Source organism: Mus caroli, unplaced genomic scaffold (assembly GCF_978045245.1).
Source record: "Mus caroli unplaced genomic scaffold, Mus_caroli_1 scaffold_16, whole genome shotgun sequence".
In the NCBI taxonomy this organism is placed as follows: domain Eukaryota; kingdom Metazoa; phylum Chordata; class Mammalia; order Rodentia; family Muridae; genus Mus; species Mus caroli.
Window position 1 is genome coordinate 52,549,993 of NW_028227271.1, and position 144,179 is coordinate 52,694,171.

Sequence of the window (144,179 nt, forward strand, 5' to 3'; positions counted from 1 at the left end):
TTCCAGTTTAGTTTTTTTGTTTGTTTGTTTAGTTTGCTTTGATTTCTGTTTTCTGTTTTTGTTTTTTGTTTTTGGAGACAGGGTTTCTCTGTGTAGCCTTGGTTGTCCTGGAAATCACTCTGTAGACCAGGCTGGCCTCGAACTCAGAAATCCACTTGCCTCTGCCTCCCAAGTGCTGGGATTAAAGGCATGTACCACCACGCCCGGCCCAATTTCTGTTTTTTTTTTTTTTTTTCAAGGCAGGGTTTCTCTGTGGTTCTGGCTGTCCTGGAACTTGCCCTGGATCAGGCTGAGTTTAAACTCCTAGATATACGCCTGCCTTTGTCTCCCCAGTGCTAAAGGCAAGTGCCACCACCTAACTGGCACGATTTTAAAAATAATTTAAACATTTATATTTGAGTACTTTGGTGCTGAATTCTGGGTCTTTACTTTGGCTGGCTCGTCTAATACAGATCTGGTGATAGAAAGGTAGCTAGTAGGAACTTCTCTGAAGGGACTCAGCCCAAGCACTGCAGGCATGGATCTGTTAGACCTTGCCCTTCTCCCCCGATTCTCTCCATCAAACCAAACCATCAGATTGCATTCCTAAAGCTAGCCAACAAAGTCCATTCCCTTATTTGGCCACTTCCTCCTCCTGTGGATGACTACCAAAGTCCAGCTATCAAAGGAAGTCCAGCACTCAGCTCCTGCCTTGGCTCACCTAATTAACATACCCAATTAAAATTAAGCACTTCATCCTAATATGGGTTTTCCCCTTCACCTTTACAAGCTGCCATTGCCACATTTGTGTCCCTGCTTTCCAGAGGCTGTGTCCTGTCAAACTACTAGCTAGTGGATATTTTTTCTTTATAAATACCACACAGTTTTAACTCCCATTTAATTCTTTTGAGAGTTTTATTTCTGCTTTTTAACACCCTGCTACTGTTTTCTAGTGTAACTCTTCTATGATGCACCTTTGATACTTTGTGGAGATTTTCTCTGTGAGCCAGGATGCTAATATTCCTTCTAGACTTGTAGAAGTGGACATGGAATCATTGAATCATTAGTAACATTTTAATCCTTGCTGTCAGATTGATGCATAACAAACACCAAATAATAGCAACAACAAAAATGAAAGGTTAGCATACAATATTTTCTGCCACAGTGTTACCATTTCATTACTTTTGAATAAGGAGTAGGGAAAAAGTCACTCTAAAGCAGAGAATTATTACAATGGCTTCCTACAACAGATACAGTGTTTTGCATTCACGATAATATGTATTTCAGAGCTCACATATAGGTCAGCATTATTCGTAGAGACTGCATTCTGAATACTTACCATAACATCAACTTCCACACTACACTACAGAAAAGAACTTCTGAGTATTTTACCCAGGTAAATCTTTCATTTTAGAGACTGATCAAAGTTAACCATGTTTTAAACATTTCCTGTATATTCTGAGTGGGTGTAGAATCATGGCTCTTGCTTCTAAGCTCTTTCTCTGTAGTCAGAACAGTACCGCCCAAACTCCGCGCGTGCGCAGAGGATTCCCACAATCTCAGGGAGGGGTGGGGGGAGGGAGAAACACCACCGAGGAGGCGGGGCCCTGCCCGGCGGCGCTTCCAAGACACCGCCCCCACAGTCTTAACACAGCGTCACGGAGCTTCGTAGTTCCGCTTCCGGCGCCTCACGCTTCTCTTTCTTCCTGTCTGGCTGGAAACATGGCGTCGCGCAAGGAAGGCACCGGCTCCACCGCCACCTCCTCCGGTTCTGCTGGCGGCGCGGTGGGGAAGGGCAAAGGCAAAGGCGGCTCTGGAGATTCGGCGGTGAAGCAGGTGCAGATCGACGGCCTGGTGAGTGCGGGTCGCGGCCACAGGCCCACGTGTGAGGCTGATCCCTGCCGGGCGCGCTTCCTGCCGACTTCCCCAGGCGCAGGCTGACCGCGCTCTCCCCTCGGCGCCCTTCTCCTTCATCTTCACTTTTGCTCGGACGACACCGCAGCCTTCCCTGTTTTCCGACGAGAGACCTGAGTGCTGAGAAACGGGGCCGGAATGGGGGTATGGGACAGCTTGGCGTGGTCTGGTTTTTAGAGGCTCAGGAGAGGACGGCTTACAGCCGAATGACAGTTGTGATGGGAAGGATTTAGGGTTTTGTTTGGGGCTCTAGAGAGGGGAGTGAGGGGAAAGGAAACACCTTGGCTTCCCGGAGAGGCGTTTGCTAAGTGCATTCTCAATAGGTTTAGTGTGTTACCGTGCTTTACAGACTTTACCTGGGCTTGCAGAACTGCGGTAAAACTCTTAGGCAGAGTTCAGTGTGAACCCAAGAAGTCATAGGACACAGCCGTAAGTTTATTTCTGAATAAGACCCATGATCTAGAGTATCTGTGGAAGCTCGGGGGAAGGAAGTGGATGGAAGAGAAAATATGCGAATCTAAAAATGATGTGGGATTCTAAGCTTTAGGAACCTCCCTCCTGAAGGTTGTGGTGGCACATGTATTTACCCTGAGCACAGGTGAGGCCCAGGCAGGCAGATCTCCACGAGTTTGAGGTCATTTGGGACTGAGATCCTGTCTCAAAAAGAAAACCACAAAGAAAAAGGTCGTCGTCTTCTTCGTCTTCGTCTCCTCCTCCTCCTCTGTCTCCTCCGTCTCCTTTTCTTTTTCCCCAAAGCACCCCTTTCTCTCAAACCAGTTTTTAGGTATTATCCATTAGGTATTTTCTAAAGACTCTTGTAGTAGGGATTTTTAAATTCATGTGAAAATTGTGATTGCAGCAGGCAATGTTTACGTGGAAATTATTAGTAATTTCACTTTGGACTATAGTTTAGTTAGATTGTCATGAGGCTTTTTTGTTTTTGTTGTTTAATATAACCTGGTGTTTATAGACTTAGTCTCTGTGGCCCTAAGAAGTTGGCCTTAACCAGCTTTAGTTACCTCATGTGTTCAGATGGGATTGAGAAGTAGTTAGGCATTGGTGCATCGTTTGGATTATGTGAAAACCTGTATGTGGTGACCTGCGGTGAGCATGGGAGACTGTGAGCTGTGGATGTCAGAGTTTGAAAGCTGCGGGGAAGAGCTTACGTTTAGAAAGCTTTATGGCCCCAGTTAAGTATCACTTGCATAGTACTGTGAAAAAGAAATGTTATGTCGTTTACTTAGCTGACAGTTTCAGCTTTCAATGGCCTTTTGAGGCAGGTGCCTTTAGGAATAAATAATACATGTTCAAAGATCGCAAATTAGTTGGTGGGTGGACTTGTAAAGTACCATTTCAACACTTGGAAAGTATTTTAAGTCATAACTTATGTCTTAACTGCATTTTTGTATAATTTGAAACCACTCTTTGAATTACTTGGTTTCTAGAGTTGTAAAAGTCAACAGGTAGGTGTTATAAATCTGCCTGGTAGATGTAATTACAAGTATGTATTTTAGGACTGGGTTTGGACATGGTGGCACACACCGGTAATCCCAGCACTTGGGAAAGTACAGCAGGATTCTGGGGAGTTGTCCAGGAGCCTGGGCTGCGTAGTGGGACTGTCAAACAAGACGAAGTAGAACGTACTTTTAGGGCAGTCTTGGAACTGCCGAGCTGTCTTAACAAGGGGCAGTGCTGTAGTCTCAACAGGAACAGTGTCAGGGTGCCTTAAGATTGCTGCAGGTGGGAACAGACAGGGCCATTTGAGTTCAACAGGCAGACAGTGGGCCTAGGAAAGTCAAGACACTTATTCTTAGTTTCTGGATTCATGGCTCACTGTTTTCTTTTATCTGGGGACTGATTATTGCTCTTCCTAAGAGATTGTGTTAGAAGTTTGGGTGTTGATAGTTTACTATGAAGATACACTTTTCAGTGACAAAAATACTCATGTCTTCACTCAAAAGGGCCTCTTGATTATCAGGGGTCCTGACAAATCATATTGTGACTCAGAAGCTTATGAGTGACCCTGATGAGTTATAAAAAGGGACACTCAGATGGTTAAGTGCCTTTACTTAGTGAGCCATCATGCTGGCCCTTAGTTCAAATCTTGGTATTTCCTTTAATGTTATCTTAATTTTTTTCTCATTCATTTAATTTAAAAGCTCAAATCCTAAATCCTTTCATTAGATGCTTTCAGTGAATTCAAGGTCCATCAAGGTGTAGTTTTTGCTTACATCTTCTTGGTTTGTGTTGTTTTTTTTTTTCCCAGTTCTTTCTTCACTTTGTCCAGAATGTTCACCTGTGGCCAGTTAGCCATTCCCTCACTAGGTCCTGCAGTTTGTCTTTCTTTTTTATTTATTTATTTATTTTTGGTCTATGACATTTCTCTTTTTCTCCTTGTCATGTATATTATTACCACACGTGGCTTATTTGAGCTACGACTTTCATCTATAGTTTAATTTGAATCTGTATGCCTCAGATATGTTTTTGATTCATTTAGGATTCATGGGTTATCCTTTCTGTTGTTTGGTTTTTTTTTTTGTTGTTGTTGTTTTTTTTTTGGTTTTTTTGTTTTTTTTTGTTTTGTTTTGTGACAGGGTTTCTCTGTGGTTTTGACTGTCCTAGAACTAAGTATGTAGACCAGGCCTTGAGCTTTGAACGCTCCACCTGCTTCTGCCTCTCCTACTATGCTAACCCAGCTATGGATTATCTTTAGTTATACTAGCCCTTCCACGTGCTGACAGTCTTGGTAAGCAGTGTAGACACATTCCATTCCTACCACCATGACTGTACTTAGCAATACATAGGCATGGATGAACCCAGATATTAATTTTATATTGATTATGTTTGCTTCTGGCATATTACTGGTGGCTACAACCAGTTAGTATTATCTCTAGGAATATAAGCTCTTGATTCATATTGGAGGATAGTTTTTTAGAATGCTTTGAGGTATTTATTTTTATAATCAATGTATTCAATTTTACAATCAATATAATCAATAAATTCATGAAATTTAGATGGCTTGAGTAGTTTATCTTCCTAGTTGGTTTTTTGCTGTTGGGTTTAATCTACTTCTTACCTCTTGGATTTCTAACTTCATTCTGTGAATGAAAAACCATTTAAAGAGTCTTACTAGAATCATTTCTAACCTTTTAGAGTAAGTGTATCTGAATGAAGATTAAGAATGCAGTTTGAGCCGGGCGTGGTGGCGCACGCCTTTAATCCCAGCACTCGGGAGGCAGAGGCAGGCGGATTTCTGAGTTCGAGGCCAGCCTGGTCTACAAAGTGAGTTCCAGGACAGCCAAGGCTACACAGAGAAACCCTGTCTCGAAAAACCAAAAAAAAAGAAAAAAAAAAAAAGAATGCAGTTTGATAGACTGCTTAGATTGTCTTTTCCTCTGCCAAGGCACGATGTTACTGCTTGTAGTATTAATGTTTTGTAGTAGAAAAAAAGCTTGTGGGAGTAACTCCAGCTTCTGCGTGCTTGTGGCTGTGACAGCCGTGACATGTCCAGAGGGCAGTAGTTGCAGCACTCCTTCCCATCGTTTGCCACTTCAGGTCTTTCCTCCTTCCTCCTCTGTGATGTTCCCTGAGCCTCAGTGGTAGTGGGGTTGTATGGCTGTCCCATTTAGAGCTGAACATTCAGTCTTGAAGTCTCACACTTCAACCAGCTACGCACTTCAAAAAAGCTTCAGTTACCAAGCTTGAGAGCAGCTCAAATCTGTGGGTATACATACAGTTTTACTTTTCATTTTACTTTTTTCCTCTTATTAATTGCCTTTGGCTGTCCTGGGACTCACTCTGTAGATCAGTGATCTGCTGCTTCTGTCTCCTAGTGTTGGATTAAAGGTGTATCACCATTCCTGGACAAGCATAAATTTTTGGAAGGCAAGTTGACCATGTTCATTCAGCAGAGTGGCAAGAGCAGGTTCTATTTTAGACTTTCGATCAGGATTCTACTCTCAGTCATTAAGTTTGTGCCTGTGGAGCAGGCCTCTAATCCAGTTGGAAGACAGTTAGCTACCCCACAGAAGGTATGTTTCTGTCTTTGCAGTAGGCACATGTTGTCTGTCAGGTAGGCATTGCAGCATGTAGAGTGTAGTCCTGGACAAGCCTGTCCACTTGGAACTGAGACTTGCTGATTAAGCTGGGCTGACTGGTGGGCCAGAGTTACAGGAATCCAGCGCTCTTTTTTCCCTAGGACTAGAATGTTGGATACAAACACCAAGCCTGACCTTTTAGGACAAGTACTGAAGCTTTGCCTCAGCTTGTGTGGCAAATCTTCCCCGCACCTATTCTGAGAGTAGTATTCATAAGCACCTGAACAGTGGTGTTACCTACCTACACACGTATGGTTAACTGAGAATATTGTAAATAGAATTGCCTTTCAGCTGAGGATGGTAGCATATATCTGTAGTTCCAGCATTTGGGGTGCAGGCAGAAGGATCAGGAGTTCAACGTCATTTTTAATTACATAGCAGTTGGGCTATGTGAGATTCCACCTCCCTAGCTGGCTCACTTGCATGTGGGAGTTGGAGCACCTGCTGCTGGCCAGTATTGGGAAGTAATGCATGCCATTAACCCATGAGAAGGCCAAATGGAAATACAGGTTTGATTATTGATGGCTTTCGCACTGTGGTGAGGTAAAAAAAAAAATGGTAAGAACATTGTCGTCCACCTTTGTGATTATAGTGTTTAGTAGATTCGCTCCTAGGTAGGAGACAGAACTAGGGTGGAAGCTTTTAGAAAACGGGGCTTGGTCATACAAGCCTGTAACCCCAGTACTCAGCAAGCTGAGGCAGGGATAAATGAGGAAGCAGCACTGAAGCTAGGTGGAAGTTGAATAAACTGGCCATGGTCTCACAGAAGTGGCCATTTCTAGCCAGTGGCTTGTGAATACTAGTACTGACCTTTGGGGCAAAGTGAACATATGGTTAGACTGAAGAGAAAGCTCTCTGGGCGGCTCAGGAATTTCTTTGACAACTACAGTAGCTAATATTTCAACACTGCACATACCCCTTAAAAAGGGCACTTCCTCAGCCTTCCCAGGAACCAACAGAGGTTTCCAGGTTTCCTGTCTGATGCTACCCAGTGGACCTGCTTTGAGGTCTGTAAATGCAGGAGAGCCTGAGTAATTAGTGTTGGAAGAAAAAGCTAAAAGAACAGCATCCAATACCACAGTTCACCAACTACTCCACAGTGGTGATCATGGTGTTTTTACCAGCCAGAGGCAAGACCCACATATCTGTGAAGCTAACATGCTATCTTAACATAGCATGTAGTAGGCAAAGCAATTAAAGTGTTTAATTTAGGCCAGTATTGATGGTAGGCAGTGAGGTTCAGAAACTGAAATCTTTCCCCCAGACAACATGGAGGTCCAACTATTAGGAAGCAGTATGCACTAGCACTCCTAAAGGATATCTCAGCTCTGAGGAAGGTTATATTGTATTTTTTGATGCCACCAACAGTTCCAGAGAACTGATCCCTGATTGTGCAATTTGCTAAAGAACATGGTTATAGGGTGTTCATTGAGTCTGTTTGTAATGACCTTGACATCATTATAGAAGACAAAGATGGGGGAGCAGGAGACAGGTCACTATTGGCGATTAGCTGGTATCATGGGCCTGGGCTGACAGAGCAAGCCTGTGACAACCCCAAGCTCAGCTGTGAGGCCCAGGCAGGCAGCCCACCCGAGATCACCTTCCCCCTGTGCTATGGGACCTGGGTGAGCAAGCCTTAGATGACCCAGACACCCAGAGACCCCCAGGTTGCCACTAAGATGAACAAGTGAGCAGTGGAGAGATGGAAGAGAACGGGAAGCACAATGATGTGTGCACAGTGAAGAGAGGTGGAAATGAAGACTCTAGGGTGGCAAGGAACAGCCTGGTGTGAGTAGTCCTCGATGCCACTTAAGGCCAGGGCTCTACCACTGAGGGCCATGTCTAGGTCAGTGGCCCTATAGCAGTAGGAGTCTGTTACCAAAGCCAGACAAACATCTCTGGTCTACCTGGGGCCATGTTAGTATCTGAGGGCTGTGCAGAGCTGCACTCTTCGCCTGGGCATCTTGGGAGAGCTAGCCCTGAAGGCATGAGAGCAGAAGAGCTGCCTGAGGTCATGAGAATGAGAGAGCTGGCCATGCACCTTGCTTGGGCAGCACGGTAGAGCTGGCTCTGGTTGTTGTAGTTGGGGGTGAGCTGGCCCGAGGGCATTAGAGTGGGAGAGCTGACCCTGTCCCTGTCAGCTACAGCATGGCGTGAGGTAGCCAGGGCAGTGCTGGTGCTTACCTTGGTGGTGTGGGTGCAGGAGAGCTGGCAGGCTGTTCAGGTCAGCTACCACTCAGGCCCAGATCCTGGTCTTTTGAGTTGGCCCACCCCAATATGTACCCCATCTGAACTGTTGGAGTGTGTGAAGGGGCCAGTCCTATAGATCCAAAGCTGCCGAATCTCCATGACACAGGGCATCCAAGAGGAGTTTCAGTGAGGATCCAGTTTGATAGGTTAGGATAAACCAGAGGACTTGGCTCAGACCAATGATTCATTACAATGAATATTTGCAAGTAAAGAAGTATGGACAATAGGGTATACTGTGGGATTCACCATGATACACTACAGCTTCCACAATGAGATTTGGTTTTTTTCTTTTGGCAGGGAGCTTTCAAGTTTAGAGGGCAGGCACAAAGCGAGGAGATACAGTAGCTCTCAGATAGAAATGATAGCTATCCTCATACAAGTAAGGAAACTAAAACACAGAACATGGGTCTTGATATATTCTAAGGTGGGGAAAGAAGTCTTTTTAGAAGAGTGGTTCTCAACCTGTGGGTCACGACCCCTTTGGGGGGTTCAGACAGCCATTTCACAGGGCGGTGTAAGGCCATAGGAAAACACTGATATTTATATTATGATTCATAATAGTAGCAAAATTACAGTTATGAAGTAGCAACGAAAATGATTTTATGGTTGGGAGTCACTACGACATGAGGAACTGTATTGAAGGGTCTCAGGAGGAGGAAGGTTGAGAGCCACTGATTTAGAAATTATGTACAAAATAATGTATTCCATTTTCAGTTGTTCGAAAACAGTTTCCAAAAAATAATTTGTTCTCTTATTTGTGAGATTTTTCTACTTCTTTTTCATGTACCTTAGATAGTTCTTAGATGATTTTAGCAGTTATGTGATACCTGATTGTGTTTTTTTTTTCCAAAAATAGCTCAAAGTTATTTTTGTGTATGCTTTCTAGTCTATGGTATTTGGATGTATCTCATTTGGTAAGGTATGCAGTAGTATAGTTAACGACCTGTTTCTGTAAGCTGCTATTAGACGGTCCCTCTAAAGTGGCTGCATCCAGGGATGATGAAAGCACAGAGTGCAGGGGTCACTTACGTGCCTGTCTTACTGATGCCAGGTTTTATCTCCTCACTAAAACTAAGAGGTCAGAAAGGGCTACTTACACATGCCAGAGTAGTATTCTGGATTGGTACCAAGACCAAGTCTATAACAACTCAGAAAAATAGTGGCAATGCAGCTTAGCATAGTCAAAATATGAAGGGTTTGCCACTTGAGTTGGAATATCAGCTGCACAGTTACTGCAAAATTTTATTTTCTTCCCAGGTAAAGGCTCTAAATATCACTAGTACTCAGTGGATCCTGATGAGTGTGTGAGGTTTTGCTTTGGACTTCTTGTGCTGTCTCTTATCCCTATATCCGACAACTAGCTTCATTATGTAAGTGACAGATGCCCCCTGTGACAAGCTCCATAAAATACAATTTTTAAGAAGAAAAGCTCTGAACATTCACTCTAAGGGAGATTTGGAAAAACAATCACAAAGGAGAAACTCACTTTGGGTTGGGGCTTATTAATTAAGAGTTGGGGATTAGTGTTGTGGCGTTTTCCCTAGTTTTTAACAGATTTGTAGAGTTGACGTCAGTGGAGTCACAGGCTCTTGTGTTTCTGATTGTGCTGAGCGTCTACGCCTTCCTCAGTGGTCCTGTGGTGAGTGACTCTCACCTGCAGAGAATTCCAGTTTCAGTTTTGACTCCATTGCCATCTGAATGTGACTATCTTAAAAAAATCTTTCTCTACTTTTAAAATGAGGTGTTCTTGTTAGAATGCATGTTGCATTGATTCAGTTGATTTCTGTTATTAGTGAGTCCACTCTGCCTAAGTCACCCAAGCTTGGGGAACATCTTTGCTGATTCCTGGAGGGTTTCCTTGGCACTCTGAAGATCATGTCTTAGCTCTCTGAGTTACAGCTGCATTGCCCTCCTTTTCATTTCTACCTCTCTTTCCCCATCTGTTCTAAGAACTTCATGTAAGTTGTCCTACAGGCTGCTTTGTATTTGGCTGTCCCGGACAATGCTGGTTGAGTAAACTTGCTTATAGACACTTGTAGCACTAAAACTCAAAAACCCTGTGGAAAAATCACTGTTCTATCCAAAGTAAACACACTTCACTGTGTAATAATATTTAAATTCTTCTTTCTGACTTGGAGAGACACTCAGCTCATACTCTGTGGGTGTGCCTCTCAGAGGTAATCCCTGAGCAGGAAGATGCACTTCCGTAGGATCCTTAGGAGCTTACTGTAGTATCCCCGATGCCCCAGGACAGGGCCTCTTTGTATAGCACTGGCTGGACGGGAACAACTGACTAGCCCCAAACCTTTCTCTGCCTACTGAGTGCTGGGGTTAACGGTGTGAACCACCATGCCTAGTTTATAGTATGCTTTAATGTTGAAAGCAGGTCTGTTAATCTGCACACCCATTGAACTGAGTGATTAATATGTGCACATAGAACACATAGACCATGAGGAAAAATGAGCAAGAAACTGAACCACCCGTGCTCCAGCTATCTTTCCCAGATGGCTGTAATTAATTACTCTTAAGGTCAGGGTTACCTACCCTGTTTCCTAGGCCTCGTTTAGCAAGTACTAAAGTACTTGATAATCCAAGTGCCCCCAAATTCCAGAATGGCTTTTTAAGTATTCAGCACATCTGAGTGTACTGCATGCAGTATTTTAAGGAGTAGACATTTTGCTACATTTCTGGAATTTTATTTATTAATTCATTGCTTTGTATGAGAGAAGAAATAAATTCCAACCCAGATAAACCTTTCTGTCGATAATTTTACTTTTGAATAATTAATTACTTTGCAGCCACACCTGGGGAAAATTCCAGGTTAGTATTCCGTATGATATTATAAAAGCTTGTGAATTAAGCATGCTCATGAGTTGCTTGTATACTTGAACATTTGGTTGTACCTTTGTGTTCCCTGTAGGACTAATGGGAGAACAAGAGAACTGTTACTCTGAAGAATTGGAGTTGTGCTTCGGTTCTGTTTTTGACAGCAATTAGTAGATTTAACTTGAACAGTGTGAGCCATCAGTAAGCATTAGATCTAAGAGAATAATCATGAAACATGCTCTTTTAAAATGAAATAGTATAGAGGTGATATTGATAAGCTATAGCAGAGCGTTGTAACCTGTCTCGTGTGTCAGGGGCAAAATAACTAGCCCTCACCATTGAAGTAAGTCACTGAAGTTTATTCACATCAAAACTTAACAGCAATGATTTAAATCCCATTTCTTCTTTGACTCAGCCAGTTGTGAAATGGAGCTCCTATCCCACTTGAGCCGTAAAATGTGTTAAATTTAAGACTAATGCAGGTTTCTGCTTTTTGAGTTTACATTTTGGCAATAACTACCTTCTTTGTTCAGTGTTAGAAAAAATGGTGTAGGCTTAACCAAATAAGAAAACTGCCAAGTTCACAGCTCTGTCAGTGAAAGAAGCCAGATTAAATGAAAGTCTAGAGATTGACTTTACAGAATATGCTAAAGGGAAATTTTGTGACACTACACTTTTCTTTGAATAAAGTTCTTCTACAGTAATAGCTGTTCTTTGACAGAGATTGATGTGAGGAGTTGAAGCTGTGAGCTTTACCTCCCAGTAGCTGCAGAACCCGGGAGAGTCAGCTAGGCAGTGTGTATCTCGCTTGAGCTCTTCAGCTGGTCAGTGCCTGGGGCAGCTTGGGCCTGATGCTTTGCTTTGAACTTTTAAAGAACTCATAGGGTGGACATCACCATGGTTTGTAGCTAGGAAAAGTGTTCTCTTACATGAGAATGTGTATAGCAAATAGAGACTAGTTTGAGTAAAGTGAGTTAGCACTCCTATTTATTTTTCTGAGACAGGGTGTAATGGAGCCCAGGCTTGCTGTGTAGCCAAGGCTGGCCTTGTGCTTCTGATCCTGCTGTCTCCACTTCGTAAGTGCTGGAGTTACTGACCTGCACCTCAGCCCTGGTTTAGTTGCCCTCTACATTTTTCTTTTCTTTTCTTTCTTTTTTTTTTTTTTTTTTTTTTAGTTTTTCGAGACAGGGTTTCTCTGTGTAGCCCTGGCTGTCCTGGCACTCACTTTGTAGACCAGGCTGGCCTTGAACTCAGAAATCCGTCTGCCTCTGCCTCCCGATTGCAGGGATTAAAGGCATGTGCCACCACGCCCAGCTGCCCTCTACATTTTTAAATTCAGATTTTAAATAAGGGTGTTCATGGTAATGGATATTACTAAGAGCTTTCACAGAGCACCCCCTCTCCTGAGTAATGCTGCTTCAGTGTGGTGTCAGGTAGTTTGTGGTGTTCTTTTCTTTTCTTTCTTTTTCTTTTTCTTTTTCTTTTTCTTTTTCTTTTTTTGTTTTTGGTTTTTGGTTTTGGTTTTTTGAGACGAGGTTTCTCTGCATAACAGCTCTGGCTGTCCTGGAACTCAATCTGTAGACCAGGCTGATTTCAAACCCACAGAGGTCAACCCTTCTGCCTCTGCTGGGTTTAAAGGTGTGCACCACCACCTTCCAACTTAGATAGATAATTTTTTTTTCAAAGATTTATTTATTTATTATATGTAAGTACACTGTAGCTGTCTTCAGACATTCCAAAAGAGGGCGCCAGATCTCGTTACGGATGGTTGTGAGCCACCATGTGGTTGCTGGGATTTGAACTCTGGACCTCTGGAAGAGCAGTCGGGTGCTCTTACCCACTGAGCCATCTCACCAGCCCGGTAGATAATTTTTTAATAGCTACAATTTACATTTTTGTCATGCTTGGAAAAAATCTGGGAGGAATGTAAGCATTCTAGAGGGATAGCAGGTCTTGGCATCCTTCACTCAGTGACTGAAGGTTTGCTGGGCTGTTTATTGTGCTGTAGTCGTTGTAATGTTGTTAATGCTTATTACGGACTTAATTGGTGCTGTGTGATGGTTAGTAGGGAGGAGTAGGTAAGCCCAGCCTGTCTTAGGCCCTCATCAGGAGGCAGCAGCAGGAGGAGGGGCTTAGATGCGAGAGCTCCCAGCTGGGTTTTTTTATTGGCTGAATATGGCACTGTCTTGCCTCTGTTTTAGAGAACTTGGAACTCATGGAGGGATCTTGCCGTGGAAGGAGGTTTATTTTCACTCCTTGTACAAATACACTGTGCAGAATAGCTAAGGGAATAATAGGAATGACCTCAGAGGAAGAGAATGCATTTATAAGCAGCTGTGGGGCTGGGAGAGAAAACCAGGAGCTTGGTAGTCACACAGTTTGAAGTTCACACCTGTTGAGTTGCTGTATTTTGAGAAACTTTATTTTTGTGACATAAAGTGTTTGGTTTTAAAGTCTAAATAGCTTAAGTGTGGGGGTCTGGAGTAATGGCTGAATGGTTAAGAGCGTATAATGGTTAATGGCTGATGTTGCAGAAGACTGTAGCTCGGTTCCCAGCACACACATTGGATGGTTCACAGGTTCGTGTAACTCCTTCACCAGGGGATCCAACAACTCTGGTCTCTGGACATTCTCTCTTCTGTCTCTCAAAAAGGCCAAAGGCTAGGACTGGTGAATGACCTTGTAATCCCTGCACTTTGGAGGCAGAGGCAGGGATGAAGGCAGCTGGAGTTGTTTATATGGAGAAGACTATCTCAAAAGCATAACCAAAATCACACAGAAAGTGGATTAAAGTTCTACTCAGCTGAGGGGTGTGGGCTGCAAGACTGGTCTGTGTGAGCTGAGTGATGTTTAAGGAACTTTGGTAGGTAGCAGTTTGGCCCTGCTGTGCAGCTGAGGTGTGTCATCCCTGGCCCTATGCTTTCTCTTTCTAAAAGTGAGTAATCCTCTCCTCCTCCATCTCCATTTTCCTAAAGTGTGGGGCTGTGGTAAACGGCGGGAATGTGTTCTTCCCAGATTGCTCCAGATGGACTGTGAGAAACTTTGCATACCCAGGTGATGGTGTAGCTTCTTTTTCTCACCAGTGTAGTAAGATTTACCTCAAGTACAACATATAATGTGATCTTTTAATACTACCAGATTTACTTTGTTTTGGGTGGGGACGGTTGAGACAGGGTTTCTCTGTATAGCCCTGACTGTCCTCGAACTCACTCTGTAGACCAGGCTGGCCTCGAACTCAGAAATCCGCCTGCCTCTGCCTCCCGAGTGCTGGGATTAAAGGTGTGTGCCACCATGCAGATATGCTTTTTAAGTTAATTTTGGTAGTTAAAATATCTTAATAATTTTAGTGTGTTTGTGTAGCTTTTTTTTTTTTTTTTTCAACTGTTAGCTGAATGAGTATTTCAGTGTTTGCTTACTCTAGCTACACCGGGTGGGTTACCCAGCACTCCCTGTGAGCTCTGCTGTGTAAAAGATATAGCACAATGGATACTGTCTTAGGGTTTTACTGCTGTGAACAGACACCATAACCAAGGCGATTCTTATGAAGGACACCATTTAATTGGGTCTGGTTTACAGGTTCAGAGGTTCAGTCCAGTATCATCAAGGCAGGAACATGGCAGCATCCAGGCAGGCATGGTACGAAGAGCTGAGAGTTCTACATCTTCATCTGAAGGCTGCGCTAGAATACTGGCTCCAAGGCAGCTAGGACAAGGGTATTAAAGCCCACACCCACAGTGACAAACTTGCTCCTACAAGGCCATACCTCCCAACAGTGCCACTCCCTGGGCCAAGCATATACAAACCATAACAGATGCTATAGGCTAACAACTAGCTACTTAGGCACCAACTGGTTCTTTTTAGGGACAGTCAGAAATCTGTTTTTCCTGGTGTTACTACTTACTTTTAGCTTATTTCTAAATCAGTTTAGTTCTTTGCTGATAGCAGAGATTGAACCTTGGGCTATGTGTATGCTAAGCAAGCACTGTACTGCTATCTACCACCCCACTTCCCCTTGAATATTATAGTACAAAGTTGAATTGCCAGTTTGCAGATTTATATGTGAGTCAGGTTAGGCTTCCCTTAAACAGGTCATTCTGCTATTAGAACCCAGTCTCTGCATCCATTTATAGCTTTGATAGTGGTGATATGTCCATGTGCATGTTGTCTGAGAATTTGCAGATGTTTGTGCATGACATTTGAATAGAATTGTAAAATAACCATCTGAAAAAGAGGTGTCCTACACAAAGAACTATAGACTACCAAGGGATGCTGAGAGTGGGAGAACTAGTTCTCCTTGGGGAAGAGCACACCCAATGGTCAGCCCTGAAAACATGTACAAGTAGTATATATACTGAGCAGGCTTGATTGTTATGTATTTAGGAATCTGTCTATGAGTGGGTAGGGAATAAAGGGGTATATGGGAGGGTTTGAAGGGAGGAAGGGGAAGGGGGAAATAGTTTACATAATCGCAAAAAACAAAAGAAATTTTAAGAAGGTAGACTTTAGTCAATAGTTATTTTGGATTGTTTTCATTCTTTTAGGACTAGGACTACTTAATTGTACTTTTATTTAATTGATATTTTACTAGCAAACTGTGGTGGTTTGAATAAAAATGGCTCCCATTGGCCCATAGGGATTGGCACTATTAGGAGGTGTGGCATTGTTGGAGTAGTTGTATCTTTCTTGGAGGAAGTCACTAGCAGGTAGGCTTTGAAGACTCTTCCTCAAGGTAGCCTAGGGTCTCGGTCTCTTCTGCTGCTGGTGAATCATGATGTAGAGCTCAGCTCCTTCTCCAGCACATGTCAGCCTGTATGGCACCATGCTTCCCTCTTTGATGATAATGGACTAAACCTCTGAACCTGGAAGCCAGCCCCAATTAAATGTTTTTCTTTGTAAAAGTTGCTGTGGTCAGGTGTCTCTTCACAGTAATAAAACCCTAAGACAAAACCTTTTTTGAGCTCTGTATAGCCTTGGCTGTCGTGGGGCGTGCTCTGTAGGCCAGGCTGGCCTCCAACTCACAGAGATCTGATTACCTCCCAGCACTGGGACTAAAGGTGTGCATACCTACCTACTACCCAGATACTAACAAACTTTTATTTAGCTGATATTTTACTAACAACAGAACTGGCTAATTTGATGTCAACTTGACACAAGTTAGAAGGAAACTCAGTTGAGAAAATGTCCTATCAGATTGGTCTATAGACAAATCTATAGTCTCTTGATTGATGATTGGTGTGAGAGGACCCATCTCACTGTGGATGGTATATTTCCTGGGCAAGTAGCATTGGAAGGTATATGAAAGCAGGCCGAGCAAGCCATTAAGGAGCACTCTTCATGGCCTCTGCACTAGCCTCTGATTCCGGGTTTTGGTCTTGAGCTCATGCTATGATGTTCCTGGGTAATGGACTGTAAGCTGTAAAGTGAAATAAACCCTGTCTTCCCCACCTTGCATTAAAATAGCAATAAAAACCTCTATGACACCCCAAAGGTGTTAAAGGTGTCTTATGCCCATCTTATTCTGTAAGTCAGCACTGTCCAGAAAGGAAATTGACTTTGTTCTGCTTTGTGAAGCTTTAAGCAGCAAATCACAGTAACTGCTATATTTTAAAACCTTCCTCTTCATTTTCGTATTTGATATCTTTTGAATAGAAAACAAGCATATGCTTGTTATAATTGATACAGATATCCTAAGAGGATTCTTATTTATCAAAGCACATAACTCCATTCACATCGTAGGTGTTTTATTTTCTAAACATCCTGTCTTAGATGTCATGGCATTCGGGTATTCATTAGATGTCTGAGGTGGTGCACGTTTCTGTTTTGTTTTGTGATACAGAGTAGGCAAGCCCACTCACCCTGGGCGAACACCCCCATCCTTTTTTAGCTGCTTCTTTATTTACCTATTTATTTATGCTAGGAATTGAAGTTGGCATCCCCAATCCCACCTCCCTCCCTCCTTCCTTCCCTACCTTCCTTCCTTCCTTGATTTGCACTAGGAATCAAACTTGGGGAAACCTTTTCCCACTGAGGTGTATTTCTAGCCTTTTGCTTAATTTGATGCAGTCTCACTAAGTTCCTGAGGCTGGCCTCTAATTTGTTATCCTTGTGTTTCAGGTTCCTGATTATCTGGGGTTGTAGGCATTAAACTCCACCATCTCTTGGTGTTTTTGATGTCTTTAAAATACAATTTACTGGGCCTGGATAGATGACTCAGTAGTTAAGAATACTGGTTGCTCTTGCAGAAGACCCAGATTTGGTTTCTAGCACCCATATAGCAGTTCACAACCGTCTGTAGCTCCATTTCCAGGGCATCCAACATCCTCTTTACCTCCACAGGCTTCAAGCACACATGTTGTGTACTGGCATAGATGCAGGCAAATACTTGATACATGTACATTCTAAAAAATAAAAATAAAAAATCCAGTTTACATATTTTATGAAAAGTAGATGTTGACAATTTAAGCAGTGTCCCGAGAGTGCAGCTGCTGTGTTCTGTGAGCTCTTCCTTAGGTGACTGCTTCTTCAGCTCTTTTGGTCTTATGGTCTTTGCTGCACCCCCTAGTGAAGCCCACCTTCTTGTCCCTCCTTGCACCACCCTTTTTTTAAATAATTATTTTTCACAAACTATAATCATGATCGGTTTTCCTTATTGTTATTACTGTCTTGTTTTAAAAGTCTCCAGGGTCAGACTTTTCAGAATACATAAACTTCTTTGCCAGCTTGTTATGTATTCCTTCATGAGTGCTCAGTAGACGTTCTAGATGCTCAGTGATAAGTGATATAAAAAAGATTGAATACAAAGGCAGGCATAATCCAACTGCTTTCTACAAAATAAGACATTAAAAAGATTTATGAATGTAAAACTGATTTTTCTGTTCTGAATAAAATATTTTTTCTTAATTTTTTTATTATTGACATAAATTTTTATACATCAAACATATTAAGAATATTGAATATTTTAAGAATCATAATACATAAAATAATTGTTCAACTTTTATATTCATTTCCTTTTGTACCCTAAAAATATCATTAATGAATATATAATACTATCCATAACTGAGGATCCTATATATCTAATGTTGAATAGTAAATTGTCTCAAAACATACAAAATATTCTTTGGGAGTTAAGCATAGTAAAAGAGCATAAAATATTAAAAATGAATCATTAAGAAATATATTCAAAAGTCCTTATTATTACCACCCGACATAGTGAGAGAGCATTTAAAATGAATTATTTATCTGTGCACATTGTCAAACAATCAGTTTATTTAAAAAAGATTATCAGTGTGTCTAGGAGAGAAATTATTTTATCAGTAAGTATATTTTTAAAATTTCAAAATAGCAAAAACTCTTTGAAGTTAAACATTAAGAAAATGCTAATTTCAAGCACAGTGAGAAAAATTATCAATAATATTTCCATGATGTTCATAGAAGATGTAATTTTAATGAATAAAATATTTTTAAAAATTAACTTTCTTCTAAAAGTCTAAAAGTGCTATATTTTGACCCATGAGCAAATATTTTGTTTTGGAAAAGTTATTTTTTGTAAGAATATAGGTTATGCATATGCATAGTATATTCATTATGGTTTTTAAAGAGAAATGTCAGAATTTCTCAGTTTCATTTTCTGACATGAAATTATCAGTACTGAAGTTTTGGGGGCCCTCAATTTTAGGGGCTTAGAGGTTTAGAAGAGGGACCTGTGTGAGTTTATTTTTTGTTCCCAGTTTGTGTCTTTCCCCTTTCCCCTTTTCTCTCTTTCCCCTTTCCCCTTTTTCCCCTTTCTCCTTTTTCCCCTTTCCCCTCTTTTCCCTCCTTTCCCTTTCCCTTTCCCTTTCCCTTTCCCTTTCCCTTTCCCTTTCCCTTTCCCTTTCCCTTTCCCTTTCCCTTTCCCTTTCCCTTTCCTTTCTTTTCCTTTCCTTTCCTTTTCTTAAACTAGCAAATATTAAGTAATGTGTTTCCCTGGATTCTGTAAGCCTTTTAAACCAGGTGGCTAAGCCTGCAGGACGTTGTGGGAATCCCTGGTTTATAGCCGATGGTCAGAGGTGCCCGAGGCCTGATGGAGTGGTGCAGTTCTTACCGGTCGGGATCTGATACTAACTTCAGGTAGAGTTATCTGAAGGTCGGACACACTAAGGTCACGGTGGGGAGAGAACTGGGGACTTGCTTGGTGTGGAAGATCTCACATTTCAGGTGAGAACAAAGGGAACCTGTATTTGAGACTTGCTCTTCTAAAAACTGGAGCCTCATGAAAGCACAGACTTTATTAATTTGCTTCATTTTATGAGAGAGGTCTGAGAGAGGTGTCTTGGCTCTAGAATTAAGTCAGTAAATATCTAAGCAAATGAATTACTGAGGGAGTGACACAGAAGCCTGCTAAGTCTGTGCAGAAGATGCAAGCCTTCTCTAGGTAGTGTTCTTCAAAGACCTGGATTTGTCCCAAAGCATTATCTGTATTTTGGTAAGATTTAAAGTGTTTCCTTTTAGGACATAAGAAAAGCCCCAATCCTTACCCCCCTTTTCTTACGTAGCCTAGGTTGATGACTGACTTTATGTAGATGACCTGGAACGCCCAGTATTACACACTCCCTAGGAAAGCATCCAATATATTACAGGGAGGTCTTAGGGAATCATGGGAAGTTTTACTCATCGTGTTAACACATAAAATTTAAGCATTACTGATTGCTAATGTAATAACTTAGCTATTTTGCATTGGCATATATATTTCTCCTTATATGTTTTAAATGTCATTTATTTATTTATTTATTTATTTATTTTTACAGGGCCTTTCTATGTAGTTCTGGCCACCTTGGAACTCACTATGTAGACCAGCCTGGCCTCGAATTTGCAAAGACCTGCATGCTTCTGCCCCCTAAATGCTAGGATTAATGTGTGCCACCATTGCCTGGCTTGTTTTGACATTTTATTGAAAAGAAATTTTTTTTGTACAATTTTTTTTTATGATCATGTTTCCCTCCCCCGGTGCCCAGATCTCTGTCACCTCCTTACCCTCCCAACTCTTTCCTGTCTCTTTAAAAGAAAACAAAAACAAGAAACAAAGTACAAAACACAAAAAATAAAAATCAAAATTAACAATCGAAAGATCAATAAGATAGAAAAAGCCCAAAGCAGAATGATGCAGAAAAACTAACACTACTGTTGAGTTGTTTTTTACTACTCCTGGAAACAGGGGCTGCACTGAAGTGTGGTTAATGCACTCAGTGAGACTTTGAGTTCAAATATGTATCAATCCTGTTGTGTCTAGAAGACACCTTCCTTGGCGTCCTCAGTCACTTCTGGATCTTAACAATCTTCCCACTTCCTCTTCTGCATAGATGCCTGAGCGTTGAGGGCACCCGCTGCATAGATCCTGGTACGTTTGAGGATACTGTTATCTTAAAATCATTTGTAGTTTTTAGACTTTGAATCAAAGTGAAGTTGTGTTTGCTGCCTTTTTAAAGCCAGACCATTCTCCTTATGTTCCTTGAAGATTAGTATCAGTCTGCCTGTTTTGCTCTCTCACAGTGTGCATTAGTGATCTAGACAAAAGTGTTCCCTTTAGGCTTGTCTGAGCAGGCATGGGCAGTATCTTGCTGGTAGGATTTCTTGCCTTATTCCATGCAAAATCTTCAAGAAGGTTCTAGAGACAACTCACGATCCCTAGAACAGCAGTTGGACACTTGGTGGGCAGGGCAAATTGAATGGGTTAAACATTCAGACCCTGAGCATAATGACATTTCAGAGTCTTAGAAGACTTGTGCACAGTGTCTCTGGTTTACCTCTCCCAGGCAGAGTTTATAGTAGAATGTCCGCTGTGCTCATTTAAAGGATTCTAGTCAGCACTGGTTCTTGTCTTGGCCAGCTCATAGCCCTGACACTTACTGGACTAGAGAAAACTTGTGTGCTTCCTAGTGTCTCTGCTGTTCTTGTCCCTATTCTGTAATGATATTCCAAGTAGACCCGAGCTTCTTTAATAGGGGTGATATTTTTGCTTTCATAAGTAAAATATTTGGATTTGAAAGGTATTTCTCACTGTCTGTACTTTTTAGAAAAAATGAAAAGTCTTAGAAGAAAGAAAGCTCATGGCATTACAACCTTTTGAAGAGTTAAACCAAAATAAAGACAGAGGACAGCTGGATCATGTTTATTAGAAGTTAGAATAGGTCAGAGGAGATGGTATAGTTGCTAAGAGCACTTACTGCTCTTAGCAACGGACCCAAGATTTTGTTCCCAGCACCCATATCAGGTGGCTCACAACCTCAGGTAACTCCAGCTCTAGGGAATCCAGTGACTTCTGGCTTTCACACTCAAGGGCAGATACCTACACATAGGTACACATAAGTTTAAATTATAATTAAAATATTAGAGTAGGGTGTTATAGACACATGGAGAATCTAATCTCAAAACTCCTTGGAAAGTATACACATTTAGCTTTGATCAGTTAATTCTGACATCAGAGATTAGGATTGGGCTCTTAAGTACTTATTTATTCTGAAAAAGTTTATTACATTATTTGTTAAGCTACAAGTGATGTAGGGCTTCCGTGTGTGTGGGGTCATTTGTGACACATTAAAAACAAAATATATTATGGGAGTATGTTTTTTTGTTTTGGAGACTTCCATGCATCAGCTTTGAAAATAAGAGCAGGGAGCCTTGACATCCATAAATAGGATTAATTAAATAGGTCAGCACTGTTTTATGGAAAGAAACATGGGTGATTTGAGAGAAGTGAGCACTTGAACATGGCTGAAAATAGGATTATTGTGGGTGGACATTCCCAGCGTGCATCTCCTGAGTGAGACTCGCAGGCTTAGAACAGCTAGCTGCATACTTGCTGTTTGGGGACCGGGGCACAATTTGATCATCATCACTATTTCTTCACAGATTTCTGCTGCCTGGCCTTGTAAGCTTGTCTGCCCGTTCATTCATCAACCCCTCAGTGTGTAGCCATAGTTACAGGGACACCTCCCAGAGATGCTGATATTGTATCGTAACTGTCTAGCCTTTGTTATAATCACGGTCAGCACACCTACACTTTCTCAATCACTGTGAAATACCTTAAAGTGTCAAGGCTTTCCTCAATATAATCATTTTATGTCGGCTTAGCTGTTTTTCAGAGAAGAGAGGAAAATAGTATAATTGGCTTTATAAAAAGGTAGCTGTAAGGATTAAATTAAGTCATTCATCGCATGGAAGGCATTGAGTAGAGGGCTGGTGCATCAGGAATTACTGATAATGTTTATTATCCATTTCTTGAGGAAACTACATTTGGAGTAGCTTTCACGTGCCGGTGTCTGTGTTAGTGTTGAAGGTGTAATGCTGAGTAAAACAGCCCTTCGTTCAGATGAGCCTTTAAGAGGGAACGCAATAAGCACAATGTTGATATTCCAGATCCCACACATCTTTTTTTTTTTTTTTTTTTTTTTTTTTTTGTTTTTTCATTTTTTTTATTCTTTAATCATTTTTTTTTTTAATAGCAAACTTACTATTCTTTATTCATTAAATGTTACAAGATTTTTTACAAGATAGACTTTTTTTTTTTTTTAAATATTTTTATTACATAATTTCCTCAATTACATTTCCAATACTATCCCAAAAGTCCCCCATAGCGCCCCCCATTTCCCTACCCACCCATTCCCATTCTTTTGGCCCTGGCATTCCCCTATATTGGGGCATATAAAGTTTGCAAGTCCAATGGGCCTCTCTTTCCATTGATGGCCGACTAGGCCATCTTTCGATACATATGCAGCTAGAGACAAGAGCTCCAGGGTTCCGGTTAGTACATCATGTTGTTCCAACAATAGGGTTGCAGATCCCTTTAGCTCCTTGGGTACTTTCTCTAGCTTCTCCATTGGGAGCCCTGTGATACATCCAATAGCTGACTGTGAACATCCACTCCTGTGTTTGCTATGCCCCGGCATCGTCTCACAAGAGACAGCTATATTTGGGTCCTTTCAGCAAGATCTTGCTAGTGTATGCAATGGTGTCAGCGTTTAGAAGCTGATTATGGGACGGATCCCTGGATACAGCAGTCTCTAAATGGACCATCCTTTCATCACAGCTACGAACTTTGTCTCTGTAGCTCCTTCCCTGGGTGTTTTGTTCCCAATTCTAAGAAGGTGCACAGTGTCCACACTTTGGTCTTCATTCTTCTTGAGTTTCATGCGTTTAGCAAATTGTATCTTATATCTTGGGTATCCTAAGTTTTGGGCTAATATCCACTTATCAATGAATACATATTGTGTGAGTTCTTTTGTGATTGTGTTACTTCACTCAAGATGATGCCCTCCAGGTCCATCCATTTGGCTAGGAATTTCATAAATTCATTCTTTTTAATAGCTGAGTAGTACTCCATTGTGTAAATGTACCATAATTTCTGTATCCATTCCTCTGTTGAGGGACATCTGGGTTCTTTCCAGCTTCTGGCTATTATAAATAGGGCTGCTATGAACATAGTGGAGCATGTGTCCTTCTTACCGGTTGGGACATCTTCTGGATATATGCCCAGGAGAGGTATTGCTGGATCCTCCGGTAGTACTATGTCCAATTTTCTGAGGAACCGCCAGACTGATTTCCAGAGTGGTTTTACAAGCTTGCAATCCCACCAACAATGGAGGAGTGTTCCTCTTTCTCCACATCCTCGCCAGCATCTGCTGTCACCTGAATTTTTGATCTTAGCCATTCTGACTGGTGTGAGGTGGAATCTCAGGGTTGTTTTGATTTGCATTTCCCTGATGATTAAGGATGTTGAACATTTTTTCAGGTGCTTCTCTGCCATTCGGTATTCCTCAGGTGAGAATTCTTTGTTCAGTTCTGAGCCCCATTTTTTAATGGGGTTATTTGACTTTCTGGAGTCCACCTTCTTGAGTTCTTTATATATATTGGATATTAGTCCCTTATCTGATTTAGGATAGGTGAAGATCCTTTCCCAATCTGTTGGTGGTTTTTTTGTCTTATTGATGGTGTCTTTAGCCTTGCAGAAGCTTTGTAGTTTCATGAGGTCCCACTTGTCAATTCTCGATCTTACAGCACAAGCCATTACTGTTCTATTCAGGAATTTTTCCCCTGTGCCCATATCTTCAAGGCTTTTCCCCACTTTCTCCTCTATAAGTTTCAGTGTCTCTGGTTTTATGTGAAGTTCCTTGATCCACTTAGACTTGACCTTAGTACAAGGAGATAGGAATGGATCGATTCGCATTCTTCTACATGTTAACAACCAGTTGTGCCAGCACCATTTGTTGAAAATGCTGTCTTTCTTCCACTGGATGTTTTTAGCTCCCTTGTCGAAGATCAAGTGACCATAGGTGTGTGGGTTCATTTCTGGGTCTTCAATTCTATTCCATTGGTCTATTTGTCTGTCACTATACCAGTACCATGCAGTTTTTATCACAATTGCTCTGTAGTAGAGCTTTAGGTCCGGCATGGTGATTCCACCAGAGGTTCTTTTATCCTTGAGGAGAGTTTTTGCTATCCTAGGTTTTTTGTTATTCCAGATGAATTTGCAGATTGCACTTTCTAATTCGTTGAAGAATTGATTTGGAATTTTGATGGGGATTGCATTGAATCTGTAGATTGCTTTTGGCAAGATAGCCATTTTTACAATGTTGATCCTGCCAATCCATGAGCATGGGAGATCTTTCCATCTTCTGAGATCTTCTAGAATTTCTTTCTTCAGAGACTTGAAGTTTTTATTATACAGATCTTTCACTTCCTTAGTTAGAGTCACGCCAAGATATTTTATATTATTTGTGACTATTGAGAAGGGTGTTGTTTCCCTAATTTCTTTCTCAGCCTGTTTATTCTTTGTGTAGAGAAAGGCCATTGATTTGTTTGAGTTAATTTTATATCCAGCTACTTCACCGAAGCTGTTTATCAGGCTTAGGAGTTCTCTGGTGGAATTTTTAGGGTCACTTATATATACTATCATATCATCTGCAAAAAGTGATATTTTGACTTCCTCTTTTCCAATTTGTATCCCTTTGATCTCCTTTTGTTGTCGAATTGCTCTGGCTAGGACTTCAAGTACAATGTTGAATAGGTATGGAGAAAGTGGACAGCCTTGTCTAGTCCCTGATTTTAGAGGGATTGCTTCAAGCTTCTCACCATTTACTTTGATGTTGGCTACTTGTTTGCTGTAGATTGCTTTTATCATGTTTAGGTATGGGCCTTGAATTCCTGATCTTTCCAAGACTTTTATCATGAATGGGTGTTGGATCTTGTCAAATGCTTTTTCCGCATCTAAGGAGATGACCATGTGGTTTTTATCTTTGAGTTTGTTTATATACTGGATTACGTTGATGGATTTCCGTATATTGAACCATCCCTGCATCCCTGGGATGAAACCTACTTGGTCAGGATGGATGATTGTTTTGATGTGTTCTTGGATTCGGTTAGCAAGAACTTTATTGAGGATTTTTGCATCAATATTCATAAGGGATATTGGTCTGAAGTTTTCTATCTTTGTTGGGTCTTTTTGTGGTTTAGGTATCAGAGTAATTGTGGCTTCATAGAATGAGTTGGGTAGAGTACCTTCTGTTTCTATTTTGTGGAATAGTTTGTGAAGAACTGGGATTAGATCTTCTTTGAAGGTCTGATAGAACTCTGCACTAAACCCATCTGGTCCTGGGCTTTTTTTAGTTGGGAGACTATTAATGACTGCTTCTATTTCTTTGGGGGATATAGGGCTGTTTAGATCATTAACCTGATCTTGATTCAACTTTGGTACCTGGTATCTGTCTAGGAACTTGTCCATTTCATCCAGGTTCTCCAGTTTTGTTGAGTATAGCCTTTGGTAGAAGGATCTGATGGTGTTTTGGATGTCTTCAGGATCTGTTGTTATGTCTCCTTTTTCATTTCTGATTTTGTTAATTAGGATGCTTTCCCTGTGCCCTCTAGTGAGTCTGGCTAAGGGTTTATCTATCTTGTTGATTTTCTCAAAGAACCAGCTCCTTGATTGGTTGATTCTTTGAATAGTTTTTCTTGTTTCTACTTGGTTGATTTCACCCCTGAGTTTGATTATTTCCTGCCGTCTACTCCTCTTGGGTGAATTTGCTTCCTTTTGTTCTAGTGTTTTTAGGTGTGTTGTCAAGCTGCTAATGTGTGCTCTCTCTAGTTTCCTTTTGGAGGCACTCAGAGCTATGAGTTTTCCTCTTAAAAATGCTTTCATTGCGTCCCATAAGTTTGGGTATGTTGTGGCTTCATTTTCATTGAACTCTAAAAAGTCCTTAATTTCTTTCTTTATTCCTTCCTTGACCAAGGTATCATTGAGAAGAGTGTTGTTCAGTTTCCACGTGAAGGTTGGCTTTCTATTATTTATTTTGTTATTGAAGATCAGCCTTAGTCCATGGTGATCTGATAGGATGCATGGGACAATTTCAATATTTTTATATCTGTTGAGGCCTGTTTTGTGACCAATTATGTGGTCAATTTTGGAGAAGGTACCATGAGGTGCTGAGAAGAAGGTATATCCTTTTGTTTTAGGATAGAATGTTCTGTAGATATCTGCCAGATCCATTTGATTCATAATTTCTCTTAGTTTCACTGTGTCCCTGTTTAGTTTCTGTTTCCATGATCTGTCCATTGGTGAAAGTGGTGTGTTGAAGTCTCCCACTATTATTGTATGAGGTGCAATGTGTGCTTTGAGATTTACTAAAGTTTCTTTAATGAATGTGGCTGCCTTTGTATTTGGAGCATAGATATTCAGGATTGATAGTTCCTCTTGGAGGATTTTACCTTTGATGAGTATGAAGTGTCCCTCCCTGTCTTTTTTAATGACTTTGGGTTGGAGGTCAATCTTATCAGATATTAGAATGGCTACTCCAGCTTGTTTCTTCATGCCATTTGCTTGGAGAATTGTTTTCCAGCCTTTCATTCTGAGGTAGTGTCTATCCTTTTCTCTGAGATGAGTTTCCTGTAAGCAGCAAAATGTTGGGTCTTGTTTGTGTAGCCAGTTTGTTAGTCTATGTCTTTTTATCGGGGAGTTGAGTCCATTGATATTAAGAGATATTAAGGAAAAGAAATTGGTGTTTCCTGTTATTTTTGATGTTAAAGTTGGCATTTTGTTCTTGTGGCTGTCTTCTTTTAGGTTTGTTGAGGGATTACCTTCTTGTTGTTTCTAGGGCGTGGTTCCTGTCCTTGTATTGGTTTTTTTCTGTTATTATCCTTTGAAGGGCTGGATTCGTGGAGAGATAATGTGTGAATTTGGTTTTGTCGTGGAATACTTTGGTTTCTCCATCTATGTTAATTGAGAGTTTGGCTGGGTATAGTAGCCTGGGCTGGAATTTGTGTTCTTTTAGTGTCTGTATAACATCTGTCCAGGATCTTCTGGCTTTCATAGTCTCTGGTGAAAAATCTGGTGTAATTCTGATAGGCTTGCCTTTATATGTTACTTGGCCTTTTTCTCTTACTGCTTTTAGTATTCTATCTTTATTTAGAGCATTTGTTGCTCTGATTATTATGTGTCGGGAGGTATTTCTTTTCTGATCCAGTCTATTTGGAGTTCTGTAGGCTTCTTGTATGTTCATGGGCATCTCTTTCTTTAGATTTGGGAAGTTTTCTTCTATAATTTTGTTGAAGATGTTTGCTGGTCCTTTGAGTTGAAAATCTTCATTCTCATCCACTCCTATTATCCGTAGGTTTGGTCTTCTCATTATGTCCTGTATTTCTTGGATGTTTTGAGTTAGGATCTTTTTGCATTTTCCATTTTCCTTGATTGTTGTGCCGATGTTCTCTATGGAATCTTCTGCACCTGAGATTCTCTCTTCCATCTCTTGTATTCTGTTGCTGATGCTTGCATCTATGGTTCCAGATTTCTTTCCTAGGGTTTCTATCTCCAGTGTTGCCTCATTTTGGGTTTTCTTTATTGTGTCTACTTCCCTTTTTAGGTCTAGTATGGTTTTGTTCATTTCCATCATCTGTTTGGATGTGTTTTCCTGTTTTTCTGTAAGGACTTCTACCTGTTTGATTATGTTATCATGTTTTTCTTTAAGGATTTGTAACTCTTTAGCAGTGTTCTCCTGCAATTCTTTAAGGGATTTTTGTGCTTCCTCTTTATTGTCTTCTTCCTTTTTAGCAGTGTTCTCCTGCATTTCTTTAAGTGTGTTATTAACGTCCTTCTTGAAGTCCTCTCTCATCATCAGGAGATATGCTTTTAAATCCGTGTCTAGCTTTTCCGGTGTGTTGGGGTGCCCTGGACTGGGTGAAGTGGGGGTGCTGGGTTCTGATGATGGTGAGTGGTCTTGGTTTCTGTTAGTAAGATTATTACGTTTACCTTTCGCCATCTGGTAATCTCTGGGGTTAGTTGTTATCGTTGTCACTATTTAAAGATTGGAGCAGAAGCTGTGTTCCACTCACCAGCAGTCCCAAAATCCTGCGGCGGGGGTCGTGGGTAGCTGGCGGGTGTCAGGCAACCCTGCGCTCCCGCTACCCTGGCGCTGATCCGGCCGGGTGAGGCCTGTGGCCCTACTCAGGCTGGTTTCTGCTTCCCTAACTAATGCAGTCTCAGGTCCCGCGCAATTGGATTGGAGCAGAAGCTGTGCTCCCCTCACCAGAAGTCTTAAGATCCTGTGGCGGGTGTTGTGGGCAGTTGGCGAGTGTCAGCAGACCCTGCGCCCCAGCTGCTCAGGTGCTTTTCTGACCGGAAGAGGCTTGTGGCCCTGTGTGGGCCGGATTTCTCTCTCCCCAACCAGAGCAGTCTCAGGTCCCGCGTGATTGGACTGGAGCAGAAGCTGTGTTCCACTCACCAGCAGTCCCAAAATCCTGCGGCGGGGGTCGTGGGTAGCTGGCGGGTGTCAGGCAACCCTGCGCTCCCGCTACCCTGGCGCTGATCCGGCCGGGTGAGGCCTGTGGCCCTACTCAGGCCGGTTTCTGCTTCCCTAAGTAATGCAGTCTCAGGTCCCGCGCAATTGGATTGGAGCAGAAGCTGTGTTCCACTCACCAGCAGTCCCAAAATCCTGCGGCGGGGGTCGTGGGTAGCTGGCGGGTGTCAGGCAACCCTGCGCTCCCGCTACCCCGGCGCTGATCCGGCCGGATGAGGTCTGTGGTCCTACTCAGGCCGGTTTCTGCTTCCCTAACTAATGCAGTCTCAGGTCCCGCGCAATTGGATTGGAGCAGAAGCTGTGCTCCCCTCACCAGAAGTCTTAAGATCCTGTGGCGGGTGTTGTGGGCAGTTGGCGAGTGTCAGCAGACCCTGCGCCCCAGCTGCTCAGGTGCTTTTCTGACCGGAAGAGCCCCACACATCTTTTAAATTTTTTTTTTTTTTGGCTTTTAAAAGTTTTAAACACGGGCTGGCGAGATGGCTCAACGGGTAAGAGCACTGACTGCTCTTCTGAAGGTCCTGAGTTCAAATCCCAGCAACCACATGGTGGCTCACAACCACCGGTAATGAGATCTGATGCCCTCTTTGGTGTGTCTGAAGACAGCTACAGTGTACTTACATATAATAAATTTAAAAAAAAAAGTTTTAAACACATGTATTTGACACATTCTTGGTTTTGTAGAATTACAAAATATGTGTGCCAATTTGTTCTAGTCAGGAATTTCTGGGTTTTTTTTTTTGGTTTGTTCAATTGCTCTTTTTTTCAGTTTTTAAAAATAATTTAGAGGGGCTGGAGAATGACTCAGCAGTTAAAAGAGCTTATTGCTCTGCAAATGCCTGTGTTTGGTTTCCAGCACCTACAAGGTGGCTCACAACTACTCCCTAACTCCATTACTGTCCCCGTGGGCTCCTGCACATATGTGATGCACATAAAATCACAAGGACACACATACATAAAATAATAAAGATTACAATGTAATTTACAGACAAGACATCATGAGAAATTGGGATAAAATATAGATAAGTGTAGGTTTCTCAGGAAAGACACACTTTGCTTTACTCCCCACTTTTCCCTCTTTTGTTTGCTGTTCTAATTTCAAGTTTGTGAAGGATTTCTACTGTACTACTTGAATAAAACATTTGATAGTATAAGTACTTTTATGGTTTAGGTATGAAGGATCTTCCCAAAAGCTTTCCTGTTCAAAGCTGAATTGCCCCCTGATGGGCTTTGGGACATGATTGGGTCACAAGGCTTCTGGCTCAATCACTTAATCCTCTGTTGGATTCATTGATGGTGTTGAGACGTGGAAACTTATGAGGTGGGGCTTGGCTGGAGGAAATAAACACCCGAGGGCCTGCTTTGAGTGGCTGTAGTTGTCTCTGATATTTTCCTTTCCTGTTTGCTGCCACGGAGCTAGTAGCTCAGGCAACTCCACTATGCCATCCAGATGATGCTCTGCCTCACTCTGGAACGTGTTGGAACCCCTGAAACTGAGCTGAAATGACTATCAGGCAGCTTGCCACAGCAACACAAAACATACATTGTGTGCAGGTTTATTCCTTTGCATTGCTCTGACAAACACCAGAGAAAAACAACTTCCAGGAGAGAGTTCTTGGCTTCAGAGTGTCAGATTGTGGTTGCATGGCCCCAAATGTTTGAGTAGAGCACAATTGTGTGACATGTTCACCTCATGAAGGTAGAGAAAACCGCTTACGGACTAGGGACCAGGTATAAATTTCAAAGCCGTTCTCCCAGGAACCTGTATCTTCCAATTAAGTCCAACCTCCAGAACCTCCAGAAATGACTATCACTGGTTGAGGCACAGCATTAAACCCAGGAGTCTGGGGCCATTCATACTCTTACCACAGCAGTTAGGAAGCAGGAAGACCATAGAGTTTCAATTGATGAGTAAACTGCCCAGGTTTGACAAGGATTGGCTCTGACTAGTTTATGGATGCTTTCTTTCATGAGATTGAAATGGCAAGATCATACATTTATTACTTTGGTGATAGAGTCTTTTATTTTGGCCAGTTCTGAATGCTGTTGATAATATATTCTTAAATTTGAAATATCATTTATTGAAAGGAACAGGAGTGGTTCCCTGGTTTATCTTTTCTTGGAAGACTAATGGTCTACTACCTGGCAATCCTTTGCTACTTGACAGATGCTCTTTGTGAGTACTTTTTCAGACAAATGAATTTATTGAACCTAATTAGTCCTCACTGCAGAGTTGTAAGCTTTCTCGCCTATAGCTAACCCTTACCTACTCATTTCTCTGTCTGCTGTATTTATTTAGCAGGCAATCAGACCTCTGTGCATTTCCCATCTCATTTGGGTATGTTTGATGGGTGAGTGGTCTTGGTCTTTATTAAGGAAACAAATTGGGGCTGTTCAGGAATGCTCAAGAGAATGTGAGATAGTCTTTCCATGCTTTACCTGCAACTGCTTGTTTCAATACTTTAATAGCTTTCTTCAGCCTTCCTCATTCTATGAAAGGAAATAGGGTTATTCTCACCTGGCTTTTTGGTGAAAATACACTGGGTCTGGGCATTTACACACCTTTTGCATTTGTAGATCCTGGTTTTTAAGGAATCTCTTGTAACTTTTTAAAAATCTACATTAATTTCACATGTCTCCTGATATCTGCTTCCTTTATTTTAACAAATGTCTGGTGATCTCATTAATAGGGTTAAGTATCCAAGAGCCTCCTTGTGAGCTTTATTTAATAAGGCTAAAGGAAATGATTTGCAAGACAAGTAGGTATTTTTGTGGTTGTGCAAACTCACTAGTGGTTTTTATTTTTCCCTTAGAAGTAAGTAAAACATAAAATAGTATGGTTTTAAAGTTCTCTTTTGTATTCTCTTTTAGGTAGTATTAAAGATAATCAAACATTATCAAGAAGAAGGACAAGGAACTGAGGTTGTTCAGGGAGTGCTCCTGGGTCTGGTTGTAGAAGATCGACTAGAGATTACCAACTGCTTCCCCTTCCCCCAGCACACGGAGGATGATGCTGACTTTGATGAGGGTAAGGCTATGGACTGCTGTCAAGTGTGTCTTTGCAGTGAATACAAATAGTGTTAGCTCATTTCTCAGTGTAACTCTCCTCTCTTACTGGGTTTGCTTAAATGTTTTTAGTTTCTGGAAAAAACATGATACGTCTGTGCAATGAGAATTTGTATAAAAAAGTTTATTACTTTGTCCTGTTTGGCATCCATTGTCTTCTGTTTTAAAGTGTTTAAGAAGAGGTATTGCTAGCTGTTTTAGAAAGATTATCCTTGTAGTTTAAAGATTATACCAGCCACAAACACTTAGGAGGCAGAGGCAGGTAGATCTTTGTGAGTTTGAGGCCAGCCTGGTCTATAAAGTGAGAGCAAGGGCTTTGTCTCAAAACCCCAAATCAAACCAAATCCAAGTTGAAAATATTTTTTTTTCACTTTCTTGAGCTCTTAGGACACAATTTATATGTAATTTCTTTAAAACATTGCTTAAAGCATATGACAAAACTTTTATCATAACCTGTTTTATGCACGTCAGTAGTAGATCTTTAGGACGTTTCTCAAAAGTGACACTATATTGACATTTCTGTCTCACCTGACAATCACTGTTCTGTAGTGCTTTCTGTGTGACTGCCTTTAAGGTGACTTTAAAGTCGAGTCATGCAGACTTTGAGACACTTCAAGTTTCTTCTATTTTATAGCATATGACAAGATTTTTTTTCTCTTGACTTTTTATTTAAAAGATGTTTTATGTGTATATTTGTATGTGTGGGTATGTTGGATGTGGGTTTTGGAAACCAAACTTCAACCTGTGCCATGTCTCCAACCAAGAATATCTTTTATTTATCTGTTGACAATTTTATCCATGTATACGATGTACCTAATCAAATCTACTCCCATTCCCACTCCTTCAACAATTCCTAGCACATCTCCTGCTCACCCTTGCCTTTGTGGCTGTTACATTATTATATTATTTCATTTGTTGACCTGCCTTTGTCGACTCTGTGAGTTCAGTTAGTGCTGCCTGCTGCAAAGTTGACTGTTCTTACCTTGACCTTCAGGTCTCCATAGCTGCAGTGAGGTCACAAGTGCAGCAGCATTATCATGTTAGGAAGGGCAGCATCTCCACAGCGCTCCTACTTCCCCTCCAGCTTGAAGAATGTTCTTGCTTCCTCCTACATGATCCTTTGTCAGCCTGTGTGTGTGTGTATGTGTGTGTGTGTGTATGTGTGTGTGTGTGTGATTGCTTGGCACAACATCTTATCAAGGTGGAGATGGAGATCAGAGTATAGGGTGTGGAACATGTCAAATTCCAGAAAGTGGGTCAAGACCTTGTCAAATCCAAGTTTTACAGAAAACAGGAACGAATTCATTTTGACCTTGTAATAAGATGGCTTCTAATCTTCAAATGGAGTTAGGCTGGTCCAACAATACAAGAACACATCTTAGGTGACTTAGTTTTGTGTTGCCTTTTTTGGTTTTGTTTTATTTGATTGTTTTTTGAGACAAGGATTATCTGTGTAGCCTTAGCTGTCCTAGAACTCTCTGTAGTCCAGACTGACCTTGATCTCAGAGAAATTAGTCTGCCCCGGCCTTCTGAGTGCCACACCTAAAAACTAGAATTTTGATAGGGATTACATTGAGCACGTAGGTCATTGATGAGTGATGGCAAATCTTTTGTCTCCTTGGTTAAGTTTATTTGTAAATATATTTATCATGAGGTGAAGTGGGTAGTTTTCCTAGTTTTCTCACAAACTTTTTAAAATGAAGCTTTAAAAAAGTTATTGTGGGGAGGCACACATATGTGTTTTGGTCAGAGGTCAGTTTTGCCTTTCCACCCTCATGGACTCTGAAGATCCATCTCAGGCTGTCAGACTGGCGGCTCTCATGTTTTCTATGTAACTTTTAACTGGTTACTTTTTTAACTTTTTAATTTATTTAATTTATTAGCCTCTTAGAGACTTGAACATATTAAAGTATATTTTTGCAGAGGTTGATTCCATTATCCCACCATTCACCTGGAAATCAGCTTTCATTTAGTATCTCCAGAAAAATCCCATGCCTGTTTTTGTTTCAAATACGCAACTGCTTGTGTGTCATTTTAAAACTTCTGTATAAAATGGATTTTTTTTTTTTCTGTTTTAAACAGGCCGGTTTTCATCTGGATTACTGTAAGCTTAAACACCTTTGATAGGATTAATGTTGGGATTTGTGTGTAGTCTGTTAATAGCATTACCAGAGAGATCAATTTCTCTATTCAGCATATCTGGAAATAATTTAATATTCACTATTTCAGGACTAAGGGACAAGTGGTCGTTGATACAGTTGTTTTCTCTTACAAATGAGTTGTAGAGTTTTCTTAAATCAGTGTGGCTGATGAGAGCACAGAACATCTCAGAATATACAATGCCGTTACCTGGTTTTGTTGGTTGGTTGTTATTTTTAAGTAAAATTCTTTTGAGTATAAAGAAATGATGTTTAGTACACTTATGCTGTGTAGTGTTTTGTTAATTTTAGAATTTGATCACTGGACGGTAGCCTCTTATGAGTTTAAGATAATTAGCTAGTGAACATGTACTTTACAAAGCTTGTTTCAGGTTTTAAGTCCAGAAGACACTTTGTTTAGCATTTAGTAATACTAATAATTTTTAAATCCTGGTTATTATATCCTGTTCTGCTCAATTTAAGATTTCTATCAGCCCTATTTTCTGCATTAAGAAACTGAAGTGCGTGTCAGAGATTAAGATATGTTGAATATAAAACAGCGTAATTCCATATCTAAGGTCTATTTATGTACAAGTTTCAATCTCTTGGTTTACCTTTAAGAGCTAACGAGGGGCTGGGAAGGTGGATCCGATTGGTAAGCCTGTGACACACAAGCATTGCGAACGTTGAGAACCCAAATTCAGATCCGCGTCGCTCACATAAAGCTTCTCTGTGTAGTGCATGTCTATAACCCCAGATCCCGGCAAGGGCGCAGGGCAGAGCCGAGGATCTCTGCACCTCAGTAAGTAGCCAGTGAGGCTGAATTGATGAGCTTCAGGAAGATACCCACCATTGACCTTTGGTCTCTGTATGTGTGCAGCACCCTCCCACACACACACACACAGAGACAGAGACAGAGAGACATGCAAACACAAAATTCCAGTGAGATTCATCACTTTCATTATACGTGTGAAAGTATAACATAACACTCTGTATTTCTTCATAGCCTTAGGCGATACATTTGAATTTCGGTTACCTAACCCATCTATTTTCTTAACAATCATCAGAATGTGGTCACCATAGTTTTTTTTTTTTTTTTTTTTTTTTTTGGTCAAACTTAAAAATGAAATTTCCCACTATGCTTGGGTATTTTAGAATAGTCCTAAATGTGGATTATTTTGTGTCATGATAAAGGCCACTTGTTTTACTCCCATGTTTTTCATTATTCAGTGCCTCCTCAAATTGGTGTTTATTAAGAAAAAGGTCATTTCTTTGGCCACCAACTTTATGAAACTGGAATATCAAGTATTTCATAGTTATGGCATTATGTAACTTGGGTTTCTTGAGGGTTTTTTTGTTGTTGGGATATGGGCTTTTTTTGTGCCTTTTATAAAGTGAGGAATTTTAATCTGTGCTACAAATGAAATATTAGCAAATGCTTTAAACTGCGTTGACAAACTGATTCCTGTACCTGCTGTTGTAAATAAAGTTTTATTGGAAGGCTGTCCTATTTGTTTATGTATTATTCACTCTATTCCTGCTACAGATGTTAGATCTGTACAGTAGCCGTATTGGTCCATAGCCTAGATGTTATGTTTGGGCTCTTTGAAACATTGTGACTGGTAATATACCTTTCTAACTCCTTGTTCTCTTCCTCTTGTTTGGGTACAGAATAGGATGATAGTAAATCTGTGTTCGCTGTAGTTGTTCAGTGCTTATGTCTTCTGGGCGCTGCACTTAGTTTGCCCAAGTTCAGAATATAGTGTGAACACCAAAATGAAAGTTGTAGTTCTGTTGGATTCGCTTCCCTGGCAACCCTGGGAAGTAGCACAGTAGGTAGCTCTTGCTTTAATTTTCTCACCTTTTCTTTTAAAGAAAACAGCACACACTGAGTTGTTGATGTTTAGGGGAACTAACTGTAGTGGGGCAGCTTGTGACTGCACTGTGAAAGGTTCATTCTGGAGCTCCTGCGGCGGTCAGTAGCCCACGGTCAGTCAGTTTCTGTTGTATCCTAGAGTGGCTTTCACTTGGCACATGCTGATGGCTCCTTGAGTGAGTACCAGAAACCTGGTGGAGACAGTTTCCTTGGGATAAAACTGCTTGCCTAGTACTCTCTTGGATTATATGTTATAGGATACTGTAAAACCTAGAAATGTGTCGTCTTGTTTCTGTTATGTTTTGTTTTTTGATGCAACATAGGTAGCTTTTTGAGTGGTCCAGTTTTGCTCACCTTACATTATAGAATTTGCATTTTAAGATTATAGTGAGGAAACCTACTCAGAATATATGCTTTTTAAAATGTGAGTTAAAAACCCTCAAGTTAAAATTCCCATTAGGGGGCACTATTATCAAGCTTAGGAGAACTAGAGACTAATTTGTTTTCTCAGACATACGACCCGAGGCTTGCTAACAGCACAAAATATTTTCATCTGATAAGATTCAGATCCTGTTTTATACAACTGAATTCCTTAAATATGTTATAAAGTGTACTGAATTAAACACAGATTCAATAACTCACTGTCTTGTTTTTTAGCAGACTAAATCAATTTAATATTGCAGATGTTACAAAAAGCTTACCTTTTTGTATCAGAGCCAAATTCATAATTTTTATATTTGGAACAGAGAAACTTTTAATCTTGCATGCCTTAGGTTAGTCATAGAGAGTGGTCGGTCACTGGCCTCCAAACTCCGTCTCCTTAGAAAGGAAGCAGGGAACTTCAGAAGGGAATGGACTTAGATTGTTCTACTGTCTGAGGTCAGTCTGCGGTTACAGCACAGATAGCAAGTCCGTGGGATGCATGAGACCCTGGACTTGCTTTTGGCCAATTTTTGTTGTAGCAAAATTTTCTTTTGCTAAAAGTTTAAATGTTTACCTAAGTACAGAATTATCTCGAAATAAAAGTTAAAACAGAAAGTGTTCCCAGGACTCATTAAATGATTACAAAATCAGTTTAATGAGATAAGTGGCTTCAGAGAAGTTCTGTGAAGCTCAGGTGCTGCTTGTGCCGCTGGGCTAGGGAGAGTGAACTCAGTTGTCATATTTGTAATGTTAAAGCCGTGCTGGATGGCAGAGACAGTCTTGATCTAATTACTTGTTGCCTGGTCACCTCCCTTCCTTGGTTGTCTGAAGCCAGAACTGCTAGAAACCTACCAGAGGTTCCTCCTTCAGCTTTGTGTTGCCTCAGAATTCAGAGCGTGGTCAGGACAGAGAACATGATTCGAAATTTTCAGAAATATGGAGACATTTTATAGAATGATGTGATACTTGCTTAATGTTTCTTTGCCTATATTGTTAGTAATCACTATGATCTGTTTAATACATTCATTCTAAAAAAATATCTTTTTTTAAACAAAGAACCTTTTTGGGTAGAAATATTAGGCAGTTTTCTTGGTAGAAATATTAGACACTTCGGGGGTAATGCTTGAAGCTTGTAGAAAAGATAAAGTGAAAGTATGATAAAATGCTACATATATTTCAGGGAAAAAAGATTACCCACGGTAATTTATTTCAGCATTTATGCAGAAATGACATTGTACAGATAGTGAATAAAGACAGAAAGATAGCAAATCCTAGTTCTAGCTGGGAGAGAAGTGTGTAAATAATGTGTGGAGTGTACTTGCTACATTTGGGATGAGGTGGAGAGAAGGGTAGGAGTGAGTAGCTGTCAGGATGCTTTCTTATTTGCGATGACCTCACAGAAGTGATGCTTAAAGCAATTGCTAGAGTGATAGATTCTTTGTGTATTCTAACTATCCACATTTGTGGGACATAGTAAGTAATGTGGGCATCTCAAGAAATAAAGAGCAAACTGCTGTGATTATTTGACTTGGCATTTATTTGGAGAAAGTTTCTTGACTGATTCCATGACTTGAGATGTGGCTGCCCCTGTAGTATGTAGGGCTCGAAGCTTTGGAGAGGTGTGCCCGTGATAAGGAGGTCTTAGTGTGCTGTGCTAGTCTCAGCTTTGTGGACATTTAGTCCATAGCTCTGTTTAAAACATTTAGTAAAATGTTTGATACATTTTAACTATTTAATAAAAAATTCATTTTACAAGTCTAGGCAGCAGACCATGTCACAATTTTTAGTTCTGTTTTTATTGTTGTTAATCATGGTACTATTTGAAATGTCAAAACATAAATATTTGATTTTGTGGTGACCGTTGAAAGCAATGAACTAATTTAGATTAATGCCTTACCAACTTATTTTGATCACTCAGACTGTGAGTAAAACTTTAAAATGATATGCTTTGTAAGGTGGTTAGAAAATAAGAAATAAAATCTAAATGTGAAACTGAAATCTCAGTATATTCAGGTCTTTTTGTTGTTCTTGAGTTTTTTTAGGAGTACCTATAAAAGTGGGCAAAATCTGGCTTCAGTTTAAAACTTTCAACGGTGTCATTGTGTTTATTTCATGTCTTAAATTTCACTTTTTAAAAATTAGTTGAGAAACACCATTGCGCGGAAAATGCACTGTTGAAAATCTGGTCCATGTGAAAGGTTTTTCTGCTTAAAGAAACGAAAGCGCTCTACGCCGTCCTCTCCCGCGGTCCCCAAGTGTAAGTGCTATGGTTTGGAAAGAAGCCAAGGAAAACCTGTTTGAATTTTGTGCAGACTTAAAGTAATACTGTAAGATTTGAAAATTACAGGTGGATATAGTACTTAAATAGTATTTAAAATTCCTAAGTTTCCCAAGTCTAAAAACATAATCCTTAAATTACCATTCCCAGTGGTTTAAATTTTAATTAAATAAAAACTGTTTTACTTTTGATCCACAACAACTCTAGGTGAAGATATTTGAATTATTACTAAATTTCAAGCTGATAATCATTAAGAATGAACTATTTAACACTAATTAAAATGTCAAAAGACCACAATTAGACCATGTAAGCAAAGGCCCTGTTATTTCTGTTTTTTTATAAACCGTTTCCTAAGAAGCAAGTTTAAACTCATTTTCTATTTTGCCTAGAAATGTTGACCAATTTCAGTCCTCCAACTAACTATATTACCTTACCTGTAAATTGTATGTATATAGCTATACTAATTATAATTAGGTTTGGTGTTTTTGATGTGGATGTTGCATTTTCCAAAGAGAAATCTCAAAGACATAAAGTCCGTTTGTTGTGAATTAACCTTTCTGCTTGAGATTGCTCCCAGTGAGCTTTCCATACTTTCACTGCTTTCTAACCTGAGTTTTATTTATTACCTTTGTAGAGATCAGTAAGTTTTGTTGGTACCCTTTATCTGCTTTCTGATGTAGTGAAACACAAAAGCAGTGCTTATTTTGATTTAATATAGTATAGATTTATATACCCTGAATCACTTCCTGGCCATACTCTTGTGTGCATTTACCCTTGTTTTTTCTAACTTCTAACTGTTAGACATCGTTTAACATGTAGGCAGCCTCTGTTTGAATAAGGAGAGGATTGTATGTTCATTTCAGCAGTCTTTGCAGAGATACGTCCACATTATTTCTATTTGACAGAACTAGATAGGTGGTGATGCTGGTGGTGATGCTGTACAGACGTGTTTTATAGCAGGTAAGTTTAGAGCCAGCAAGTAGGAGTCTGACTGCAGAGCTAGTTGGAACTCTAGAGATTTCTGACCTGCCATTAGCCTGAGCAGGCTGCAAGGATGAAGCAGTAGCTGCAGCTGGGCCTCTGCCAGTCATCCTTACTGAATCTTACTATGGGTTGTGTTGGGGAAGGGGAGGACTGCACGGGTCTGTTACTTAAGGAACTTGGCTGTTTTGAGCAGCACATTTGGCTTGAAGCACAGAAGCCTAAAAGATGATGTTAGTTGTTAGGCGTTATATGATGTTAGAGGACAAAGTGAAAACTGATAAGTGAAGATGCTACATTCATTTTCTGTCTGTCTGTCTCTCATCCATCCATCCATCTAAAGTAGAATGACAAATATTAATTCTGTGATTTAAAATTACTATATAACCAAATAATTTATTCTTGAAATTTTACAAACGGATCATTCTTGCATTGTATTAGTAGACGTGTATTTTATTCTTTTCACCTCATTTGGTAACAACTCCTGGTGCTTTAAATGTGCTTAGTGAGTGGTTTTTGTTGTTTGTTGTTTTAGACAGGGCCTCGTGTAGCCAAGGCTGCCTAGAAACCTTTATGTAGCTAAGGATCTTCTCAAACTCATTCTCCTCCTATCTCCTTCCTCAGCACTAGGGCTGCAGACAGGAGACGGAACACCACCTATATTTACATAGTTTTAAAGTGTATTACTAAAGCTCCTAATATTGTGAATTATTTCTCCTTAAGATGTTTTATTTTGATTTATCGTATTTCTATCAAATCAACTCGAGCTCAGTTCTACCTCCAAAACAAACAGTAGAAATTTGGTACTAGAACAGTGTGAAGGATTAGGTGAAGAACAGTGAGACAATGCCTTGATTTTCCTCTGGTGCTTCAGTAAGGAAAGGGATGGTAAGGAGAGGACTCGGCATACTGAGACCTTAGTTTGTCCAGGTGCTTCCTACTGCTTCACAGATTCTGGGTGTGAGCGGCAAGCCAGACTGCTCTTTCTTCAGTCACCGATGTGTTTCTTTTCAGATTGTCTCCTACAAGGCGTTGACTAGAAAAAAACACTAGTAGCTAATTATGGGAACTGTACAGGTAGACTTACAGTTCTCACTTGGGAACTATACATTTCCATTGAGAGACATGGAAAAGGAGGTCTAGACTGAGCTTCTCTGTGGTTCTGGTTTCCCCTGCTAGTTTGCACATTTGTGATATGGATCATAATCTGGACTTTTGTGGATCTTTGGTAAGTAGGGAATTGAGGAAAGAGAGGCACGAGGTTAAATTAGTGGCGGATCTAGAGATGGGAGCTCCAGCTAACATGCCTGTGCACTGAGCTCCAGTTGAAGAGAACTGGACTGATCCTGCTAGAGTCGCTGTCAGTGAGTGGTGCAGACCTGAAATCAGCTTACAGTATTTACTTAAAGCATTGGCATAGCTGAAGTCTATGGTTGTTGAATTTAACCTAGATTTCAGAAAATGTAAGTTTATGTGTTTGTACCATACACGTTAAAGATCCAGAGCAGCTCTAAGCTTTACATGAACCATAAATTAGTGGTGGTTGAATCAAGTCAGCTCAGGCATTCTGAGCACAGTCGCTGGAAGTCAACACAGCCTCTAGTATTGCTACACAGAATGGAGAAACTAACTGAAGTATAGATTAAGCTGAGTAGAACAAGTTCTTATTAAATGCCACTGACTGCATCTGCAAATAGCTCGAATAGATGGTTTTATTTAACGGAAGAAGTCGGTGCCTGACTGATGGCACAGGCTTTCTAGAATACATTGCTTTGCAGATGACTTAAACAGACAGTACTGATAAAGCCTGTCATGTGAATTTCCTTCTTTACTGAGTACACAGTATGGTTAAGTGATATGTTGTGCAATGCTTCCAATCTGCTGCCTCTGCCATCTGGGCAAACAGAACGAAAGAAAAGGAAGCAGGAAAAGAAACGGATCCCTCTGCTGTAAGGAGGCTGTGTGAACACTGTGTGTGAACACTGAGCTGCGGCAACTGTCTCTGTAACTAGTGTAGGGAGCTGCGTGTAAAATGGAGGCCTGTAACATGCCCAACTCTCACCGTCCCTTTGGATGGCCTGGAACCTGTGGTTGGGACAGAGCAGAGCAACGTGGAAAACATTGACGCCCAGAGGAGAAGGCACGCATGGGCGCATTACTGCACTGTTTTCAGCCTGCCCTTCACCCTAGTCTAGTGCCAAGTCTTGCTAATGGTTTGTTTTTACCAATGGTTTAGGGGGTGGGGTTGAGCTGGTGAAAGAAGGCAGATAAATTAAAATAATTTCCTCCTTTTTAAAATCCAGTGCTGCTCTAAGTCCTTGAATCAAATGTTGAGGTAGATGTAATAACTGTTGGCACTTCAACATCACCATCGTGAAATCTTTCTGGAACCAAATTATGCTCCCTAAATTCCCTAAGACATTTAGTTCCCATTTTAAAAGGCAGCAGTACCTATAGCTGGGAACATTGCCTCCAACCTTACAAGTTGTACCACCGGGGACCTTTGAAGGATGAAGTATTTGGAGCAATTATACACTTTTGTCGGGGGCGACGTTCTCATTTGAGTCTTTGGGCTGTAAAGCAGGCTTGTGTGCTTATGCTTTTCATGTCGCTGCTGCTTGTTATCATAAAACATGTGAGCCCTTACTATACTCTATTAACCACGGGCATCTGGTTGCCTCCTTAGGACGTAGCAGAGCCTCCAATGGATGCTAATAGTACGAAGCCACTGTGGTTTCTGAGGCTTACCAATCATGGCTCCAGTTCTGAAACATTCAAAATAAAACCACTCTTTCTTTTTACTTTTACTTTTTACTTTTTTTTTTCCCTTTTGAAAAAGAGTTGTCTTATCAGAAAACATGGTAATTTCAGCAGATCCTTAATGGGAAGGAATTAATAACAGAAAGTGGTTGTTGACCCCAGGAAGTAGGTTAAATAGTGCAGCGTGGTAATAAGGACCACATATGATAAGGTGAAGCCACCTGGGTTTTATTAGGCTGCTTGATACTTTGATCACAATATTATTTCAAGGCTTGTCTATTTAAATTGCTAAGGTTTCTTGTCATCATGATTTAGATCACAATTTCTTTCATTGCAAAGAGATTTTCTTTTCTTTTTCTTTAAAAGAAAGATTCTGGCCAAGCCAAAATTTGGAGGAGGTGCAAGTTCAACAGCTAGAATAATCTTAGAACAAGGAAACCATTGCATAGAGACTTGAAAGCCACCGGATACCAGGTCCATCTGACTTCTCCATAGTTTTTGCCTAGACCATAATTACACTTCATATGGTAGGGAATGCTATAAGGATGACTGGAATAATTCAATTAATTACTGTTTGATATAAATATACACATTTGAAACATATTTCATGTTTCGAGACGGTACTGAGGTTCTCAGCTTTCCCTCCCAACTGCTAAGTGGTTTGATGAACATCTTCAAGAACGTATGGAATTATTTTTAACTGCTTCAGCCATAATGACTGAATTATGCTAATCACAGAACTTAACTTGCTTGATAAATTGTCTTGCCTTTGAACCTGAAATCTTTAAACTTCAGTTAGCTTAATGTCAGTAAATGAAATTTTTACTCATCAGGACCATCAACATTTCCTTCCAATGATTTTCTTTATCATAGAAATAGTCTTTCACTACTATTTAATGGTTTGTTTGTTATGTGTTACAGCAAATGCCTTAGCTTGAAAAAACATTTGAGTAGTGAAGAGAGGAACGGGAAGATTTAATAATTTAAGATACTATTATTAGCTTAGTAGTAACGATGGTCATTCAGCAATGTTTAACGTTTATATGTAATATGCTTTGTACATTTATTCACATCCCACTAATTATCATTGTTTTGATATTTGAGTACCCTGTTATAACTGCTGTAATTTTACTTCAGTGTTTCCATTTCCCCATGTAACTTAAGCCTTGTTAAAAGCATTTAAGAATTTAAGTCCTCTTTGATTTGCCCTTGGTAGTAAAAGGAATATGTGGACTTGACATTCAGTATTATTTTTATTTTCCCTAATCAGAAAAAAGAGGAAAAAGTAAAATTAAGCAAAAGACTTGAGTATTGGAAAGGTTGCTTACCAAGAGCTATGATATTCTTGTTTTGAAAGTAGGGTTCTATTTTAACTTGTCATGTACAACTTGTTGAATCAGGAAAGATGAACTTGAACAAAAGATGGAAGCATAGATTAGGGACATACATGCGATACGAGCATAGAATGAGATCTGTCAGGGAAAGCAGAGATTTATTTACCTTGGAAATGGGCTGAAAAAATAGTAAGTAGAGTCAGCTTCTGGGATGCCTGAAAATGCAGTAGTCAGTCTGTATCTAGCATTTTGTGGCTTGGGGAGGGACACCAGAAGGAAAGGAGAGCTTGAAAGAAATAGTAACCATAGGTGAACAGGAGGAGATAGGAGAGCAGAGAAGGTGGACTAGAGGTTTGCTACCAAGTAACTGCAGTGTCCAGAGTTAAATTTTTGTTCAGTAAAATATTTCATATAAAACACTGGTTCAGTGATAAGTGGTGTGTGCTAAGGTCAGATATGTAATACATGTGAGCTGTTGGTGACAGGCCAGGAGGTTCACACATTTCATAGCAACTGTCATCCTTACTGAAATGAGGTATGTGAACTAGTCAGTGTGGTGTGGATGTGCGGTGATATTTTTAAGGCCATCTTCTAGGAAGATGATTATTAAACTTCAAGCAGAGCGCAGACCTACTAAATATACAAGGATGATGCTGTTCCTCAGTTGTGTCACCTCAAATGCAGTTTAGACAACTTGCTAACCTGACTGATTCATTGAATGGGTATTTTAGTGGTGCCATCCATCTTTAAACCTTTACGGTGTTGGGGGATTCCACAGCCAAGGGGAAGGGGAAACATAAAATTTATAAGATTGCCTAAATAATACTTGAAATGCTTTCCTTATAAAAGCGCTTAAAGTGGATGTTTTTCCATGGATAATTGAACTTTTCAGACTAATGTCTTTCAGTTAAAAAATAGGAAAGGAAATTAGAATCACTCTTAATTTCCCTTTCATGCAGCTATTCTTCATTATTTGTTTAGCTATTGATTCCAGAGATCTCCTCTTATTTGTTGATTAATCCTATTCTACATATGGAACAAACCAGCAGCCATGTTCATTAACAGCAAATACTGAGGCTTTAGCAGTAGAATAGTTTTACTGCTATTAGGAACTAACTATAACAGACCTTCTCCTAGTTTTAAAACTGGATAGATGATTGAGGAGTAAAAGCCCCGGCCCTAGATGTTAGCTCTTGGATGTAGCCATCTTTGTTGTCTTGTTCACTACCATTATTGATAATGCTAGCACTCTAAGAATACTGGTCATCATTACCGCTTTCTTAGTGTTTGGCAGGTACCAAATATTCTGTTGAGCACTTAGCAAGTATCTGTTTAGTCCAGAACAGTTACGTGAAACTTGGTTCCTGCTATTTTAGTCCACGTGTAGAGAGAGGTAAGATTTAAATAGGAAAAATGAAGATAAATAACCAGGGCAGAAGGCAGTCCAGCTTGACCCTTAGTTTGAACTGTGTAGGACCAGAAGCACTCTGGATCTTGCAGGTGTGTGTTCTATTTTGTGAATGTTTGCATAGGCAGATTAAGTAGCCCTACTCTAAAAATTCAAAATCTGTAGTGTTCCTAAAGCATTTGATCTCTGATAAGACCCTCTTACGGGTAGTGTTTGACCTATATGCATTTGAGTCCTGAGCTTGGTTCCTAGTGCAACTGCCACAACCAGGGTGGGGGTGGTGAGGGTGGGGTCACACTTGTAGTATCTCTAATGCTGGACTCCCAGGTGAGATGCTCTCAGTAAGTGGTTGTGATGAAATGACAGGCTTGAGACATAATTGAGTAAAGGTGGTCCTTTCAGCAGGAGGGTGGTGTGTTTGCTCTACCTGGGATTTCGTGAGCAGGGTCTTGCAGACAGGTGGTTCCTGTTCTTACCTCATCTCTCTCCTTATTCTGCCAGCTGTACTGAAGCATTTGTTTACCCTACAAGTCCAGAGTCTAACTTGTTCCTAGACAGTGATTACCTTAGCCCCTCTGCACCTCCAGTTAATTAACTCCTGCTTCTGTGTCAGGACTCAGTTTAGATATTTTCCCTAGACCCCACACACATAGCCTCGAGGCAAGCCCGGACTACATACATGTTCACAGATCAAACGCTTACCCCACAGTGGTGCTTACCCCATTACATTTATTGAATACCTTTATTCTGAAATTGGATTTACAGAGGTTGCAAAGATAGTACATACACTCTTGGCATACCCTTTAGTCAGCACGTGGAGATGTTCTTTATTTCTGACTCCTCTGGTTTGGGGATGGAGGTATTGAGATACACTAAATAGCACAGACTGGCTTTGAACTTGATATTCTTGCCTGAATCTCCAAGAGTGCTAGAGTTGCAAGTAGAAATGACCCATAGTAGTGACTACATCTAAAGGTCCACAGAGGGTCATGCTCCTGTAATGACCCAGTTATCATTGGGTTCCTGGCGACATGCTCAGCAAATTAACATGTTCCCACACAAGTAAGAAATTATTGGTGTATGACCAGAAACTAAACTATAGCTTATATATATATATATATATATATATATATATATATTTCTCTGGATTTTCTTCCTCAAGTCTTCTCTGTCCTTTAGCTGTTACAGGGTTCTGTTGTTGTATTTAGTCATTATATTTCTTGTGTGCTCCAGTCTGTGTTTTCTTCCTTTTCCTGAACTTGCCACATTTTGAGGAATACTTGTCAGCTCTGTAGTATGTTTGCCAGTTTGGGTTTGTCTTCTTCCTCGTGGCCAGTGTTGATATAGATTTGGTGCAGAAAATGATTAAGTGCTTTTCCTCATTGCTCACATCCCGGGTGATGCTTCTCAGCACAAAGTGACAGTTAGGTCACTTGGTCCCGTGGTTTTGGCCCTGACTGTTAGGTTTCTGCATTGAACAGTTAGTATTTTTCTTTTTCCATACATACATAAATGCAGCCTATACTCAGGACGGGGTTTAAATTCATTTCTTGTGGGAGGAATATCAAAGACCTGCAGATCCATGAAAAGTGCTCCATAATTAATAACCATTATGAGGATTGTCAGATCCTACCTTTTCTGTTATTCTTCAGTTCTGCTAGACCAAGTTCTCATTGAACTCATGGGCTGGCACTTATTTACTGTTTCCCGTGTGTAAAACAGTAGAATGAGCTAAATGCAAATAAAATAGCTGCTGAGCGGAAAGGAGGCAACTGTGAGTCACTGCCATGCTAAGGTAGTGGAACTCAACGACAGGTAGGTCCCGTCATGTGGTGGTGCTGATCTGCCCTCTGACGTGCATGCCTGCACTCCTACAGTTTCCTTGTTTTATACTTATTTAAACTTGAACAGTTTTCCTACTCTGTAATTTTTTGCTATTTATTTATTTACTTACTTATTTTTGAGACAGGTTTTCTCTATGTAGGTTGCCCTACAGCTTGTTCTGTAGACCAACCTGGCCTTGAACTCAGAGATTCACCTGATTCCTAGTGCTGGGATTAAAGGTGTGTGCCACCACCACTTGGCTATTCTCTAATTTTAACATACTATTTTTTTTTCTTCTCAGTATTGAAGAACAACTGATTAAAGCCTTTTGACAATATGAGTAGGCTAAAAGTCTTATGATTAAACATTGTTGGTTGAGTGATTTGAGTATACCCTGCATTTTAGAAGGGTGGATTTAACATTGGAAAGCTTGTAATTTGTAAGTAATTAGCAGTGATTGAAAATTTTCTCTCCTCCGCCAAACAAAAAGGAGGGGGGGTGTATAAATGTATCAGTGCTGTATTTTAGCCCCGTTTTGTAATATAAATGGAGTCCCTGAACCTCAGGCACACTAAATTTAACTTCTATGGTAGATGCCAGCTTTTCTTGTGGATGCTGTCTGGCTTCTTTTCAAGCTGCACTTAATCTTTTTAGTTTTCTTTCTTCCTCTTGGAAAAAGCCTGTTGGTTGACCCACTAGGAACAGAAACAATAAACCGTATTTGTATGTAATATTTGTTTTTTTGTTTTGTTTTGTTTTTAACTAAGTAACAACTAAAACCTAGAAAGAATTTCCTTAAGAACATGACTGGGGCTGGGCCTGGTGGGGCACAAGTTTAATTCCAGCACTTGGAGAGGTGGGGGTAGAACCAGGTGAACTTTTGAGTTTGAGACCAGCTTGGTCTATGTAGCTAACTCCAGGGCTACATAGTTTTTAAAAAACAAAACAAAACAAAACACATGAAAACTGCAGGAGTTTGCTAAGTGGCTGTGATCTTTTGTTTCAGCAGCTATTTCTTTTTCTATCTACTTTCCTTCAATGGGAGTTAAACTGCAACTAACTCTTAGAGCTGGAGTCATCAAGGGTGGCCACTGATATTTTATCTTCTGTTTCATTGTTTCCATTGAAAAATTCCCCATTGTCATTTGCTTTTAAACACCCTACCCTTAGAAGAGAATTATCAGAGACATCTATATGTTTAACCTGGTCTACAGAGTAAGTTCCAGGACAGCCAATGTTGTATACTAACTAGTTTAGTGTGATGAAGTGAAGACAGGCAGGTCTAGAGGATTCTTGGTGAAGACCGGTCTAATATTCTGCATCGGGAATCTCACATCTTTACAGTGGTTTGGGGTATGTACAGGGTCAGCTGCTTCAGTGTAGACTAGGACGTGATCATCAACAGTTACAATTTATTTTTGTTAATTCTATCATTATGGTTATATATTATATATATGATATATAATATATATCATATATATTATATATATATGATATATAGTGTGTGGACACGTGTACATGCAGACAGGTACATGAATGAGTGTCAGTGTCATGCTGAAGTGTGGAGATCACAGGACAACTTTCTGGAATTGCTTCTCTTCCTCTGCGGATTATGGGGATTGAATTTATGTTGTTTATGTCATCAGGTTTGTTTGGGAAGTGCTTTTACCTGCAGTGCAATCTCACTAGCTCTTTATTTTATTTAAATAAATTCAGTTGAACTCAGTATTGGACTGGTAAGAAGAGTGGGTTTCCTTTGCTCCTCTTGCCTTAGTTAGTAGTGTAGGTCAGAACTGGAGGAGAGCTTGTAGTGACTAACACTTAGAAGGGAGGAAGGTACAGACAGTACCCTAAAGGTATCTGTGCACATTGGCCTCTCATTTCCACATGCAGTCATGCTGTGTGTGTACCCACACAGATATAGGGGAGATGTGAAGGGGTACATTTAGCATTTGAAAGAGATCTCTTAGAAACAGGCCACTGATTAAGCTTTGTGACATCTTAGTGCCACAGGAATGAGTGGGCTTGTTGCCTCTGCCTGCATGTTCGTTATTCACCTCTGCACCCTTCCAGCTCTCATCAGCAACTCAGTTGCCTTTCAGTGTATCACTCATCCCTGCACACATGCATGTATGCAACGAATATATTAAAACAATTTAACCTAAGTGTACTTTGACCTGTATTGTTAACATCGTCACGGTATTTACTTAGTAAATTACTGCTTGGCATCAGTCTTCAATACTGACTTTCTCAGTGTTGGTTAAACCTCATTATTTTGAATCTTAGTCTTGGGGAGAGGTTTTAGACTCCTGTTTTTATTTTTATTTTTAAAGATTTATTTATTTATTTATTATACATAAGTACACTGTAGCTGTCTTCAGACACACCAGAAGAGGGTATCAGATCTCATTACGGATGGTTGTGAGCCACTATGTGGTTGCTGGGATTTGAACTCATGACCCCTGGAAGAGCAGTCAGTGCTCTTAACTACGGAGCCATCTCTCCAGCCTGGGAAGAGGTTTTAAAAGATGAACCATTCTATGTTAAAGACATATCTATAAATTTCTGTTTCCGTGACAGCTGAGTTGCGACGGTGAAGATTTATTCTTGTGTTCAGATGATTAGTGAATTAGCCTCATAGGCCGCTCCACTAAGCACTCAGTGTCTACTTTCAATGTAGCATTGGCTTTTCTGCTCATCATCATTCTGTGTGGTGTCGTTTGAAAGTGTTCAAAACTTCATTTCTAGGGGGAAAAAACTGCCAAAAATGGAACCCGCTAGTGTGAGGGAAGATTATGCTAATCCTGTACTCAAGTCATGAAGAGGCAAGTAACTAAACTTTCTAACATAAAAAATGATTAAGGAGCCGGGCAGTGGTGGCGCACGCCTTTAGGCCCAGCACTTGGGAGGCAGAGGCAGGTGGATTTTTGAGTTCGAGGCCAGCCTGGTCTACAGAGTGAGCTCAAGGACAACCAGGGCTACACAGAAAAACTTTATAAGGATTAAAAATACAGTTTTGTTCAAATTAAGCATTGTGGTTTTTGGTTACTTTGTAGTACAAATAATTTAGTATTTTGATTTCCTTAGATATTACTCCATCAATGTCACATTAAGTCCTAATACCTTAGTTTTCATGAGACATCATTTCTGCTTAATTGTGTGCTTTCTAAACACAAGCCCTCAGTATTTGAAATACTGAAGTATTTGAAACACAAGATTCAGGTGTTGGGGAAATCTTCTCTACAAAGTTAGTTAGACATATAGATCATCTCCATTTTATTACTAAGCAGAAAGAGGTACATAGGAAATATTGCTACATAGTTAAGTTTTATGCTAGATTGAAGAATTTGAGCTTTATGAAGAAAACACTACCCCATAGGTTATAAAGACCAGTTGAAGGCCCGATGCTCTCTTTGTATCTCACAACTGAGATACAAACTCTGCTGCCAACCAAGAATTAAAGTCCACCTGCTGCACAGCACAGGCGGTTACATTTATTTGTGCCGACTTGGATTTACAGTCAGATCGTCCCAGTGTGCTCCATGGTTTTATAGGATGGTGGTGAAGAAAGTGTGAACCTTCAGCTGTGTGCTGGTCCGTGCACATTTACCTCCTGGAGTTGGCAGAATCAAACTGTCTTAGAAGAAAAGGATTGGCTCTTGACTGCTTCAGTCTCTAGGTACTTAGAGAATTGTAATTGGCTAAGGAAAGCTAGGGAATTGGGTGAAGCCCAGGCTGAGGGTCTATGTGCACATTTCCCTGTGTACAGTGAGCTGGTGATGTAGTTGAAGATTAGCTTTGCAGTAGCCTCTTGATTCTGCATAAGTGTCTGAACCAGTGACACTGCTATTTGGTTTTTTTCCTTGACAGTGGTATTTTAGTTTAGGAATGAATTCATTAGGTGTAATTATATGAACATAGTCTTTTAAATAAATGTTTTATAAGTGTCATAATATGAGATGTAAATATAATGAGGTGATGAGAAATAGGTTTTCTTTTTCAAAGGACAGATTTTACATTTCCTGATTTCTCCTTAATTGTTCTACAGACTCCAGTTTTAATTAAGTCTCAGTCACTTATTCTGCCAAAATACTCTCCACGTGTGCTAAGCTCTAGTTAGGTTAGCCTATAAAACAGCATTTACTTTTTTTGTAACATAGTAGGGTAGGTGGTCCTTTCTTTGTATCATAATATTTAATTGGTCCTTGCCATATTGTTGCTGTTACTTTGACATGATCAAGGTTGTGAAAGTATGTGTAGTTAGTAATCTTACCACCCCAAGGATTCTTGGGGACGTTTTATAATATGTAGGTGAATAGCTCTTTTCTCCCGATTTCATTTACTTCATGTTACTGGAGTTGTGTAAGGCTTTTGCTGAATTTAGGTAGTTTGCCTGTGATACATAGGATACTCCTTTATCTGAGGAGGACACGTGCCAGTACCCTTATAACTATCTGAGCCCTTGCATAATATTGACGATATATACTTGTCTTGATGTCTGCGCCTGTCATGCACTAGGCACAGTAAGAGGTGAACAGCGAGCAACAGTGAGGGAGAGCATCTCTCGCTTTGTACTGTTACCCGTACTGTTAGGTAGTGTTTCAGTGGTAACTGAAAAGGCTGAAGCTCCCACAAAAATAAAACACATCTATTTTAAGAGTCTGCAAGGCTGATTCACCCATTGGGACATGATCGTAGACTTGCAGTGTTACAGAGTCAGAGCCAAAGTTATCTTGGGCTGTCTTTATTTCTCTTCAGAGTATTTGGTGCTTACATTGAGCATTTAACCTAATGCCATTGATTTCTGCAAACTCCAAAGTAAAGAATGTTATCACAGTCTCTGAAACCCACTATAGCCCTGTCTACTTTGCTGTAGTCCATCTGCCTCTCCATTCCTATCACTGTATTTGGAAACAGTGTTGACATATAACCTGTTATTCTGTAACTGTAAAATGTTATGCTTAAGCACAGCGAGGAATGCACAGTAACCGGTAGTGAATTAGGGCAGCCATATCAGTGGACAGATATGTGACAGTCACTCTGCAACATGATGATTCAGTATTTCTGGGCGACAGTTACTCAGAAAAAATACTCTCTAACCTGTAGTGAGAGCTGCGTTTGGGCCTGATAGTTGTTGTTCCACACAGTGGGATGGTTCCTGCACAGAAAGGCATGCAAATTAAAATGTGAATGATTTCTGGGCCTTTCCACTTAACATTTTATACAGAGAGGAGGGTTATTACATGTCTTTGCTTATACCATTGTCTGTTCTGTACTTTGCTTTAGCAGGTAAGGGGATGTAGTGCTAGAAAGGATCTCTGAGGACGTTATAGGAAGTAGGTTCTTATTTGCCATATGGCATGAACAAAGAGACTTTATATTGGTGTTTGCACCAGACCTCTCTGCTCTGAGTGGAGTAATGTGCAAGGGCATTGTGTCGAATCTGTCAAACCTTAAACATGAGAGGAGAAACTGAAGATGTCTTCTGTCCTCTCTTTCAGGTAGGACATTGCCTTTGGAGGATTTTCCTCCATTTTTTAGACAGTTCTGATTACTGAGAGTATAGCATGTGAGGAGAAAGGATGAGTCTATGCTAAAAGACCAAAAGGACAGACACTTCTTACATTTGGCGGTTTTTAGAGTGTCCTTAGCGTTGGGTAGGAAACCTACATCCCCACACACTCACTCAGTTGAAAGCTTGCAGGGAGGGAATATAAGCTAGCAGGTGGCACTTTATATGATTCTGTCGCTGCTAACTGTGTCTCTGCTAACCGGTGGACACAGTCTACAAATGACTGTGGTTTATGGGAGACAAGGAAAGCCATTCTTTTTGTGAGTGCTACTGCTTGCTCTCCTTAGGAATCCCCCGCCCTGTAAGATATCAGTAGGATGGAGATGCTGCTCTGGTCGGGGGCGGCAGGACAGTCAGTCTTTTGCGGGGGACTTTGGGGGTTAGCAGAGATTTGGGACTCATTCATTTGCTTATCAGGCTTTTCTCTGTGTGCAGAGAAGTGGACTTCTTATTTGTTTACATTATGTAACATTCTTAAGTTATTTCCTCCCTGTTTCTACTGCCTCTGTTCTACTGAAAATGGTTACAAAAATTGAATGTTTGCTGTGTCTGATTATATACACTTTTTTTTTTTAATCTACTGAGACTTAAGAAAAATAGCTCATTAGAGTCTACCGTAATTCAAACCCAGAAATGGTATTTAGGATCAAAGCAATATTGAAGGATTGATAAAACCAGCTATCCCTTTCTTAGGCTTAATTCCTGCAGAACAGCCTTTTCAGAATGCACCCTAGCCTAGAACATTCCATCTTCATGGGATTTCTGGGTTTATTTCTGAGTGTGTTGGGTGGTATTGGATTAAAAAATTGAGAGAGATGAAGGAAGGGGTAAAGGGTTGAAGGGATAAAGGGAGAGTAGTTTCCTTTAACGGCATCAACTGTTTCTGTGCACCCTTTCCTGTGGCATGTATGAGTAACAGACCCTGGGAACCCTGTGAGAGCTGTGGTGGTTCATCAGAGTTCTGTTTACTCCAGGCAAGTAGAGCCTTAGGAAACAAAGAGTGAATGGAGGGCCATCACAGAGAATGACCTGGGCTTGGGGTCTTCAAAGTCTGATTTCTCTTGCTTTTATTTCATGTGTGGATGCTCATGTAGCATTGGTCCTAGTATGTCTTGCTTCTTTGATTCAGCATAACATTTTCTTTTCTTTTTTAAGATTTTTTATTTATTACATGTAAGTACACTGTAGCTATCTTCAGACACACTCCAGAAGAGGGTGTCAGATCTCATTACAGATGGTTGTGAGCCACCATGTGGTTGCTGGGATTTGAACTCAGGACCTTTGGAAGAACAGTCAGTGCTCTTAACCACTGAGCCATCTCTCCAGCCCCTCAGCATAACATTTTCAAGGTTTGTCCTATGACAGCTTCTCAAAAGAACTCAGACGCCTTATTATAACTGTGCAGTTTCTTTATGTCATGTAATCTGTTCACTTGTTTGATGATTTTGGTTGTTATCAACAATGCAGCTACAATGCTTGTTAGGTTAAGACTGTATGGATATAATGCTTTCATTTCTCTTTAGTATATTTCTAGGATAAAAAGGCTGGGTTACATGTTAATTAAGCACACGTAACTAAGGAATTGCCAGGTTGTCTCCCAGAGCAACTATACCATTTATACATTGTTTTTTTTAGAAAACCGAGATAGACTTTTGCCCATTAGTTTTGAGATCTTCACGTCATTTAAAAAATGTCCCATTTAAAAGCATTTTTATTTTATTGTAAAGGATATTCACAGGAGAAAAACATAAACACAGAGCTTGGTGAATATTTAGAACGCATACATCTTCATAACCACTGCTTTGGTCAAGAAATAAAACATAGATTCTCCCTAGAGTGTCCTTGCTTGGTCACAATCCACTTTTTTCTCCTTAGAATTAACCAGCATTTTGACATCTGTGCCATGTTGTCTTTCTGGCTCTACCAGCTGTGTTTAGGTGTAGTTTGGTTTTGTGTCTGTTATTGATTTCATTTTGTCTGGTTTTGAATTTTGTAAATGTGTATCTTTTTTGTTTTGCCCCTTTCTGTCTTTAATGTTTGTTAGGCTCGTCCTTTCTGGTTCATTCTTTCTCATTGCTCTGTCCTTTGATGTGAATACATTATGCTTTGTATTTTCATTATTTCCTCGGAATACATCTGGGTTGTTTCCACTTTTTATGTGGAATTTCAAAAATGTAAAAATTGCTGTATATCAAGACACTTGTATGATAAAATTCTCTCACAAGTTGCTTGTTACAAAACTATTTTGAGTTTCTCCATTGGAAGCTTCAGTTTTTCTCAGTCATGTGAGTGCTATGTAGATTAAAATGACGGGATTATGAGTTAAGTTGGGCGATATGGTGGTGGTTGTTGTTTTTTGTTTTTGGCAACTTCTTGATGTTTTCTTTTTTGAGACTGGGTGTCTACACAACCCTGGCTGTCCTGGACCAGTCTGGCTTTGAACTCACAGGGATCCACCTGCTTTTCCCCTCCTGAGTACAGGGACTAAAGGTGTGTTCCACCACCACCCCACCCAGCTCTATTGTCTCATACTTAATCTGTAATCAGAACACAGTCTGTTGACCTTCTAAAACTGTTACTATCTTTATCATTAAGGTTATAAAGGCAATAGCTAGAATTTGGATCAATTTAGAATGGCATCTGGACCGGTTTTTTAAGTTCTTTGAGCTTTTTGGTTTTTTTGTTTGTTTGTTTGTTTTTAAAGGCAGGAGGGTGGAACTGGGTATCTAACCCAGCCTGGCCTTTGTACTTGTGGCAGTTAGTCCTGCCTTAGCCTGTGGAATGGTAAGATTACAGGAATAGTCCACTTGTACAGTTGCCTTCCTGGTCTTCTAGGTATCTTTAAAAGGAATCGTGTCATAACTGAAGATTTTCATTTTTATTATTTTTAACAGATTTGACATTATTGTAGAAAGAATGCATAAATGGGAGATACATTTTGGAAACTATAGTTTTTTAGCCCCAGAAGAATGCCTTTTATCAAGTAAATTTCTCTTTGTCCTTCTAGCTTTAAGAAAGGGTCAGGTAGAAAACAAAATCTCTAAGGTAACCACCTTAAGTAAGTTACTGTTACCTAATACATCGTCTTACACATTTTAATTATGCCACTTGCTTATTTGGAATATTTGACTTTTGGGTTTTATGATGCCAACCTGAGGTTGCATTTTTGCTGGTGCACAAGTTGAGGCAGTCAGGATGCAGTCTTGCAGTCCTTTTGTGAACGAAGCAATTCTGTAGGAAACACTCCATTATTCTGCACTGTGCTTCAAGTGTCTTTGAGAATTCTCTGTCTTTGACAACCCATGGTACAGGTGTCATGTAAAGTAGTAGAGCCTCCCCAGCTTCCATGTTAATTCTTTTTAGCCTTCCGAGTCACCTCCCAGTCACTGCTGTCTTTTCCCTCATAATTTTCTTGTGCATGTCTCTTCGTTTTTGGCTTACTCGCCGTTCCATTGCAGTGTCTTAGGCAGGTATCTGAGAATCTGTGGTTTTTGTCAGCAGAGTCTGGATCTCCCTGGCCTTCAGCCCTTGAGATGTGGTACAGAACTACCTACCCTGCCTTTATTCCTTGTTCTTTTGCCCATGGGTGTCATATCTGAGATTGTTAGAGGTACCCTCTAGGAAAGGACACAGCTCTGCCTTCTTCTGCCTGGCTAACTTCTACACCCTCAACTCTAGTGCAGGTGACATTGTCTCTGAGAAGCCTTTATCAGTGTGTCCATGTCTGTAGTCCCTTTGCATGGTTTTCCCCTGTGTCAGTGGGCTGCTTTCTTCTACTCACCGTTGTTCATGCATTTGACTGCTTAAGGCCTGTATTCAAGGCTGACTGCTACCTTTTATATAGTGTCTAAAGGGATAGGTACTTAGCAAGTACTGCCTGGAATAATCCAGAAATTAATTAGGGAGAGACTTTTATTTTTGAATACAGGATCTGTCTGTGAAGTACTATTGTTTGTCCTGAAACTCACTGTAGAGCATGCTGGCTTGAGCTTGCTCTGTGGCAGAACTTTAAGCCACACCCAGCCTTAAAGTTACTTTGGATTTCATTTCACACCCTCTATTGTTCCTTGTAAAGGTTGATATTCTCCTAGTTGGTCACCTATCTTTTACTTTTCATGATATGGAGACTGCATTATCCTTGCTGAGAGCCAGGTTATTTATAAAATAACCAAGAAAAGCCAGATCTCCTCTATGTCTGTAACTTAGGATGACTTTGAACTTCCCACCCTTTTGACACTACTTCCTAAGTGCTGATGTTACAGTATACATAGCTTCTGTGGCTTAAGAGCTCAATCCCAGAACTTCATGCTTGCTAGGTAGGCAGTAGGCCAACTGAGCAACATCCTAGCCCCAACTTTCATATTTTAGGTCATAATACTTGATTTCAGAAGCTAGATTCCAAAATACGCGGAAGTTTGTATAGACTAAGGCTTTTTTCCCTCTGGTTGTTCATCCTTGTTAGTAACGAATCTCTGTAGTTGATGATTGTTGTTCTCTTTACTGTCAGTGAAGCTCGCTGTACCGAATGCAAGGGAATCCCTTTTCCTTCTCCCGAGCACCAGGAGGTGGCATGAGGCGATGGAAACAGTGTTCTAAATAGTTTCTAATCTGCGCTTGGTTTCTGTTACTGGCCCTTCATAGCTGTCAGGAAATCTAAGGGGTTCCTCTCCTGCTGTGCAGATCATTCCTTGCTGGGGAACCTTTCATGGCACAGTTGGGGCTCTTAAAAGTGTCAGAAGTGTAAGGCAGTATATACTGCAGCAAGCATAGATTTTTGTTGTTGCTGTTTATGGCACAAAATAGAAAGGTAGAGGTAAAGGGAGAAGGGCTGCTGAGCCAGGTTGGCCTTCAGTGAGGTAACAGTACCATCTCTTCTGGTCATCTGGACTTTCTCAGTTTTCATTTGCTGTCCTCCCCCCAGCCCCCCAACCCAGATTCTTTTATTGGTAAGTTTCAGAACAACAAAAAGAACAAAGTAGATTGAATCACAGACAAGAAATAGCATACATCCAGCTTGATTGAAGCCTAGATAGATGCACATGGAGTAGGGGTGTAATCAGCAGCCATGGAGTAGGAGCAGTGTGTGAACACCTACATGCTTGGAAGGACTTTGCAGGAATACTGCTCCAAGTTCTCTGTGAACTCCGCTTGTTAGCACGTTGCCAAGGCCTTGGGAAAGAACGATAGTACTCTATGGCTGAAGAGATCTTCCTCATCCATGTTTATCCTGCATTTTGATTTTACCTTTGTGCATAAAGTTGCAACTGTTGCTGGACTCTAGTGGCAACAGATGTGATTCTTAGGCACATCCCTTGCTTCACCAGATTCTCTGCCTCACCTTACTGCTCCCTCCTGGGCAGTTGCTTATATGACACACTGTTTAGAACACAGAGTGTCCACTCTATTTCAAACAGATCAGAGGAATGCTGTGATATGACTGCTAACAAAAACGTTGTGCTCAGTCATATCTTGTGAAGATCTTCCTGACATCTAGATTCTGCATGAAAGAGCTTGGGAAAATGTATTTCAGGACAGAGTATGACTTACATACCCTTCTGAAAAAGGAGATAAATATTTCTTGTTAATTTAATTTAAAAACTTAAAACATTTTATAATTGAACAAATTTTGAATTTGCTTAGCATCTGCAGTCTGCTGATTTATAACGCTGTCAAGTGCGGGGTTGCTTTCATGCTATGCACGTTCCTCAGTGTGTGTTTGGTTCAAAGGAATTCTTTTCTTATCTGTGTCCTCCAATCTGGAAATTTTAGCACTGATCATAATTCTGAGTCTGGAAAAAATTGAAAGCGTTACAAATTTCCCTGATTTTTTTCTTCCATCAGGAATACTGTAGCCGTTTTTATTAAGGACTGCTGCCTTACAAAAACATGTAGCTAAGAATGTAGAAGTGCATCACTTTATTAGGAAGAATAGGAAAAGCTACAAGGTAATCTAAAAGTTCCTCCTGGAAACATTGCTCTAAAATTGTGTTTCTCCTAGATCTATTTCAGAGGGGCCCAGCAGCCTGCTCATAGAAGTACTGTAGAGTGTAGTGTGGATGTTTGACTCTGTTCCACCTAGTTTGAATCGGAGTTTTGGGGAAAAGGCCCACGTCTGTGGAAGTTTTCATCTGGTGAGAACTTGATCCTACCTTGTTTGCCTTGTTTCATCTTGGTCCTCAGGTGGTTGCACTGGAACAGCTTCACTTCGGGCTTAAAATACATGACAGGGATGGCAAGATGAGTGAGCTGGTAAAAGATGCTTGCCATGTAAACCTGGAGTCCATGTAAAGAGCCACATACATGAAGTTTTGTTCTCATTTTCACATGAGTGCTGGGGTGTGTCAGCCCTGTCCCCCACACTCACACATATGCACCTACAAAAATAAACTAAAAATAAAACCGAGTTTTATTTTTAAATAAAGAGACCTCCCTCCCCTTTGGTTACTAGTCAAATGAAGGGCTTTGGATTTGTGCAGATCCTTTGTAGAAGCTGAAATTGTTCATGTATACTAGGTAGCTCTTTATCTTTTTCTTCTGAAAATAGTGGGGGCAGTAACTGTTTACCAGTCTTGGATCTGTTTAGAGGATCGGTATAAATACGTGGCAAGTGCCTGATACCTTTATTGTCTTATCTCTAAATAAACAATAAATGTAAGGTATTGTTGATCATTTTGTGTCTTTAAAAAGCATATAATTGGGGAATTGAACATCTCCAACTTGCCTTGGTTTTAGAAATCACTATGTGATGATGTGACATTTAGAATTTATTGAATGTCATCTTCATGATGAACAGAGATGGTGTTTTCACTTTGCCAGCTTGTAATATTTCTAATATAGTCTTTTCTGTGAATATCGATATTGTCCTTTTATAGTAATTATAGTTTAAATAAAATTATTTAATGTCAATCACCCCATGTACACATAGTAACTTAGAGAAAGTGAGATTGGGAAGTTGTGGACTAAATTGTGTCTTCCTTAGTACCCACCCTCCACAGTGTTGAGCTGCAGTTGTGTGTCGCAATGGACCTTTGGAAGGTCATCGGCTAGAGGAGAGTGTGAGGGGCACTAAGTCATACCTATTTCTAAGAGGAAGCATCAGTAAGGATTCTGAGCATGATAAGAAGGCCACCCTCTGAAAGCCAGAAGAGTCCTGCTTGAGACCTTCCTGCTTTAATCTTGATCTTTCCAGGATCTAGTCCTGTGAGAAAATAAACAACTGTCGTTTAAGCTGCCCGCCCGATCCTTGGTATTTTGTTATGATAGCCCAAGAAGATTAAGGAGCAAGTGAAGTTCACAATTGGAGTTCATAGATCAGTCAGCTATACTATACAATGGGATTAAGTTTGTCATGAGACATTACAGTAAAGAAAAGCTATTCTGCTCAGTGTGTGGGATGTGGCTTTATTTAGCACCATTCCTGATAGCACAGATGTTTGTTGAAGGTTTTGTTTTATGAAGCCATCTGTAAAATGTTATTCTAGGTGGTAGATACTCTAGATGTTTTGATCTTTAACTTTTGTGTAACTGAGTTTTCTCTGGACCTGCACTGAGTCCTAGGCGTAATTTAGTGTTAGATGATTATCTTCTAAGCAGAGTTCTTAGAGGAAAAACTTCATGGGTCACAACCATACAAGCCAGCCTTGCACTTTGTTCTCTTGATTAGGGTTCTGCATAGACAGGAAAGGAGTATTACTCTAGATACCCTTAGTAAACTAATTTTAGTTTTGTGTGAAAAGTACATGTTTTTGGTACAGAGCAGAGCAAACTAATTTTTAGTCATGTTTTGAATCTTTCATCTGGCGTTGAGAAGTGTCTGTATGTGCATGGCTGTGGATGTGTAATGCCCAGAAGAAGCGATTATGTCTTTTTAGTCTTTCTGCACTTTAGTTCTTGAGCTGCCTAGTGAGCTCCAGGGCTCTGCCTGTCTTCCCAGCACTGGGATTGCACACTTGTACCACAGTGTCCTGCTTTTGATGTGGTTGGTTGAGACCAAAATTCAGGTCCTATAACTGACAGCAAGTCTATACTGACAGCAAGTCAGGTATAGACTCCGCCACTTCTCCACTCTCCTTAAATGACGATTTCGGTCTCAGCCTTGAGCTGCTTGACAATCTTCACTGCTCCATTGAAGGACTCAAGGAAACAGTTCTCTCAGATTGCCACTGTTTTCTTTGAAGCGGCCTTCAACTGATATTAATTGGACTTTTGCAGAAAGTGTAGCGTGGCTGTATCCTCCCTGGATGGGCTGTTCTCCAGTGCGTGGGCCTTAACTTTTATGCCTTTTTTTTTTAATGCTTACTTTTTTTTTTTTTTTAAATCTGAACGTAGCCTTTGACATTCTGAATTTCTCACTTCAGAATCACCTGCTGAAGATCCACAGGGATATCTGCTTTATCTCTTGTTCTGTTTTGCATCTCTCTTTCTCTTCTTTCCTTTCCTTATCTGTTTCTTTAAACTTTACTATCGTAGAGTATTGTAGGAGGTAGCAATACAGTACATTTACTTAGAGCATGGACTGTAGTTGAACTTGGAGTCCTTGCTGAAGTTTTATTTTTAGATAACTTTTGAATGATACAATTAAAATAATTTCAGAGAATTTTGAGAAAAAAATACTATCTTACCTTAGATTGTTTTATTTTGTTGAACGTGTATATGTGTTTTGTCAGTATGTATGTCTCTTCCACGTGCCTAGTGTACACCTGCTTGTGTTCATGGAGGCTAGAAAAGAGTGTGGAGTCCCCTAGGATCACACCTGGGTGTTCTGGAAGAGCAGGCACTGCTGTTGCTGAGCCAGGTCTGCAGAGCATGTCTTATAGTTTATTGACATTATTGTCATTAGCCATTAATTAATTTGTGGGTGGGGGATAGAGGCATGTACTGCCACACTACACTGCCTGTTTTTTTATGCTTCCACACCAGACTTTTTACTTCATTGCTGGAAGTCTGACCTCATGTTTGTACAGCAGGCCCTTTATGAACAAAGACATCCTCTCAGCTACTGGGTTTTTGTTTGCTTTTGTTATAAACACTTATTGTTTTTATACAGGGTTAAGATCAAGGCTCTTGCTCTAGTAGAGTACTGTACTCTTCTGTCCATACAGGAAAAATAATTTCATAACAATACAGTGTAAAGATCAAAAAATTGTGGGAGCCCAGCCCTAGTGACTGCATTTTCACCACAGCTCTTGCATCTGTGGCTCAGGAAACGTACTGGAAGAGGGGACTGAAAGGTTGTAAGAGCCAGAGTGCCAGGAAACCTGCTGTGAACCAGTATCCTAAAAAGAGCTGCATCAGAAGATTAGAGTAGCAGTATCAGTGGGCCTGTTAGTGTGGAAGGGTGACTATCAGCAACTAACTGCCAGAAGGAGGCCTAGACTCTTCCAGAGATCAGCACCTTTATTGGTTGTAGAGTGTAGAGTGGTCAGCCTTGAAGCCTTATGCGCATAAACAATAAAAACAGTCTCATTGGAGTGTATGTCTGTGTGTTGTTTATCGTTGTACGACATACACATACATACCTAGATGTGTGTATGTAACAAATACAGTCAAAGAAACAGCTTGTAAATGGGGAAGCATAGGAGGAGTTCGAGGAGTAGCTGGGAGGGCCTTGGAAGTAGGAAAAGGTCAAAGAGAGCCCTGGTATTGTCGTTGTGCAGCAGCATGTCCAAATCATTGTTAATTTTTTGATGACCATGACATGGTTTTCATTCCCTCAGGTTTTGAGTTATAACTTGCTCCGTATCCCTATCAAAGGAATCAGTCACTGGATGTAAACATTATAGTGCATTGAAAATAGCCGAGTCTTGGGAGTTTGGGAACTCTAGCCTTGAGTTGCAGATGTCGGGTACTTATAAGTAATAAATAATATTGAATCTTGAGTCAATCGAAAAAATGCATACCTGACTTACATAGGAAATTTGAAAAATAATCTGATTAAGTGACTGAAACGCAGGCACATAGTATTAGTGCCAGCATCTTTCCTTTGAACCCCATGCCCTCAGTATGTGGGAGTTGTGTTTAACTGTGCGTGTATAGTTTACCATGCAACACGACTTTAGTTAGGTAAGTGCCAAACCCTGGACTTCAGGAGAGAATGTAGAGAGAACCCGCAGCTCTAGAACCTATGTCCTCTTTGATTAAACTACCCTTTACTGCCATTGAGTGTTCCCCCACCCTTCCCACGGTTCTAGATGAGAATTATGCTATTTTAGTTTAACTTCTGTAGTGGATAACGTTTGCTAGTAGGTGGTGCTGATTTGAATAAGTCCGATGGCTCAGAATTCTGGACTTCAGCATACCTGAAACCTTAGTCTTTCACAGTGCACTTTTCTGAAGAACACAGGTAAAAATGGTTTTATGATGCCCGTTAGTGTATAGTGCTTATTGATATTTGTGACAGTTTGACAACTTTATATAATTTTAGGTTGCATTTAGAAAATTCCCTTCTTGTCTTGATAGTCTTAATTACTCTGAATAAGTTTGTAAATGTTATTGTTATTGGGCACCAGAAGACAGCTACTCTAGAATTCTTCGGATTCCTTTTAGCGAGGTCTTGATAAAGAATCCATTGCTCCTGGTGACCATCTACCTAGTGTTGAGGACATAGTAGTTCCAAAGCATGTGGTACACAGGTTGAGAAGTGGGATTTTTTCCCAGAGAGAAGGAACCTTGCAAGCAAAGACACAAAAGATGAGCAGCTCATGGCTAGCCTTTCTGCTGCCTGTGTATATGTTAGCACTGCCATGTTTGTTCAGGCTTGTAGTCTACTGACCCCCTGTGCTTTATTTGGAGATGTGGTTAGAAAGACTTCGTCTACTTAGACACTTCATTGTCTTTATCTTTACCTTCTTATTCTGTTGTTGTGTTCATAGTCCAGTGAGCACTCCAGTGCCTAAATCATTGTTCTCTAGATAACTGAGGCTTTCTTTCCTGAGAGAGTGGGCAGTTTGGAAACATGTTGATGCTAACAACTGGAGAACTGTTCAGATCCTACCTCATCCCCATACCCTGACCCAAGAATTATCCAAACAGAATGTCGTCATTGTCCATGTTGTGAAACCTGTCCAAGAGCAGTGTGTGGACTTGCAGCCGCTAAGCATGAGGATGGAGTATGTGGCTGCCATTGAGAAGCACGAACAGAAGTTACAGCCACATGTCTGAAAGAAAGTAGGTTTTGTTGGCTCATGTAGTCATTTGCTTTTCCCCAGAGCTTTGGTCTAGTTGTAAAATGTTAAGTTGTGGCATAGTGCCATCAAAATGTTTGTATGGTTTAAAAGTAAGTTGTGGTGACATTTGACATTTGTAAATCGAGCAGGTTTTCTTACGTGTGCTAAAGAATTATTCCCTAAATAATGAGTCTTCTAGAGATAAGCAATCTCTTCTGCCAAAACAACATTCAGAGCAGGACTTAAGCGCACACACACACACACCGTGTTATGGCGGAGAGCAGTTGCAATTGGTTACAAAGACAATGGAGATTATATTTTGAGAAAAAGGCAGAGTAACCTTTAGAAAGTAGTGATTGAATAATATTGCCTAATATGCAAAAAGCATTTACTCATAAATATATTCACACACAAGCCCGCAGCCAGGCTGAACATGCGTTATCTCTGTGCAGAGTAGTGCTAGATCTCTTGGGTTTATTAGGAAAAATACGTGATTTCATTGTTAATGTGAGCCGGGATGTGTGTCTCTTTACTGTTGTCCCATCGTGGTGTAAAAGCATCAAGACAAATCATGTTTTCATTGTATAAATAGAATGTAGATGGTTTTAAAACTGTGTTTTAGGGAGAGCCCAATCTTTTGGCCATTTTCTCTGTCTTTAACTGTATTTAACGGCAGTGTTGCAGCGTAAGCCTCTTGTTTACTTAGAGCGCAGCTGTTTTCTGACATTGCAGTAACTTTGCCAGGGCTGATGCCAAGCTGTTGACTTCTAAGCCTCAGTTCCTGGTTGCTCCTGACAATAGTTTGTTCGCTGGAGAACTGTGTCCAGCAGGCCTTTGAGGGAACCTTCATTGCTGGCCACCATCCCCTGTGTGTGCTTGTTCCCCTTGTTCAGCTGTGTCTTGGCTACTTGGTTTCTCAGCACCTACCTGGACTCCACATTCAAGCTCAAAGGAATAAATGTATGGGGTCATATTTTCATTTTCTTTTTTTTTTCCTTTTAATTCTTATATATAAGAAGGATGAATAGGACCCCCTCAGTGGCTAAGCAATGTAGACCTTTGGTACAAAAGAGATAGCTGTCCCTTTAAGAAGATGCTACTTTGAGAATGCATATCCTGTAGTTTAAGTCCTTATTCCTGCTCTGCTTGCTTCGAATCTGGCTTATTTTCTGAATGTGATTGTGATAAACTTCCCAATATATAACTGTGGGGAGAAAGAGCCCTGCTAATGGTTAATTATGCTTAGTTCTGTGTGTTTGTGGGTTTTAGTTATTCCCTTTATCGTAACAGGAGTGAATTCCTCTCTGAACATCACCCAGGAACACTGAGCAGAGAGCTCCCTGGTCTGTTTGTAGCCTCCGGTGTATTCCTGCAGTTATTTCCTTGCCTCTCAGTAGCACTTGCTTCCCAACACTGTATATTGCTGTAACCAAAGTGGCCTTCTATAGAAAAGCACCTTTATGAGCTTCAGCTTCTATAGAGACAAGTCTCACTAATGACTTAGAAGTCTGTGTAAAAATGCTACAGGTCAAGATGAGTGGGTTCCTTGAGAATGCTGTTTGGCTGCCAGATTGTAATGTCTACATACATCTACATGTGCCTCCATGCAGCAGAATAAGAAACTCTTTTACATTTCTCCTAGAAGCAGCACTCTCAAACTCTGCCTGCATGTTTCTCACACGTGGGTGGACCCCAGCCTCTGCATTCTGGGCCCTCACAACAAACAGCCCTAGTATCCCCAGCTCTGGTCTTAGCACTTGCCAGGAGGTGTGGGGTTTCTTTCCTGTCTGCCACAGGAAACCCTCATCTGGATCATGGGGTAGCTGAGAGAAGCCTCCATTCAGCTTGTGTTTCCTTCTCAGTTAGAGGAAAGGAAGAATTGTCCTGGTGAGTCTCCTGCTGACAGCTGAACCTTTTCTCTGAACCTTTTTGGCCTGTCTTTCATGTCTTCCATAAAGGCATCTCTTTGGTGCTCTGTGCTGATCTGTGCTACTCTATAGATGTCCAACTGGAACGCTTACTGCCTTACCCCTAGGCTCCATCCTGCCTCATGCCCCACAGGGATCAGCCTTGTTCTTAAAACCTGTGAACCTCTTTTGGATCTTAAGCTTCTCTTTGAGAATTTGGTGAGAGCTTTAAGTCCTCTTTTATGGACATCATATGCATGTGGTTTTACCTGCCCTGGGTTGGGTACTGCCTCTTAAACCATATCTAAACAGGAAATGAAACATGATGTTGCTGGGCAGTAGTGGCGCACGCCTTTAGTCCTAGCACTTGGGAGGCAGAGGCAGGCAGATTTCTGAGTTTGAGACCAGCCTGCTCTACAGAGTGAGTTCCAGGACAGCCAGGGCTATACAGAGAAACCCTGTCTCAAAAAACAAAAACAAAAACAAAAAAACCAACAACAACAACAAATAAAATAAAGAAAAGAAAAAAGAACCATGATGTTAATTAAGTAAGCCATGCATTCTTACCATCAGAGCTATTGTAAGTTGCCCTGAAAGATTTCTGGTGGCCATTTCTCAGCATGGAGCTCTGTGATCTCTATCCCATTAAATCTTTGGAAGAAAGAAGCAGGGTGTGCATGGGAGGAGGTGGCAGGTGAGTAGTGGGGCATGTGATTATGAAGATATAAACACCTTTCTTATGTAAGGAACCCCGAGGAGATGATCTTCTCTCTTCCTAGTTTGACAACAGCACTGCTACTTTGCACGTTTCCCAGCGTCTTTCTCTTCATACTGCAGCTGAGGAAACTCATTGTAGTAAGTAGTCATTTTCTTCATACTAGTGGGGTTTGCTTGTTTCCTTCCAAGTCAGGGCTCTGTGTAGCCCTGGCTGTCATGGAACCTGCTCAGTCTGTCCTTGAACTCAGAGATCTGCCTGCCTCTTCCTCCTGAGTGCTGGGATTAAAGGACTGTGCCACCACTGCCTGGCCAAATCTAGTGTTTTTAATACTGACTTTAAAATACAAATGTTAATATTTAAGGGAAAACTGAACCTAACTACGACAGTTAGGGTTGTAGGAATGGACCATGGCTCTTCAGCAAAACACAGTGCATTTGCTTTCAGTCACCTTATGGGCAGGGGCTCATTTCCTCTATTTTAAAGTCTTAAAATGGAATCAGGAGATAGAAACCTGTATAGTACAATGTAATTATATTGTTACATGCACAGCAATAATAGAACATTCAAGGTTACCTAGTCCTGAAATCTAATTTCTGTAGCTTGTCTCTCTTTTTATTGAATCTGTTCTTTATTGTACAGAATATAATTAGCTTATAATCTTGGTACCTACAAGTATTTTTCCTTTTGTAATCTTTCTCATGGTAGATTGTATTTTGGCCACATTCATATTTATACTTGTAAGTTTAGTTTCATGAGATGAATGTTAATGAAGTCATACTCTGTCTCTTCTGGTCAGGTACAGTCTCCTTTGTCTTTCATTTTCTGTAATCTCAAAGTAGAAATGATATGTCAGGACTTTATTCAATGTCTGAGCATCAAATTAAACAAACCCAATTTTCCACAACATTTGATTTTGAGCCAAGGTAAGTGCTGTTTCCTTGAGATTCTAGGTATTCTAGCACTGGGTGATGGGAACAAGCTCTTTATTTCTTCATGAGGTGATGTGTCATATCAGACTTGGAATTAATTATCCTATTTAACCCTCTCTAATACTCCAGGAAGGAGAGTGCCCCCTCTCTGTTACTAGTGCTAACAAAATAATCAGATAGAAATGATAGTAAACAATTAAAAAGGCAAACCTCTTTGATCTTTCTCCGTGGCAGAGACCGTAGCATTGCTGTTTCAGGCATTTCTTTATGGTGTTTCCTTTTAGGCTGCAGGCATAACCGGTGGTTTCCATACTGGTGTTTGTATCGTAACAGATTCCTAGTCTACTACGTTGGTTCACTTTGTGCCTCGGGAATGAACGTTTCCCATGCCATTAATTTCCCTGTCAGTGTTTCAATGATTTTAGCTGTGTTAAAATGACTTCTCATCCAAATGCATTTGACTGTAAGCTGAGTAGGAGTGGTAGGCTGATGGCTCAATGTCCATGCACCGAAGAAGAACCTGGGAGCAGATTGCAGGCTGGGAGTGATGGCCGCTGTAGACTACCTGTTTCTGCCTGTTTCTGGCAGAGTCGGTTCAGCAGAGGGCCAGTTTGCATTGGGAGGTTTGTCTTCTGAAAGTGCTGTCAGTACCAGGCTTTTGGAAGTTGAAATCATTTTCTAGTTGGTGAAGTTAAGCTATTAAAAGACAAATTGTGTGCTATCTATCGTCAGTTCCTGAGTGAGGAAGACACTTTCCAGCAGATACCACCATGGCTTTCAGGCCCCCAGTTCAGACCGTGCTTCCAACTAAGGTCAGTGATTCTATGAGTCACTTGTCACCAACCTTCTATAACCCGCAAGCAGTCCTAGGTCATCATTAGCTTTCTTTTGAATATTTAGTATGTTCGGCATTGGTGTGTCTCACTCTGGCTTTTTGAATTGGAGACTGAAGTTGATGCACAGATCCATATAGGATAAACTTTGATTCAGTTTGACAGTTGTTCCTTCTCATATATATCCCCACCCTCAGTAACACTATTTTTGTTATTGTTTTGAAAAGTACTCATGACCCCGTTCTCTCCTTGCACATTTAAAAAAATGTTATAGGATTATAGGATTGTTATAGGATTGTCAAGTCAAGATATTATTTATTGTAGAAATAAGAGTCCATTTCTTAAAACTCTACACAATTGTTTTTATTGAAGCTACATGTGGAAACTATATTTAAGGCCAGATACTAAATAAAATCTCGTCTACTTGAGATATTTTGAGGTATTTCTCTCTTATTGGACAATGTAAATGATGACATTTCCCTTCTTGTTTTGATAGCTGGAATGCCAAGAACCAGAAGTTACCCGTGGTCTGATTCATTCTGCTCACTCCTAGTTTCTGTGTTCTCTTCGCTAATGCATACTTTTCCTGACCTGATATGACTGGTTATTTTATATAATTTAGCAAAAGCTACTTCATACCCTTTGTAGATTGGGGTAGGACATAAACACACAGACAGTTTTCTGATAATTGTTGCCTTTTTAGTATATTATCAACACTCCATTCCTTCAGAGTATTTGTAGCATCTCGTTTTATAATCACACTAACCTTGTAGAAGTGCCTCCTAGGTGGCTGTAAATATGAAAGAGATATTTTCTGCCTTACGAAACGGCCTTATGAAGTATTTTGTCCACACCCAGGATTCTCAACTGCTTTGCCTGGCATATACTATGCTGGAGTGGTCAGAAAGTCATTTTGTGACAGTTTTTCATGTAGTGAAGAGTCTGTCTCTGATCCCATGCAGGTAAATTAATTTGAGGTACACAAGCGTCAGATGACACACAGTTAACTTCCCAGTAAATTTCTTAGCTGTATTTTATGACCTGATTAAGAAGACAGGACGAAGATATGCTATTCTCTTACTTTCTTCTGTTTCATGGGCAACTCCTTAAACCATAAAGGTGCTCGCTCCTTATACCAGCACCACCCCCCAAATATTCCATTAATTGTCAACAGCTCTTAATAGTTTTAAAAAAATAAACTAGTGACCACCCTCTTGCCTTACTTCTAGTTTCTTGTCCCCAGCCTGACATTCAAAAAAAAATTATTTTGCCAGAATTCATATTTAGTTGAAGGACTTTATCTAACCACTCAGGACAAAGGCAATATTTCCCCATTTCTTTTAAATAGGACAGTGTAGTTTCTAGGTAAAGAATAACTTATATTGGACACTTTATTGTGAAAAACTGAGCCATTACCAAAATTCGAAGCCGTCCCAGGAGTGGCATTACTAACAGATGTGTTAATTGAAACAAGGGATGAATACATGATACAGACGGGGTGAAGAGAGTATGGAACTTTTGAGAAATCTGTGTATTCCATAATTCTCTCCACCCAAAGTAGACTGTATTTAATTCTTTTTTCAAATGCACATTCTGTTTGCTTAAATCTACATCTGCTACTAGCTTTGAACATTGCCCGGAACGTATGTGCGGCTTGGCAGCGAGTCTCACTATGAAAAAGCAAGTACAGAATAAAGTTTGTCTTGCTAAATCGTCAGAGACTGAGTGCTCCTTGACATCCCATGGTGCTGCAGGGAGAGAGACTTGTGATTGTTCTCTTTAACGCCCTCTTTAAAGCCGCAATGCCTGATCAGATAGGAGAGCTCTGTGCATTACACTTTGACAATATGAAAATGGTTGCTGAAGTCATTAGTTTGTTTCAGGGCCATTGTGTGATTTTGCTTGTTTTTAAGGCCATTTGCATCTTCTGATTGGGTTTTCCCCTTTGCTGTGAAGTGTGTGCTATATCACTATGTCTGCCTCCTTGCTTGATCTGAGCCAGCATTTAATGACAACTCAATCTTGACCAAGTTTCAAATAGTAACATAAAATGTAATGTCTTGGGAGTCTGACTTCACATTGACTCTGGCACCTAAAAGCCTCTGGAAGTAGTAGTCTTCCACTTAATGGCTTACTGGTAGTGCTCTGTTACAGTGCTGGAGTACGAGGAGCCACGGGGACTCCTCATTGTAGCTTCTGGGGTTTGTCTGCTGCGCTTTATGAGTCAGATGCCATTACTCCACATCCCCAGCAAGATTCTCTGAAGGGGAGGCGCCCTAGGCAAATTGAAGTCACAACTGTGGTAGATGGTTTTTGTAAAATCAGTTCCCTAACTGTGATTAGCTTGTTGGAGTTATTGTGAGCTGGGTAATGTGCAGGCCATTTGTGGAGTCAGACTAGGAGATGATCAGTATGGACTAGTTCTTTTCTTGTGCCTAGACTTGGGTTGATTTTATATAATTTTGTCAAGACAGTAGGCCTTTCATTTGTAAACTTCCAGTTACTTTGGTCCTGAGTGTAGAGGGAGAGAGCCAGCTCCTTGGCTTCTACAATGCAAAATACATACAATAAACACTTTAGAAAGATGATAAAGAAGAGGTATTTTAGATGAGTAACTGAAGGTGTAAGGAGATGGTTAATAATTCTAGAGTGACAGTTCTATGGTCCATATGGTAGGCTGCCGGAGTAACTCCAGACACAGCAGGTCAGTATAAAATATCATGTTGTTTTCAGGGTTCTTTGATTTAAAAATAAAACAAAAGGAAGCCCTGGGAATGTGGACTTTTGAAGGAGTAGTTCCTGGGCACTCCGCCTCAGGGCATTTGTAGCTGTGAGCACTTGAATTCAACTCTTGCAGAAAAGGTGCCTAAAAAAGTGAAGGTGAGGATAGTGGGGCCAGACCAGGACCGTATGAGCGTGGTTATACGTGGCTCTCTGTTGCCTGCAAAGGCCTGGTGAGTTAAGGCCTTGGTAGAGGTTGAAGGGATTTTTTTCAACTTGAAAGCCCCCTCATATTTAGGCAGCACTTCCCTTGTATCCGAGTGTAGCTTTTATATTAGTAATTTTGAGTTGGCTTGGTGGTAACTACCAGTTTGTCTGCAAAGTTTTTATTTGCTGCTTCTCGGTTGGTTAGGTATGTGCCTTGATCTAAAATGTTAATTACATTTTATTTGCAGTGTGGAGGAGGTAGGGGTGTGTGAGTGTGCATCTGTGGCGATCAGAGAACAACTTGGGTCTCTCCTTCCATACTCTGGGTCCCAGGGATAGAACTCAGATTCCATCAGGTTTGGCAGCAGGTGCCCTTACCTGCTGAGCCAACTCAGAACTGCTGATCCTTACCTTCTGACTGTTTTTTTGAGCTAAGAATACTTTCTTCCCCAAACTGTTGAAATAGAGTTCTAAACCCTTCTGTTGAACACTATTATCAGTTTAAAAGTAGTTCCTCTTCAGAAGGACTTTCTCTTTGCCATGTTTCCCTGGGAAATTTCCAGGAACACGGGGCTAGTAATTCACAAGTGAATACCACTGGATGGCTGCTCCCATAGGGAAACTTTGCACCCAATATGGACATGTGTAACCAGGGTCCAGCTTTGAGAAATTGCCAGCTTGTTGCTTCACTGGTCTGAATTAGCGCAGCAGTGGCGAGATGTAGCTCTCTATTAAGGGCCTTTTTTCTTTTCCTTTTATTTCTTTGGACTTGGCTCTCTTTCTTCTGTTGTGAGCCACTCTCTGCATAGGAATGGCTAGGTGTGGGGTAAGAACCCAGTCACAGTTCCCAAAGCTGTGGGCTCTAACTTGGCCTCACCCACATAATCCGAGTCTTCTCTGTTTATCTGTGGTTTATAGCTTAAAAGGATTCTGCTCTCACCTTATCTGCTCACTGTTGATGGACTAGCAGAGCCACAAAAGATTGTTAACCTAGCAATCAAAATCCACAGTGGCCATTCTTGTTACCTATAAAACTTACTGACTTACTCATCAGCACTTCATGGTTTGTTTCTTTGTGCCTACTGCAAGTCCTTAGAAGAAGATGGCTGCCTGCTGATGTGCAACCTTAACTGAGTTGACTGAGTGGCTGCTGGAAAGCTTAATGGTGCCCTGTGCTGCTTGCTTCTACTTAGCTTTAGCAGCAAAGGTCTTGAAAAATTGGGTGGGTAAGGACCACTATGTCAATGTTAGAACAAGGACAGTCCTTAAGCATCTGCAGAGAGATACTCAGTTCACAGGGCTGTTTGTGAGCCCTGTCTGTTCCTTAGCTTGGACACTGCAGAAGCACCACTTTCTGAGCTTGACCCACGTGACCTCTCAGAGAGCATGTGCTTTGGACTGGGCCTCTCTCATCTTCACACAAGAGCTCCAGCCTCACAGTTAAAGACTAATCTTTATTATTTCTGTGTTATACCTCCACAGACCTTTTCAAATGGCAGTGTGTTTAGTTTGTTACTTGTTTTAGAGGCAGAGGGTTCCTTTGTAGCCCAGGCTGGCCTCAAACTTAAGATGGATCCTTTTGCTTATCTCTCTAAGTGGTACCATACAAAATGTGATTTAAGAATTCTCAGTTCTTCTGTACTGAGGCATATAAAGTTTGCAAGTCCAATTGGCCTCTTTCCAGTGATGGCCGACTAGGCCATCTTTTGATACATATGCAGCTCAAGAGCTCCCGGGGTACTGGTTAGTTCATATTGTTGTTTCACCTATAGGGTTGCAGATCTCTTTAGCTCCTTGGGTATTTTCTCTAGCTCCTGCATTGGGAGCCCTGTGATCCATCCACTAGCTGACTGTGAGCATCCACTTCTGTGTTTGCTAGGCCCCGGCATAGTCTCACAAGAGACAGCTATATCAGGGTCCTTTCAGCAAGTGGGAGTGGGGGGGGGAAGGGTATGGGGGACTTTTGGGATAGCATTGGAAATGTAAATGAGGAAAATACCTAATAAAAATATTTTTTTAAAAATGAACAAAGTGTCAATTTGTCCTGAAAAAAAAAAAAGAATTCTCAATTCTTAACATTAGGTGATGAACTCAATTATGAGGATAGGTAATGAACTGACACTTACAGAATGGGCCAAGCACAGGCTCGTTGTATAGTAATGAAATTCCAGAATACTGGAATGTTTTGTTTGTTTTGGGGTTTTTATGTAGATCAGGATTGCCTTCTTCAGCTCTCTTGATCTCTTGTCTCTGCTTCCCAAGTGCTGAGATTGCAGGCATGCAGCACATATATGGCTTACATTGGAATTTCTGAAAGTAGTTGTGTTGAGTTACTTTTCTTTGTTCCTAGCCCTTTCATTTTTGTATTCATTTCAGGTAGGTAGGTGATTTGTGAAGGAGAATCTTGGTCATTCTCTATGGTGATGAAGAGGGACTTGTGTTCCCTTGTTCCTTCCCGTGATAATCAGGTCTCCTATTTTTAGTTCCCAAATTTATTTATGCATACAGCAGCCTTGGGGCTTGTATCTATGGCTTGTCTAGTTTACAGAAGAGCTTCATCTTCATTAGTCTTCTTGGAGGTCCTGTGGACTAGGGAAGAGTTGGGGAAGCTGGACATTTGCTGCTGATCTTGGAATGTCTTAACCCCCTGCGAGGTATTCTGAAAATGCTTTTATAAAGTCCACTTTATCCAGGCTATTTGAGGAGAGTCTTAGCAAGCTTATAGAGTACCCCCCCCCCAATATATTTTAAGTCCTAGTGCATGCCTGCTTTAGCTAATAGACAAGTCATTGTTTGTAATTAGCATATCCAGTGAACAACGTGGAGTCCTAGCATTTTGACTGGGATGAGTTCTCAGATGCCTTTAGAAATGGGGAAACCGAAGATCAGAGAGAACAAGAACCCCACAGGGAAAATGTCAGCACTGGCAGGAGCCCTCCAGCTCTTTTTTTTCCTCCTACTGTTCCCAGTTGGCAGATGGCACTAAGGTTTAGCTGCTCACTAGCAGATGTGTGGTAGATGCTGGCCATCTTATACTTAGGCTCAGTTATTCAGAATGCATTGTTTTTAATGATATTTGTTCTGTTGATTGTTCGATAATTTCTTCCATCTCTCTACTTTCAATTTAAAACAACCTCGCAAATTTAGTTTTAGCTCCCATTGTACTGATATCATTAGGGCTTTGTAAGTTAAATTTGATTAAAATTAGCCATTAACTTAAGAGTATCATAGCTAGAGACTGCTTCCTCCAGGGTATCATTATATGTAAACTAGATAGTCTGGGTTGTGGCTTATTTACTCTTCTGTAGGTTAAGTAGGTAGGGGTTGAACCGAAGGCTTTCCTTGTGCTAAGAGGGTTCTTTACCACTGCCTCCAGCCCTGGTTGTGGTGTTTTAAACTGTGGTTTAAAATATAACATAAGACCTTGTTTTCACATATCATTTATAAAATTGCAAAAATAACAGGATTTATAAAGTGTGTAGCATATTAATATCACCCTCTGCTGTAACTTTTAACTTTTTATTTTATATGTATGAGTGTTTTGAGTACATGGTATATGTACCACTTGCATGCATGGTGCTCACAGAGTTCAGAAAGGGTATCAGATCCCATGGAAATGGAGTTTGGGATGGTTTTGTAAACCACCTTGTGGTGCTGGAAACTGAACCCAGTTTCTCTTCACGATAGCAAGTGCACTAAACTGCTGAGCCATTTCCAGAGCCATACCTGTAAAAAGAAAAGAAAGGACAACAGAAGTAACATGGCCAAAGGGTAGTGGCCTTCCATCCACATGGAAGAGAGATGCTTGCACTTGTGTGCATCTTGACAGCACACAGTATCCATCTCTGTCACATTCCTGTGGAGTTGAAGTGTGCTCCTTCCAGGTGTAATAAGAGCACTTTGGGGCTTTTCTTTAGACAGTTTCTCCGTAGGTGAAGAGTTTGCAATGATCTTCTAGTCCTTGAAATAAAATATAATTTCTTTGCCCAATAATGTGTTGAAAAACATTATAATCTGAGTCCTGTTTGCTTTTGAAATTTTGAAAATTCTTTTTTTTTTTTTTTTTTTTTTTTTTTTAGTTATCAGATCTAGTTAAGCTGTGTGGCTAATCTATGCAGCCCTGCGTCCATTCTTCATTATAGAAATAGCTGGGGTAGTGAGTTGACTATAAAACTTTCCTCTTTATTTTCTGTTTGATGCATATTGTTAGGCTATGGTGCTTATTTTAAAAGATTCATTTACTTACATGTGTGTGCATGATGTATAAGTGTGTTTCTTGGGGTATGTGTGTGTGCTGAGGGTGTCTAGTCCACGAGAAGTGTAGTTGCATGCAGGTAGTTGAGAGCCAGCTGACATAGCTGCTGGGAACTAAACTCCGTTCCCTTAACCTTTGAGCTATTTCTCCAGCCTTGTATTGCTTTTTAATGTCATCTACTATCTTATGAATTTATACCTCTTTTTCTAGTAATACTGCTTTAAATGAATAATATAGTCATTAATTAAACAGGAGAAAACGTCATCCGGCCTTTCAGTTGTATACATGGTGATTAGTACAACCAGTCTAGTGTAAAATGTCCTCTGTTAACACAAACAAGTGCAAAGAGAAGAGAATGCTTTTTTAAAATAATATAGTCCATGCAGTAGGGGGCACTAGATGAAGGCAAAATGGATTCTTCTGTTGAGTTAGCTGTAGCCTGTGTCTGGTTCGTATGTAAGAGATGTGGTCATTGTTTCCCTTCATTGTTGTCTTGATGGATTTAGTTCTTAGTTCCAAACACTATGTGTGAAGGAGACAATAACTAACTTAATTCAGACGAAACTATCACAGTCTAATAGTTGTACACCTTTTCCTTACACATTTACTGTTCTTTGGAGTTTTAGGAAAGAGAAGTACGGGCAACAGTTGATAATTCCTTATTTAGAATACGTCATTAAAATTGTGTTTTTAATACCTTTTAAAAACAAAATGGAATTTTGTTAAAGAGAAAATGGAAAAGACCAATTATTTGAAGTGATTTGAAAACTTTGGTGGTGGTGGTGGGGTGTGTGTGTGTGTGTGTGTGTGTGCGTGTGTATGTATAAAATGGATATAATTAACCAATAGCTAATGTTTGTGGCATCATTACATGCTTGGGTTTTTTTTTTTTTAATTCCTTTCTGATCTGTCCTCCAGTACAGTATCAGATGGAGATGATGCGCAGCCTTCGCCATGTCAACATCGATCACCTCCACGTGGGCTGGTATCAGTCCACATATTACGGCTCCTTCGTTACCCGGGCGCTTCTGGATTCTCAGTTCAGCTACCAGCACGCCATTGAAGAGTCTGTCGTCCTCATTTATGGTTAGTAGGAGGCTCCTTTATTATTCTTTTCCTCCCTTAATATTATTGCTACTATTTTTGCTTTCTGTCTTTCTGCCTCTTGGAGCAGCCTGGCAGGCCTTCTCAAGTAAACATCAGCCCCACGCTGCAGCAGCCTCAGCAGCAGCTAAGTCTAGACAGGGTTTCCTTCTTTCTGTTTATTTTTCTTGCTATCAGAGCCCTGATGTGTACGTTTTGGAATGCTGGAGTAGCTGCTTCGTTTTTCCCCCCTCTCCCTCCCTCCTTGCAGGAGCTGGTGGAATGAGACCAGATGTCTAACAAACTCCCATTGCTGGAGTGTCTGGTTCTGTACACGACTGACCAATCATAATACAGCATGCCAAGTTTTCTGTCTCTTTTTTCTTTCTCTCTCTCTCTCTTTTTCCCCTTTTCTTCTTCTTTTTTTTTTAACCTCTGACAGCAGCGTACAAAACCTGGACTGTTTCTTCGCACAAAGATTTTTTTCTTTTCGGCCTATTTAATGGTGTTTCCTCAAGCTCTCCAGACCAGATGTTCTGTGCTGTATCAGAACCGTAGGCAATTTAACAGCTTTATAGCCTCCCCCTCCCCAAACACTCACAGTTTGCCATATCTGGCAGACTCGCATATAGTTTCCAGCTGAGAAGTAAATGTAACGTCCTGAGTATCTGTCAGAAAAAATACTAATGAATACGATCAATCTTATGAGCTGCCCCGAAATTGTTTCAGTGTGTTAGCAATTGGATTACAGAGAGAACAAGTTGTTAAAGTGCACTTATATTGGCTGGAAACATTGCATCATCAGACCTTGATGAATTTTCCACTTGCTTCAATCTATTTTGGTTTTCATTTTATCACCTATTGCTAAAAGTTTCACTGTGTTGAATTTCAGACAACATGAATGTTAACACAGGTTTTAGGCGAACATTGGCTCTCCAGAGCAGTTATCATGCAGCAAGTGCTAAGCTCCCTTCCTTGTGGAGTGTTTAAGCAGTCAGTTTTGACAAAACTTATTTCCCTAAAACTATAACGACACTTTGCGATAGCACTTTGACTTAGTGGTTTGGTTTTTACAATCTGCTTTAATGAAGAACTGTGAACAGTGCTCACTGGGATGGATACATTTTGTTCCCAGGGCTATTCCTTTTAAATTTATTGATTAAAGGGCTATAGAAGTATTCACAGAGATTTTTCTATGCTTAATATTCATGAGTATTTTTCTCTTATTTACACAAAATCTGTAGAATTAATCATATATTTAATTTTCAACAAGTTTACTGGTTCTGCTTGAGGGATAGATTTGAAGGTATCCTAGCTAGATTTTGACTGTATTCTGGTTTTAATCAGCTTCAGATTATCCTGATTATTTAGTTTGGTCTTCATATGTCAAAGCTGTGTGATTAGTAGCAGTGTGCCCAGAACTAGTACTATATGAGTGCTAGTGACAACATTCTCAGTAATAGCTTTCTCTTTTCCTTTTTTGAGATCCCATAAAAACTGCCCAAGGATCTCTCTCGCTGAAGGCATACAGACTGACTCCGAAACTGATGGAAGTTTGTAAAGAGAAGGACTTTTCCCCTGAAGCGTAAGTGTTGCAGGCCCGTGAGGCATGTGGTAAATGACTTAGAGTTGTTTTGTGTGTGTGTTTTTACGGATTTCAGTTTGCCCGGTGTGCTGAGTCCTTGGCTGGGCTGGAGTAGTGCTGTGTGGGTGGTTTCTGCAGCAGGCAGGTGCCACCTGATCTCTCCTCCTCCTCCTCCTCCGAGGTGAAGCTCTTCTGTAGGCAAGTCTCGTCTGCGCTTTTCACTCCGCTGGGTGCAGTTAGTGGGAAGTAAGCAGCCCGTGTACCCAGCACGTCATAGATGGTGGAGTGCACGGAGGGGGAAGAGTGGTTAGCTACTACCAGACTGCAAGCTGCAGCCTGCTCCTGCACCCCGTGCTGTCCTCTTAGACACATAGAAACAGTTCAGGGATGCAGAGGGCAAAAGTGGGCGTAATTAACTGTTCTGTGATCTGGCTTCATAGTATGGGAATATTGTTTTCAAAAAAAATTTACAATTCTTCTGTAATTGTGAATTTTTTATTTCATATGAAACTTCATGTTGGACTAGTTTCCCATTGACTCCTAAAAATGTGTAGATTCTTAGAAGACAAGCTGAGTCTCGAAGAGTTCTAAGTGTGGAGCTGTAGCCAGGCTAAGAAATAAGAGAGGCTGTGCTCTGCCAGTATAAGTCTCCTGTGGCTGCTCTCTTGGAAGCACCCTTCTGTGGTGTAGAGGGCACTGCCCTTTGGACCTGCTTTAAGTGTGCATTATATCAGGTACCTCACAGTGGCATGTCAGAGTCACTGAAAAGTTAAGAATTCCTGACTGTAAAGAATAAACGGTTTTTTTTTTTTTTTCCATTTGTTCGTTGTATTTTGTCCCTTATTTTCTGGGCTTTCAGCTCAGATTCATACCACTTTCAAAGTTACTCAAATCACTGGACTTGGGTTTGACAATCACTCCTCACCCCCAAGCCGTTAGAAGCACTAATGAAACAGAGCCTATGGAGGGTGCCTGTAATTGGGTAAAATGTATGAATTACTCAATTTAGCATTCTGTTCTGACCACTGGCCTCAAGTATTTTTAACGTGCTTCACAGATTGAAAAAGGCAAGCATCACCTTTGAGCACATGTTTGAAGAAGTGCCGATTGTAATTAAAAACTCACATCTGATCAATGTCCTTATGTGGGAACTTGAGAAGAAGTCAGCTGTGGCGGATAAGCACGAATTGCTCAGTCTTGCTAGCAGGTAAGTGACCCTGCCTAATGGAAGTCTTTTTTTTTTTTTTTTTTTTTTTAAATAATGCAAACTTTTTTGTATACTTTCCTGTGAAATAAGGAAAAATGACTGAGAAACACTTTGAGGTGACTAGAGTAAATGCAACAGCACGCACTGTCCTCCCCCCCACCCCCAAAGTCCCTGCTAAAAACCCGCAGGACGATCACTGTTGTCATTGTGGCCGTGGTAGGGTAAATGCTAGGGAGAAGTTGCTGAGACTTAGTTTGCTGTTGCTTGCTGTACTGGATCCCCAGAGACTCACTTGTTCAGGAGCAGGAAGAGGTGCTTCTCTTTACTGCTCGGCCCTCCCTTGTTCAGATGGAGACTTCCCGAAGACTTGAGTTAGTGAGAGTATTTGACCAGGGTTAGCACATCTGACTGTTACTGTTAGAAAGAGCAGTGAATATGCAATTTCCTCTAGTGTGACTGTTTGTCTTAGCTAACCAGTGGGCAAGATCATACTGATTGAGATGTCCCACAACGAATTGTTGCCTTTCTGGACTTACTGTTGATCTATCTCCCTGACTTCCCCAATTTCTTGCTCCTTTTTTGTTCTACAGTCCCAAGGATTGAGCCCAGGAGCTCACACATGTTGGGCCTGGCACTGAGGGACTGCTTCAGTCCGTCTTCCTTTCCGTAGAGGTGTCAGAGTCACAAGCAGCTTCTCTTACATTCCGACCAAGTCTTATTTGTGATTTTCTTTTCTGATGGGAAGAGGTACCAGCAGACTTGTACTGTAAAATGACCAGACGGCGGAAATAATCAGTTGGCTGAAAGAGTTTCCCTCTCAACACTGACGGGTCATACTGTGTAGCTTAGGTACTCAGATCTGCCTCAGACTTCCAGGTGCTGGAATTAGTTTTGAGCTGAACTTCAATTATTTATCAGATTTGTAGTTATCATTCAATATGAACTAGTAAGGACAATGAACACTTTGGAATTATGAGAAGAACAAAGGACTGGAGACCACGGTTTTCCATGTTCTTCGTGAGTAACACCATGATTCAGGTAGCATCGTTTCCCATAATCCATCATAAAGGCCTTGAAGGGCAACAATATGGAAACCTAAGGGTGACCAGAATGCTAAAAGGTACGGCTAGATTTCACAGCGCCAAAGAGCGCACTGTTTAGATGCAAAGGCACTTCCCTAACAGCCCTTATACTTGCCTGCTTGAGAAGATCAATGTTCTCTTCTGTTTTCACAAAGGGACTTGGTGCATCTGTATTTACGTAGCAAGCTAAGGACCCTCTTTAACAGCGTGGGAGGTTACAGTTTGATCTATTGGTATACAGTTGTGTAATAATTTTAAATTTACTATACAAAAACGTTTCCTTATATAATTCACATCTTCACGTCTACCCAGGCATTCTATATTGAACATACAGAACAACACAGCCTTTGTGTAGCTTTGAGGTCACCAGTGAGTCTGTCTGTAATTTCTGTCTTTCCAGAGCAACCATTGTAATAGCCATGAATATTATCCTAACTTGTCCTATCACTAAAAATCCTCAAATTATAGTTTTATCCTCTGTATTGTTGGGACTCTGAAAGAGAGGCTTTCTGCTTTCCCTGTGAAATTGTTTAAAGGGTAAATTAGTGTTTTTGCTGGGGACGCGGGGGGTGGGGAGTATGACTGATGCCTGCTGTTGTATACCTGTGGACTCTTTGTGTGGAGCCAGGTCTCACACTGCCATGGAGTAACAGAATCCTCTCTCACAGTAGCAGCATAACATAACATGATGATACCTAGATATTCTCTCTCTCTCTCTCTCTCTCTCTCTCTCTCTCTCTCTCTCTCTCTCTCTCTCTCTTTCTTCCTTTTTACAGTTTCTTTCTTAGATACTAGGTTTATTTTCTCTTTTATGACCTATATGTAGGTATCAGTTCTTTTATTTAGAATTAGTTTGTTTTACAAATGTACAGTTCCTTTTGTTCAGAGTCTTAATTTTTTACATTTTACTAAAGGGGTGTTCTAGATCAGTATTTTAGTTTTAACATTTGCAGGGCACAGGCCTTGAGCTTTTCACATGTGAAAAACAATCCTATTTCCTTTTTTTAGATTGTAAACTAGAGGTGAGTATGCTATATTAAGGATAATAAGCACGAACTGATACTGTGGCGAGAGCTGACTTCACTGTCTTGGTTCACATCTGTTTAAGTTATCTACTTTCACTTCTTTGTTTCTTGGCAATAAAAGGCAGGGCTGTATTATAGAAACTCCTCACAGGAACTCCTGTTTCCATATACTGGCTAAACCAATACTGAAAAGATTTCCCCAGAAAATTGCTCCTGGTGATGGAACTGGTTTTTCTGTGAGTGGAATTTTTAATTCCTGATGCCCATATACTGTGTGGTTTTTTGAGTGTTTCTAATGGATTGCGATTCTAAAGACCATTATTGTAATATATGTGTTTGCAGCATCTTTGAAGTCTGCATACCCATGGTTATGCTAGTCTTTTACTATAATTGGATATACTTCTCAGAGCACTTGAAAGACATCGGTGGAAAGGAAGATTAAGAAACTAGGGAGGGTGATATTTGTCTTCCCCTTTCCTCCTCGTGTGTGTGTGTGTGTGTGTGTGTCTGTCTGTGTGTGTCTGTGTGTGTCTGTGTGTACACGTGCAGTCAGGGCAGAGATGTCAGGTCTCTCTGGAACTTGAGATACAGGTTATTGTGAGCCACCCTAGATAAGTGCTGGTAACAGTTGAACTAATGCTCCAGTCCCAGAAAGGCCCATTTTAACTTTCTTGCTAAAATGAGTGTAGCAGGTTTCCAGGGCTGAAGGTCCAGCTACAGGCGATAGCATCTCTGCCTTTAGCAGTCGCTCTCTGGCTCTGTGCCAGTGCTCGGCTGTGGGGTTGGTGAACTTCTCTCTCCCTGTGCCCTGCAGTTAGGAGTATGTGTTACTGAGCAACCGGTCATGATGGTGTTTCATATACTTGCCATAGCTCTGTTCTTTCACTCTTAAATCATTTGTCCCCCAGGCTTTGTACCCTGCCCCAATCATGACTTGATGAGCTGAAGGACACTGAGGGTTTGTCTTCCATGTAGATTGTTCATTTCCTAGTGTTCCTAGTGTACCGTCATAGCCAGGCTTCCCTGTACGGAAAGAATCACCTGGGCTTTATGCTGCTGTTCTCCAGCTTTCCACTGTTTGTGGTGCTTACGTTCTTTTCTCCCCATTAATTTATTTATTCACTTTGCACCCTATCATACCCCCACTGCCTGTCACATCAGGAGCAGGTACATCCTTTCCCACTGAGGCCCAGTCAGGCTGTCCGGCTAGGGGAGTGGGATCCAATGGCAGACAACAAGAGACAGCCCTGCTTTAATTGTTCGGGGATGTTTAAGTTTCTCGGTAGGATTTTCTGTCGCTGTCGCTGTCGCTGTCTCTGTCTCTGTCTCCTCACTTCCCACTACCCTCACACTCATTGAATGTTGGTGTTTTAAAACTTGTCAGGCTGGGCAGTGGTGGCGCACGCCTTTAATCCCAGCACTTGGGAAGCAGAGACAGGCGGTTTCTGAGTTCGAAGCCAGTCTGGTCTACAAAGTGACTTCCAGGCAGCCAGGACTATACAGAGAAACTGTGTCTCGAAAAAAACAAAAATAACCCCCCCCCCCAAAAAAAAAAAAAAAAACCAACAACAACAACTTGTCACTGTGTCCTGGACATACTCTGTGCTGAGTACTGTTGCAGTTCTCATTGGAACTCCTTTGGGTTCTATTAATGTGACAGTTATTCGTGAACTCTCCTGCTTATCCATCCAATGTCACTGTTCGTCTGGATCCATCTGCCCCACGTACATTGAGAACTGACTTCATCTTACTGCCATGAACTTCAACTTTAAGCTAGAACTTCATTATCTTTCCTGACTTTGCTGGGTCCCATTGTCTTTAGACAGAGCTCAAGATTGCAAAGTTCTGAGGCAGGACTGCTGCTCACCTCAGGATGTCAGTGCTTGCCCAGAGGTCTTTGTAGAATGACTCCTGCCTGTCTGCACTGCCGTAATGCTCATGTCTTGGTTCTGAGTGTATTCCTCTGTCCTCCTGAGCTAATCACTGCTCCAAAGTGCATCTTTGTCACACCGGGGTCCCAGCACACTGCTTTTGCCAAGTACCTATAGTATGCCTTTGCACTCTTCCTTTTCCAAAGCCCAAACTGTAGCTGTCAGATAATCTGGGAAGGTCTCCCGTTGTCCTCTCTGGCCATCTTTTATAAGCATTTGTTGTACATCTGCTACAGTGCCTCACCATGCTTATGTGCCTATCTCTTTACTCTCTCTCTCTGTGCAGTGTGTTAAGGGCATGGTGTCCTACAGTCTGATCCTTATTGGCTACTAAGAGAAACCCTCTCCTTTCTCATTCTGTACCATATGCCCAAACAAACACTTGAGTATAGATGGATTAAAGTCAAACTATTAAGACATTAGAAAACAGCAACAAATACCCAATTCTCGAATTTTTTCAAGTTAAAAAGTAGTTCAAAAATTCTAATGGAATGCTATAAATATAAATTGAGTATTAGTATTAAAGGAGCACTTGAAGCCAGATGGTGACCCATGACTAAAATGCCCACACCAGGGAGATAGAGGCAGGAAGATGGGAGATGGGGGGGGGGGCTGATTTAACAAGGTCAACATGGGCTCCATGACACCCTGGGAAAAGAGGCAAATGGGAGTGGGGAGGACTGGGGAAGATAGATTAGGTAGCTGGAGTTGCAAGTCAGGGTTGTCTGAGAACTGCTTGACGGGATTGAAAGGTAGCTTTATTCACACACACACACACCTCACACACACACAGAGACACACACACCCCTCATACACATACACACCCCTCATTCTATTATAATACTGTTTAAGGAAAAAAACCTCAACATTTCTAATTTTCTGATCCCCAATAGAATCCATAATTTAGTTACGTTTACTCTGATTTGGTTCTAAGTTTCCCATCCTGTTTCTTCCTTAACTGGTTGGCTGCTCAAACCAGGACACCGAGCCACCAGCACTCTGCTCCTCTATAATGCCCCCATATGCATAACTGCAGCAAAGATCTACTCACATTGCTGTATGCTCACTGCTGCTGTGCTTGGTCAGGCTAATGCTCTTTCTCTGGTCTGGCATATCATTGTGTGTATGTGTACATGTACACATACTTACATATGTATGTATGTATACATACACATGTTCAGCAGCTTTGTTTTGTAGTTGGTTTTTCGAGATTCTTTCTCTGTGTGGTCATGACTGTCCTAGAACTCAATCTGTAGACCAGGCTGGCATCAAACTCAAGAGATGTGTGTCTCTGCCTCCCAAGCTTGCAGTTAAATGTGTGTACCACTACACCTGGCACACATTCCGTGTTGTTACGAAAGACATAACTCCTTGGTGGTGCCTTTTTAGAGGAAGCAGGTTAGTCTTTCATTGGCCAGGACACTTTCACATTGTTGCTGAGAAGATGCATTCACACAGACCACATGGTGGGGTTGGAGGGGAGCTTCGATGCCACAGGGCTCCTTGGGTGGTTTTTATTTTTACATCAAATGGAGTTGAAAATGCCTATTTCTTGCCTGTCTCGGGCCTTCATCACTTGTACTTATCTTTTCTCTAGAATGTTTGTTGGCATTGCTAACTCCTAATGCTCTGTTTTCAGCCTGTCATCTCCTCAGAGAGATTCTGACATGCTATCTAAAGCATGTCCTCAGCTCTCCACATTTATAGGTCCAGCAAAGATAGAGATGTGTGTGTGTCTCATTTAGTGCTGTCTCTCTGTTGCCTATAGCTGAGACTGGCAAGTAATAAACTTTAGCAAATATCTGTCTGTCTGAAGTTAGTGACTGGGAGTACTGCTTGTCAGCCAGCGGCTGTTGGAGTGTGTGTGTCTATCAGTTGTCCAGGCTTCCTTGAAGCTGCAGATGATTGCAGGCAGCAGTGGGGTAGATGCGGTCTTTCTGTCAGTTATTATCACTGCTTTGTAAGATGTTAGTACCTGAACTGATAGGCGTATAAGAGCCCACCTACTGGAAATCTAGGAATGGGGAGAGGCAAAGAGATGATCTGCTCTGCAGAGCAAATGCTCTCGTTGTGTTTAGAGCCTGCTGGGTAAGAAGTGCAGTTGGAGGAGCTTTAATTGTTTACGTGTTCTTTCTGGTGACTGCTAATGTCAAGTCTCTGGGGCATGAGGAAAGGTTTTAAGAAAAGAAGTTCAGGAATATAGAATTTAAATGAAACTCTCCTTATAAATTCTCACTAGATATGCTAAACAGTTCTTGGCCTTCACCCCTATGCTTTGAGAAGAGATGGAGCTACTGCAGGCACTCCTGGGTTATGCTTGAGGCTGACTAGGAGGCTTTCTAGCAAGGTCTCCCTGCTGGCCACCCTTACATAGGTGTGGGCTCCTCACGCTAACAAAAGGCAAGTTCAGCTACCATCTGGAACCGTGCGAGCGCCTGCCGTGCAGCAAGCAGAAGAATGACATGGGGATGTGCTTACCTTTCAGCAATCATCTGGGGAAGAATCTCCAGCTGCTGATGGACCGGGTGGATGAAATGAGCCAGGACATAATCAAATACAACACATACATGCGGAACACCAGTAAACAGCAGCAGCAGAAACATCAGGTTGGTATGGAGAACTCGGCAGTCACCCGAGTTTAGGTGCAGTATTTCAGGAGTCTCCTTCAGAATTGTTGGGAAACCAACCGTTGACTGCTAGCTAACCTAGTGGCTGTCATGTTTTAAAAGGATATTCTTTGTGTCATATGAGTTATTTACACCTGCCACTTAAAATACCTGACTTACAGAGAGCTGATCTATTAAGCCCAGGGTGCAGTGCCAAGGTTATGCAAATAGGTGATACATTATTGAGAAAATCAGAGGCAGAAGAGATCCACAGTGCCACAGCTCATTTCTTCACTAACTGTAATTGGTTTGGTAGTGGCTCGTTGCGGCATACTTAGCGATCTTCAGTTCATTTAAAAACTGAGCAATTGTGATTAAGAGCAAGCAGTTTTGATAGGAAAGAATAGACCAACTGCTGTGAAATAGATAGTATGGTACAGATAAAAATCCTAAGATTACCTAGAGATTCTCATATGCACACACAGAGTCTTATTGTTTTTGCCTTTAACCTTTTCTTTATTCATGTTACCTGATGATGACGACGACGAGGCTTTCACAGTGTCTTGTAATACTGTTTTCATTATTCAATATGTTGTTTCTGTAATACTGTTTTCATTACTCAAGTGTTCTTAGCCTTTGATTCATAGATAAGTTGACTTCAGAATGTTTATCTATGAAAATCGTGCTTCCATATGACCACTATGTTAAAAGATACTATAAAGGAGATGCTGTTAAACCTCTGTCTGTAAGCACAGCTAAGGGAGTTCTGAGAGTATTGTATTTAAAAAGTTTTAGCATCAGTTTTACATATATAGTGAATTTAAGATACATGTTCTTGCCACTTTTGAAAGAAGATAAAAATATATATATCCTGGCAGAGGCCTGGTGGGGCTTGAACAGTTTGGAGAGGTCCTCCTCAGGGAGTGGGGGCTCGCCCAACAGGAGAATATGCAGCAACAGGAGATATATCTATCTGTACAGTGTTTTTGTTTTCTTTTGTTAACTAAACACGTGGCAGATAGTCCCGGACAAACTGTGGAGCAGAGGATGGGACCCTGGTTTGATTTCATTCCCGTAGAGAAAGGGCTCACATGCATATCAGATTTACTAAGAGTCTTATGCATACTTTCCAAGAACATGAATGCACTGGGATCTTACATTGATGTTTGTGTTTACTGACACTGCTCGGAATCCCTTCTAGGTTTGTATCGGTACCCCTTGTCCTATAAGATGACAGCAAGTTACGCTTCTTTAGAACTGATTTTCATAGGGATCCAAGGTCCCTGGTGGTTTCTCCTTAACCCAGCCTTATAATCTGCTGCTGTGACAAGCCATTTCATTGTATCAGCGTATGGTTTCATTGTTAATCAGTGTCTGAGTGTGTCACCGCTCCCTTGACAGAGGCATCAGGAAATGTGTATAATTTGGAAGTGTTGTGTGAGCTAGTGTGTGCTAAGGAATAGGTGAGACAAAGAACAATAGTAGAACAAGAAAGCAAAGGTAGCAGCATCAGCGGAGGCACCATACTGGTGTCTCATTGTTGACAGTATTTTGGGTCAGTAGAATAATTTTTTACTTAGTTGTTAATGTTGGGATAAATAACCTTCCCCTTTGTCTAAAGTGTTAACATGTCACTGGCAAATCATGTCCCTCCAAGGCCCTTTGTTGTCAAGCCTGTCTTGAAGGTAGATGTAGGCTCTTAGTACAGTGACATCGGAACTGATGAAAAATAAGATCTCTTTATTGGCTGCCATATTGAGCTTCACAGTAACCAGCTACTAAACATTGTCATTTATGGAAGCTCTGTCTGGAATTCAGAGCTTCTGGATTTGCTCTGTGGAGGTGGGGAGGAGCAAGCTCCCGCACATGCTTGTTTCTCCATTGAGAAAAATAATCACATGGTTTTCTCTTTGATTGCAGTATCAGCAGCGTCGCCAACAGGAGAATATGCAGCGACAGAGTCGAGGCGAGCCCCCGCTCCCTGAGGAGGACCTCTCTAAACTCTTCAAGCCCCACCAGGCCCCTGCCAGGATGGATTCACTGCTCATTGCAGGTATGACCTGCCACGGACACATGTGGCTTCTTGTCTTCTTCAGGGGAGAATTTCCTAAACAGCGTCATAAGTGGTAAGAGTTTAATCTGTGTCTCATACCTCTAGCCCTTTGTGTCTTGGATTCTTTAGGGCTTCACTTGGTATGTACTTATCTAAACATGTCTGGGCTGACATGCTTTCTAAACTAGGTTTTATGTGAGACGTCTTTCGTGGAAACCTAGAATTGAAGCCCCTTTCATCCATTCTCATGAGTTTCTAATGTGAGGAAAACACTGCTCTTTTTTTGACTATGGCAGTACAGAAAAGAACCTCCTTTGTGGATGCTGGGGCTTGGCATCCCCTTTTAGTGGATTCATGCATGGTTTTGCTTGTTTTGAAGTAGGGTCCCACTGTGTAGCCTCACTCACTGGCCTCCAGAGAGGCAGTCGAGGGTGTGTGCCACCACTGCTTTGTATTTATATGTTGTATATATATTTTAGTTGGCAGTATTTTTGTAGAAATTAGGTTGAAGGAGATTTTTAGTTTGCTACCATCTGTGGGAACTGAATTAGAGTGAGATATTAAAGCTTGTCCTCCACTTAACTCGAGAGGGTGAAACTCAGGTTCCTAAAACTGCGGATATACATTGAGACTTGATGGAGATACCATGGACACAGTGGTGAAGGTGTCTGTGGGGGGAGGGTTCCTCATGCTTCCTCTTAATTCATGGTCTTCCTCAAGGACCTGTAACCTGTACTGCTCCCTGTGCTGTCCCCTCAGCTGTCTTAGCATGCTGTAGCTCTGATCTCAGTAGTCAGCCAGCTGTTGGCAGAGAGCTAAGAAGCAGGGTGTGTGGCTGACGGTGATTAAGTAGGTGCTGTTTTTCTTCATTCTTAGGTCCTGTAGACTGGAAGATAGATTCTTTGCAAAAGACATATTCTTTATCTCTTGTGGAAAACAATACCCCCCTGGGTTGCTTTTTCTTTAGTGTATTCTTGGTTTAAAACAAAATACAAGTGATTGTGGTTTTGACATTCTAGGTCATTTTTCAGTTTGCTGAACATTAATTATGCTTTCTCTTTCTCAAATATGCAGGCCAGATTAACACTTACTGCCAGAACATCAAGGAGTTCACTGCCCAAAACTTAGGCAAACTCTTCATGGCGCAGGCTCTTCAAGAATACAATAACTAAGAAAAGGAGACTTCCTGAGAAGACATTGAGTGGACAGACTGGTGAGAGTCCACAAGAGCACACTTGGAAACACGTATTTCTGTGCTGCAAAGCAATGGAGGGGAGGCGCACTGTGCCGTCACTGCTGGAGAGGTTTTCTAGCCAATAATAAAACTTTAATTGGTTGTTCAGTTGCCTTTGTGTGTATTTATGGTGTTTCAATTTCTTCATTTCCAAAAAGATGAAAGAAGTCTTGACCAGACTCAGCTCGCTCTTAGTGCGTGCGCCTGTGGCAGTCTCTGCTGTCCTCTCCCTTCCCACCCTTTCTGAGCTGCTGGGCCGTTTTCATCCTCTCTGCTCTGGAGGCCTGTGGGTGCGTTCTGTCCTTGCAGAGGTGTCCTTCATTCCCAGGCTTGGAAGAATTTGCCTTTATTTGACTTTTCCCTTTCTTCAAGTGATAGACACCAATGTCCATATTCATAGACTACTGAGCGTACGAATTTTAAAGGTCATTTTATTAGATTATTTTGTATATTTGTTTAGGACTTGATATTTATCTTCCTGTATTACAAAGTATTGTGTTACCACCAACTGTTGTACACGCAGGAAGAAAACTGAGGAGAATACATTTAGGATACAAAATAGATTTGAATAATTTTATATACCAAGCATGGTGGCAGCCACTTATAAATTATCTTAGTACTCAGGCAGGAGGCTCGTTAGTGTAAGAGCTACATATCTGAAAGATTATTGAAGATTTCACTTTTGTTTAGCACCACAATTAGCTAGGGAAGAGATTTGTCATCTATGAGACGATTACAATACTCTAGACAATCCAGGGTGTGAGGTTGTTTGTTGAGTTTTACCTTTAAAAGCTTAGGACCTTGAACATTCTAGAGACCAAGTATCTAATTATGTGTGTCATTACTTACCTAAATTCCTAAGGAATGGGACTGCTAGCCAAGAGGCTTATAACATTTAAAGACCTTTTAGCTGTGTATCCAGATTGCCTTTGAGAAAGGTTCCTCTTTGGATACAGCTTACAGGTAGAGAGAGAACTTGCCAAGCAAGCAGGAAGCCCTGGGCCCCTTATTTGGGACATTGGAGTAAAAACATCACGGAGTGCTCTTAGTTTGTTTCCCTGCATTCTATTTGCCTGGACTTGGAATTTTATTGCCAGTCCTGAAGTATCAGAGGAAAATGGAGGACAAGCAGCTCAAATATCCCCTTACTGTTTTTCTCATGATGCAAGATGAACTTGGGAGACCCTGTGTCTCCTAGAGGTGTGGTTTTATGCCCTCGGTTAGGTTTCACTAACTCAGTGAAGCATGAATGCGTGCTTCAGTGACCTCAGTAAGCTATGTTATCTATCACTTCAAATATCTGATAACCTGAGAACAGTTGGGATCCATCTACTACAAAGTGTAACATGTTACAGTGTCTAGCAAAATTTACCAACTTTTATAACACGTCAAAACAGCCCTGTCCCAACATTTGATGATCACCTCCCACCATTCCCTATGCTTGCTAGCCCCATCCTCAGTCTTTGCTTGCACAATTCATATTTAAATATTGAGAGCGCACACCGTTTGGTCGGTATATGGCTTATGTGGTTTAGTGCAACTTAAGCTCTGACATTCTACTTCTGTTAAAAATGACAGTGTTTCTTCCTGTTTAGGGCCACATAGTATTTTTCTTGTGTGTGCTTTGCATAGTGTGTCTCTCCAGCCATCCAGTGGTGCCCACTCAGATTGAATCCTTGGACTAGCTATTGTGAACATGGATTCTGAACATTGCTAATTTCAAATCTTTTGAAACTAGCATTGGGTTAGCATTCAGAAGTAAAAATACTATAAAAATCCCTTATTTTAGCATTAATGTAAATGTTTAAGAGGTACCATGTTTGAAGGTTAGAAATTGAATGCAATATTAGATTTTAGTATGATTTCTCATGTACAGTATTGAGATACTTTGTTTTCCTATGTTCTAAAATGTTACTACATGGTCCTCATGATTTTGTGATCTTAGAGAACTTATGTCAGCTTCATGTGCTGCCATTGAACTCTGTATACTGATAATTACATGTTACAAATTCTGTAGTGTAGTTGTGAGCCCTTTTTTGATAGTAAATAATTCTCAACCCATGGATCGCCTGTTGTTCTCCTTTTTTTTTTTTTTCCTCACTGAACGTCTTTCCCAGTTGAAAGACCTAACTTCTTTTGATCTTTTTCTTATTTGTTTTTCCTGTTACAAATATTTGTCAAGTATCTATTATGTGTTAAGTACTTATATTAGAAAGAAAAAGAGAACGCAAATTCTGTCCCTGAGCTTGGTCCAGGTTCTTAACATTCCGAGAGAGGAAGGAGGAAGGAGGGTAGCCTTGGTACCTGGAAGAGTGCGTCAGGCCATCTCCTTTCTCAGCTGTACAAAAGGGTTGATGTGCTCAGACATGGACTAGGGCAGATGCATATCTGAGACCCATGTCTTCAACTATAGGAAAAGTAATGAAGGGCTGCAGTGTAGACTGCCATTAGAGTCCACTTACTGGACAGGGACTCCTGCATCAGGTGTGTGAACTTTTCTGTTGGGTCTGATGAGATGGATGCAAACAACTGGAGAAACTGAGAGAGGAGGATGGCGAGCCTGGGAACTCATTTGTTGGAATAAACTATTATGGCTTTGTCGGTTGCAACTTTTTACACAAATAGACACTCTCTGTAAAGCATCGTAATCACTTTGGCTCCATATCTACTGGTAGAACCCAAGCTGATTACACAGAAGCCTTTAATAGTAATTTCATGAAGGCAGGAAGATGTTCAGGACCCTACATGCCCAGTTTGGAAACTGTCTTAATCGTTAAGAGACGCAATACCCAACATACAAAAGAAAGCATTTAGTTTTGGAGCTTGCTTCCAGTTTTAGATTAGTCTGTGATGATCATAGTAGGGGGTGAGGCAGCAGACAGGCATGGTGCTGGAGCAGTAGCTGAGAGCTTACATTGTACCTGTGGGCCCCCCACCCCCAGCCGGGTCTCAGGCAGCAGGGAGTACAGTGGGTGTGAATGACCTGGGAGACTGGTGGAGGTGAAATGTGGGGGCTAGATTATATTAGCTCAAGTCAGAGAGAAAGTGGGTGGAAGGGAGGAAAAAGGACAAGGAAAAGGACAAGGTACTGCATCAGCGGGAGGGGGCTTCCAAGCAGACTTCCAGTCACATGATTTCTGAGAAGCCAGTTCTGTGGTGGTGAAACAAGCCAACCCAGCTTTATCATGGTGTGGCCTTTGTCTCCATGGAATTGGGTAGGCCCAAGCCTGATTTGGGTAGGGAGAGGCCCCACACCTGCTGTGCTGCTGTGCTCTCTGAGAGCTGACAGGGGACATTGGGCAGCCACTCTACTTACCGTCCCTCATCTGACTTGGGAACCCACACTTACCTTCAAGATTGGGAGAGAGAGAGAGAGAGAGAGAGAGAGAGAGAGAGAGAGAGAGAGGCAGAAAGACAGATAGTCTGGTGTGGGCTTTTGAAACCTCAAAGATTATCCCCTGGTGTCATACTTCCTCCAACAAGCCATACTGCCTGATTCTTCTAGAAAGAAAGTCCATCACTGGGAACCAAACATTCCAATATATGAACCTGTGTGGCCACTCTTACTGAAACCACCACAGGGAGTTTGGCCACTCCAAAGTGTCTGCCCTATCCCAGAAATTCATTTCTAAGTACTTTAGTCAATGATGGTTCTCAGATGCGTTGTTAAATATCCCTTGGTTCAGTTGTTATTTGACCAGTTAGTATGCGACTGGTTTGTTACAATCAGAGTTCATTGCATGGAACTAGATGTTGAAGTCAACTACATATTCTTAGAATTTAGCCACTCTCTTTTCTCATTGAATTAATAGCCAGTAGTCTGTCAAAGAGTGAATATGTTCCCAGTCTTGTTAAAACAGCCATCGCTGCCTGCCACCATCATGCGTACAGTTAAGGGACAAAGGACAATGTCTCTGAATGTCTCTCACTCTAAAAGTCCTTTCCTAGTTTTCAGATACATGAATTTCCTTATGTGCACTTCCCAGACACATAAGAATTCTAATTCTCCAAGGAGGATCCGTGAAGCAAAGATAGGTACCTCTCTCAGCTCACAGATGACCGTTTTTACATTGAACACAAGAATGACAGCCATTTCAATAATGCAGAATGATCCATTTCCAAATGACCTAATTTAAAGCTGATTGCAGGAGAAAAATACTGCTTCCCACATGTGGGTCTCAAAACACAAACTTGGGAGTCCCCATTTCTTTCTGTAGTAGTTGGTTCAAGAGACTTCACTGCACAGCCATTTCTGCCTTCTCTTGTGGACACAGGCAAGGATTTGTTTAACTCTCAGCCTGTTCACTGTCAGTGGCAGTAAATGACCCTTACCCAGCATCCTTCTTTGTGTGAATTGAAAAGGATTCTTATTTTATCAAACACCCTGGGTAATCTTTTCTCGCCTTTAACTTATTACTCGACTTTCACAGGCCCAACTAATTCTAATTTCAATCTGCCTGTGATTCTTCCATTTTGATTCTTGCTCTTATCTGTGTTGAGATTTTAAAATCGTGAGTGCGTGTGCGCATGCGAATGCACATGCACACCTTTAAAAACCAGTCACAAAGATTTTAATTTGTTCCTTGATCTAACCATGCATCGTAGAATGTCATAATTCTCCCATCAGGCAGGCAAGTGTCCCAATAACCTCACCGAGATCACAATGGTGAGGGGCTATCTTTCTCTGTGAGGCGTGCGGCTCCCATTACTGCTAATGAAAGGTCTTCATGTGCATTAAGGGGAAACTGGGCCTCTAATGAGATACAGAGAAGAATTGGAGCTGATGACTTCCACTTCTAGCCCGATGCACTATAACAGACGTGCACTCTCCTGAGGCAATGGGCCAAAGAAATATGACGCGCATGTGCTGCCTACATAAAATATCTCTTCTGATGGCAGGGTTGCTTTGGCTTGTAGTCTGTGACACTTCATACATCCTGAGGGGAGCTTTCTGGAGACAGAAGAGCCAAGGATGGAGAAAAAACTATGGAGACAGGTTGCATTATATGCGAGATCGTTTTAGGTTCTATGATTCTCTTCGTTAATATATTACTTTACAACTTGCAAAGTAGTTGTTCATGTATCTTATCCTGTTCAGATACAGTGGGAAGCAAATGTCCTTGGTACAGAGAATCCTGAGGGACAGAGATACCAGCCACACTGCTCACGGGCGATGGGACCACTTTAAGCAGATTGTGATGAGCCCACCCCAGATTGCTGCACCCAGACTGACAGGTGCTTTGGGGTTCGTCCTAACACTTGGCTTTCTGGTTCCCTTTTGTAGTGTGCTTCGATTTGTGCCCTCAGATTTCACAAGAATGCTTTTCAATCATCTTAGTAACTTTTGCCCCTTCCGTAACTGAGTTGGTTTCTTACTTTCAACATCAAAACCACACCCTCACGTTGTTCCAAGGTCGGGTAGGATCCAACAGATTTGGGAAGATAAGAATCTTGAGAGTGAATGTGTTAGTAGAAGATGATATTAGGAGGCCTGGTCCAGTCTTTGCCATCACTAACACCCATTCAGAGGCAAAGCCGGGTCCCTAGAGCTCTGTTGTGGGTCCTGAAACATCCTAAATCCTGCAATCTTTCAGATGAGCCTGTGGCTCAACATATCTCTAAGCCCAAATGTTGTTTCTTCTATGATTGAGCTTTTCTATGTGCAAGTTGCCCTCCAAGTCTTTCCTGCACTTGGAACATAAATACTGCGTACTTAAAGGGGAAGGAGGCTTTAGATGGACTTTAGAGCTCCGTCTCCCCATCACCTTTACTCTTCCAGCTGGGAAGTGGAGGGGCGAGGTGATCCTGGCTGCTTTGCTGGAGATTGGTGGTATAAACAGGTGGCAGGGGATTCTAAATTTGGTCAGAGCTGAAAACATTTCAAGCAAACAAAATTCAGCTACGTTCTCTTGACAGTGAAGCATTTCTTCCGAGATGCAGATGTCAGTTTTAGTGAAGTACAAATCAGCATCGACGATGGGAAGAAAACACTTGAGGGCGTTTGTGTGTGTTTAAGAGCAGCTGCTTCTCACAGAACTCTGCATAGCTGGACACCCCTTTGCCCTAGCTCCTGGGCTTAAAGGTGATTTTTGCAGAGAGCCTTCCCTAACCCAGAGGAGAGAAACGGGTGTGATTTGTTAGTTAGCAACAAAGACATTTGCATTTCTGATGTTCCTGTCATTCTGTTCATGCCTCTGTGAATTACAAATGTACAGAAATTCAGAACTCATCTGGGGTAGAAGAGGGAGAAAGGGAAGGTGTTGATTTTGCATGCTAATGAAGGCCTGATGTGGTAAATCTCAGATGACAATTTCCTGTCTTGTCCTGATGGACTGGGACAATTTGGGGGGAGGGGAGCTCTGCTGGGGAGTGCTCAGAGACAGCTGACAGGGCAGCGACTGCCTGAGCCCTGAACATAATCACTGTTAGCAGTAAGTCTCGGAAGCACGCTTGGACAGAAGATTATCTTCTTCCTTCTTGATCTTCCATGTTGCTACAGCTTGCCCCGAGGAAGAGAGCCCAACTTGCCAACCACCACAAAGACATCACCTGTCAGTTCAGCACTTTTGTTCTTGTCACGAGTCTGGCTTGACTTTTGAAAGTAGAGCCCCAGCCTGAACAGAAAGTATGACTACAAACTGCCACTTTCAAGAGTGGTGTCAGATGTGGGCCACGCTTTGAGGACTTTGGGTGCCCATCTAGGAAACAAGCATCAGCCTCTCTCTGCTCAGTGCTCGGGGTGGCAGGGACACTGGTTTGTTGAGCCAAAGATGTGTTTCTCAAAGTACTGCTCCATGAGCATCACCTGCAAGCCTTTTAGGGCAGTGAGTTCTCCAGACTCATTGAGTCAGGAGGATCCCTGCAGGAGGTGGGGAGCCTAGCTAAGCTCCTTGGGGGCTGGACACAGTTTGGCCTGGAATCTGGCTATGTCGCCTTCTGGGAAGGTTTTTTAAGTTTTGTGTTCTTTATCAAGTCTGAAATAAGCATATAAGGTTTATAAGTCCAACCTGGCCCCATTTTTAAGGTACCAGATGATATCAGGAAGACTTTACACAGTAACTCACTGTAACCCCGAGAGGTGGAGAACTGTGATTATTTCAGGCCCTAGAGGAATAGAGATGGAAATGAGAGAGATAAACAAAGGAGAAGGGGGCTGGGAGCATCTCCCATCCAGACAGACTCCCAGTTGTAAGGCAGAGAGCAGGGACATATCTGTGTTTGGAGTGTAGCGCCCAAGTCAAAAGAGGTCAGCACGCGTGACATTTTATAACTGTACACTGAAAATCCTGAGACTATCATGCTCTGGGATGTAGACCTGGAGCCCAAGGTGGGAGAGAAGTGGGGCACTCTATTCCCTACCCTCATCCTTAGCTCCCCAACATTAGGGTCAAGAAGTCAGGTAAAAGGGGGGGAACAAAGATTAGAAAATGTAAAGGAAGCCTGGCATGGTAGCGCACACATTTAATCCCAGTGCTTGTAGACAGAGGCAGACAGATTTCTGAGAGCTCGAGGCCAGCCTGGTGTACAGACTATTATGGTTTGGATTTGTTGTTGTTTTGTTTGTTTGCCTCTGAAATACCTCCAAAATACTGCCTATTGAGTCTTCTGAGGGAATTCTTGTGTAGCTAAGTGATATCAATAGAGTGTGATGCCAAGAGCAAGCAAAACCAACATCTGGTGAAGGAATTTCTTGATGACCTTTATAAAGCGGAAGGGACATGTGGTTTTTAGTTAGCTGCAAAATCCCTACTACTATCTTATTCAGTATGGGACACCAGGGCACAGTGAGGCTACAAACCTGCATAGCTTATGTCCATGAAACAAAGCACCCAGGCACAGGGAATGGACAGTCCCCTCCACCTCTCAACTCCCCCCACATCCCTTTTACTTATCCAACTTTGGTTTTTGTAGTGCTCTCTGTTAATGATCTTTTTGTTTGTTGTTGTTGTTAAAGAGTATATAGAAGTTTTAGATTTAATTCGGTACAGCTTGCATTTAAGACTCTGGAAAAATGAGAAGTAATTGGAAGATAACAGTAGCAGCTGCTTAGCCAGTTGTTTCAAAATATGGCAATAAAATCTTCAACTTGAGACTCGCTATTTTTTGCATGCACACGTCTGTCATTGGCTGTGATAGATTTTGAACCTCCTCACCAAGTGAATGCTTTAGGAGGGGCAGCAGAGAAGGCTTCTGACAGGTTATAGTTTATAAACTTTACATATACCAAAAACTTGTGCTTCCCTTAGAAAAGGAGAGGAACGGATGCTAATTCTATGCCAGCTTGCTCAACCGACTCAGGCTAGAAGGCAGCCTCAGTTTTCCCTACCACTGTTGGGAGAAGCTACCCGCATTGGCTGGGCACACAGATCAAAGGACACAAACTTAGAGGAAGAGAGGAAGTTTTGGTGGAAGATGCAATTTATTTGCATCACAGATTTGAGGTGTGGGGCAGGCAACATGTAAAGAAATGCCCCATTACCACCCAAGGCTACAGCTTCCTTATTCCTGTAAATGGAATTAGCCCACAGCAACTGCTTGGTCTACACAGGGTATTTCAGTGGAAATGGGGTTTCATTTGCCTGTGGAGGGAGGCACTGGTGCATCTTAAATTGGTTATGACCCTCCCCCTTGAAGGCATCCTCCCGCCCCGCCTCGCCCTGCCCCAGAGCACTTGCTCTTCAGGGTGAGTCTTCAGAGTGGCAGGGGATGGATGGATGGCTGTGGCCCTGGAGCTTGATGGTGGCACCTCAGCACTGTGGGTTACTTGGTGGGGAGGAGGAGAGAGCCCTTAAGCAGGTCTAAGAAGCGTCAGCTGTAATTTCTTATACCTGGTGCTACCTTTGTGGGGATGAATGGGAATTTTCCTGCTAAACGCATTTTTGGGGGGTTGAGGGGTAAGAGTTTTGTTTGAATGGTATCAGACAGTGATCTTTACTTTGAAATTCCCAATTTTTTTTCCCATAAAGTGAAGCATGACTGGTTAGCAGTGGCAGCATAGGAAAGGGAGGTAGCCCTACACCAGGGGTTCTCAGCCTGTGGGTTTTGACCCCTTTGGCAAACCTCTTATCTTCAAAAATATTTACACCATGATTCATAACAATAGCAAAATTACAGTTAATGAAATAGGAAAGAAAATAATTTTATGGTTGGGGGGAGGTCACCACAACATGCATTAAAGGGTTGCTGCTTTAGGAAGGATGAGAGCCACTTTCCTAGACACAGCTGGCTGGGGCCTGAGTGCTTTCACAGTTTAACTGTTTGCTGCATGCAGTAGCCCCTCCTGCTTCCTCCTTTTCTGCAGTTCTCCAACTCAGAAACTATGCCAGTTGTTTGGCTTTCATGAAATTGCTGTACATGATCTACAAAAAGATAACACTTTCCCTTAGTGGGGACCAATCCTCTTATCACGTTATATACTAACAATTACTTGTGCAGTAACCCAGGCCTTATAGAATTAAATTAAATTAAAGCACCCATTAAAGGGTAGACACTGGCCCCGTAACCACAGAGCCCTGTTGCTAGCAGTAGCTCCCAGGGATGGTGGGAGAGAGTCATGGGAAAGGAGACACAGAGAAGGGGATTAGACAACTTTTCTCCGTAAGCAGCCTTTTGGTATTTCAGACTTCGTGGGCCATGTGCTCAGGTACAGCAATTGCTCGCCCCGAGACAGTCAGAAGGCCGCTGGAGACCATAGAGAAATGACCAGGGTGGCTGTGCTCTTGAGAGGTGGACTTGGGAGCTGATACAGGAGCTGGTTTGGTGTGGGCCTGCTGTAGTTGCCTCGCCCTACCTGAAGGCAAAGAAAAGCAGTGAGCATGAGCATAAGTTAACGGAATGTTTGGAGAGCCCCCTCACTTTGGTTCCAATTCTGGCACTGACCATATCAAAAGAACGTCTTTGAAGCATAATTAACTGCTGACCAGGTGGTTTAGCGCAAACTCATGAAAGAGCGAAGAGAAAGATGCATTTACAGAGCCTATGTAAATATACAGTTTTATTTATCAGGGTTTATTACTTTTTATAGCAGGAATTACTACCGCGATGGTCCTTGGGAATATGGTAATAAATAAGACCATTTTCCTCTTGTCTGTAGAGAGCCGGTATTCTGGGGCGATTTACTTTTGGAGGGTTGTATGATTTAAATGGAAAGTGGTTCTGTGGCTCCGCAAACACGGCTCCCTCCCTTTTTTTTCCTACCCCGAGTAGGATGGTAAAAGCAGTCTGGAGCAGTAAAGAACTTGACTTGGTCTTCCCGACAGCCAAGGGCTCAGCGCTGCAGCGGTAGATGAATCCTCCGCGCTGTTTCTGCCAGCGGCAGCTGTTTCCGGCACCTGGTTAATTAATCCAGGAAAGGCCAGTGCTCATTAAGAGTCCCTAGTCCCAGAGCTGCGTTTTTATGGGTGGGGAAACTGAGGTACTGCAAGAGTTATGGGTTTGGCTCGGCTCACAGCCTGTTGGAAGCTGAAGGCAGGATTCAGGCCAGCACAGCCGGTGGGCCCTAGGAACTGGACCAAAGCCTCTCTCCCAGGACGTCTTCGTCTCAAGGGCAGCTGAGACTTCTCAGACCCACGACTCCAATTAAGCTTAAGAAAGATTCAGAAGACTGGAGGGCCCCCGCTGCGGGAAGGGGGGTGCGGGGGGGGGTTGGTAGTGCTGCTTTTACAAAGGAGGGGCTCCAATCGGGAAACCAGATGCTGCTTCCGGACCAAAAAACGCTTAAGAATTTTGGCAGCCTCAAGAGGTCAGAGCTGGAGGCTGCAATGTGTGGACAGTCACTGTGTCACCCCGCCCTAGCAGGAGCAGGTTAGTGCTGTGACTTAGTGGCTCATGGTACTGTCCTGGAACCAAAAACGGATTCGTGCCTTGCGGGCTCTGGTTCCCTGCTTGTCCCAGGTTCCAGAGTTGGAACAAACTCTCCATCTTCCTTCCCAGCCTCTTGCAGGGTTGTCAACCTGGAATGAAAGGTGTATTGCTTCCTCCAAAAACAGCAGGGAGCTAGGAGTAGCAGCGGTGCGAATAGCGTATGAACCGGCTTACTTATTACCCTTTTGTTTTTCACAAAGTCAAGCCCCCTTTTTGTCTTGCCATTTGCTTCCATCTACCCAGAATCAGCGCCCCACTCCCCCCGCCCCGCCGATGTTTCTTATTTATCTGTGGTAAGTTAGTGAGTTTAAAAAAAATTGTTCGGAAACTAGATAATTTTAGTGTTTATTGAAAGGGGATATAATAAAAACAGGGTAGTTCCCAGCTTAGAGAAGACAACCGTGGTCAGAATCACAGTGATAAGATGAAGGCCAAAACTAATCAAGGGGTACATCTTTGGAAGGACTGAAGGCCAGCAGCCGTCAGAGATGGCAGTGGGTCCAGGAGACGACTCTCCACAGCTCCAGAAGCCACCTGATCAGTGTTTTTCCAAACTGGTAAGGAAAGGTAAATCTTAATATTCAGCAAAACATGTGATCTGCATTCTGGAAAACCCAGCTAGCTGAAGCCTCCCCATCTTGAGATCAGCGGCTTCCCACTGTGTGTGCTGACCAATGTGGTTCCTTCTGTGGGGACAGGATGATAGGGAAAGTATTTATATTTGCAAATAGTAGGTGCTTGTTTGTTTGTTTGTTTGTTTTGAGATAAGGTCTTTCTACATGGCTCTAACTGTCCTGAAACTCACTATGTCAACCAGGCTGGCCCTCAGGAAAAAGAAGGGATGTGGGTGGAGTGGGTAAATCCTGCAGATGGTCACATGATTTCACCCTTGGGAAGGAGGGATAGAATAGGGAAGGAGGGTCTTGATCTGAAACCCAGATCTAAGGATGCTGTGGCCAGTGAAGGGGAGCCCCTGAGGCAAGTGGTCAGTGCTCACAGGGCCTGTACTCACTGGAGGCTGGGAGGGGCACTGCCATATTTAGGCTGCTATGGATTCAGAGCCAGGCTGGGACTAGTTATCTCCACAGCAGGGCACCAACACAGCACAGTTTTGAAGGCTGCCTCTTTGCTTACCTAGAGCTAGCAGTCTCAAGGGGAGACAGGCATTCAATAATGACGCTGCTGTTCTCTGATGTGCAGATGTCACTGGCACCAAGAAGCAGAAGAGGTCCTGTCATGTAACAACCACAGAAGGTTAACTGATGGCCACGTTCGGAGGGGCTTCACTGAGAGGTCAGAAAGGCACACTGGACTCATGAGAGACAGGCAGCGTACTGCACAGAGAGAGTGAGAGATGGGGACTGAGGGATGAGCTGGAGAAGAAACAGAGAGGAAAGGAGTGAGAGAGGCAGAGAGGGGAAATAGAGAGAGGGAGAGGGCAAGAATAAGAGAAAGAAAAGCACCGAAAGGGGGAGAAGCAGGAGTGAGGGGAGGCTAGGTAGGTGGGTGGGTGGGTGGTGGTGGTGTCTGCTCTCTAGCTCAGTGTAAGACTCCAAAACATAGAATGGTACTGCCCAAACCTCAATTAACCTAAGCTAGAAAATGCAAACACATGCCCAGAGGTTTGTTTCCATGGTGACTCTAAATCCCCATCACCTTGGCAATCATTATCAACCATCACGCTATCTAACGAACTGTCCTTGGAATTCTGGGGGCTCCCAAAACTTATTTTCCCTGGTGCCGTTCCTTCTGGGGTGGGTACAAAGCTCACCACAGAACAGCAGGGCCTTTGTTCAATCCTCAGCGTTGTAAACAAAAGTAGAAACATGGTTAGAGGCACACAGCTCAGAGGTAGAGCACCTGCCTATCAGGTACAAAGCACCAGGTTCAATTCCCAATAAGGTAAAAGCAACCAAACGAACCAGAAAGCTCCAGTAAAAGAAAAGCATCTTTGTCTTGCCCTCCAATGCATACATTTTAAGGAAATGCAACGGAGACCTTGTGCATAAAAATCATAGTCATCAAGACTTGCTCTTTGCAGAGACTGAAGGAAAGGCTACCCAGAGACTGCCCCACCTGAGGATCCACCCCATATATAGTCACCAAACCTGGACGCTATTGTGGATGCCGGGAAGTGCTTGCTGATGAGAGCCTGATACGGCTGTGCCCTGAGAGGCTCTGCCAGAGCCTGACAAATACAGAGGTGGATGATCACAGCCAACCATTGGACTGAGCACAGGGTTCCCGATGGAGGAGTTGAAGAAGGGACTGAACTGAAGGAGCTAAGGCAGTTTGCAGCTCCATGGAGGGAGCAAGAGTGTCAATAGGCCAGACCCCCCCCCTTGGGGCTTCCAGGGACTGGACCACCAACCAAAGAATATACATGGAGGGACCCATGGTGTTGGCTGCATGTGTGGCTGAGGATGACCTTGTTGGACATCAGTGGGAGGAGAGGTTCTTGGACCTGTGGGTGTTCTATGCCCAATGTAAGGGAATGCCAGGCTGGGAAGAGGGGAGTGAGTGGGTGGGGGAGCACCCTCATAGAGGCAGGGGGAAAGGGGAGGGGATAGAGCATTTCAGAAGGGGAGACCTGGAAGGGGAAACCATTTGAAATGTAAAAAATAAAATATCCAAAAAAAAAAAAAAAAAGAAAGAAAGAAAAAGAAAGGACTTGTTCCTTGGACAGTGGAATATACTAACCTTATTGATTAACATTTTCTTTCTCATATCATTTATATTAAGGATCTCTCAGATTTGAGGACAATTCCAATCCTTTCCACTGTGTTAGAAAATTATGACATGTAAAAATAAAAGGGTTATGAAGCTAGTTTTGGGAGTGTGTCTCCACACTATGCCACACTAAAGTTTTAGAGAATAACCACAAGACTTGTTCACAGTACCTTCCCCCTGAGCCCTGTGCAGCCCCAAGTGTGTAGGTGGCTTTGCTAGGGCACTGTACAAAAGGGTCACAGTGCATTGACAGCGGTGAGTGAGGGGCCGGGGGAGAAACCGCTTTAGATCATCTTCCTGGACCTTGTTCTGAAATCGCAGCTTTCTATGCACACTTAGAAACATTAGCTGCTTTGACAACTGGGCTAGGGTCTTTAAAACCTGGTTCCTTTCTCCTAAGCTTCCCAGCTAGAGCCTGGGGTCAGGATAATCAAAGATCCCACCATAAGGTCCTCAGATAGTGAATCCACCCTTGAGCTCTGAAATCTGTTTCCTTTGAGTTTCAGACACCTGTATGGACAGGAGTCATTGTTTTCTTCCTCAACCCTGAGTATGTTAAAAATGTATGTATTGGTGGTGCTCTCTTGGTCTTAATCTTACCTAAAGAGTTCAGTTCTGTGTGATGAAACACGCAGTTCTGTTTCTGTCCCTCTCTGCATCTGAAATGTGGTTCTTACTAGGTTATACTCAACCTTGGTCTGGCATGAACATCTAGACATAAGCCTGTTCCTTCTTGGAGAGCCCTGTCTTCCACACATGCCAGTGTGTCTGAGGCTGTCCTGCCCAGCCCTGGGGCATTGCAGACAGCGATAAACAGGAAAGTGATGCCAAGAATATTTAAAGAAAAAAAATGGAATTGGAATTAGAATCAGAAATCAGAAGGAAGCAAGGAGCAGAGAGAACGAGGAAAGGGAGTAGGGTGTGCTGGGGAAGTAGCTTAGTTGGTAGAGCACTTGCCTAGCATTCGGGAAGCCCTGAGTTGTGTGCCCAACACTGAATAAAGGCCGGCACAGTGGCACATGCCTGTGCTCCCAGCACTAGAAGATAGGCACCAGAGAATCAGAAGATTCTCTTCTAAATAGTGCATATATATGCTAGACAGACAAAAAGACAGACAGACAAGTGACAGATACACAGATGATGTTATATGGATAGATGATAGATACATAAATGATGATAGATGGATAGCTAGATATCTAGATAGATAAAGAAGGAAGAGGAGAGAGAATAGAAAGAGGAAGAAAAGAAAAAGAAAAAGCAGGCTGGAGAGATGGCTCAGAGGTCCTGAGTTCCCAGCAACCACATGGTAGCTCATAATCATCCATAATGAGATCAGATGCCCTCTCTGGTCTGCAGGCATACATGCAGGGAGAACATTGTATATGTAATAAGTAAATAAATAAATCGAGAGAGAGAGAGAGAGAGAGAGAGAGAGGTTGCAGAATGGCAAAGATCAAAGAGGCCCTGACTGTCTTATATGATTAGCCACATGATTGATAGGCTCCCCCTTTAAATGACAGTTATCAGCTGGTGCCGACCCTCTGGGTCCCTTTGTCTGCGTGGAACGGGTCTCTGGTCGCAGGTGGGCAAGGAGTCAGCGAGTGACAGACAGACCAACAAGGAAGATTGTGTAGAATCTGAATGTAATTTGTCAAATTGAGCATCAAACTTTTTATACAGAAGAAAATAGGGAAGTTAGGTGACACATCGGCAAGGTACAAATGAGGCTACCGGATGCTTAATGACTCTTACACTAAACAGAGGAATGTAAACACAAAGACTGGCAGGAACTGGGCAATAAAACAACTGAGATAAAGTCAGCTCTATCTAAGGTCAGCTATAGTCTTAGAAGCCAGGTGTGAGGTCTTTACACTCCTAGGGCAAGGGCTTTCACACCCAAGTCAAGGTTCTAAGGGAGTTCCTCTCTAGCTAACCATCTCATGAATAATGCATTACCCTAAAGCCACAGCCAGATCTACTTCCTAAACCATTGTAAATTCCTGTATATGGGAGCAACTTGGCTTTTATTCTAAGTGATAGTGTAATACCAGAGGCAATTCTGAATGTCACTGAATAGGCAACATTCTTACTGAATTCCAAGCCCATGGTCAGCTCAAGGACTTTCTAGGATGTTGGAACACTGGCGAAGGCTTAGTTATGTCAGAATTCAATCTTAAAAGGCACTTATAATAAGATAACACTAAAAGAGAGCACGTGGATCCATACACCAGACTAATGCAGGGATAGGGTATGAATATACAGGTTATGAGAATGCCAAAGCTCCAGGAGGTGAGGTCCTTTTGAAACTCTTTGCCTCGTGACTGCTCCCAGGCCTCTCGGCCTGCCAAGCAGACTTCACTGGAGTGTGCGTGTGTGGCAAGCTGGTATCTGCTATAGCATCCTATGATGCCTTTGTTTGGACCTGATAATGCTGTATTGAGATGTTGGCTGCTGCCATGTTTCTGGCCTGCATTTTCCTCATTCCCTACTCTCTTTAGCCTTTAATGGCCAGACCTCAGGATTTACAAAGGGGACAATGATAGAGATGAGGCATTAGATTTTAGAGGGTGAATCCCTGAACATGTTGTGGCCTAAATACAATTTAGGAGCCACAGTTTTTAGGTCTAAAGAGGGAGTGCCACTCCTCCCAGTCCATGGTCTCTTCCCTTGCTACTAATATTCCTTTTGAGGAAAAAAAAAATGCAACTCTGTCTCCTGAAATGCGAAGTCAGGTGCTAAGAAGAGCTACTTTCAGTGACTTGGTCTTTGTAAACAGGAACCTGGCTCCCCACTGCCCTCTAGAGCATTCAAACCTCACAGTTTGGTGGGTGAGTAAATGCAGATGCAGGCAGGGGACTGGCCATAAAGACTCTACAGAGCTGGTAAACCAGCAAAAGATCTGGTGGCCACTTGTGGTCTAGCCACGCCTCAAGTCAGTGGCTAAAGATGCAGCCATGTTTACCAGGCAAAAGTAGGGGCCATGTGGGCTTGTCCAGTAGGAATAGAAGCCACTGGATGGGCAGTTCCAGGGAAGACAGTGAGAGACAGAGAGGAGAGAAAGGTGGAGAGAGAAGGTGACTATGAATTCACCTTTTATCATTTACTGGGTTAGTTAAGCTTACAGAGTTGGGTTCTGACCACAAAACCTGGTATGTCCATTCCAATTATTGGTCATTTTCAGAATTCACAAACTCATTTTAATATTTTGTCATCCTTTCCAGGAGTATAAGCTTCCTTCACCAGTAACAGTGCTTTCTTATTTGGGTCTCTGCCTCTCTAATTACAAACTCCTTGACTGCAAGGGTGGAAATTGTTTTCACTGCTGACTCCCTGGTACTGTCGGAGAGTAAGATCTTCAAAGAGTATCCTACAAAACAACACAAAACAAAGCAAAGCAATGCAAAGCAAAACATAACAAAACAAAACAAAAACAACAAAATGACCTGGTTTTCAGGAAACTTCCCTCTGGGTAGATTAATGGCCCTGGGTCACTGGTGGCCTGAAAAGTGGTCTCCTCTCATAATTAATCTGTCCATCTGTTGTCTGGATTATGGACTGGGCAAAGTATGTTCTGGGAAGGAACACGTTCTCTGATTTTCAGAGCTCTGAGCTGGAGCTGGGGCTATGTCAAGTCTGGTTAGGTGTCCTGCACCGTGTGGTGGTGAGGTCAGTGTGTGGAACCGGTTAGGGCACATTGCTGTTGCAAAGAAAGTCAGAGGTTCTGAGTTGCCACTACCTTAAAAGGTTGTGTTGCTCAGTTCTGCTGTCCTCGTGAGCCCAGATGTCATGGTAACTGGGGAAGTTGGCGGAACTCTTACAAGTCTACAGATATGCTCTTCTCCATCCTTCCCAGCATGCCCGTTGTCACATGCCCTTTGTCACGTGCCTTTGTGCTTCTGGAATCAAGGACTAGACTGCATGTTTTCTTCCTGGGCTGACCTGCAGGCCTGCAGGCTAACTTCTGGTCTTTGGAATGCATCAAAAGTTGTTTTGTTTGCCAATCTCAGTCTTTGTCTTCACAGTTCTTGCATGTGTCAACCTGCTGCTGGCCAGGACCAGCTGCCACAGAAATGCCACTATTGAAGCCATCTTAGACCAGCCAGATCCTTGCCCACCTGGCAGGTGACCACAGGCCTGACAGCTAGCTGGGCAGAGAACAGAAGAGCTAACCATCACGGCCAGGCACAGGATCCTGCATTGAGTAAATGGTTGTTATTTTAAAAACGTCACGATGGGGGGGGGGGGTTATTTATAATGTATCACAAGCTAGCTGATAGTCAAGAAAGAAAAGGATTTTTATAGAAAAAAATACGTCTGGAACACACTAGATTACACAAAGAAACTTTCTTTGCAGTAAGTAACACTCCACAGTCTTCTGATGCTAACCTGCACAGAGAAATTCGGGGGCGTGGCTGGGTGCTCAGTAAGTCATATTCTGCTTGCAAATGTATATCTGTGGGAATGCTGCCTTCCCACCCTTTTCATGGATCAAGGTATAAAGAAATAAAAAAGCTATGTTTTAGATTGCATAAAGAGTTTTGAAGCTTTTTGACTTTGTTACCTGTATTGAAAAATCAAAAAATAGGGCTGGGTTGGGCATGGAACAGGATACCTCTAATTCGTACGCAGGTTTTTGAGTTGAAGGCCATTCTGGTCTGTAGACACTGTCTCAAAAACAAACAAACACCCCCATAACCCAAACTCAAAAACCAACTAAACAAACACACACAAAAAAAAACCCAAGATTTAAAAATGAAAGGCAAACATTTCTTAAAATTGAATTTTGGTTAGCGTGAGTGCATACACACACACACTCACACACACACACACACACACACACACACACACACAAATAGTTTTCACAGTGTATTTTCATACAACTAGATCAATATTGTTCGTTCTAACTTGTCCCCACATTGGCTTCCCTTTCTTCTCTCCCCACAAATAAACCTTCCTTAGACTTTCATCTTACAAATATTCTATTCTCTTTATATTCTTTCTTCTTCTTTTCAGACTTTCCTCTTATAGTCTCCTTCCTACTTTATACTCTTTCTATTTCTGTCTCTGTCTATCTCTGTCTCTGTCTCTCTCTCACATACACACACACACACAAATCCAGATTTCACATGCCAGATGATACATGATATTTGTCTTTTTTGAGTCTAGTTTATTTTGTTTAACACGCTTATCACCATTTTCATCAATTTCCTGGCAAATGTTATAATTTCATTCTCCTTTATAGCTGAATAAAATTCCATGTGTATATATACATACCACACAGGTTTGAACTCCATTAGCCTGTGGATGGGTGTCTAGGCAGGTTCCAATTCCTGGCTGTTGTGAATGGCACAGCAGCAATAAACATGGCTATATGAGTATCTTAGTGGGAAATTGACTTAGAGTCCTTTGTGTCTGTACGCAGGCGTGGTAAACCTGAATTCTGTGGTGCTTCTAGTAGTTTTTAAGCAACCTCCACACTGTTTTCTATATTGGCTCTATCAGTTCCATTCTAGTGTTTGAAGGATTGTTTCTCAACATCCTTGCCAGTGTTTGCTGTCATTTGTTGTCATTACTGGTTTTTAAAAGCAGCCAGACGACTTCACCCAGGGCAGAGCTTTAGTGCAGGTTAGAGAGGACTGCACTGTGAAGCTGAGATTGGCGGCAGGCCACGTGAGTGAGTGTTCTCAATGGCTTCATTTGTTTGCTTGATGACTGCCACGCTGACTGGGTGAGAGGAAATCTCAGTGTCATTTAATTTGCATCTCTCTGGTATAGAAGCTTGGCACTGGGTCTGTGTTCCTCAGAGGCAGGAGAATTTCTGTTGTACCCTTTTGCTCTATCCCTGGTGGTTAGTATTGGGTATGCAAAAGTTGCTTCTGTGAGAAACAAGACTGTGAACAAGACTAAATGGAGTGGATGAGCTTGCTCTCTGGGACAAGACTGTGTGCCACAGGACAGCCAAGAGATATTTACATAGCCCAAATGAAGCTAAGTCCCAGGTTGCTAAGGGATTCCTATTCTTGCTTTCTCGCAGATGTTTTACAACATTTGCCTTATATACCCAGCAACAATAACCCACTCACCCAATGCCATAGAGAGAGAGAGAGAGACAGAAAGACAGAGGAGAGACAGAGACACAGAGAGACAGAGAGACAGAAAGATAGAGAGAAAGAAAAAGAAGGAGGAGGAAGGGGAGGGGGAGAGGGAGGGGGAAGAAGAGGAGAACAAGACGGTGAGGGTGGTAAGGACATGGGAATTTTCAAGGACTTCACTGAAGTCTAACTGGCAAGACAAACACCAAATTAACACACTTGGGAGCTATATGAAAATAACAGCACTGATTTCCATGGCTTTCCCAAGAGCAGACACTGGCCTTAGTATCTTTGCATGGTAACATACTTGTTTCTTGCAACAGTCTGAAGAATTAGTGCTGGGTAGTACTTTATTGGATGCAGAATATTTTTACATGCCTTGAGTTGCTAATCAATATATAGCACTGAGGAATTTGAAAGATGGTGTTAAAATATTGAGGGTTAGTGAGATGGGGTAAAGACATCAAGCCTGATGCCCTCAGTTTCATCCATGTGGTCCATGTGATGGAAGGAAATAATCAGCCCCCTTAGGTTGCTCTCTGATCTCTGCTTACACACCACAGCATGTGTCTCCCCACCACTATGCACAATGGAAAAAAAAAGTTGTTGAGGCAATGAGAAGTCAGCTAACTTTCCAATGGTCACCCAGCTAGTAAGTCACCCTGTTGGGTTCAGGCCAGGCATCCCAAGCAGCAGGCCTTGCCTACATAGGACCTCACCCTGGTTCAGCCTCAGTGTCACAGGAGAAGGTTCTGACCTCCACTAGGAGAAAAAGGCTATGATGGATGCACAGTGAAAGCCCTTAGAAGAGAAGAAAATAGAAACAAATGAGCAAAGGAGCAAAGGCTGAGAGGTGTTGGATGTTGGCATGAAGAGCTGCATGGGGTTGATGCCCTGGCAGCATGTGGCAGAGATAACTGGGGAATCTGCATGGCTTCCTCCAAATGTCTTATTACAGCTGAATCACAGAGCAGCTGCCTGTATGTCTCTATGAGTGGGCAGCAGGTGTCTGGGTGGTCAATCAGGACAAAGTGGGGCTGCAGGTGAACAGTCATGACTGTGAGGACCACCTTGAAACAAAATGCCAATTCCTATGAGATGCTTAATGTTATGTTTTCATGCTGAACGGAGCCCCAAGATTCACTTCCTTTTGCCCTTTGGTACATGAATCCCACATCACAGATGCTCATCCTGGTCTCATGTTTGTCAGTTTCATGATGATTCTGAAAGCCACAGATTCTCAATGAACACTGGACCTATCTGGACAACATCACATTTACAGAAAGCAAGTGTGGGCTTGCTAATCTCTTGGTGTTTGTAAAACTGTATATGTGCCTCTGTTGCCTGACAAAGTGTTCTGATGTTCCTGGGATAACAGTGTAGCAGGAATGTCCTCTACCATCCTGCACCATTGTCTTACAGCTGCTGTCACAAGGGCTCCAGCTGGATGCATGCAGAGGGGGCTGCAGAGAAATTTTTCTGAGAGTGACCTGGAAGAAGGTTCTTTACCCTTCTTTTGTAATGAATTACAAATTGGACATAGTGAAACCTGGATGGTGGTGGACAGAGGTGGAAGGATCTCTGTGAGTTCTAGACTACCCTGGTCTACAGAGTTAGTTCCAGGACAGTCAAGGCTACACAAAGAAACCCTGTCTCAAAAAACTGAACAAATTGGACATAATGAATAGTACGCAGGGATGTTCTGAGGATGGAGTGATATCATGTTTAAATTCCAGCACAGAGCCAGGCACCTACTTAGCCCTCGGTAATCCCTTGCTTTTTCCCTTCCACCTCTCGTTTGTATTTTCCTAGTCATCTTTTGTAGACGAGTGGTTCTGATGCTTTGATTTAATCAGGAATCTGCGAGTACTGATGCTGAATGTCCTTGTCCTCAATTGGTTCTTGATCAATCAATAAAGTTGCCAGTAGCCAATGGCTAGGTGGAAAGAAAAAGGCAGGACTTCTGGGTTCCTACAGGCTAGGAGAGAGGAGGTAGAGATCAAGATACTTGGGAGAAAGAGACAGAACACACTTGGAGGTAGAGGAGATCTTCAAAATGCAGGTGAAAAAGGAAAGCGGCCCAGAAAAGGGCAGCCTGAAAGTGTCTTGGACAGCAAGACCAGTGGGCTTCACAGAAGGTAACCAGGCAGCTACGCTGAGGGAGGATTTAGAGCTGTTGAGCTAGGAGTAAATGTAAGGGCAGGCTAGTTGTGGAAAGATTAGAAGAGTCCAGCCACAGATCCAACAAGGCAGTTTAAAAATGAGCTAATGTGTGCGTGTATCTCTCATTCTGCAGATCCGAGATAGCTCCTGGATAGGTGAACTTAAAGTGGTGTAGCCAAAACTCCCACAACAAGCTTTTCCTTCCTCCTTTCCTTCTTTCCCCACATTTTTCCTCCTTATTCTTTCTTTCTTTCTTTCTTTCTTTCTTTCTTTCTTTCTTTCTTTCGTTCTTTCGTTCTTTCGTTCTTTCGTTCTTTCGTTCTTTCGTTCTTTCGTTCTTTCGTTCTTTCGTTCTTTCGTTCTTTCGTTCTTTCTCTCTCTCTCTCTCTTCTTTCTCTCTTCTTTCTCTCTTCTTTCTCTCTCTCTGTCTTTCTCTCTCTCTCCCTCCCTCCCTCCTTTCTCTCTCTTTCTTTCTTTCTTTCTTTCTTTCTTTCTTTCTTTCTTTCTTTCCTTCTTCCCCCATTCTCCTGATTATGAATACTACTACAGATTGCATGTTATTACAGAGCATTTGCTCAACATTCCTCTATAATAAACCTTTGCATCTATGCTAATTTTCTCAATGCTAGGCATAACACATATCAGTCAGGGTTCCAGCAAAGAGGGATGACATTGTCTACTTAGATGAAGAGAAGAGTCCATAGAAAAGGGACAAATTATGAAGATTTGGGGAGGGTATAGGGAAGCTACAAGAGATATAGCAAAATTCTGAACATAGAGGTAGGTGTCGTTAGTACTCATAGGTCTAAGGAGTCAAGCTAAGTGTTATCAGTTTACTTGTGATGTGATAGCACCTCAATAGTTCAGTGGCTTGTAACATTCAGTGATTGTACAGGGTTTATGACAGCTATAGATTGGCTGTAGACCCATGGCAATCTCATTGGTCTTGGCATGGCTGTATGTGTCTTCTCATTTAAAAAACCAAGCTGTTATTGTTCTCTTTTAGGGGCATGCTTTTCTCATGATGGATGGCAGTAAAAGAGGGACAGAGTCAAAGCACATAGAAGGCATTTAATTTTGCCTTTAATTTAATTTTCTTTTGCTTTGAGGAGATGGAAATCATCTATGCTCCCATTCCATGGGCCAAAATAAGTCAAAGGACCATCTTTGAAGTCAGTGGAGTGGGTGCTGTACTTGGCAGATAAATCCTTGTGCTCAGTCTATCCCAGCAAGGGTGGGTACTGGAGCTGAGCCAGGGAGGAGTGCTTCGAGTGAGCACACAGTCTGCCATGAAACTCACAGGATCCTAGACCCTCTCTCTAGCCACTTCTCATCTATTTACCTTTTGCCTGAACCCCACTAGAAGCCAACTGCACAGGAGATTATTCTGTGGTCCTTCAATGCCAGTTTTCTGGGACAAGAAACAGGATGGAAAAGGACAGTGATTTCACTGCACAAGCACATAGAAGATTGGCTTAGTTGTTGTCTGAGTCATAATAAGGCTATTAAAGCTGCAGAAAATGCAACACAAAGCATTTCTTTAAAAGCAGCAACTCTTCATTTCTAAATGACCAAGGAAAAATTCCAGGCTGACTGTTCATAAAGTTAAAATGGGGGAAAAATTAGGATGGCAATAAATCTTCCGTGAGATCACACCATAAATCTAGGGAGAAACCCTTTCGGGTGACATAAGGCATAACCTTTAACAGCTAATAGTCTTGAAACTGTTTGTGTCTGACCGTGCCGAGTCCCTAAGTGGACTCCATTCCAACATTGTCATTTATCTTGTGATATTTACTTTATTGTGGTAGGTTCCAGTGGTTTCTTTCTCTCTCTTTTTCTCAGTGAGTCTGTGATAAAATAAACTCACCAGAGTAAGATGAATGCTGTCTTATTAACAAGCTTCACTTAGAAGGGAATGGGGCTGAGTTGGCCCAGCATGAGTCAGGGGGGTTTGCATTTTTTCATTGGGTATACCAGATGGCTATCTCCTGCTTGTATTCCTGTGTTTCTACAGCCAATGTAATAGAATATTTCTGAATTCTGAAAAATTCATAAACAAAACAGTAGAAAGACAACAAAAGTTTCTATGGTATTCTATACCTTTCTAATATCTTTTTGCTTCTGTAGCTCTTCCAAAGTTCTTGAAGAACATGTTACCTGCAAGTTCCCCTGGCAATACTTTAGACTGTGGGATGTGGAGTTTCTATCAAGGCTACCTCTGTTGGGGAGAACACTGCAATATCTTTTCTTTATATTTTTACCTCCCCAAAGTGGGTGCAGAATTCCTTTGTTGACCATACCCATACAAGAGAGGAACTGCTAGTTGGAATGTGGGAGACATCCACAAAGCTGTTTCCATTCTTTCTCTGCTTCCTCCCACATGAGCTGAGAGTTTTCAAAGAAAAAAAAAAAACCTCTACATAGTCTTTATATTAGAGAGGGTTAAGAATGAGAGAGTCCTTGTCCACTTTATGGCTTGGGATTTACTATGCAAGTTTTAGCATTTCTGTTATAGTGAAGAGAAGCACGGGAACTTCATGTTGTATAACTAGCCTACCTCAGAAGCCCTACTTCATGGAATTACAAGGGGTTTGATTTACACTTTGAACAAATCTGTCTTTCTGCTTATCTATCTATCTATCTATCTATCTATCTATCTATCTATCTATCTATCTACCTATCACTTACCATCTACACTGTATTTAATACTTGTTCAAAACCCAGGACACTGAATCCTAGAGGAGAGACAAGAATCCTAGAGGAGAGGGGGTAACTGGGGAGTAAGACTGGACACAAAGCTTTTTTCTAACATGACATTTCTTTTATCATTTGTTCTGCCCACAGCTGTCATTCCTGTCTAGATGTCACAGAGAAGGTATCACTTGCTTTCATGCCATCTATTCAACTCTAAGATGCAAATTGGGCATGATTTAATGCCCCCGAGTACCTGTTTTTCATTATCAAATGGGGTTGAGTCTCAGTTAGCATCTATTATTTTTACTATTTTTAATCAAAAAGGGACTTCGGTACTCATAACATCCTTGTATGCTGGGGGAATGGACTGGACCTTCAGGAATAACACCCAGAGGAATACCTCAAAATCATCCCACAGAGCCCACTATTTCTACTGCTATCATTGAACTAGGAAAGGGACCAAGGAGCTGATAGTCCAGGGATGAGGAACAACCCATAGTAGCCATTGTCAGAAGCATGCCACGGTTTGCAGATCCATGCGTGCAGACATAGATCCTTTACTATGCCTAGTGCTCCCAGGAAGAGAGCACTGGACATGAGGACTCTGCATAGTTCTTACAGTGAAGTGAAGGTTCCATAGAGAGGTTCTTTCGTGGCAGCGTCAGAAGAATATGCCATGAAACTTACACCTTCATCATGCTTTCCAAATCTTATGTCTTTGTTTGGCCAACCTAAATCCTATTTAAAATGTAACTCTAAGAGGTTATGGAAACCACCATTGTTAGTTTTGTAATCTTTGCAGTTTGGGAGGAGATGCTAGGATGGACAGCATGCTAGGATAGTAGGGACTTTGCTTGGAACCTACCCCAAAATAAATTTAAACCCACATTCAGGCTGTAGGCATATGTGAGTATACATAGACATCTATGTAAGTATGGACTCATAATGTTTTGTAAGCCAATGTTAAGTCTGTTGTGTACAATAAATGGTAATTTTTCTTTTGAGACAACGTCTCTCTGTGTAACTCTGGCTGCTCTGGAACTCATCACGTAGACCAGGATAGTCTGAAACTCACAAAGATCTACCTGATCTGAGTGCGAGGATTAAAAGCAAATACCACTATACCCAGTTAAAACACTATTTTTATACTTCATTTCATTGTCTGAGTTTCATTCTATCGTTTCCCATTTTATTTAACTTCTCTATGAAGCCAGATGTCATCTGGCTTTTAGATCTCCCATGTGGTCTGCAGCAGCAAGATGACAAAGCCTACAGCAGAGGAAGGGCGAATGCTGGGCCCTGGTGAACCATATCCACTCTCATGGCCTGCTCTGGAAAGCCCTTTGTACCTTGCAGGGTTCTGGGGGCTACAAGATGCTGTTCTTTGATTCATTACTGTATGTTTATTGGGTGCTTGAAATGTCACAGTTTTTAAGAAGCATCCATGTCTTTCATACATGCCTCTTTCCATTGACTCTATTGTAATTCAGTGTCCTGGGCTTGGCAAATGTCAGGATCATTGATTCTGCTAGTGACAAGGCCAGCTGTACATTCTTACAAAGGACCCTTCTTTCTTGCTGCCAGGTTGGTGGTTGGGCTGGACCCTTAATTGGAACTCTTGACACCTGTAGGAGGAAGAGGTTTGAATGGTCTTTCTTTCTTTTTTTGTATGTATTATAAATTTTTATTGAGAATTTCATACATGCACATAATATATTTTGACCAGAGCCACCGCATACCTTACCCCACCCCATTTTTCTTATCTCCCCAACTTTCCCTCGAAATGACATATGCTATCACTCTCCCTCCCTCCATTCAGCACCTCACCCACCTCCAGGTCCCCAAATCTACAGAGTCCTCTTATGCTGCATCTGGAGCTTCAGTAGCTTTCTAGAGGTTGCATCCCTGAAGAGAACGTATTCTCCCTCCCTCAGGAGCCATCGTTGCCAATAGCATCTCTGCTCCGGTTAGGACTTGATGGATACCTTTCTTACCTACGCTGGGATTTTGCCTGGCTTGATCTTGGACACACAGTCACAGCCACTGTGAGTTCATGCATGCAATAGCCCTGTCATGTCCAGCAAATAACATTTCACTCCAGACACCTACGACTTTTCACTCTTACAACCTCTCTGACCCCCTCTTCCTCAATTATCCCCAAGTCTTGAGGGGGAGGGGTTCAATACAGATGTCCCATTCAAGATGTCTTCTCATCACAACGGCTTTCTCAGTTTACAAGGACACAATAAGGTTGCACGTACTCTAATTCAGTTCCTATGGTATATCTAACTATAGTGGAGACCAGAAACAATAGTAGGCAGGCTTCAGAGAACACTTGTCACAAAAAGGACTTAGCAGTGGGTGTTTCACAAATGTTCTTGTTAATCGTCACTACAGTCCAGGCTGTAGGAGTTACACAGGCATTTGCACGTGAAGAACAGAGAGGACCAGAGAGTCTAAATGACTCAGCCTTTTACACATGGCAGCAGGTCGTAGGAGTAGTAGTGAAGGTATAGAGAGGAGCAGGGTGTGCTTGCAGTGCTCCTTACGTCATGATTCCCAGAGAAAAACGTTAAAACTGCCTGAGTCATAGCATCATATAAAATGAGACCTGAGTTAGCCACATATATTGCACAGCATATATGTTTTTAGAGAGAGAAAAATATTGGTAATTCTTTTTTCTTATAATGGTAAAACTGATTCTGTGCATGGCGGATGAGGGATCATTTCTATGCCTGCTTCACTGCTGTGAAGAACCTGGGAGCCTTCTCTCTTTCACTCACTCAGGTATGGTTTTCCACTTAAGTATCTGTGGTGGAAAGTGCCAGTTCTCCAAATATCCTGCTCTTTTTCTCTCATGGCAATAAGAACCCTGAATTTTTTTTTTTTCAGCTGAGTACATTGTTATCAATTGTGATTCCGTTCTCCAGCCTTCTTGTAGTAATCCTAAGGCTCTATTATGGGTAACAAAACAGAGAGATGTAGAAGCATTGGTAGAGAATGTAGGCAGCATGCTCTAGGGGAGGAGGTGGCCCCTTTTCTTCACCCTATAGCCTGCAGCACAGCTATGGCAGCAGGAGCTCTAGCAGCCATCTTGGGCCAGAGAATAGAATGGAAGGGCAGATGGAATGTGACTCATGAATGACTTTGGGATAGTCTCAAGATAAATCTGTCTATACAGCTAATTTATTCACTATGAGAAAATAGAATCTAGAGGTTTCAAGATACTGTTAATTTGGGTTTTCTCTCTCACATTATCTTGCTATACCCACATAATGAGGCCTTTCACTGGTTTAGCGGTGGTTTTGACTTGACAGGTTATCAGACACTGAGGTCTTTGTGAAGTGAATGTTCTGTGTACTGAAGGCCTAAGGGGAGTCTGAAGCAGAGATGTAGAGGCTTAAGAGGTGAGACATTCCACATTTCTTCCTGGAGATGGTAGAATATCTTCATTGTGGCTTGCAAGGTTTGCCCTGTCCTTGAGACTAAGTTGAGCAACTTAGATATGTCTCCCTCGCTCTCATTTCCCTGGTAGTCACAGGTTATGGTTAACTCCCTGCTAAGAGCTTGGCTATTTCTTAGCTTTCTCTCAAACAAAAAGAATACCCGAGAACGTGATTCCTCGCCTGAGGTATCCAGGCATGGGTAAAGGGTTTTCCAGGAGGTTGGTTATCCTATAACATAGGAGCTATACAGTCCAAGATGTAGAAACGGTTAGAGAAGTTAGAGATCAGACAATTCATTCACAAACTTAAGAGAATCAAATTTTAGGAATAAGTTGAAAAACTAGAAAGGGACAGATGTTGCATAATTACTTGGGTTCTGGTTTATCAGAGTTACGTTATTTCTTGATTAAGATACCAGGTGATGTCTGTTTTCATACACAATCCCTAAAAGGTAGACAGCAAAACAGAACAGCACACGCAAGGTCATCCATAGGGGCAATGCCTGTGTCAGGGAAAAGCAAGACAGAACTGCAGTATCTTGAAGTGGTTGGCAGAGTGTGACACAGGTCTGATTCCAACTGTAGGAGACAGGGAAGAAGGGTTGGATGGAGTGACAGATGTAAGTCCAGAAAGATGCTTAGAACCTTGTTCTCACTCCAAAGTAGCTCACAGGGAAGTGAGCTTTTTGGATGGTTAAGCAGAAAATGAAATCCAGTGAAACAGGCCAGTCAGGGTGAGGGGAGTGAAAAAGAGCATGCCTTTGCAGAGGCCCCCGGACGAGCGTCTAACTCGGCTGTAGAGCTCAGGCAGTGCTGGCTGGAGGAAGCCGTACTACAGTTCTAAGGGAAAAAACAGAAGTTCACCAGTTAAAGATTGGAGTGCTCGCAGGAAAGCAGCACTGTGCACGAGGTTAAATTGCAGACCATTTGTGGCACCCGAGAGACCTTTTCTGAGATTCATAGGGTCTCATTCTCTCGTGGGTTTAAAATGGGTTTTTCTGACTGTTATATGAAGTGTGATACCAGAGCAGATTAAATGCAGAGCCTGATGAAAATCTAGCTGTCTGCTGTCTAGCCAGACATTTCAGAGGCTGGCAAAGACGTAAAACAATGCTACTCTTTTATGCTATTCATTTATTTTAGTTTGGAAGCTATAGCTACTTTTCACGATCTATAGGTTATTGATTTAACATGTGTTAGGTTTATTGTTGTTCATTTAAAATTAAAAAAATAAATTTCTAATATGGTAAAAATGATGGTTATAGTTCAAATAAACAATAGCTTCTTGGATTTCTTGGTATTAGTTTTTTGCTTTTTGGAGGACAGAAAGCATTGAATGCATAGTAAAAGGGACTTTGCTATGTGACTAAGGACTGTGAGATGGCAAGATGATCCTTGATTATACGGATGGACCCATGGTAATTCCCAAGTTTTTTATAAGAGGGAGATCAAGTCAAAGTCAGACAAGAGATGGGATGATGAGAGATGAAATGTGAACTTCGGAGAGGCAAGATGGTTGAGGCAAGTGATGCTCAGGAGGCCTGGGCAAGCTGAATGAAGACAAGAAGACAACTGTTCCTTACAAACTGTCTGCAAAGAACATAGTTAGCCTTGTGGATACCTTGGGTTTAGTTCATAAGACCCATGTCCAAACTTTTGGTCTGCAGAATTCCCAAATAACAAAATCACGTTTTATTTTTAATCTTCAAGCTTATAGTAATTTGTTATAGTAGAAACAAATATACTGTCTCCCAACTCAGTCTGGTGGCGAATTCCTCTCAACAATGCATACTTGCCAACCCTTTCATGATATTTGCTAGATAAGAGTTTTTATACTGCATGCACTTATCAAATGTAATAACCGAAGACATCAGAGCCTGTAAATGTTTCTCTACTGTTCTCAGAGTTGCTTGGATCTCTCTCTCAAGCTTACTTCTTTTTTAAGAGGGATGACTACTGGGGTCATTAGTAGACTAGTTTAGACTAGTGTATGCATTTACTTAAGTTATTTGTTGAGCAGCTAGTACACTCTTAGCCCAGTCCTTTCTACACCCTGAGAATAGTATCATGCCAGACTGTGATGAAGTTCCGTGAAGGAACCAAGTCTAAGGATGAAGGATGATTCAGGATTTCATTGTCATCAAGGTGGCCAGGGAGCACCTTTCTGAGCAGATAACATTTATATCAAGACCTTTAAGACTGGAGAAGACTTAGTAATAACTGAAGTCCCTTTTACTATGCATTCCATGCTTTCTGTCCTCCAAAAAGCAAAAACGAATACCAAGAAATCCAAGAAGCTATTGTTTATTTGAACTATAACCATCATTTTTACCATATTAGAAATTTAGTTTTTTAATTTTAAATGAACAACAATAAACCTAACACATGTTAAATCAATAACCTATAGATCGTAAAAAGTAGCTATAGTTTCCAAACTAAAACAAATGAAGACTCTGAAGGGCTAGAGAGAGCTGGTATCAATAGTCTTGGTAGAGGGAATAACAATAAAACAAAAAACAAAAGAAAAAAACCCAAAGAGTTGGAAAGGAGACCAATATGCCTGAGTGAGATACTGGTGCTTAGATGATACAAAGACAGATTTCTGAGTGCTGTGAGAAGCTTTTGTGGTTTGTGTGTGTGTGTGTGTGTGTGTGTGTGTGTGTGTGTGCGCGCGTGCGAGCACCTTCAGGGTACTGGGGGAGGAAGAGGGTGAGGGAGAATGAGAGGGAGGACTTGAGGATGAGTTTTGTTTTAAGATATCAGCCTGGCTGCTTGGTGGAAAACGGATCACGGGAAGGAAGGAATGGGAGCAGGGAGACCAATTCAACTTGTTTATTACAGTCTAGGGAGATATAATAGTGGTCAGGATTAGGAGAGTAACCAGAGAGATGGACATAAATTACCCAGCTCATGATGTACATTGGAGAATGTGCTGATGGGTCAAAAAGACAAATTGGATACGTGCATGAAAAGACGGGGGGGGGGGGGGCGGGCAGTGAGAAAAATTGGATGTGTGCATTGGGATTCCTTTTACTGGGATTGAAGAGAGACAGACTTTTGGAAGCAGAACAGGAAATCCTGATCTTCCACCTGGAAACACTGAGTTTGGAACTGTCTTTCTGTCTCCAAGAGATGTAAGCAGAGATGCTGCCATTGAATAACTCTCCAACACAGAGGAAGTCAGGGCTAGAGCATGAATTCAGGAGTCACAGACACTGAGGCCATTGAGCAGGGATAAGAAGCTGCTGGTGCCCTTCTCCCCATATAAGATCACCAGTGAGTTTTGGTTATGAACAAAGAAGGGAGGCTGGAACAGAGCTGGGTGGACCTACACTTAACAGTTCACAGGCAGCCATGGTGGCAATGCTAGGCATTGTGCTGCTGTGTGTCGCAGATGGCTTTCTTCACCATTTACTGCCCTTTTGTTTCCTACCCTTGCTGGTCATGTCTCTGCTCTGCTTCTCAAGCTTGTTCACAGTTGAGAAACCTGGCCCACAGGTCTCCAATATTTCTACCTGTGGACTCAGCCACACAACATAAGTGTCTCCTATAGCTGAGTTTCGGTACTTGACAACTGCATCCCAGGACTTACTGTGAGAAGTAAGGGAACCAGTTAAGGGAAGAGTGGTGTATTTGGCTAAGAGGAAGCCTCCTCATCTTACCTGATGGAATAATTGGCAATGAACTCACCAACTCATGAAGATGGATTATGGGGACCCTCGATGCCACCAGAGGTCTCTGGGGGCCAGCTGCTGTCTCCTGAAGGTGTGGTTAGCTCCGGCACTAAGCCAGTGGTTCTCAACCTTCCTAAAGCTATGACCCTTTAGTGAAGTTCCTCATGCTACAGTGACCCCTAACCATAAAATTATTTTGTTGCTACTTCATAACTATAATTTTGCTATTGTTATGAATTGTAATGTATATATCTGACACTCAGGATATCGGATATGTGATCCACAGGTGGAGACCAACTTAATGACTAGGTTTCTACCTATAAAGAGAGAAAGGATCACCCTTTGGTTTGGTATTGCAGATCAAATAGGACATTTTTTTTTTTTTTCGGTTTTTCGAGACAGGGTTTCTCTGTATAGCCCTGGCTGTCCTGGAACTCACTTTGTAGACCAGGCTGGCCTCGAACTCAGAAATCCGCCTGCCTCTGCCTCCCGAGTGCTGGGACTAAAGGCGTGCGCCACCACCGCCCGGCCCCAAATAGGACATTTTATTTCTTCTTATCTTATCCCAAGTTTTTACCTGCCAATCAAGGTGGCATCTATGTCTGCAGATAAGTAACTGGGATCTTCATGTAATTCCACAGATGAGATACTATGGAGCAAGTGCCCTTGGGATGCTGTTGAGAGGAACACTGCAGATGAGCTTGGCAATTTATAGTTCCAGAAGACACAACATGTAAAGTATGATGACAGATTCTTGGTCCAGCAGAAGTGCATTGCGCTTCTGTTAGAAGATGTTAGAGAAGAGCAGTTGGCACTTTGGGTCACACTTAAAGGTAGAGAATTGCTGGTAATAAATCCTGGACCTTCTCTACTGTCCTTTCTTTTCTTATGTAAAATAATATTTGAGTGAATTTGATTTCAAATGGGAGACACATGTTCTATAACCTAGATCAAGGGCTTCTGAATTCTGCATGCATTCTTTCCAGCGAATCCTGGACTCATATAGAATAGTTGTGTGCTAGCCTTTCTCTCTCTTGCAAACAGATGACCTTGATCAAGTCCTTAGCTTGACTGACTCTCAGTTTATCAGTTAAACAGAGAGAAGAACTGATGAGTTTGATGAAGAGGTCAACAGATATTCCAGGATACTGCAAAGATGATGGGAGTTTTGCATCCATAAATGACTCACTCAAGTATTTAGGAAAACAGAGCCACCTGGAAGGCTTAGAGATCCAGTTGTTCTGGATTCTCACACAGAATAATCTACTAATGAGTTGGTTTCATTTGCAGGCTATAAGCCATCTTTACAGACAGCAAATTACGAGATGCTTTCAAATCAATTCTTTCTATTGAAATAACAGAGAAACAGCAAACTTTGCAAAAAGTTGTGAGCTATTTCCAACACTATGTCCAGAGTTAGCTAGTGATTTATTTTCTTGCAGTCTTTGGGCTGCCGCATGGAATGACACATTTGGAGAACTGAGTGCCACTGTGCCTGAGGTGAGGCTAGGCACAATCTTGGTCCTCATAAATTCATGAGCTGGTGGGAGACACAGTCAGAAGGGTATATTTGTAACATGTGGGAAGTGTTGTCGAAGGAGGACACCTATTACTGATATGTTAATAAATGTGACAAAATGCCATGAAACGGGAGCTTAAGAAACAGGTAGTCTATCACAGTTCCAGTTGTAACCAACAAATAGCTAGAAGCACTAGAGCAATCTGCCAGAAGATTCAGTTCCTGCTGAGGACTCCAATTATGGCTTTCGGATGATTCTTATCATGTCTTCATATGGTCCTCTGGCCCCTTTTCCTTCCCTTCCTTCCTTCCTTCCTTCCTTCCTTCCTTCCTTCCTTCCTTCCTTCCTTCCTTCCTCCCTCCCTCCCTCCCTCCTACCTTCTTCCTTCCCTCCCTCTTTCCTTCCTTCCTTCTTCCTTCTCTTTCAATTTTTTATTCCTTGTGAATCATGCATCCTAATCCTACCCATCTCCCCATCCACTCCTATCTGCCCTTCACCCTTGCAACCTCCCCTACCCCAAGCAAAACAAAAGAAACAGAAACAAACAAACACATCTCCCCGTGGAAGCTGCAGTATGTCACACTGTATACCCTTTTGTCCAAACATCTTTGCTTGCAAATGTTCATTGCAACCAGTCACTGGTCTAGTTCGAGGTCTCTGGCTCCTGCTACACTATCAATGCTGACTTCTCACTGGGACTCCTCTTGGATATCTCATTGTTGCCCTGTGTCATGGAGATCCTGCCGCTTTGGATCTTCAAAGCCTGTTCCGTTCAAGTGCTCTATCAGTTCATTTAAATGAGGTAGATGTTGGGGTGTGCCAACTTATAGTCTGGATCTGTGCCTGGGTGGTAGCTGAGTTGGTCAGCCCACCAACTCTCTTGCAACCACCCTGCCACTGGTGTGGGGCAAGCTCTCTAGCACTGTTCCTGCTAGTTCACACAAGCACAGCAGCTGGCAAAGGGCGGGGCCAGCTTTTCCAAGATCACACCCTCAGGGCTGGCTCACCTGTGCCAGCTCTGTTGCCCAGGTGCAGGGCCCAAATGCTGCAGCAGGTGAGGGGTGGGGACAGCTCTCTTGAGCTCACACCCCTGGGGCCTGCTCACCTGAGACCTCCCCTCTAGGGTCAGATCTACTTTGCTGCACAGGTGAGGTGCTACAGAGCTGCTGCCAGCCGGGGTTGTGCTCCACTCTCCTGCTTGAAAGAACTCCGGGCCAACTCATTTCTTCTAAGGGTACTAATCCCTCCTGGGCCCCACCCTCCTGGTATCACCTCCTAGTAATTACCTCCCAAAGACTCTGCCTTAAAATCCCATCACATTAGAGACCAGTGATTCAACTATGAATTTGGGGAGGCACAATACAGTGGATGACAGAAGGCTTCTAGAAGGAAATGAGGTTAATGCTCAGCCCACCTGAAGGTCACCGAGAAGGGCAGTCTGGTGCCAGGAGGGGATGGAGCAGTAAGCAAGAACCATTCTAGCTAAGAATTCTAGATCACTCCTGATTATCCTATTTCCTTGGCTTTTATTTCCTTATTTTTTATTAGGTATTTTCTTCATTTACATTTCAAATGCTATCCCAAAAGTCCCCCAGACACTCCCCGACACACTCCCCTACCCACCCACTCCCACTTCTTGGCCCTGGAGTTCCTCCGTACTGAGGCATATAAAGTTTGTGAGACCAAGGGGCCTCTCTTCCCAATGATGGCCGACTAGGCCATCTTCTGATACATATGCAGCTAGAGACACGAGCTCCGGGGAGTACTGGTTAGTTCATATTGTTGTTCCACCTATAGGGTTGCAGACCCCTTTAGTTCCTTGGGTACTTTCTCTAGCTCCTCCATTCAGGCCCCTGTGATACATCCAATAGCTAACTGTGACGGATGTTCTTACTACACAGAAGTTTCCTACTCTAGTCCAGTGGTTCTCAGCCTATGGGTCATGACTCCTTTGGGGTGGCACATCAGATATCCTACACATCAGGTATTTACATTATGATTCATAACAGTAGTGAAATTACAGTTATGAAGTAACAACAGTACAATGTTGTGTTTGGGGGTCACCACAATGTGATGGGCTGTATTAAAGGGTCACAGCATTGGGAAGGGGAAGAACTACTAGGCTAGACTTTCTGATGAGGTTGTATCTGTTTGTCTGCACTTAGACTGCTATTCTCTTCCACCAGCTTCTCCCACCCCGGACCTGAGATAACCTCCTTGTCCTTCCGTTGCAGTTTGGAGCCTCTGTCACTTCTCATATTCACCCAGGCCCAACTCTGGTTGGGCATCTATGAAGATCAGCGTCGTTTCTTTTTCATGTCTTTTTTTCTTTTTCTTTTCTTTTCTTTTTTTGTTCACTCCCAAGGTGGAGCTGCACTTTACTGGTCATTAAACATTCTACTTTCAATAACCTGCCACAGAACTGGATAGTATAAAACAATAAAGTTCTATGCAATTCCTGGACTATCTGGGAGGACTATCTTGCCCCTTTGGACTGGGCAAGATGATGTTTGCTGAACCCCTCAGGCAAGTAAAGACAGCAGATGTGCTGGCTGGCTACACTCACAGATCCAGATGTTGGGAGCCTATACCCACACTTTTCTTCAGTGTGGTCTTCCATGATGTGGGCTCGGATTAGCTTTCAATACTTTGTCCATTTTCTTGAAGAATACAGGCACTGTAATTTGTTTCGCCCAGAGTCACTCACTATTGTTGAATGTATAAATGGAGACTCTTGATTCAGCTGTCCTGTTAGTTTTTAATCTGATTCTGCTCTTCTTTCCCCACCCCTGGCCCTCAGTTTGGGTTACTATGTTTAGGACTGTGGAACCTTGAGGAGGTGGCTGGTGGAATGTCACTGTGGGTAGGCCTTGGAAGGGGGAAGCCTTCCTTGGTTCTGGTTCCTGACCTCTGTGGTATAAATAAGTTGGCAGCTCATGCCACAACCTCCAGAGGTAAATTCACCCCCTGTGTGCCTGCCGTGTTATGATGGGATGAAATCCCTCTGAATCCATGAGCCCAAATAAACCTCTCTTTCCTTAAGTGGTTTCTGTCAAGTATTTTGGTCATAGCAATATGAAGCTAGCTTGTTTCAAATGTGCAATCCTGGCTGACAGGGACAAGATTGGGAACCCCAGCATGTCATTTCACATCTATGTGACAATGATCTGAGCTCTGACTTCCCCACTCCTTATTATGATCTGACATTCAATCCAGATACAGCTTATCAAAGCTTTTCCTATTCACTGGTCACATTAATTATGCCACATTCCATGTCTGTACAACACCTTTAATGGACTTTTTAAAAAAAAAAGATTTACTTATTTATTTTATGTATGTGAGTACACCGAGGTTGTACAGATGGTTGTAAGCCTTCATGTGGTTGTTGGGAATTGAATTTTTAGGACTTCTGCCCGCTCCTGTCAACCCCACTCGCTCTGGTCCAAAGATTTATTATTATATGTAAGTACACTGTAGCTGTCTTCAGATGCACCAGAAGAGGGTGTCAGATCTCATTACAGATGGTTGTGAGCCACCATGTGGTTGCTGGGATTTGAACTCAGGACCTTCGGAAGAGCAGTCGGCGCTCTTAACTGCTGAGCCATCTCACCAGCCCCCGATGTGTGTCTCTTTTACATCTCAAAATATGGTCCTTCAGGTGGCTTGATAAGGAGAAATTGATTCCTAACAAGTCATTGGCATGACTGGGGTTGAATTCAGAGTTCGTTAATACACTACTGTGTATTATTGTGTATTACTGTGTATTTAGTACTGTGTATAGCTTTCCCTCTATAACATGAAGATCATTCAATAATTTAATAACTTCCATACTGTAAATATTGATAATTTCTTACTGTGTGCCAGGCTCTGTGCTGATGACAGGGATAAATCAGAAACAGCTTAGATAAAGTACATTTCTACATAGAAAAGTGGAACATAAAACTCGTGGTAGCCATTGAGTAGGGTGGCCAGAAAGTCCAAGAGACTGATTTCTAAAGGGAGGTTAAGCCAGCCCTGGGCAGGTTGAATTAAGTGTTGTAAGCAGTCAGAATGGCATGTGAAGGAAAGAGCTAGGGAATAAGGAAGAGTGGGTGAAGATGCAGTGAGCAGATGTGAGTGTAGTTTGCAGGAAGAGCTGACAGGCCAACAGTTTCTTTCCTTTGCTTATGATGGGCATGCAGCAGTTGCTCAGTAAGTGCTTGTTGAATGAATCAGAGTATATTTCAAAGGGAGTATCGGAATTTCAATGGGAATTAGCCCCGTTTCTCAATTAAGAGATGGATTATGGCAGGGAGGAGAGGATCTTTGTGATATTGTCTTTGTCTTCTTCCCTATGCTCTCCTATCTTAGCCTGTTACTCAGGCACACAGTCTGTTCTCAAGGGCTGCACCCCAGGAATGACTTTCAAGTGCCCTTGCTGTGTGCTCACACTCATGCCATTCAAGAACTGTCACATGCTCCCCAGGTCCTCTCAGCACCAGTGCTTTCTCTTCTCTTGTCCGAAAGCAAGATAAGCTAGCGTTGTGGGACATCTAGGATGTCACTGCAGAAAGCCCGCCTCGTCTCGAACCCACCTGTTCCCACTTAAACCCATTAACAATGATAAGAACCCTCTGGATTAGTCTCTTCTTTCATCAAACAGCCTCCCTCCCAGGCACAGGATCATGTAGATGATAGAACACAGTGATACACCAACAGCACATCTGTTTTCCTGTGACTAAGGCTTTGTCACCTGGCCAAGCTTGTCTGATGACCCTCTTTCCCCTTAGGGCGAGAGCTTTTCCAGGAGGCCTCCCATCCCTTTTGCAAATGTGTCTTTGTCAGCTCCACTAGCTAGTTCACTAAATCTGTTTAGATCTTGAGATTTGACTCCAAGCAGAATATAGCTTAGGCTCAGTCTGGCTGTTCTGCTAGGTATGAGGCTGGCTTCCATTTCTTTCTCCCACTGCCTGCTCCCCCCCTCCCCCACCGCCCAGCCCCAACCCTTATTTTTCTCCCTTCTTCTAAAAAAAAGTCTGGTAAAGGAATTTTAAATGTGCTTATAGGGCTACAGATCATTTTATAGGAGACCAAGCTATAGGTTGAGAGAGAATGCACTGTTATACATAAGAAGCATCCTGTTTTGGGATGTTTATGTAATCATATATGAAGACAATTTTCTGTTTCACCATTGTTGAAGCTGTTCTTTTGGGGTCATGTTCTTGGTACTACCAGGGTGACCAGAAAGGAGGCCATAAAACTCAAGGTGAAAGACAGCTGGCTGGCTCTGCTGTCCATTCTTCAATAACAACAAAGTTTGGGCTCTGGAGATGAACTCTTGTGACATAGATTCTCATTTAGATTTATGAACATGGGGCATTTGGCTTCCTTGTCTGTGAAGTGGTTAGGATGAGATTAAATGTTGGCTCCTGAGTCCGACATGGTCACTCAATGGCCTCTAAGGATTTGGGTGTGTGGTTTCATCTCTCTTGTGCTTCAGTTTCCTCTTCAAGGGATGACAATAACAGCTTCTCTCATTGGCTTATAGTGAAGGCTGTGTGAGCTGACACTGTCAGAGTGTCACAGGAGTGCAGGATACTGATGGAGGATCTCATGGAGCCTCTATGCTGGGTAAGTCAGTACAGCCCACAGAGAGCAGGAGTTCCCTTAGCAAGAGATAAATAAATCTTGGGTAGTGTTCCTTCTAGTATAGTAACACTGTCCCCTTAGGCACTTATGTAGTTCCTGTCTTCAGTATTCATTCTGGGTGTTTTGTAGCCACCTGAAATACTTAAGTTGGTGATTCTCCTGCGTCAGCCCTGAACACTGGGTTTGTAGGAATACAGTACTAGAACTTGGAAATTAAATGTGTGTGTGTGTGTGTGTGTGTGTGTGTGTGTGTACACTTGTGTGCATTACTGGACATCAAACCTGGGTCTTTGTGCTTTCTAGCTATTCATATAGCCCTATCCCTCCTACCCTACATTTTATGTAAACTTCACAAACTGAGGTTTTTAGGTTCCCCTGGGAGGGAGCTCTCAAGCCTGAACTTTCCACTTCCACAGTCCCTCTCCCAACCCAGTGCTCTCCAGGATTTTCCATTAGGAATGTCAGAGGCTCTCGTGCATGTCCAGCCACCCCTGTCCCCCCTGATAAGGGGAACCTGAGAGAGACCAGCTGAGCCATATTAAAGCATGGTGAAGTTGCAGTGCCACAGAAAGGGCGCTCTGATTTCTCTGCTCTATAAAACACCCCATATAAACTATAAAACGAAATATTTACATTTTACATACCTACAAGTACTGGGTTGATCGAGTGAAGTGATTTGGTAGGTTTCCAAGTTCATGAGGCTTGCAGGTTCTGGTTTTGCTTCACCTGGTGCAAGCTGATACTCTGGCTTCCAGGCGAGTACATTTTTATGGTTGGGTCATTCCTACAGGGATCTGGAGGCTGTCTTGGTACTGAGAGAACTTAAGGAGAGGTTGTGATAGGCACTCCCACTGATAGGCCAATCAAGTTCCTGATAACCAGAATGGGAATGTGTGTTTATAATTAATTTTCACATATACTATATATAAGAGATATATTAGATATATGTGCATGTGTATATGTATGTAATTGATTTTCCTGAATTTATGAAAGGGAGTTTTTAAGATCATATAACTTCTAAAACTTTCTACTCACAGCTGGTGAGTTTTTGGATCTGATATGAAGACAGAGCAAACTCACTGTCAAGGATGAGTCATAAAGCAAGAGTTATAGATTGGAAAAAGGAAGAAATAAATAAGCAAACAAATAAGTTAAATCTGATTTAATCATCCAAGAGGTAACTCAAACACCCACAAATGTTAGTTTACAGTTTGAAAGGGATTTATTTCAAATCATAGGTTTCTAAAGAAGTAGCTGTGTATCTGGAATATTGTACACTCTGGTAAAATGGAGAATATAGCTTTGGCTATATCCTAATGAGTTGATTGATTGTGATATTCAGTCACAATATGGGCAAGCTCAACCACTCAGCTCCTTACCTTGGTCTTTGGTGCCTACTGAAGGGTCCTGACTAGGAGTGATGAGGGCCTATGGTAAACTCTTCATCTTAGGGGTACCTTTGGCTCTCATTGTCATTTAAGTCACAAAACACCATGGCAGTGGGATCTAAGGTGTGTGGTCTTTCATCAAGAGATGGAATTTACCTCGAATGATATCAATGTTATGATGGATTGATTATAACTGTAGTAGAAATAATATTGATATTTCCAGATGCAAGTCTTCCCTCCCCTCTTTCCATCTTCATCCTTGTGGAGGAAGGAAGACTGCCTGGGAACCACCATGTGGTGCAAAGCCCAAATGATGTAGGGTGGCTTGGAGGAAGCAGACACCAAATAAGAGGCCCAAGATGTGGGAGGAGCAGACTCATTATTAAAGGAGCCATCTTGGAGAGACAGCGTCACAACTATCAAGATTTTAGATCACTATAGCCAGAGGCTTCATCTGCACTGAAGTGTATCTGTACTTCAGTGCAGATGAAGCCACCAAGTTAAAATTTTCCAGTCAATCTATACAACCACAAGTGAGAAGATAAATAAAATAATTTAGTTTAATTTACATAATTAAAATGTATATTTATGTGTGTCAGAGAGAGAGAGAGAGAGAGAGAGAGAGAGAGAGAGAGAGAGAGAGAGAGAGAGAGAGGGATCTGGGACTTTGAAGTTATCTACTCAAGCTGGGATCTGGGAATTTGAATTAGGCACTCAAGCTTGTGTAGCAAGCATACCTACTGAGCCATCTCTTTAGCTCCCTACATGGTAATATTAAAGCATTAAGTTCTGGATGGCTATGTGAACCATGGTAACTGAAGTCCCCCCTCCTCTCCCCTTCCCCACAAAATCAAACACTCCATGTTTCTAGTTGAATGCTCTTTTGCCTCTTGCAACTTTACGGCCAGGAACTGGAGCCATAGGGGAAACAAAAACTGTGGAACATGATTTGAGTTTCATTAAAATAGACCCTGACAAGCAATGCCCAAACTTCTCCCCAGAAACTTGGACTCTGTTCTGTTCCTACCTGTTCTACTCTGACACAAGATGCACAAAACCACAAATTCCATTATTTATTCATGTATTTAGTTAGTTAATTAATATGGCCACTCGTGACTAGCAGTCCAGTTGGGGGTGGGGTGTCTTTATTTGCTAGTAGTTACATTTATATCCTGTTGCTCCTTAGTTTGACTATGAATTTCCTGAGGGTCTTATTTTAATCTCTTAATCCTCATTCATGTTCTGTTGGGCATTTACAACTCCTGATCTGGGTGTATAATAAAAACTTAGAAATTAAAATATTTAGATGCTGAGAAACAGTCTTGGAGACATTTTGTAATTGGTACAACTATTTTATGTGTCAGCAAAGGCTAAACCTTCCTTCCTTCCTTCCTTCCTCCCTTCCTTTGAAATAAGGTTAAGGCAGCCTAGGCTAGTCTCAAACTCCTTTATAGCCAATAATGAATGACCTTGAACTCTGATTCTTCTGGCTTCTGCTCCTGAGTGCTGGTAGGATAACCATGAGCTGTTTCTTATGCCTGGTTCATATGGTGCTTAGCACTCAAACCCAGAACTTCATGCATATTAGGCAATCACTCTGCTGACTGACCTATATACCCACCTTTGGCAGTGGAGCCCAAGGGCTTACTGTGTAGACTGGCTTCAAATGACAGATTCCTCAAGCTTTGACTCTTTAGTTCTGAGATTTCAGATCTGTGTCATTGTGTTATTCTCAAGTGGAACATTTTAGTCATTGCTTATAGCATTCTCACAGCTTGACAAGGTAGGATAACACCATTCTTATTTTATAGTTGAAAAAGCTGGGTCCTAAAGGAGAAATTATGCTGGTTATATTCATACAGCTGGTGAAGTTGTTGGCTTAGGATTTGAACCTATGAGATTCATACTTTGCTGTCTCAACTTTAGTCATCCTGCTGATTTACTGGGGCCTGTCAGATACTGTTCTCTTTTTATGTGTCTGGTTTCCTGATTTCCCTATGTATCCCTATATATTCATGTTCTAAAGCTTAGATTCACGGGCTTCAAATTAGCCATCTCTCATACCTGGTCCCTAACTTAGTGTGGATAGTATATTCAACAATGTGAAACCAATATGTGTGTCTATTTCTGGTAGAAGCAAAAGGCACAAGCCTGTCAGTCTCTGTAACTTACAATAGCTCCATATTAAATTGCAGTTTTGGATTTCCACTGGAAAAAGTACAACTTAGGACCCGGATTTTGATGTGGAAAAGAGCAGAGGTGGGAAGTATCTCACACTGGGCAGTTTCCTTTCATAGGAGACGATGTGTAAGAACACACATGTCTACAGAAGGGGTCCTATGGTGACATCTGCAAAAGAGATTGTCAAATTCGAAAGTCAAGCTGGCACCAAGGGCTAGGACTATACATACCTTGTAGCTGAGTTAAATTTCAAACTTCTCCCTCCAGCACTGCTTCCTTCATACTTCCATCTGCAGCAGGTGTGACAGCCTGTCTCTCATGCTTCTGACATGGGTCATGGCTGGAAGACCTGAATGGATGACAGTACCACACGGCCCTGTTTTCCAACCAGGATCTTTTAGTTAATCCATCTGTCCTAGTTAGCGATAACTGTCAATGTGATGCCATCTAGAATCACTTGCAAAGAGTTTCAACTGTATTACTATATCAGTTGGTCTTGTGGGCATGTCTGTGAGGGACTGTCCTGATTGTTAATGGATGCAACAGGGCCCAGTGCATTGTGGGAGGTACCATCATCCTTGTGTATAAAAGAACACCCAGAGGGTAAGCCAGCAAGCAGGATTCCTTCATGGTTTCTGCCTCAATCCCTTCTTGAGCTCCTGCCCTGGTTTCCCCTCAATGGTAGAGTGTAAGTTGAAACTGTAAGCTGGGATACACTTTTCACTCACCTGACTTGCTTTGGTCATGGTGTCTACTACAGCCACAGAAAGGAAATATGAACATTGTGTATCCTTCATTCGGTGAAGAAAACTCATACATAAGAAAAACTCTGGAAGGATAAAAATATGAGTAAAAGATATATAAACAGGATGTTTATTTGTAAAGCTGCTGTAGCAAAGCCACAGGAGCTTACTTCAGAAACTAGGTATAATTGACATTGTTTTAGCAACATTAGGAACCCTGTGGCTTATTATCTCACAAACACTGTGCCAAGAACTCAACCGTTCACACAGGTAACCTACATAGAGGCATCTCCTGTTATCATTTGCATAAGGAGGAGCCTGGTATCTAGAGAGATCAGGGCACCTGGCCAGAATCACATAGCTAGGAAATGACAGCACCCAAATCCAAGCTGGCCCCAAGGCTGTGATGTCAATAGTTCTCTAAGGTGTTCAGAGTTATCACCGGCAGCGTTTGGGTTAGTAAAAAAAATTAAAAAGCTCTCTCTCTCTCTCTCTCTCTCTCTCTCTCTCTCTCTCTCCATCCCCACCTCTCTATCCGCCCCCCCCCCACATACACACTCATGTTGCTGGCCATTTGTATGTGAAAATTGCATTTTAAAGTACTTTTGGTGGAAGTGTGCATTTATACACTGAGCTAACAATTCTGTTTGTGGGAATTTACTTTATAGAAATGCAAAATTACCCCCATCGCCAGACATCAGTGCAAAAGTGTTTGTGGTAGTAGGGTTTGAAGTTGTCAAAAACTTGGAATAGATATAAATTTTAATTAGCAGGACAGAGGTGAAAAAAATGGCAATTTCTTTTTCTTCCTCTTCTTCTCCTCCTCTTTCTCCTCCTCCTTTTTAAGACAGAGTTTTTCTGTGTTACTCTGGCAGTCCTGGATCTAGCTCTATAGACCAGGCTGGCCTCAAACTCAGAGATCTGCCCTGCCTCTGCCTCCTGAGTGCCAGGATTAAATGTGTTTGCATGATTTTGTTGACAGGACCCTGATATAGTTGCCTCTTCTGAGCTATGCCTGGCAAATACAGAAGTGGATGCTCACAGTCATCTGTTGGATGGAACACAGGGCCCCCAATGAAGGAAGCCTTCCCTCACAATTTCCTATATTTTCAAATATGGACATCCTCTGGAGTTCTGGGATTTATAAAAACTTCCTCATAAGAATTTTAAGAGCAACCCAGTTTAGTCCATAACGTAGATGAAGACAAAATATGGGCTACCTGGTGACTAGTGTCATTATTCACGGTAAAGTTTATAAAGATACCTGAGGCCTAAGACAATTATTGAAATACTGTCTATAAGGCTCTCCAATAGACTCTGAACATTCTTATTTTTAGTTAAAAGAAAATAAAGGTAGTCTGAGTATATTCGGTGATAAACTCCCATCATAGTCTGGAACATTCTGCGCTTACTATTCTGGTCAAATGGGTACTTTCCCTTTCTGTCCACTGTTCCAATGTGAGCAAAGGCTCTCTGGGTAGTGTGGGTGATGGATTCTTTTAATTTTAGCGTGATGGAAAACTTTATAAATATTAATAAAGTGACACTATATCTTAAGGAATAAACAGGAAGAAAATGGAGGGTAGGCAGTGGAAAGCTCATACCTAGAGGAGATTTGCTGGATTCAGTTAAGTCTTTGTTCCTGTCTTACTGTTTGGTGGTTTACTGATGGCCTCGGGGATGATGTGGGGAAGGGGGAAGTGAAAAGTTCCACAATACTTGATATCATCCTACTTACTTGTAAAGATTAACCTTTGCCAAGAAAGGGTCATATGTTCTCTTTATTGAAATAGTCCAAAATGGTGTGTGTGTGTGTGTGTGTGTGTGTGTGTGTGTGTGTGGTAAAAATCCTTCTGCAGTTCCATCTACATTCCCCTTGGTCTGCTGTAGGGATTAAACATGTCAATTTAGTAATAGCAGCCCAGCCTACTTTCTGTTAAGGGTGGGCTGCTGGGTCACATTCTCAAGTCAGACAGCTGTGTTCTTTCAACATCAAGGAACTCTCACATTTGTCTAAAGAAAATGTGATAAAGAACTGGAATACGTTTCTTTCCATCTCTCAGGACTGACATGTCACAGTTTTCCTCCAGCCTCCTGGGAAGACAAGTTTTAAGGCCTCAGCTTAAGGAGGCAGCTAGGGATGGATGGTTTGCTTTGCACAGAAAGGGTTGTATACCTGCTTTTCACTTGATTCTCAGCCCATGAAGGGAGCATTGTATTCTTTGCTATGGAGAGGCTAGGAACAATGGCAGAGTCAGTTGCTGGAGCAGGTGGAAGCAGGGCTCACCACCAGACCTTTGAGTTTGGAAGCACATTCACTCAGGCTTGGCTAATACTGTATAGACAACATTCTGAAGGGTCCTCCAGCTGTCAAGCTTTGGAGCTAAGCAAGACTGGGTAGGTCAGACTGCCAAAGCCTTGGTTTCCTTTGGAAATAGGACTGAGGAAGACCCGTGGTTAGGCCTCGGGGAAACTGGTTAGGCTAAGAGCCTTGCAGTTAGGAAATCTGTGGCCATGCCTCCTTGCTTTTATAAATGAGGAACACGATGCCCAGAAAAGCGGTGAAGTGAATCTCTCTCTCTCTCTCTCTCTCTCTCTCTCTCTCTCTCTCTCTCTCTCTCCCTCCCTCCCTCCCTCCCTCCCTCCCTCCCTCCCTTCTTTTCCTCCCTCCCTCCCTCCCTCCCTCCCTCCCTCCCTCCCTCCCTCTCCTCTTCCTTCTTTGTGTTGATTCAAAAGATAAAGTCACAAATTCTTCAGTGTGAATGTGATCAGGGTGCATGATGTGAAATCCCAAAGAATCAATAAAAATATTATGATAGGGAAAGAAAAGCCCCCTTGTTGTAAGGGGGCTGAAGAGATGGCTCAGTGGTTAAGAATACTGACTGCTCTTCCGAAGGTCCTGAGCTCAAATCCCATCAACCTCATGGTGGCTCACAACCATCTGTAATGAGATCTGACACCCTCTTCTGGTGCATCTGAAGACAGCTACAGTGTACTTACATATAACAAATAAATAAACCTTTACCAAAAAAAAAAAAAAAAAACCCTTAAATAAATAATAGATCTTGTGTAGGCAAGCCTGAGGGCCATTTTCTTAATTTGTGATTGAAGGGAGAGTGCCCAGCCCACTGTGGGTGGTGCCATCCCTGGGCTAGTAAATGTCCTGGGTTCTATGAAGAAGCAGCTGAGCAAGCCAGTAAGCAGCACCCCTCCATGGCTTTTGCATCAGCTCCTGCCTCCAAGTTCCTGCCCTTTTTGAGTTCCTGTCTTGACTTCCTTCAGTGATGGACTATCATGTGGAAATGTAAGTTAAACAAACTCCTCACACCCAACTGGCTTTTGGTCCTGATGTTTTCTTGCAGCATTAGAAACTCTATCAAAGGCACTTCCTCAAAAATTTATCTTGAGATGGAAAGATGGCTTAGCAGTTTAGAGAGTTGGTTGTTCTTCCAAAAGAGCCAGGTTCTGTTCCCAGTACCCACATATGACCCACAACCTTCTGTAAATGCAATTCCACGGGATCTGACTCCTCCTTCTGGCCTCTTCTGACATTAGGTTTTGCATGTGGTAAGCAGACAAACACGCAGCAAAAACAATTATACACCTAAAACATAAAATAAATTTCAAAATATGTTTACTTTGAAAACGTTCAATCTCCTTTCTTTGAGCTTGTGAAGGGCATCCTGTTATCTATGTTCATTCCTCTGTCCAATAGCTTGAGGTTCCTGGTTCCTGATTCCATTTCTGCCCTAGTCATCTCTAAAAAGAAATTAGACTTTAAGAATCCTCATTTCCTGTGGATAGTCTCACAGCTTTATTAGGGGAAACAAAATCTGAGTATTTTTTCTACTGTCAGTCCTCAGCATGTAAGTATCAAGTTAGTAATATCTTTGTGTTCTATTGTTTTAGAATGTTTGATTTTTTTTTAAACACTGCTGTTTGAGTTCCTGAAAGTAGTTTCATCAAAAACAATTACATGAAGTTTGGTTTGGGATTAGAACAGAATTTCCAATAATTTCTAAAATGGCCCTAAGCATACATCTGCCATTTTTTTCACTTTTTTATGCAAAGAAATGTTCTCAGGACAGGCAATTAGAAAAGCAAACTAGCTATCAACTGAGCAGAAGCCTGAAGACTGAGGACCTTGCTCAATCCCGTATTCAGACAAAATGTCTTTAGTTTTAGGTAACAACGAAGCTCTTCATCTCACTTGCTTTTGTCTTTACAAAGTGTGAAATTGTATGTGTGTCAAAGATATTTTAACAAGACGTTTATTTATGGCTTACTATCAATAAATGTTTGATCTTGTGTCTGTTTTTTTTTTTTTTTTTTTTTTTTTTGTACTGTGTATTGTATAAAAATTTCTTAGGTCCAAACTAGTTGTAAGTAGAAAGGGGTTAAGAAGCCCTTCTCTAGCCAGGCAGTGGTGGAACATGCCTTAAATCCTATAGAGGCAAAAGCAGGTGAATCTCTGTGAGTTCCAGGCCAGCCTTGTGTACCGAGTGGGTTCCAGGACAACCAAGGCTACTACACAGAGAAATGCTGTCTTGAAAAAACAAATTTAAAAAAACCCAAAAACCCTACCAAACAAAAAAGCCCTTCTCTCACCCACCACATCCACCACATACTTCTTTCTTTTTGTCTCTTTACGTAGACGGTCTATCACCCACATTTGTTTTTTTCTTACTATGTCAAAAGACTCTTTGCTCTCCGTGGGTTTCTAATATAAATAGAATTAGCAAGTTAAAAAGGCCAACCAATGAGCCAGCCGGCCAAGCAACCAAGCAAACAAACACATGAACCACAAAGGTGTCTTCCCAACACCCACAGGACCTCCTCCACCAACCGATTTCCTGGCGGGCCTTCTGTGTTTGTCTCAGGAGGCCTTGTGCCCATGGCAGTGGTGGCTTCTTCAGCCGATGCTCTTATTTTGAAGGTAACTCACTGGAGCCAGAAAGCGGGTTACTGTGCATGCAGAGCAGGCCACCTCTTCACAAACTCAGGCAAACATTTGGAGCACAGATTGCAACGCACCTGAATTTGAAATGTTTATTTCTTGGCTGGCTTTTATTTTCTTCCAACTATCAAAGGAACTCTGGCTCGAGATGATGCAGTAATCACTAGTCTAATTTCATTTCTTAAATCCCAGTTATTTTTAAATAATAAGTAACATGATTGGCTACCCTTTTGGAGTTAGAAACCTGTTCAGAATTTAGAGTGATAGCTGCTTCTTTGTTAGCAGCCTTTAGATGCACTTTTGTTTGTTTGTTTGTTTGTCTTTTGTGATGGTTAAATGCTTGTGTTTCTTCTTTCTGGAATGCATGCCCCTTATTCATACAGTTCATGCACTCTGGACTGTCTCACTTAGACGATGCTGACTCCCAGTAAACTGTGATATGGTTCATGCTTCTATAGGTAAGTGAGCTACTACTCTGACCTACCCTGATTATTATGCAATACACTTGCTTTCCATCCTGAGGCCCTGAGGCTTTGCTAAATCGGGCTGACAGGATCACTGATTGAACTCTTCTGTGATTCAGTTTCTGTAGCCTGCGATGCTAAGCCTGTGATGTGTGACACTGATCACACGGGGCATGTGCACTTGTGTGTATGTACATGTGAGTTGCCAATCCAAATCTTTCACCATTTCCTGTGCTGTGAGCATAAGCACAGCCAGGTCCTTTAAGGACTGATATGTATTCATTGTAGGGTGTGTGTGTGGTGGGGTGGGCAGTGACACAGACTAGGTAGTCTTTGTGTCATGAATGTCATTGGTAAGTTAGGTGGCATTATAAAATGAATTACGTTGCATAGAAAATTCAGATGTTAGTGTTTTAATCCTCTAGTATCTCAGAATGTGAGCATATTTGGGGAGAGGGCTTTTAAAAAGGTTTAAGCTAGAAATGCAGTTTTCACTGGTGAGTCCAGTCTTATAAAAATCTTATAAAAAGAAGAAATGAGAGGACAGGGGTGGATGGATACCCTCTCCCCACCCCCACCCCATCCACTCAGACACATAACACATGCACACAGACACACAGATTCAGGAGAGAGAGAAAGACAGAGACAGAGACAGAGAGAGAATTTACTTGGAAAGAAATAGGGGGCAGATGGCCTTCTACAAGTCCAGGGTAGAGGCCTTGGATGAAACCACAGTTGTTGAACCCTAGTCTCCAGCTTTTAGGCTCCAGAATGTGATTCTTGTTGACGTGGTCCTGATAAACTAATGTAGCTAAGGGCGGGGTCACCTTCTGAACTGAATAGTACATTTTTTATTAGGATGGTTAGGGAGATGTTATGTGAATTTTCTTAACCCTGTAATTTCCCTTCCTGTAAACAGACTTTCTGTTTTTGGTTCTTGATTTGTTGTGATCCTCCATGTAATGATTCAGCAATGTTATGTTTTAGATGCCAGATAGTTTTATGTCAACTTGACACAGGCTAAAGTAATCTGAGAGGAGGGAACTTCAATTAAGAAAATGCCTCCATAAGATGGGGATGTAGGGCATTTTCTTTATTAGTGATGGATGAGGACCCAATCCCATTGTTAGTATACCACTCCCAGGACTGATGGTCCTGGGTTCTATAAGAAGGCAAACTGAGCATGCCATGGGAACAAGCCAGTAAGCAGCACCCTCCATAGCCTCTGCATCAGCTCCTGCCTCCAGGTTCCTGCCCTGCGTGAGTTTCTGCCCTCACGGCATTTGATGTTGAACTGTTACAAACACAGAACTGGGTAGAATAAAGCCTTTCCTCCACAAGTTGCTTTGGCCATGGTGTTTCATCCCAGCCATAATAACCCCAACTAAGACCCAAGCCCAGCTTCATGGGCTCCTCGAGCTACAACCTGCTGAGTCTAAGTTAAAAACATTGTAAGTTGAACACACCTAGGCTCCTAAAGGGCCCATCTTTGCAGCATAGCCTGCTGGGTTCCTTCAGTGTTGTCATGCCTTCCTCTTCTGGTGGTGGGGATGACATTGCCTGCTATTCCGAGAGAGGATGGCACTGTGAACTGCTACCTGGAAGGGGCTCAACATATAGATATAGTTCCTTCTGACTGTCATTTCCACACCGTCAGGGAGTTAGACAGTCAGAAGGCCACAAGTCAAGCTGTAGTAAGTGTTGTGTGTGTGTGTGTGTGTGTGTGTGTGTGTGTGTGTGTTCATTTTGTAGTCTGAGAGGGCAATGGACTGTGGAATCCAGTAATCCCAGCTGTGATTTGAAGGCTGCTCCTCTACACTGAACGAAGAGGAAGAAGACACTACTGTCACCAGCCTAGTGTTGTGCCATGGGCTTTGTGCAATCATGGTTCCTCTTTATTTTTACCATAGACCTGCCTGATGTATTATGTGAACCCTATTTCACAGATGGAAAATCTAAAGACATGGGAATTACCCTAGTTCCAGCAAGCTGGCTTGCCTACGCATTTCAAACACACTGGCTCCAATTGAGTGATGCAGGTAATTAAAAAACCCTCCCCCTCCATATTCTGTTTCTCTGAAGCAAAAAATGAATGCATGAGTGCCAGTATTCTGCTTGCCTTCCTCCCTTTATGTAGTGCAGAGTCCTCCATCTTGTATGGTCTGGCCTGTAGTTAAGATGGTTTTTCTCCCATCAACTAACAAAACCAAGATGGTCCCTCACAGACAGTCTCAAAGACTAACCTCAGCCTTGACTGTCCTCATGGGTGTTCCCAGGGTTTGCTTCTTAGGTATCTAGTTCACAGTGACCACTACTTATTGATAGATTCTTCTCTCATACAATACATCCAGACCACAGTTTCCCCTTCCTCCACCCTTTACATCTCCCTCCCCCCACCACTCCTCTCCCCCAGATCCACTTCCCGCTCATTTAGCTTCAAGAAGGAAGAGGCCTCCAAGAGACAGCAACCCGACATGGCAAAACAAGATACAATAAGACAAGGCAAAGGCCCTCATGATGAGACTCAACAAAGCAACCCAGTAGGAGGAAAAGAGTCCCAAGAGCAGCCAAAGGAGCTAGAGACTTACCTACTCCTATTGTTAGGAGTCTCACAAAAACACCAAGCCAACGGCCATAACATACTCTCATGGTTCAGACCCATGCAGGCCCCATGCTTGCTGTTTCTGTCTCTGTGAGCCCATAAGATCCCTGCTTCATTCACTCAGTGGGCATGTTCTCTCGGTGTCCTCTGTCCCCTCTGACACCTAGAAGCTCTTCTCTCCCTTTTCCTTAGGGTTCCTCGAGCGCTAAGGGGAGGGACCCAATGGAGACCACCAGTTTAGACTCTGCATAACATCTAATTGGGTCTCTCAATCCTTTCCCATCTGCTGCCAGAGGCAGCCTCTCTGATGATGACTGGATAAGACACTGATCTATGAGTATAGCAGAACATCATTAGGGATGTTTATTTTTGCCAGTCCTCTTTGGTTTCACCCTAGCTAGGTCTGTAGGCTATCCAGTCTTCAGTGCCTGGCCATCCAGACAGTGGCAAGCATGGGATCCCTGTCATACCATGGGTTTGTTTCAAGGAGAAAATTTAACTTCAGAAAGTTGCAGGTGGCTATATATTCTTTGCTGTTTTTCTCCTTTCTCCCCCACCCCTTTAAGATAGGCTCTCATGTATCCTGGATTGGCTTCAAAAGTAGCCAAATATTACTTAGATCTACTGACCCTCCTGCCTTTGCTAGGTTTTTGGCTTGCACTATGGCCAGTTTCTGCCATGCTAGAAATTGAATCTAAGGCTTCCTGCATGCCAGATAAACACTACTAACCGAGCTATAATCCCCAGCCCTCACTGCATTTTTATTTTTAATAGAGAGGAAAAAAATGGGCGCCAAGTTTGAAAGCTCTTAAGAGTTACCTGTCACAACGGTCTTCTTTCTCTAAATACTAAGCATCTTACCAGCCACTGGGAGGGCGAAAACTGAAAAGAGAATTCTGATTTCAATTGACTAGGGAAAATGGAGGCATGTATGAGTAATGAGTAATGAGTAACTGTCTGCCACAGTGGACTCGTATCATCTCTGAGAGCTAAACACATTCGTTCTGTTCCTCTAGTCTGGGAAGCACACTGTGGTAATGAGACAAGTTACTCAACTCTGAAGAGCCTCTCTCCTTCCTGCCGGCCTTGGGAGCTTCTCCTGATAGGATGGAAGTGAGAAAAATTAAAGCCAAAGCAAGGAGTTCATGATAGCTGCTGGCAAGAAGAGGTGCCCACTAAGCAGAAATGGTGATGGTTTTATAAACACATCCTCTGGTGGGGTCTATTCCCTCCTCCTTAGTGTTTGACTGAGCATAGGAGACTGGAGGGAGATTTCTAGTGTGAAGTTACAGAGAGAAACATTTGGTTGAAGCAAAAGGACAGACCAGGAGCAAACACTCATTGGAGGTTCTGTTTCCAAAACAAATCTAAGTCAAGTCTATGGCCAGTGAGATGGCTCAAGGTCCCTTCTTACCAAGGCTGATGACCTGATCTTTCCCTCTGGAACATAGGGTGGAAGAAGAGAAATGGTTTTAATAAATTGTCTTCTGATGTCCACAAGCAATATGCACCCTCAAACCCACAAACACATACACATTGTTTTTTAAAAATAGATATATAAGTTTTCCCCCAGAGGAATCAGCTACACACTCTTCCTCCTGAGCCTCCTGGTAAAGCAATGCCATCAGCTTTGCCTCTAAGAACCTTGGAGAAGTCAGCCTAGTAGCCTAGCTGATAAATTCTGATACATCTCTCCATGAACACACACACACACACATACACAAATACACAAGTAGATTTATGAGAAGATACATACATATACATACATTTAGTGCTCTTGAGCTGTAGCCAGGGCATTATAAGTTCCAGGCTAACCTAGGCTGCATATCAATATTCTGTTTCAAAAAGAGAGAGATAAATCCACAAAGAAATATGTGCCACACATCCATATACGAGTGCATATAAATAAGTCCTTCCCTGTATAAGACACTAGTGGGAAGAGATTTACTAAGAGAAATTGCAATAGAGACAGAAATCATAACAGCCAACACAATAATTATAGGGTGGCCCGGGACACAATAACAACTCTTGCCCAATGCCTTCCACTGTCCTGGCCGGACTCCCTGGTTCCGGGCCTGAGGCCTGTGCCCATGACTACTGTGGTCCTTGCAGTAAGTGCTGGGCCTGCTCCCTGGTGCTGCCAAGGGCTCTGCCTGGAGTCCTGGGCACGCACCCCACAGCGGCAGCGGAGCTTTAAATAAACACAGCCGAGGGGAAGAGAGGGAAATAAGAAGCCTGTGTTCTCACACACACAACAAGGCTCCTTGTGGCTGCAGCCCGGGAGCTCCCCTTCCAGCTGTCCCAAACATGTTCTCTTCCAAGGAAGCACTTTACAAATGATACCTTGGACAACAGCAATGGTTCTGAGTCACCAACCACACAGCAAGAGTTGCTTCGGGAAAGTCCCTCAGTACTAGGTCAAGGCGGGCTGCAACTTGGAGGCTGGGACAGGATGTTCCTGTGGTCTCAAGGTGTGATCCAGGCACTGCAGGCCTTTCTCTCAGAGAGTGCTGGCATGGGTGGTGGGCGTTGGCTGCTGGCCAGCCTCGGGGACCCACGGATTCTGAGCTCCAAACAGTCAGCTGTGCCTCTGGGCTCTCTTCCCCTTTCCTTTCTGCTTTATCTCTTTCACAACGTGCCGATTACTGGATGTTTATGATATAACAATATTTCCCTGGACATATAGGAGGCTGCAAAGAAGGGAAAAACAGGCTTTTGCCCCTTGGAGCTAGAACCTGGCTTTGTAGCCTGAGCTACAGGTAAACATCCTTGGTTCCCGAAGTCCCTGTCACAGATTAGGTGTAATAACCTTGGGCAAGTCATTGAACATTTTTTTGAGTTTAGTTTTCTTACCTACAAAGTAAAGATGGCTATGGAAGGGTGTGCTAACTTTGTCAAATTTTTGAGTTTCTGTGGGAAGCTAGTGTCAGGTGAGTCGTTCATTTACACAGTAGAAAAGGACAGCGCTGCAAGTCCTTGGAGAGTTCTTGTGGGCAGGGCCCAGACTTAAACTAAGGCTGAAAGCTTGTTCCCCCCACCTCCACCCCAGAACGTTAACAAAGGGAGATGAACATGTGAATTCAACAGCCCAGATGTGATTGGCTGGAGGACGATGCGGCAGTTCTGGCTTTGAGCAAGTCCAGGTCGGGCTGAGGAAGCGGCATGTGATAGCGTGAAAGACAGATATTACGCATGGGGAACTAAGAGTAAAGAGCGAGGTTCTTATAGTTTAATCACAGACTCAATGACTATGACAATGTAGAGTATGACAAAGGAGACAGCGACACAAGGAAGATCATGATGCAGATGGGTAGGTTTTGAGATGGGTTGAAAACATCCATTGGAAATGTCTAGTGTTCTGCCAAACTCATACTGCCAAGTAAGTCGTGGGAAGGAAGGCCGCGGGCAGCCTTCGGAGACCACTAGTTGCTTGGCAACAAGTTGATAGTGATGTCACACGAGGTTTGATAAACTCGAACGAAAAGTAAATAAAGGAAAGGAGTAGCAGAGAGCTAAAAACTGAGGCTGGGATGGTAGGAATAAAAGACCCAGGAGAACGCTGAAGATGGAGTCTAGCGAGGAGAGCGAGCTGGGGAGGTGGGTGGTGGGCAATGGCGCTGGGTGCCACCTTAAGGAGAAGGTTACATGGGATAATGCTGTGGAGCTTGGCAGACACATGCTCACCACACACTGTGTTATTCACTCTTTCTCACTCTCATGGAAACGTCTGATAGGACGTGGGGAGACTGGTTAAACTGTCTTTTTAAAAATGACTTTTCGATTTTTCTTTTTTTATTATATTTGGAGAATATTAGAGAATTAAAAATTAAAACTTTTTTTTTTTTTTTTTTTTTTTTTTTTTTTTACTGAGCCACTGCCAGATTTATAGTCAATTTAGTATCATGACTAGTTTATTCATGTGAACACTACTAGGTTGAAATTCAATATTTAA

At 42.0% G+C, this 144,179-nt stretch overlaps 1 protein-coding gene and 1 long non-coding RNA gene across 2 annotated transcripts; one reads left to right on the forward strand and one right to left on the reverse strand.

Moving 5' to 3' along the window:
- Nucleotides 1–1,662: 1,662 nt before the first annotated feature.
- Eif3h (eukaryotic translation initiation factor 3 subunit H) lies at nt 1,663–89,191 on the forward strand. Its single transcript, XM_021183034.1, has 8 exons — nt 1,663–1,833; nt 31,751–31,907; nt 76,193–76,360; nt 77,843–77,942; nt 79,000–79,149; nt 85,673–85,793; nt 87,714–87,846; nt 88,921–89,191. The coding sequence occupies exons 1-8, from the start codon at nt 1,702–1,704 to the stop codon at nt 89,016–89,018; spliced, it is 1,059 nt and encodes a 352-aa protein (XP_021038693.1). The 5' UTR covers nt 1,663–1,701; the 3' UTR covers nt 89,019–89,191.
- A 25,854-nt stretch (nt 89,192–115,045) lies between these two features.
- On the reverse strand, nt 115,046–132,277 carry LOC110311099 (uncharacterized). The gene is made up of 4 exons (XR_015045645.1): nt 132,190–132,277; nt 131,692–131,810; nt 128,537–128,763; nt 115,046–115,250 (listed from the first exon to the last, which is right to left on the reverse strand). It is a non-coding gene; the product is annotated as an uncharacterized LOC110311099 (long non-coding RNA).
- Nucleotides 132,278–144,179: the final 11,902 nt, after the last annotated feature.

Coding starts and splice junctions, on each gene's coding strand:
- Eif3h (XM_021183034.1), top strand. CDS start 1,702: ATGGCGTCGCGCAAGGAAGGCACCGGCTCCACCGCCACCTCCTCCGGT. Junction 1,834..31,750: donor AGGTGCAGATCGACGGCCTG/GTGAGTGCGGGT, acceptor ATTCTCTTTTAG/GTAGTATTAAAGATAATCAA. Junction 31,908..76,192: donor TGATGCTGACTTTGATGAGG/GTAAGGCTATGG, acceptor TCTGTCCTCCAG/TACAGTATCAGATGGAGATG.